Raw genomic sequence first — 144,179 nt, 5'->3', positions numbered from 1 at the left:
TAGTTAAATCATTATAATTTGTATAATTTATACAGCTTTTTTAAACGTTTCAGTACTCGGAGATTTACCTCAACACCCAACACATTATTTCGATCGAAATCTCGATATAAATCTTGATATTTCGTAAAGTCATTGATGAATTATTTTAGCAACATACTTCAACAATATTTACTCGTTGAAATATGTAACGTTCCTTGATTAATTTTTCACGAATCTCCTAAACAATTATCAAACAAAAAGAACAACAGATGCATAGTTTCAAAATGGCGGGACATTGAAATCGATCAATTATTGTCCACATACCACACGTCATTGATGAATTACTTTGGCACAATGTTTCAAAAATATTTACTCGTCGTTGAAATATGTAACGTTTCTTGATTAATATTTGGTAGATCTCCTAAACAATTATCCAAGAGAAAGGACCACGGATGCATAGTTTCGAAATGGTGGGACATTGAAATCGATCACTTATCATCTATCCCTAAACATTTTTCATTGTTTTTACGTTCCCCTGTCCACCATCGAAGTAGATACCACGTGTTATGAAACAGTCCATAGTTTTGACAGATACGTTCCGTCGTTTGACAAACCGTGGAGGACACGTCACAGTTCACCGAAGCTCCTCATTGGTGAATAAATCGCGAAAGGAAATCGACGTGGAGCATGCGAGTGGCTCGAACGCTTGGGTATAGTCTCGCGGACGATAACAACGGCCGTTTGGGGGCGGTAGGGATGCGGTCGGTGATAAACTTCTCGGCAGACAGAATACAGATCGAAAGTCTGCCGGCTAACCAAGTTATCGCGGCCCTCACCGTGTTCTTGCCCCCACTTTCCCTCCATTTGGAAAATCCCTTGGCACTAAATAAATGTTTCACCCTGGCCGGCTTGGTCTAGGTATATTTGTATGCGGTGTTGCGGTACCGATGCTGCACCCTGCCTCTACACTTTTCACAGCAATCCCCCACTCCGTGGAACCACTGTGACTCCATATAGTTGCGGAAACAGTGTCAGAACGTAGAGTGAGCAGCATAATCGAGCCAACAGCCACACGTTTCTTAAAGGGTATCACGCTAAAATAATCTCGACTTAAAGGCGTAGCCTAACAATTCATTTTGTTGGTCTTTTTAAGGAGTTTTTTATTAAAAAAAGTATAAATTTCGTAATTTCTAGATTTTGCATAGATGTGTATCTATATTTTACGAATGTTCAAACTTTATTTCTAGTGAAAATAATAAAAATTGACTGAATTATAATAAATGAAACAAAAATAGTGAGAATTTACTAAATGGTGGCATTTTGAATGTTGACTTCTTATGTTTAGCGAGATAAAAAAATGATAAGGAAAATTCTTCCTTTTCATTTTGGTTCACACCGTAATCACAATCATACTAATAAAAAATCCTTTTAATTTTTTCATTTTAGATAATGATCAGAATCGTGTCAGCCAGTAGGATACTGTTTTTTAAAAGGACCTTGTTCAACGACATATAATTCAGCCAGGTTTAATTATTTTCACTTGAAAAAAATTGTGAACATTCGTAAAACATAAATAAATATGTATGCAAAATGTCAAAATTGTGAAGCTTATACTTTGTTTGTAAAAAAATCCAAAAATAACTAAAAAAATGAAACTCTAGACTAGAATATTCCCTTAATGAATTTCAAGGCAAGGCTTGAATGAAACTGTTAGAATTTTTAATTAGTTTTTATATAACTGTTATTCTTTTACTTTTAACTTTTCTGTTCGAAGAAAATAGTTTTATATCCGCTGAATCTTTTATTCCATATATTTATGCGTAGATAGAACTTATTTTATTAAATTCTTTCGAAAGTGAGAAAAAGTTCTTCTTGAACGAAAACAGTTATTCTACTATGAAAAAGTTTAAGTTCTTTAAAACAAATTTATCGTTAATTGTCCTATAGGTTTGAGGTTGAAGCCTAGTATCATTCTGTATGTATAAAGTCCTAGTTGTACACATACATTGGCAAACAAGATGAAGTACGATGTATAGTCTACGATTCAGTACGCAATCACCTGTGTGATTAGCTCACAGTTAAATTTATTTATTCATTATACAATATTATATCCTATTATTATTGTATATTATACATATACAGGATGTTTGGCCACCACTGGGAAAAAATTTTAATGAAAGATTCTAGAAGCCAAAATAAGACGAAAATCGAGAATACTAATTTGTTGATGGAGGCTTCGTTAAAAAGTTATTAACGCTTAAAGTTCCGCCAGTACTGGTTTTTTTTCAAAAATACGCAGGATTCCAGGGGTATGTCTATTCACAAACAATTATTGTAATTGACCCCCGCAACCGAAAATAATTTTTCCAGAACGATTTGAAATCTTTTTTTCACAGAAAAATTTCAGCACCTACCCCCGTCGATTTTTCTTAAAAATTCGTTTTTGATTTTTAGTAATTTTGTTTGAAGCTCTACAGAAAAGTTGTCTAATACTTTTTTGTAGGTATCCATGAGCTCTACTTCCGAAAACAGTTTCATTGAAATATATTTACTATTGTAGAAATTATGGCTGTTTGAATATTGGACCATTTCTATGGGGTTTTTCTCATTTTCCAGGGTCAAGGATCAACTTTTCAAATGTTTTTGAAATTACTACATATTCTTGACTAAAATATGCGTAGTTTGCATTTCGAAACATTAAAATCCTTCAATCCGTTCAGAAGTTATGACGTTTTAAAGATTCGCATTGGGCTAACATTTCTGGCCAGAAATTATATTTTCTATAAGAAATTTTTTTCTCGAAAACGCGTAAGAATTCAGGGGTATGTCTATTCACCAAAAATGCTTGTAATTGACCCCTGTAACTAAATATAATTTTTTTAGTATGATTTGAAATTTCTTAATTTCTCCTAAAAATTTCATAACCTACTCAAATTTTTTTCTCTAAAACGCGTAGTAATTTGGGGTTATGTGTATTCACCAAAATTGCTTGTAATTGACCCCTGTAACTAAATATAATTTTTTCAGAATGTTTTAAAATTTGTTAATTTAAGTTAGTAATAACTTTTTAATAAAGCCTCAGTCAAGAAATTGATATTCTTGATGTTCATCTTACTTTGGCCTCTAGAATCTCCCATTAAAATTTTTCTCAGAGATGGCCGAACACCCTGTATATTATTATATAGTATGTTTATCCTATTAATAAATGTAATAGGAAGTAAAGCAAATATCTTCGTGAAATAGATAACAGGGTGTAACGAGTATGGTATGAAATTATTCTCAATGACCTTACAACTAATAATAATGAAAATAATTTTGAAAAGACATTGTTTCTATATGTAAATAATGTCTTTCTGTTTTGTCCAATTTTTTTTTTAATGTAAGGGTACGGTAAAATACAATAATTGCATAAAACTCTCGACTTGATTTTTATTTATAAAAGTTTACAGTTTCGTTCAAGCGCTATTGAGTGGCTATTCCAATTTATTTCTGTTAAAAGAAAAAATGTTAAATTTCTGTTAAAAAAAGGTTTTTTTTATTAAATTTGGACCCATAATTTTAGCTGTATATTTCAAAAGTATCAAAATTTGTAAAATATAAAAATAATATAAAATACAAAAATATTAAAAATTATAATCTTCTGAATTCGTCTTCTGGCTACACTAGGCTATAGAGGTCTTCGACAACGTATGGAGTGGATTCATTAAATCGTATAGAACATATTATGGACTATTATATTTAGGAAGTTATTTTCGCAAAAAATTATTAAAATCTATGAAGAAATTTTGGTAATATTCAAACTCAGTATATCCGTAGAAAATAAATAATTTATCCTATATATAAAAGATTATTTATGAACTGAGAAATTATTCTTATATCTGTTGTAATATATTCGCAAACTGTTCGAGACGTAGTCACGTCATCAATAAGCATAAACAAATATAATATCAATTTTTTTACAGTTGATATTATTAACATCGTTAGGCCTAGTTCGTTTATATGTATTGCTTGTAAAAATTACTAAATAAAATACAAATCTACAAAAATAAATAAAATCGTATAGATTAAATAATACAATAATTTTAAAGAGTAATATTCATCGAACTTCAATACGTTCTTTCGAGGTTTATGGCCCTGCTGTGTTTAAAATATACTTTAATAAATATTTAAGTATATATTTTTAAATATTCTCCGGTATACTTAAATATACTCTGGTTAGATATACCTGTTATAATATATATATACTCTAATACACCTAAATATAATCTGTTCTTATCGACATGATAAATCAATCAGCGTTATTTCGGCCTTGTCACTCGGTGACTCGAAACGAAGAAGAGAATCTATTTTACTTCGGGAACATTGTTGGATAACAGCAAACGATGGAAAAGCTCTTTTGGCACGGTTTTATATCCTTTAAAAGATTCAGTCGCAACAGGGCCGCGCTTGCCGCGAAGGAATGGAAAATCGACGTATTTCTGAATTATCCTGTGCAGACTATACGACAAATGGAAGGAAGTTTTTCTTCTCCCCACGGATTTCCGATCCAGATTTCCGGAGCGGCTGGTGGAAGTTTAAAGTTCGTGGTCGGCCGAGGATCACCCTGAAGGAGCTCCTATAAGATCCTACGAGTTTGCGACGGTCGGCGAATATGTTCGTGAAACATTCAAAGAAAAAGTTTTATGCCGAGGAGACGGGCAAAGTCATAGAATGAGAGAGTTATCGCAACGACGCACAGAGCAAAAAATTCTGATTCTAGCTGGACAAAATTATTAGAAATTAGTACCACACGAACAATATTTTCCTTTCGAAATATCACCTACTTTTGTTTAATTTATCTTACACTGAGAGTACATTTTTGAAATTGTATTTAATTTTAGAGTAGATATAGTTCCAAGTAAGTCAATTTATATACAGGGTGTTCGGTCACCCTTGGGGAAAGTTGTAATGGGAGATTCTAGAGGCCAAAATAGGACGAAAATCAAGAATAGCAATTTGTTCATGGAAACTACGTTAAAAAGTTATTAACGTTTAAAGTTCCGCCCGTACTGAATTCTCTTCTCGAAAATGCGGAGAATTTCGGGGGTGTTTATTCACCAAAAATGATTGTAATTGACCCCCGCAACCGAAAATAATTTTTCCAGAACGATCTGAAATTTTTTTTTTTAGCGAAAAATTTAGGCACTCCTGTCGATTTTGCTTAAACATTCGTTTTTGCCTTTTAGTAATTGTGTTTGACGCTCTACAGAAAACTTGTCTAATACTTTTTTGTAGGTATCCACGAGCTCTAGTTCAGAAAAAAATTTCATTGGTATATATTCACTATTACAGGAGTTATGGCTGTTTGAAATTTGGACCATTTTTAGGGGGTTTTTCTAACTTTACGGGGCCAAGGAACAACTTTTCGAATATTTTTAGAATTTCCACATAGTCTTCATCAAAATACGCGTTGTTTGCAGTTTGAAACATTAAAATCCTCCAATCCATTCAGGAGTTATGATGTTTCAAAGATTCACATGAAATTTCGGGAAACCATTTCAACCCTCAGATTATATTTTCGGTAAGGAATTTTTTTCTCGAAAGTGGGTAAGATTTCGGGCATATGTCTATTGACCAAACATGATTATAAATTAAAATGGACCCCAGCAATCAAAAATAATTTTTTTAGAACGATTTGAAGGTTTTTAATTTTGTCGAAAGCTTTCAGATATTCTAGAATTTTTTTTCTCGAAAATGCGTAGGATTTCAGGGATATATGTAATGACCAGAAATGATTGTAATTGATCCCTGCAACCGAAAAAAAATTTCTTCAGAATGATTTGAAATTTTTTAATTTAATTTTTTAATAACTTTTTAACGAAGCCTCCATCAACAAATTGCTATTCTTGATTTTCGTCCTATTTTGGCTTCTAGAATCTCCCATTAAAATTTTTCCCAGAGTTGGGCAAATACCCTGTATATAACAGTGGTAATAAAAAATAAATATAAATATACATAAAGTATAGTAGGTATGGTACGTACATACTTGCAGTGTAGAGTACGATTGAAATACTAATTAAATATTTTAATCAAATAAAATTAGAAAAATTTTCTATAGAAATTGGTGCAGCTAATTTTTCTTCATAGATAAATTAACTTTACATCGATGGAGAAAGTAATATAAATGAAATTGTAGGTTCAGTTCCTCTACAAATTTATGATAATAAAATGAGCTGTTTGAAATATTTGAGTAATTGTCAATGTAAAAAATGTGAAAAAGATTGAAATTTCTAACAAAGTTTCGAAATACGCCTACTGTTTATCGATGAATATTTTGACAGTTTGTTTTTAAATGTTGCACTTTGGATTTACGAAAGAAACGAAAAATCGATTTTTTGAGAACATTCTCTTAGTTAAAAAATAGTCAAACTTACAGAAAACAGGCAATACTGTACCACTGTTAATGTTTATGAATGTAAATACTAATAGGATAATTTCCTAAATCGAATGAAAGAATTTTATCGTGCATTTTCCATTTACTTTTAAACGTAAAATCGTCTTTTGTCTCGAAACATCCTGTATATGGCTTGGAAATCCATCGCGTTTAAGCGTTGTAAAAATTTTATGATGCAGTAATTGGATGTCCGAAATGTTTCGAATTCGTTCATTCTTTCCGCGCACCAACTTTCTACAGAGCGTGCTAGATTCTAGCATTAAAAGATCGTGGATTGCGAAAATTGTCTGAACCGAATTACTTCGTACTTTGCTAAATTGCTTATTGCCTAAGAAAACGATTTCTCGAAGGGTCCGTATGGCGATTATAGCGGAGCGTTATTGCTGCCCGGCAAACAACTCGTAAAATACGTTTAAAAAAATAATCTCTCGCAAATCAAAAGTGCTTATTAAGGTGGGAAATCGCTGATCGCATAGCACCCGTAGTTGTGTACACGAATGTATTATACATTTATCGGTATTACTTGAACAATAGCAGAAAATTATACATACATGGAGACTCGATCATAGATATTAACTCGTACTCTAACAATTTTATAATTAATTAACGACTTCGTAGAATAAAAGTAATAAATTGAGAAATTTATTGAATACTAAATTCAATTTTATAAAACTTTATAAAATTAGTATCATCCTTCGAATAATAATTTCCGTTTAACAGATTTATTTCAGGTACGATTGTTTTGAAATATGAATTTTGCGTTATTTAGTACAGTTAAAAACTTTATCTTCACAATTTATTAAAGTCTTTACTTTACAAATAGTTTTTTTCAACAAGCCTTCATCAACAAATTAATATTCTTGATTTTCGTCTTATTTTGGCCTCTAGAATCTCCTATTAAAATTTTTCCCAGGAGTGATTAAACACCCTGTATATACCGTTTAAATAAAAATATATGATTTTTATATATACAGGGTGTTCGGCCACCTCTAGCAAAAATTTTAATGAGCGATAGTAGAGGCCAAAATAAGACGAAAATCAAGAATACTAATTTGTTGATGAAAGCTTCGTTAAAAAGTTATTAACAATTAAATTCAAAAATTTCAAATCGTTCTGGAAAAATTATTTTCAGTTGCGGGGGTCAACTACAATCATTTTTGGTGAGTACACATACTTCCGAAATCCTATCTACTTTCGAGAAAAAAAATCGAGTAGGTGCTGAAATTTTTCGGCGAAAAAAAATTTTTCAAATCGTTTTAAAAAAATTATTTTCGGTTGCTGGGATCAATTACAATCATTTTTTATCATTACACATACCTCCGAAATCGTACGCACTTTCGAGAAAAAAATTCCTTACTGAAAATTCAATTAGGTGCCTAAATTTTTCAACGGAGAAAAAAAATTGCAAATCGTTGTGGAAAAATTATTTTCGGTTGCGGGCGTCAATTACAATCACTTTTTGTCATTAGACATACCCACGAAATCCTGCCCACTTTCGAGAAAAAAAATAGAGAAGGTGTGAAATTATTCGAGAAAATTAAAAAATTGCAAATCGTTGTGGAAAAATTATTTTCGGTTGTAGGGTTCAATTACAGTTATTTTTGGTGAATAGACATACCCCCGAAATCTTGCGCATTTTCGAGAAAAAAATTCAGTAAGAGCGGCACTTTAAACGTTAATAACTTTTTAACGAAGCTTCCACCAACAAATTAGTATTCTTGATTTTCGTCTTATTTTGGCCTCTACTATCGCTCATTAAAATTTTTGCTAGAGGTGGCCGAACACCCTGTATATCGCCTCTATTTATGAATATACAATAAAAAAATTCTTTGGACAAAAGTTGTACTATACGATGAAAGAAATGTAACCTCAAAGAAAAAATTTTTTCTTCAAGGTCAATTTTTGAAATTGCAAAATTATAATCTTTTTTTTAATGCAATCATATATTTTTTCTATATTTTTAGAAAAATATTTAGTGAATTAAAACGAAGAAAAACAAATTACAAAAATAAAAAATGTTCAAATTCGATGTGGTACCATTTCCCGTAGTTCAATTTCCACCAAATTTTGCACACGCCATTTTTTGTATCCCAAAAAGAATTTGATGATGAAAAAATAAGGTCCACCCTACTGTACAACAGTTGCTCTTTGATTTCTCGGACTCGGTTGTTCGTTGCAACCTGTAACCGAGACCCGTGGCAACCGGATTTACATCAAGAGTGTCCCGGTAACGAGCGTGTAACACTTGCTCCCCCGATAGATTCATCGTGACCCCTCGACGATATACAATTTCACAACAAGCCAATCGTTCGGAGCGGTCACACGCCCCTCGTCAAGCGGTTGTTCGCCCGATGAACCTTGCGAGAGGCACAAAAGTATCAGTCCCCCTTTTTCCAAGCTCCTCTGCGACCTGGTCCCCGAGGACCGACGCCAGGGAATCATAACATTTTCGCGTAGAACGTAGGTGTCGTGCAGTCAGAGTTCTCACATGGGTGAGCTGTAACGAAATTGATGTCTCTGTTTCGTATCACGTTCCGGGTGTGGGCGCCCCCTTCCACGTAAGGGGGTTGCTCGTTCCCTGATTATACCCCCGACGGTTGCACTGGCGAGGTTACTTGCCAAAAGAAAAGAGCACCCACGGCTTTTGATTAGCATCGCTGTTGGTTGATCGTTCGTAGACATCGTTCGAGCAAACAATTTCAGACTCTTTCAGCCCTCTACATAGTGGGCCGAATTTGAAAATATTGAGTCATAGGAGGATGAGGTAACACGGTCTATCCTAGTTCCAAAATTTTTTCCTGGTTGATTCTTGCCGTATGTGATCTAGCGGTGTCGTGCAAAAGCATGACGCCCTTACGATTGATAAATGCTGGTCATTTCTGTTGTAACTTTTCTTGAGTTCTGTTCAATTGTTCAGTGTAGAAGGCTGCTGTAACTGCCTCATTACGCTTTAGCAACTTATAATAGATTATTCCTCATCGATCCCATCATACGCAAAGAAGAATCTTCTTTCCATGAAGAATGGCTTTGGGTTCTGGCAGAGGTGTTTATCTTTATATGCCCACTATTTTTTTCGAGTAACATTCTCATACGTAATCCATTTTTCATCTCCTGTAATCAGCTTGTCCAAGAATGGGTCATTTCTGTTCATTAACAAGAGCGAAGTGGCAACCGCCATCCTGTCCACCTTGTTTTTCTCCGTAAAAATGTGCGGAATCCATACTCCTAGTTTGCTGACTTTTCCTAGTTTTTCCATCTGTCGACAAATAGTAGATTGGGATGTTTTCGACATATCTGCTAATTCTTTGGTTGTTTGACGTGAGTTTTGCTCCACTATGACCTTCAAAACGCTGTTTTATATAACGAATGTGCTGTTTTGACTTCTTCATTTCACTTGCACAAAAAATCGTACTAGTACTTGATTTGAGCTTGTTGACTGCTATTTCTGAACTGTTGAATCCTCTAAAATAAGGTAAGTATGATGGTGAAAATGAACTACAGGTCATTTGGAATTCCCGAAACAGTTTATGATCCACTACCTGAACCGGCAATTACTTGTGATTCAAGTCAATAAGTAGTTTAAATGAACTTAAGAAAAATTTTTTAATTTTTAACACTGGATTCACTAGCTGTCAGATTCCATACTTAAAATGGTGGAACGCGTAAATGTTATTTGTTAGCAATTTAGGTTGAATTTGTACAATGCAATGGCATAAATGTATGTTCTAATTAAATGAGAAACGGGTTTTAATAAAAATATGTACTTATTTAAAAATATTTTTATACTGGTTTGATAGCATTTGACTTCCGTTATTTTAAACGGCAAAAATTATAGATAACATGATGACATGCACGTGAGATGTTATGATTATATTAAGTCTTTTCCCCATTCACGTTTTAGTTTACTAATTGTATCGACGTAACAGTTTGTTGTTAGCAGGTTTGCGTCAATTCTAGCTTTGTGCTTAAATTTTGTTTGTTTCGTTTGTTAGATATGTTATTACTATTTATTAATATATTTAAAAACAAACAAATCCATGTCTTCTACATTTTATTCTAATACGTTACATATTGAAGAACATCTGCATTTAAAAGAACTTATTTTATTTCCACCTCTGATCAGTTATCGAAATTGTTAGCCGTTTTAAAACACAAATTTAACGTGTAAAGAAAGATTAATAAATTTGAAAATACGTACATAGAAGATTATAAAAAGGATTTATATACTATGTTACGAAAAACATTGAATAATAATTATAAAAAAATCAACATGTAAAGTAACATCAGAGTTAGGAAAATTTTATTCACAAATTACGAATACAAATTTTAGATTGATTCATAAACTAACTTCTATGTATGTTTCATTCATAAATTTATTTATAAATTAGAATCTATTAACGAATTTTTAAAAGCTGGTTTTATATACTCATGTTCTTGTGAATTGACTATTGTAAACATAACGAAGAGTATAATCTTGACGATTTAATTCGACAATTGCTTTTTCGTAAAATTGTATGTTACAATCATCGGTATAAAGTATCTATCATATTCTCATTGATGCACCAGTCGCTGGTGGTTTCCGACCCTTCTGACGTTGAACAGTTCCCATTGATGCAGCAGATACGCACGTTAACGTGCACCCTCCTTCGATCTAATCAATTATTTAGTACTGCCTGTGTTCTGTTACGAGATAAATATTCTCTCTGCGTAATGCGAACCTAAATCAGACGACGAATGGGAGAAGTGCAGGCTCTGCGAATGACACTGGAAACGTGTAACGACCGTTTGAAACACGAGGGACCAATATTGAAAAAGTCCAAAAGATTTGTTTTCGATTAATCTTTGTTTTTGAACAACGATTGAAATTTTAAATAAATGATGATGTTAACCTTGATAAAAATATAATTGTTAGCTGCAGCAGGTGCAAAGAAATCGTAGAAAAATGTTGCATCGAAAGTTTCGACCCTGGTAATGGTCCTCTCCAAAATCTCACTTTATTAAATGTACATGCAAAAACGAAAATATAATCAGAAAATGTGTAACTGAATACGTGTCAGTAGTCGATGCAAGAAGTTGGTTCTTCTTATAGATTTATATTAAGTACGTGTATACAGGGTGTTTGGCCACCTCTAGGAAAAATTTTAATGGGTGATTCTAGAGGCCAAAATAAGACGAAAATCAAGAATACTAATTTGTTGATTGAGGCTTCGTTAAAAAGTTATTAACGTTTAAAGTTGCATACCGACCGGAAAATATTTCGGTGAAAAAAAAATTTCAAATCGTTCTGGAAAAAATATTTTTAACTGCGAGGGTCAATTACAAACATTTTTGGTGAATAGACATACCCCCGAAGTCCTACACAGTTTCAAGAAAAAAAATTCATTACCGAAAATATAACACGTGGCTAGAAATGTTTACCCGAAATTTCATGCGTATCTTTAAAACACCATAACTCCTGAATGGATTAAAGGATTTTAATGTTTCAAAATGCAATAGATGCATATTTTGGCGAAGAAAATGTAGAAAGTCTAAAACTATTCGAAAAGTTGTTCCTTAAACCCGTAATGTTCGAAAACCATAAAAATGGTCCAATTTTCAAACGACCATAACTCCTACAATAGTCAATGGATTTCATTGAAATTTAGTCTGGAAGTAGAGCTCATAAATACCTACAAAAAAGTGTTAGGCAACATTTCCGTACAGCGTCAAACGAATTTATTAAAAATGAAAAACAGGAAATGAATATTTCATTTGATTTCCTGCTCTCAAGAGTTTCTTTCAAGACTTTAATAGATTATTATTATCAAAGATACGAGGTCTGTTAAAAAAATAACCGAACATTTTTAGTTGTGTGTTTGTGTATCATTATAGCAACGAACAGTTGACAGCACTGCAATTGTCATAATCTTCCGCGTAACTGACTTTTTTACAAATTGTTTACATCTTGTTTAGTTTCCGAGTTATTGCTATTTGAGTGCAACGTGCGTCACTATTCGTGGTGATTTTCACAATATCCGAGTTACGAGAGCAACGATGCAACGTGAAATTTTGCGTAAAACGGAGGAAAACATTCACGGAATCGTTTGAACTTTTGAAGCAAGCTTACGGAAATGAAAGTCTCGTCTTCTCAGTGGGATAACACAAGAATCTCACCGTTTTTTCGATTTCAACGGAGTTGTGCATTTTGAATTTTTGCCTCAAGGTCAAACAATCAACGCGTAGTACTATGAAAGCGTTTTAAAAAGATTGCACGAAAAAATTCGCAAAAAGAGACCACAGTTGTGACGAGACAACTTATGGTTCCTTCGCCATGACAATGCGCCTGCCCACTCAGCCTTGTTAATTCACCAGTTTTGCGCCAAAAATCAGATGACTGTCCTTCCCAACCTCCCTACTCCCCAGACCTTGCTCCCTGCGACTTTTTCTTGTTCCCAAAATTAAAATTAGTGCTGAAAGGACACCGTTTTTACTCAATTGAGGACATTGAGAAAAATTCGTCACAAGCATTGAAGGATGTTCCAAAAGAAGCTTTCCAGGAATGCACAATGTAACAGGAATGTAAAATGTAAACATCGCTGGAACAAGTGTATGAATAGAGGAGGGGAGTACTTTGAAGAAGACAAAGAGCAATAAGTTGTACCTTAAATAAAAAAAATTTTTCAAAAATAGTTCAGTTATTTTTTTAACAGACCTCGTAATGTTGTGTATCCTTCAAATATAATCAGTTTTTTATATTTGAAGTAGGTATAGTACTACTTTTTTTTTACTTACATTACTATCGTAAAAAGTATATAATTTACTTTACATTCCTTTTCTAACTCCTACCCGTGAGAACAAAAATGTGTTTGGTACCATTTCCATTGCAAAAAACTAAGCAATGCGATGAAACGAATTTCATAGTTATAAATTGGAAAATATACAAATTTTATTTTTGTTCTTTCGGTAATTAATTCGTAGTTGCGTATAGATATGGACGCTCATCTCATCGAAGCAGTTCTAGAAATTGACGAGGATGACGAACAATATCGAGGGAAAGATTGTCGAACATTGGCAAGGAACCACTGTACATATTTGGTAAGAAGGTCGTGTAAATAAAGTCCTTCGTAATAAGTACAGTACTCATTCCTATACGTTGCTTCAAAACGAAGGCTCCGATTATTTTACGAATCACTCTCGCGTTTCGAGGGGTAAAACTCCGAGTGTTTTGAATAAAAAATAACCCTTTTCCGTGAGGGACACGGTTACAGCCGGTTTTCCACGTCGTCGCGTCTTTCATTCCAACAGAAACAGGCCGGTCAAACCCCTTGATTTCACTCACTCTCTCTCTCTTTCTCTTTCACTTTATCTCCCTTTCTTCGTCGTGAAACCTTTTCGTCCCTCTGTTTTCTCGCTCGCGATTCCATCGCAGGGTTTGTAAGCGTTTCCAAAGGGTGGAATGAATTATTCGGGGACCGGTGAAAACGCCTAAGTGACACGTGGATGCCAGACATCCAAATTGATCCTCGATCGAAACACATTGAGTCGGGCGACCCGGTGGCTTCGAGAGAGAACCAAGTTGGATTTTGCAGAAGCGATCGCGAGAGGTTACTACAGGGAGTGACGAGCCAGCTTTCTTGCATTATTCGGGACCACCTACAGAATCACATTAATCTTCACTCTGAATGCACGGATCAATGCAAATCGTGGCGTTTGTTTCTATGTAATTTTACTCTCAACCGATCGGTTCTGTTCACGGGACCCGACAAAACAAACTGGGGCTGTCAATGGTCCCCGTATTCGCAACGAAAACGCCTAACGAGTTTCTTTCTAGTACACATTTTTATCTAGAACATTCTTTTTTATTAGATTTATCAATTTCTTTTCTATTTCGGTGATGAGTGCATCTACTTTTTGTTCCTTAGACCGATCTTATTTGAGGAATAAAATCTCCCCTTAACACTTATGTACACTGCCATACCGCTCATATACAGGGTGTTCGGCCACCCCTGAGAAAAATTTTAATGGGAGATTCTAGAGCCCAAAATAAGACGAAAATCAAGGATACTAATTTGTTCATTGAGGCTTCGTTAAAAAGTTATTAAAAAATTTCAAACCATTCACGGAAAAATTATTTTCGGTTGCGGGGGTCAATAGCAATCATCGTTGGAGAATATACATACCCCCGAAATCCCACGCACTTTCGAGAAAAAAATTCTTTACCGAAAATGTACTGTATGGCCGGAAATGTTTCTATAACTTTTTAACGAAGCCTCAATCAACAAATTAGTATCCTTGATTTTCGTCTTATTTTGGCTTCTAGAATCTCCCATTAAAATTTTGCCCAAGGGTGGTCAAACACCGTGTATAGGTGACAGGATTTTCCATTTTGAAATTAAAAAAAAATAATTCTCAAGTTGAAATATTGAGGGAAATAAATTTGTATAAGATTTATGAATTTTAGCAAAGGTTACAAAAATAAAGTAATAAGTTACAAATATAAAAAAGTACTAAAATAAGTTTTATATTTTGTAGTTTACAATGATCCAAAATTAAAATTTTAGTCTTGCAGAATGTTGTACTATTGACTTGTAGTTTACAGAAAATAATATTAGTAATTTATTGCTAGTACCATGAAAAAGTATGATTATTTATCCTCAAAATGAATGAAACTTCATTTTAAAAAACGTGGTTTTTAACAAAGTTACAGTTATTTGAAAAAATTGTATTTCCTAGTCATCGAATGACACCAGATGCAGAATTTTCAGTTTTCTTGGTGCCACGCTGTGTTTTGAATATTCGTAGCTAGCCACATTATTACTAAATACGTTATCAACCATATCAGATTGAGAAAAAGTATTTTATATTAATTTGTGCCCTAAAATCAATAGTTTATAATTCTGATAATATTTTAAAATTTGCATGAATTACCTTCTGACATGATATATAACATGATGTATAACTTTTTACTATCTTATTTTAAAATATTTTAAATACGAAATAAATCACGAAAAGTGATAATGTAGTAAATAAATTCAATGTAGTAAATAAAATAACCAGTATGATATTTTGAAAATTATTTAATATAATTTAAACTTAATGCTGTTCTAGAAAGTTAAGTTTAATTGTCAGATAATTTAAGTCAGAAGATACTTTGTAAATATTTCGCAGAAATTTGATTTTTAAAAAATATGAGATACGTATTAGTGCCTAAATATGAGAAATATGCAGTATGTCGGAAAAATAACGGAGCTTTTTGAATTAAAAGAAGAAAATTAGTTATTTTGCCAAAATTATTTTGTTTTATTCAAAATACATCCCTTCTGTATCAATACACCGCTGGGCACGTTCGACAAGTGCCAGCATAGACTTTTTTATATCATTTTGGGGAATCGCCTTAATGACTCTTGTCACCGCGCCTTGGACTTGTGTAACACTGTCATAAAACGTTCCTTTCATGGCCAGTTTGAGTTTTGGGAATAGAAAATAATCACATGGAGATAAGTCGGGCGAATACGGAGGATGTTGGAGCACACAGATCTGTTTTTTCACAAAAAATTCACGAACAGCGAGAGTCCTGTGCGATGGTGCATTATCGTGCAACAAAAACCAACTTTCTGGCACTCGATATTCGGGCCTCACTCGAACGACTTTTTTCCAAAAACGCTCCATAACACCCAGATAATATTCACCATTGAAATTTTGACCCTGTGGAACCAATTCCCCAAGTATAATACCTTTAGAATCATAAAAACAGATCAACATTGTCTTCTCTCGTTACTTCTGGAATCGCAATTTTTCGATTTTGGAGAGTTTGGGACTTCCACGTTGCATTTTGGCACTTTGTTTGTGGATCGTACTTCAAGCACCAAGTCTCGTCTCCAGTCACAATTGATTCCAGAAATGTTCAGTTCCGTCTGGCTGTTTTAATAAGATCCTTGCAATGTTCAACGCGAGCAATCTGTTGGTCCTCATTTAATGCGTGAGGAACAAATCGAGCACAGACTCCGTTTGTTTAAGTCCTTTTTCAAAATTTCGTGAATCATGTCTTTAGTCATATTTAATACCTCTGCCATACATCTCACACTTGAAGTCGCATCGTAGGTAATCATTTCACCCACTTTTTCTACCAACTCATCGCGATTTTTCTTTTTTGGCCGGCCTGACTTTGGGTCATCTTCCAAAGCATCACGGCCGTCCTGGAATCCTTTATACCATTCGAACACACGTGTACGGGATAAACAATCATCACTATAAACTTTTCTCATCAATTCAAATGTTTCTGTAAAAGTCTTCCCGAGCTTGAGACAAAATTGAATATTTGCTCTTTGTTCCATTGTGTTTCTGCGACGAAGTGACAAAAGGTACTGCCACTTTAACCGTTATAACTTGAAAATCCGTTAGTCGATTCCAATAATGATGCTTTTGTTTTGTAGAGGAAATATACAGCTTCCAGATTACATATTGTTTCAATAGATGGCATTAGCAATTTTCATTAAATTTAAAAAGTTCAGTTATTTTTCCGACATACTGTGTAAATATACTTCATCAATCGCATATATTAATGCTCGTTTCCTTATTGTGGACTGGTCGATGAATACTGTAACTACGTTTCTGTTTTTCCACGAAGGTATTACTCTCGAACATTTATGTTTGTGGTTGGAGTCCCAGTTCTGGGCGACATTTTAAACGTTTACACTGTAATATCAATTTTCTCAGGTATAAAATGGCTTGTCGATTCCTGGTATCGATGTTAAAACGTGTTTACTTTTCTTGTCTTTCGTTTACCCCTGTTTCTTTCTCGCCAATGGTAGATAAAACAACACTTTAAATACAAAATTTGTAACATTTTACCAATACAGTTTTCAATATACAGATAATTTAACTAAACGTTTAAAAGATTGTTTAAATACTCTGTTGAGATACTCGTTTGAATACTACCAGATTGATTCATAAATATTTCTATTTTTATGATTAAGCAAGTTTTATTCAAAGAAAAATACACATGTATCTCTAAAAATTATTAATTATCACACAATATGGTCATTTTTACAAATGATTCTTTTTTATCTCTAGAAATAATATAACTTTTTATTTTCCAAAAAATCGTTTCAATTTTCAAGTAAATATGACAATCAGTATATTTTTCAAAATTAACGACTTGCTGTTTGACAAATAGTATATAGAGATTTGGTTCTTCATCTTCTTAGTTGTGCACAGTACAATGGTGTTGCCAATAAAACAGCTCTTAAAAACCTTTCCTTCCCCAATTTTTCAGAACTATTATATAATTCTGGCTTATACTTTGAAAGATTAAATCTTAAATTGGTAGGACAATTAACAAACATGTAAGTTAATGGTGTATAATTGTGATCTTTAAAGAAGCAAATAAAATCAGAAATATCGTCACTCAGACGTTAAATAATTAACTTTCGTTCAGTTTACGTTTATTTCACCGTTGTTTAAATATCGTTCAATTTTTTTGCTCCATCCTGTACTTCGAATGGTACAGACACGTTGGAAGTGTGCAATAATACGCGGCCTCGGCCATTGAGAAAGTGGCCCGCGAGAGTGGCGGTAATGCAAAACGCGAGAAGGTGGCCTTAAGTCGTAGTTTCGCCACTACGTGTACGGTAAATTATTTTGTTGCCATTACAGCAACGTTTATTGTGCAATGGCGCACCGACTGAACGTGGATTATCCTCAAATGAATTGTCGATCGAAATATTCTTGCGCCACGCGATGCATGCTCGAACAAAAAATTTCCGAACTTGGATTAAAACGATACTTTTTCATAAAATAATAATAATTATTGGAAATACATTCCCTTCTAAGGAATACACATTTTATAACTTTGAAGAAATTTTTAAAACACCTCTGAACTGTTCTTAATTGTAATTTAGGAAATAAAAGATACTTGTGAGCCGAATCAGGCGAATAAAATGGATGACTCTATGACACATTTTTAAGCGGAAAAGTAACAAGCATTATGGTAGCTTAGCTTTTTGTTTTTCGACAAATAAATTCTGTTACTTGTAGCACCATAATTAAATCGAAGTAAGCATAGTTATTGATAGGAGAAATATCAATAGATATCGATAGTTTGTTACTCGACTATAATAATTCATTAAAACCGATAATTTAAATTCTACGAAATTTATTTATTCAAAGACATCTTTGAGATAAATTTTTGATTAATATAATAAAAATATGATAATTATCTGTATCTTTAAAGAAATTGATGGAATGTAAATATTTATAGTATATATTTTGAGAAAAGAGTCACTGTTTCTTATCTAAAAAAATAAGCGTGAATAACACGATTTCATATAACGCGAATTCATACAACACATCACGTATTAAGCGCGTTATACGGAAGTCTACTGTATTTAAAAGTTTATTAAAAGTTAGGTACCTTTCAATTCATATCCTACTATTTTATATTTACAGTTATATTCCATTAATGCTCGCCAGTGATCTTATCTTATAATTCTTTCTCAAAGGTCAAATATATTATAATTTGTTTAATTACTAAAATAAATAAATTTTAACAAAATTTTGTTTGAAAAACTAACTTTTATGAAAACAAAGTTTTAGTAAGAAAACATTTTATTTAACATTTTCAATTTATTTATTGCAAGAATTTAACAAATCCTATACTATACTAATTTTTCTGAGTAAAATTGATTTCGTAAAATACATTTATAGTAAAAATGCTCACGATTCTTCTGAATTATGGAAACACTTACATTGTTTCGCTGAATTTGCATGCGAATAAAAATGGTCACGTGTTTTCATTTTGTTGTTAACTTCGTTCTCGTTCGTTGAAGGTACGATCCAATAGTATCGTCGTTTAATAAGTCTCGTGCCTGTTTACGGAGTGATGAAGTCGCTCGATAAGACGAGGAAAATGGCGGGTCGAGTTTGTCGATGGTCACCATTTTAAATTGGCTCGTATAAAAGGAGGTGCCTGCACGTCATGCGGCTGTACGAGGCACCGACGCGTTCATCAAGTTGTACAACCAGTCGATCGATAGGGGATAAACGTCTTCAGCATTAACGACATTGAGCGATTCGCTAGAAAATAACGTTTATGAAACACGAATTGAAAATGAAAGTGTATTGATAATGACAAGTTATAGTAATGTATCTAATCAAACGATACGTAAATATAGCAATAATTGGCCATAATTTGCTTAATGCAAAATATTATGCAAAAAATGTATGTTATTCTAAATTATTTGTGCATGTAAAATGAATAAAAGTTTCAATACGTATATTTTAATTCAGTGCCTAAACTTCAATGCCCCAATACGCAGCCATAAGTTTTATAGTCTATTGGAAATGATATTGCTAACAGAAATATTTTAATTTATGAGTAATATTACCAAAATATTAAAAAATAAAGTGTCAAAGATTTTGAAAATCCGATACTATTGTTTAGAAGAATGTTGAAAAGATTGATAAAATATTAATAAGAGAATAAAAAGAAACATAAATCTTTTAAAAGATGTTTGACATGTAAACATGTAAATAACTTCTTGATTTGGTATATTATTTAAATTCAATCTGTTGGGTATTTCATTTGTCGCAACATGAATAATATTGGTCGCTTTAAATAAATCACTACTCATATCATTAATATGGCAAAAAATCAGTAAAACTAAGTATTCACACGAGTAGAATTTAATGAAATCTGGATACAATAATTATTTATAATTTCTATACTTACTTTAAATCTTTATTGAGGAAGATACAAGGAATTATAAGTTTTAGTCACTTAAAGTTTTATATAAAAAGTAATTTGAATAATAAAATATTATGATTTCTAAGTTTGTAAATTATGCTCAAAATTTCATTCATGAAAGAACCCTAATATTATAATTATCTTAATTATATAATTTATTTTAACAAGCGAGTACACTCTTTAGCTAAATCGTAAGAAATCGACGTAAACGCGCTATAACATACAACTGCGACAATGCAAACAGTTTTTTAAACGTCTTAAAGGAAGTATTCCTCGATATAATTTTTAGTGGATACAATTGTATGATTAAATAATATAAATTAGTTAAAATAATGTCCTCATCTGGCACGTATGCTTAATAATAATTAATATTTGCCTCGATGGCCAGGTATTGGGACATCATTTGTTTTGATCATTGATTGGTACATTTAGCTTATACTGCTATATAATTTTATTTCAAATATTTGGATCAATATCGACGATTTCAACATAAGTATTTCAAGAAACTGACACATACACACACACGTGTGTATAAAATGACGATTTTATAATCAGAAAAAATCATTATTTCCGAGTCAGTAAATCCTGTATATCTATGCACCAAAAAAAGCATCTGTAAAAAAATAATTGGAGAACCAATGTGTAAATGAATAAACAGTAAATACATGTACTTATTGAATAAAGTTATTTTCATTGGAACGTTTCGATACTAATAGTATAATTCCCCAAATAATGACCAAGCGACTACAAATCCTACATTTGAACCTTTCAATGTAACAAACAAACGAAATTATTTATTGAAAAACAGAAACTTATTTGACGGAACTTAATCACTTGCACAGGAGAAACACGTATGTAAATAGATGAGTAGAAAGAAGCTTGAGAAGCTTAAACAGGGTTAAATTGGAGCATGGCGAATTTTCTTATACTTTTCCTGGCGCCACTTCAATCTCCAGCTTCGCGACTTAATCACAATCATAAATTTGCCTTTAAAATTGCTCGTCTCTTGTAATTTTATGGTGCTATTTTTTACCGTCGTTTTAGAAACTGATCGTGGTCGACTCCTCTTCGTCTTTACCTTTGAATAACGATCATCGATTTTCGCGATAAAAATTAAACGCCTCGCGACTCGGCTCCCGGATTTCGATACATGGAGAATTTCATTGGACGAATCGTCGGCGAAATTGAAAAGCGTGAGTACTTACGTGTGAGTAGCCTCGGGGAGCAGGTTGACGTGCAGTTAAGACACGCGAAAGTGAGTTCACCGCAGGTCTCGGCAGTTCACCCAACAGAGCGGGAGGGCAAGGGAAATCGGCGTTGGTTGGCCTTTTGCTCCCTGTCACGAACTGCATTCTGTGGCCAACGCATACCTAGCTGCATAAAACGCATCACCACGTTAAAAGCAAAAGTGGTGGGTTCCCTGCGCACGAAACGCAGTTTTCATCAATCTTCAATCTTACGTAACAGTTTCGCAACATCAGCATACCGAGGGTACTTTATTAATTAAGGAGGGGGATTTTCGCGTAACAGGTTCAAAAATCGATTCCTCGGTAAAATCAAGCACAGCGTTTCAAAAATAAATTATCAAAATTTGTAAGTTGAATTCGCAGAAATAACGGAGCTGCGAGTCATTTTGTAAGGAGTGTCAAAGTGCGAAATGTCTTACAGTAGGAATATTATGAAACTTTATTGAAAACTTTAAACATGTTTTTCTTAACAGTCTACAAATTGGCGAGTAGGATAACTAAAAAAGTAATTATCTAATCTAATCTAGTTATTTCTAGTTTCTTCAGAGGCTGAACTCAAAATTGAAATTTTAGTGTATTATTTATAATTTCTTTTTTCGTCGATATAAAATTGACCCATTTAAAGAAAAGAGATAATTCTTCTTCCATTCTTTATACACTTTTTAATTTTCGATTAGGTTAATAACAGCATACAGTTATACCTCAATTTTGTACCTAATGTATATCTATGTTTATGATTTTTTATTCTTTACCTTTTATGAGTTTGGTATAATAAAGACGTATTATGAAATTATGCTTAAAGCGTGCATTATAAGTTATCAAAAACTCTCTACTATTAATCTTTCATGTAAATATATCTTACTAAAAATGAAATGTCTAGGAACATTTACTATGTTTTAATAATTCTAACAGAAGTAAAATGAACAATGTTGAATACTTACTAGTTCAAAACAATTTTTATAAAAATAAACAGATATTTCAGTTGTTTTCAATGACTACTACACGATAATATCGTTTATTTTTCTTTATAATGTAGCTGTCCGCAGACCATCGTTTCGGAAATACATACTGCTCTAATCCACTAATTTTTTTTTCATCGTCATTCTCAATTTATTAAACAAACAAGATTGATTTTCATCTGTTTTATAATGCTGGTTATTTATCTGCTAATTTTAAACAAACTTCTTTGCAATTAACTGTCATTTCGGGATTAAGAAAGCTCACGAATAAATAAGTTCTGAATGCGTTCAAACAGTAATTATTATCTTCTATAACGATACGACCACTTTTCATCATAAAATACAAATTATTTAAAAATGCGATTTTGTTTGTTTCTCTGGAGTAACGGAGCAGACATTTGCATTCGTTTAAGTTTCTGTACGTCGCTCAACTTGCGCAGAATCCAATTAACCATCCTCTGATTTGCCAATCATTGTCAATTTGACGCGGGTTATTTTCAATAGTCTCTTTCAAAATTTAATTGTTTATAATTTCCTTCGGTCTTTTCCATGGCTGAATTTCCAGTAACGTTAGGAAAGAGTTCTATCCCTCGGCAGGCTGGTAGTTCATGAATTATGCGGTGGGTATATGTAGGTTCATTTTATGTCATAGACGAACAATTTCCTTCTATCTATACAATATTTATTATATTTTAGTACAGTTAATAACAATTGCATGTGTTTTATATGCAAACTTTTACATCGTATATTCATCTTATAACAGTTTCAACTGTATTTGCAACATGTTCCTAATGTTCTATACTTTTATCAAAAAATTGAATTATACATCTTTCGGTACTATCTGAAAATAATTGCCAAGAAATAATTTTCTTTTATATTTCAATCAATTCTGTGATCGACAACAATGATTTGTCTAAGCCATATAATGTATTGTACGCAGCATTATAGAAATACATTTTTCCTAAAGCACAGGTCATATTACTGAATATAGGTAAATACTTACAGGTTTTTTAAATGATTGAGGAACTGAATAGAATAACTCCTCAATGGTTATAACGAATATTATAGATAATCATCAACATTATATACACTAGTGTCCAAGTACTGGGTGTTTCACCCTATTTCTTCTATGAAAAACAATGTTTGCATATTAAGACAAACGTGATTTTTTGTCGCAAATAATCTGTTTAAAATTTGTATTTGTTATTTCACTTATCCATTTGTTAAATTATATCATTACTTCAGAAATGGTAAAATTAAACTAATAATACAATTCAGCGTTACTGTTTACTGTTTATACTTCTCATTAGAAACGAGAGGTGCTATATTACCGATCCCAAATTCGAAAATTCAAATTATGTAGACGAAACCGGCATAATTCATCATAACCTGACCATACGACTTTTATATCATGAATAGTTGCAAAGATAAAAAAAGAAAAAAATTATGTGTAATATGGATAACATATGCAATATGAAAAATATGTATTTACACATTCATATATCCACAGCCTACTGATCGTTGTACTTCGTTGCTTTTTATTTTATCGTGTCCATTTTATTCGATCTTTAAACATCGAATCTTAATACACAAGCATCAATAAGTAATTTTTGGGGAATATTTCTTGTGGGATAAATATTTTTAAAAATCTCCTATTGATGGGTTCCACGAGCCTTATCCTCCTTGGTTAGTCTAGAGTTGACTAGGGGTTTGGTGCCATTTTTCTATACAAACTATTAAATCTAAACTCTAGTATAAGTAACTATTCTTAAAACTATCTTGTAAGTAGCATTAAGTGCTACGGACATTGTTTAATGTTAAGATTATGCGAGCTCTATGTTAAGCCATTAGTCTAAATTGTAGTCCTAGTTACAAAATAGCTGTTTGTACGTTTAGATTTATTATACCTCTTTGTATATATATTTATAATTGTTTTCTTGGCACAATAAACGTTCGATACATAAAAAAAGGAGTTGACTAAGGTGACAGGACTTTTTACTGTGGAGCTAAAACAATTAATTCTCAAATTGAAATGCTAAAGGAAATAAATTTGACTAGGATTCATGAATTTTAGTGAGATTGTGAAAATATATACTAAGACAAATTTTAACTTGCGTAGTCTACAACTGTCCAAAATCAAAGTTTTGGTCTCGTAAACAATTTTACGGTTTTGGTTTGGCGGTGAACGCGTTAAGCGAAAACCGGTGACTCCATTCCGGTTAACGAATGCACGCGAGATCCTCCGTTTCCAATATGGCGCGAAAGAATTGATCACCGAACATCGTTTCCGGCGTGATCGCGTCGTAAACTTGAAACCTCGGTAAAAACGACGTTTCGTATGCACCGATCAAATATAGAAGCAGAACTATAGAGTAGGAGACGAGAAGGGACAGTTCGGAAGAACGGAGGAGAAGACGGAAAGATAGAAAGAGGAACGACTGAAAAAAGAGAAGAACGGGAACGGTCGGGTGGGAGGGGAAAGGAGTGTGGAGGGGACCAAAAGGATATTCGTCGTAATTAAGTCCCTCCGCTTCTTCAACTCAGTGCGGCACGTCTCTGCGAGAGGACGAGGACGTTTGGATGCGCGAGAGAACAGGAGATAGAAATGGCCAGGAGGAGGTGGGGAAGAAGGACGAAGGAGACGGAGCGTACGAGGCATACAGGAAGAAACGCGAAGGGACGGCGGGGAGAGTCGGAGAGAAAAAAGAAGGCACGACGATCGGGTAATAAATAATATAGGAGAAAAAGGCGATCGCCTGCAACATTCTGCTCAAATGTTAAATAGGTATCAATTTAACGCGGTCCAATGGGCGAGCCGGTAGGCGGAGCCACGGTGAAGGGGATTGGTCAGCGAAGTCGTGGTAGGCGATGCCGCGCGACGGGACTCCGGGTCGTGGCTCGAGTCGTCGCAGAACCGTGGTAGGGATGAACCATCTGGTTTCTCTGGTTCCCTCACAACGTCCCGTCTCTCTCGTCGCGACCGACCTGGATTCACGTCCCAACTCACCACGGGTTAGAGTTCCGTACGGGAAACGCACATCCCTTTCGAGAACCACGTGAGCCACTCGTCGCTCTTCAAATCGCTGTCCAGTGTGGCCTTCGCGCCCTTCGTTCCCCTGTCGACCTTCGAACCGATCGATTCCCTTCCTTTTACCCTTTGACTCGTGCGACCTGTCGTGCACGTAACTACCCATGGGCGAGGACACCGAACACCAAGGGTACAATCGAGCACGAAAGCGTCTCTGACGGGACCAACGTCGGGATTATTCGTTTCGTTCGGTTCTCCAGGAGATGGTGGATTTTATATACATTTTCCGTGGTAAAGTGAACCGATCAGTGGTAAGCGAACATTAGAAAACAGTGTATTCGACGGAACACGGTTGTGACCTTGTGTATTGTAACCAACAAGTGGATGACAACAGTAGATCATTAACAGTGCACTGCGAGTGAGATTTAGTTTAATTGTACGGATAAGGTTGCCGTCGACGAGAACTTAATAGGTTTGCAACATGGCTGTCAGGTGACTCTAACGTTGGATGAAAACGCGCCGAAGCAGCGAGTTGGATCACCGCGATATCGTCACGAGACTTTTTAAAACGTGCGCTAACTAGAAATTTAGTTGTTGGTCGGGCGACAGAGGCGCAGAATGAGTTACCGAATCAGTTCGCGGTGGTGAACAACAGCAACGATCGTACACGTCGGCCGTCGAGGATCACGATCGATTAACAGTAGCCGAAAGGATCATGTCGGTTCACGGCGACAGCGACGTGGACGCGACGGAGGAGATCAACGTGGACGACTCAGACTCCGGAAGCTGCAGTCCGCACAACTATACCAGCGACAATCGACGTCTACCGCAGGAGCACTCCGAGTGCTCGAATTCCCCGCCGCCGAGCCAAACGAGCTCCAGAACGCTGCAGAACGAATCGCCCAGGAGCCATCCTTTCAGTATAAGTCGTCTGTTGGGGGAGAATCGTTCACAAAATCCGAAAAGCCCTTCGTCGGAGGATCTGGACAGCGACAAAGAGAGGAAATGGTCCTGGGAAGAGGGAAACAATAACGGTGGCTTGTCGATGACCTTGGACGACGGCAGAAGGTCCTGGGGTCACGAGATAGAGGAGAAACTGTCCGAGAAGGACGACGATGATACCGGAAGCACGCCGGAAACACAGATGAATTCCGCGTCGTCGGTCCATTGCTCGACTGCCGCGGACCTGTTGGCACCGTTCAGACTTTTTCCGGCCGGAACCGGTCTGATATATACCGGTGGAGGTGTAATAAGAGTTCCTGCGCATCGACCACCCGGTGCTAATGGTGCAACAACGGGTGCATTGCCGGCACAAGCGTTGATACCACCGTGGAGTTTACAAGCCCTTCAACACAGTCAGCAGCAGGCAGCGGCGGCCGGTCTTCACAGGGCGAGCTTGCTCGCGAACCTCGCCGCACATCCGCTTCAGGGACACCCACACCTCAAGGATAGGCTGGCAGGTAAGAAAATCGCGGAGACGCCGTTCGGAATTTAAGGTTCCCAATGGGATTCCTCAAGATCGATGTCTACGTTACGACAAGGAGGTGTAATTGCACGAAACTACAGTGGAACGGATTTATCGAAACGTGGTCAACATTCTAATAACCAACTTATCAACGTTCCGAACCCGAAATTAATTATTATGTGTATACAAAAGTTTTAGTTTTGTTTCTTTTTTAATGTTCTTTTACTTGTACATAGTATGTACGTATTGCTGCTCAAAGAGTACTGCGTTTATAACCTACTCACGAATGCTTGCGTTCGAAATTTTAATACGGGATCCATTTTTCGTTATTTGTAACAGTAGTTTATGAAAAATCTTTCTTATGCAGCTTTGAAAGCAGCGAAGCACAAAATTATTAAACGAGTGGCAATGTTCTGAGAGACCTACGTGAACTATTGTTTTTTGAATTTATTGTTATAAATCAATCATAAAGTTGGCGTTTCAACTAGATGAATCGAACAACTTAACAACTACAGAAAAAGGAGAGGAATTGTATTTTTTTAAAAAATAATTATACTTGAACGCTTGAAAAAAGAACTAAAACTTTTTCATACAATTAATAATAACAAAACTACATTAAATCTTTGACTTAACGGACGGAATTTTATGGTTCTATAGTGAACAAAATTTCTATCAAAACATTACTATTTTTAATAAAAATGCCAAAAATTTTGATGATAATATTGAAGAAATGCTCCGAAATAAATGAGGAATAATTTTATTTCTATTATAAACAAAATATTAAATGCAGCATTTTCGAAATACAGTTTGTTTATAGTGAATAAAAAGTAACGACAGAGGATAGGAACAAATAACACCCCATAATGTCATAACGAAACTAGTAAACTTTTGCACTTCAAACTTTCAATAATAATGAAGAATGAAAATTTGAAATTGCAAAATTCCAATTTACTTTAGTTTTATAAAAGTAGAAAAATAAATAGGTGACAAAATGATTTTCTCTTATGATTTAATCAGGCACAAAAATCACAACAATAATTGTCTTAGATAAATATCAAATTTAAATCTCACGAAGTAATTACAAGTGTAACTTCTGGAGTCATAACCAGTATATATATGATATATCCACATTTTACACATGAAATACTGCACCCACTATTTTCCTTTTTTGTTTTTCTTGATTTACGTTTCAGAAAAAAGCATATAGCCACATTTTCAGTAGGTTTCCTACGATATTCCAAATTGGCAATGAACTCTTAATGATACCGTGGGATACTTCGAGAGCTTAACGACAAGAATTTAGTTTATTTCTACTCAATATTCTGCGTAACGAACAGCATAAAGTAAAGACAATTGTGAAAGGAAGATGGCTGCTTTTCATTTTTGAATAGTATATTTTGGTGTATAGAAAGGTTCCACGATAATAGTTATTGTGTTGAAACCTAAAATTTCATTTTAGACGATGTATTCTTGAAATAATCGTAAAATTGTCAAGAAACTATAGAATTACATATTACACAAATGAGTAAATTATATAATGTACTCTAAAGTTTTGACTTATTTTAACAATGATTACAACGATTGAATACTTGCTAAAAATCTTGATTCACGTTTTTACTCTTCAGCAGATTGAGTCGGAAATGTTAAAATTATGATTCATCCATAAATGTCATTAACAGGTAATTCTCCAATATTATTTGCTGTGTTAGAAATTAAACATTGTTAATAATTTTTTAGATACTTCAATACTCCTCACACACGGAAGAGTGACAAAATTTATATAAAAAGAGTCTTTAAAATTTGTTTCAAAAAACTGAATTTGTAATGTTAGTAACCGATACTGTCACAGTTATGTTTAATTACTTCAATTATATATTCTATTTTTTATACTATTAATTAATTTTTACAATCTTGACTGCTCAATTTGGTTTCACTCATATCTTACTGAATTCTCTGACTCATTAATGTCGTTATATTGTCGAAAACATTTCATAAGCAGCAAACGTTGTTGTTTAAACCAGTTCTTCTTAGCGTTATGTACAGATTGTTATCTTGCTGAGGAAACAAAGTTGTTTTCATAATATGCTTTGATAAAACAAATCAAAATGTTTTCGAAAAGATTAGTATATTTATCTGCTTTCATTCTCGTGAGAATTTTACTTATTGATAATAGCTTTAACTTTGTAAAAATCATGTCAATAATGTTTATTATATAGTGTTTCATTAGAATTGAGTAGATTAAATTTTTTCTCATCGAAAAATATTGCAGTTTTCCATTCTTCGTCCTAGAAAAGAAAAAACTGAATGTAATTTGTTGATTTTCTTGATTATTCTAAACAAATATTTTTAAATAATATCCGCATGTAACAACGACAAGTGAGCACTGCTAGTCATATATGAAGTTTCAAAATAGGAATAAATAAATCGCATTTATAAAATAAAATCCGAACGAAAAATGTATATATTAGTCAGTATTTGCGATAAGAATTTAAAGCTACATTATCTTTTATAAAAATATTCGTATAATGTAATTTGTCAAATATTCATCTTACAGAAATAAAGTAAGCATTGTTCGTATTCATTTAAAATTAAAATTAAATAATTTTATCCTCAACATTTGTTCAAATTATGGTGTGAAAATTAGAAATATCCGATAATTCAGTGGTGTACCTATTTTATATTGTGGTGTTTACATTGTAAATAATTTAAAAATACGATATAGCAAATTTACCGTACTGGTCGCTAGTAATTATCGTAGCAGTCAACGTCTTAATAAGATAACGTTTTAAAGAATGTAAAATGAAAGTAATTTGATAGGAAATAAAAGAAACTGCATTTTCATCCGATTGATCTTAAATAAGAATAAAATGAAAAAAACATAACATAAATATATACAATTTTTCTTTGGATTTAATTTTGTGATTGAGATTTCCTTACATATTATTATTATTACGAAACTGTATACATACTGTGTTACGAGTTGGTCATGTTTTAAAAATATTTGTGCTTGAAAAGAATCATCTTCATCAACCGAAACTGCTTTTACATTATGTTTTTCAATAAAATTATTTCCTTAATCAAACTGAAACAGATCGAAAACAATTGTATATTTTAATGCAATATAAAAGAAGCATTAATAACCCTTTCAATAGTCATTGTAGCAATTAATTTTATCTATACTAGTGTTTTTATGTACACATTTTGGTCAGTTTTTGAAGATTTTGTTTCACTGTGAAAATAATAAATTGTACGTCATTTTTTAAAATAATAGTTTTATTTTCATTCTGATAACATTTTATTGTTTTTCTCGTAAGAATAAAAAGATTTCCAGTAAAATTTGTCTTAACAAAGAACATTGTTAAAAAATAGTCATTATTGACTCTCGTTGAAGAATAGAAACTTGGATATAACATGCAATAACAATCGTTATTTTATCTAATGTTACTTCTTTTTATCGTGGTTTATAAAATAATTAATCAGGAATTTGTTGGGTAAGTTTATGGAAGGTCAAGTGAAACGAAACAAATAAAATGATAGTTATAAGGGAGCATAAACTAAATAATAGCCGGTTCCCCAAGGATGATGAGTACGCGTGCTATAGTGGAAAATGATTGCTCTTGGTGATTCTTCGAAAAGTAATACATACAGAAACGAGTCGCTAATGCGAAATGGCCGCTAAAAATAACTCTTTATTATTATTGAATATAAGCGTAATTTAGTGGTGAACATATGAAATAATTGACTTGAAAATTAGAGACGAAACCCTGACAGACTTTTAAATACGATTTATATAATTGACCATATCTATAAACTTCTTACGTCACAATTTTCTAACAACATTAAAATTAAAATATTTCCTAAACTAATGATCTTTTATTATAAATAGGTTAATACTTTTTTGTAGAGAATATTAAAACACATCAAGCAATAAAAGATATATAATTCCATTTAAAAAAACGCTGAAACATTTTTCGTTACGTGTAATAAGAATAACGTAAATCTAAATGGCAATATGCGGTGACTCACCCTGTACATTGCTTCTTCATTTTTTAAATCATTTTGTTGACCTATTAGAAAAGGATATGGTTCTCTGTTGCAAGGACAAAAGTTATTTTTATAAAACAGTGAGAAATTATTATCTTACTAATAAGAAATCGAGAAAGGGTTTTTCGACACACTTAATAAACGTCATCGAATACAACGATTCACGTTAAAATATTGCTCGTTTAATTTTCGATTCGAGCGATCCTTTTTGACGCGTTTACTTGCAATGTTGCTTTTTCAAATTTCATTTTAATTTGCGGCGTATTAACATTGCCTATTTACGAAGTATCCTTGTAACAGTGATCATCGCTATTAAATTTCGACATTACAACAGAAACGGAATTGTGGACATTATCGTAAATCAGGTAAATGCGGGAATGTCATTTTCTCTCCCGCAAAACGCGATTCCCCTCTGGACCTTGATTCTTGTTCATCAACCGCATTTTCTGATTGTAATAATCGCATTATTATTCTCTAGTTACGTGAGTCATACCTAGACGCAGTAGAGAAATGACTTTGTTCAGAACGAATTGTGGTTATTCCTCGATGATCATAAACAAAAAAAATAATGGTGTCCTTAATTCGTGCAATAACGATTCCCCCGCGTCGTCTTGAAAACTAGAAATGTACGAATGCACTCTATCTTGATATCTATGTGGTGAATTATATTTTAGCGAAAATAGAAACAATGAAAAAATCTTTTGCGACATTCGGTTAAAGTTTTATTTAAATAGTACTATTACTGGTTAATTCACTTACACTGTATATAGGAACGCTTATGACCTAATACTGTCCGATTGCAGCCTTATCAGTTAAGAAATAAGTATTTGCTCGTATTGTAATTGCCAATTAAAATGCACGTCGATTCAAGTACAAGTTAGATAAGCTGAACCTGTTAATTAGAAAATGATTGGAAAAATGAAAGAACAGTAAGTTGAATAACATGTTTTATTTTATTTTGTTAGTATCTTTTTATATTACATTCTCTAGTTTTTGCTTTTTAATCAATGAATTTTTGTTGTCAATAAATGTCAAATTATGTGAATAAAAAAGTATAGATTAGGTTTGTTTTGAAGAGCAATTCTATACTTTAGTACTTAATTCTTTTAAATAAAAGCTATTATAGATGCAACAATCAAATTATGTTGTAAACATCTGACGATTCATTTCCACTGTCATTATTTACACATTTTTTAGCTTGTGATTTCTATAGTTTGAAAATGGTATGTAAACACTACATCATACGACTATGAAAATTGTCCTAAGTTTGTTCTAGTTTTGTGTGAAAAGTATATAATATAAACCGAAAAATCACCCTTCGATGGGATTAAACTCTACTGAAATTCTGTTTCTTGCTGATTTTTTTGTTTCTCGAATATCAGCTGTTTTTCCATAACGAAACTTATCGATAACGTTTTTTATTTGAATTTAAAGTGAATCCGACGTAAGAGGACATACGTCGCTATATTTTGCTCTTCTTTCATTTGAAAAAATCGCAAGCAGAAGCGAAACGATTAATTGAGAATGTTAATGGCAGTGGAGTAGTGTCTACAGACACTTATCAAATATTGTTTCAACGGTTCAAGACTGGTGATTTTTACACAGAAGATAAGGAACGCGTAGGACGACCATCAGAAATGGAATCCAATAAAAGAAGATCCAGTCCAATCGACGAGTAAACTTGCAAAACAACTTGGAGTCAGTAAAATTTCTGTTTGAAAACGTTTCAAGTAATTTAGGAAGATGCAAAAGAAAAGAAAGTGACGCATGTCTTGTCAGAAGCTGCCATTTTGAATCGATACAATGTTTGCGTTTCTCTGTTATGTCGGTTTAAGAAAAAAAGTTTTTTGAATTTCATTATTACAGAAGATGAAAGGTGGACCTATTATGACAATCCTGACTGCAAAAGAAGTTGGTTGGATGCAAATCAACTTGCTCCACAGACTCCATAACGCAACATCCATGGCCATGAAATCCTTCTCTGTGTATAGTGGCATCAAAAGGGGGTAATTTATTACGACCTGATGAAAATCTGGTGAAACTATCAACGCTACAGTTAACAATTAATCAAACTGAATGTGCAAGTAAAGAAAAACCGTCTCTCAACAGCGTCAAACCGAACGATGGTGATTTTCTAGCGCGATAATGCCAGATCAAACGTTGTCAAAAACGCCACAAAGAGGATTCATAGTTAGGATGAGAGGTTCTTCCTCATCCTGTCTACTTTCTGGATGTTACACTGTCAGATTCACATCTCTTTAAATCGATGCAACACGGTTTAACAATTTAACTGCCACATCATCCATACATGCGTGCAGGACTTTTCGCTATAGAACTAAAACAATTAATTCTCAAATTGAAATCTTGAAGGAAATAAATTTAAATAGGATTCATGTATTTCATCAGTGAGATTTCGAAAATAATTACGACAAATTTTAAATTATGTAGTTTACAATTGTCTGAAATCAAAGTTTTGGTGTTGTAAATAATTTTACGGTTTTGATTTAGCAATCAAATTGTTAAAAGAAAGCATTTCAAGAACCACGATGAAGTGAAAAAATGGGTCGCTAATTATTTTGCATCTAAGAAGTTTGCATTTTTCCGAGGTGAAATCTTTTACCAAAAAAATTGGAGTAAATTATAGAAGCAGAAAGACGATATTTTAATTTTAAAAGAATATTATATATGCAATATTTAAATAAATATTCTCAAACGAAAAATCCGCAGAACTTAGTTAACCCTCTACACTCTGAGAGTCTTTATTAATACGAACAGCAATACCAATTGCAATTTTGTGATGTGGCTTCTAAAAATAAAACAATATTCTTTTCCCCCATAAAAATATATAAATACTTATAATTAAAATTTTATTCGTATATTTTCTAAATTCAATTTGTTTTACCATAAATGAAACTCGAATTGAACTATGGTACATGTTATGTTTGTCGCCATAGCGATGTCAGTGGAGTACAAAGGGTTTATGACCTAATATAACGCGTTATGCGCATAAGTTACATGTTCTATTGAAACTACTAAATCTTTCTGATAACAATGAGGTCCGAGCAACGCTCAGAAACAGCTCTCGATTCCCGAATAATCGCGATCAGGCAATGCCTGTCCATTCTGGTTTCCACGATACGATTAGCCGCGAGTGTGCACCTGTTACGCTATCAGTGGACACAATTTATCCAGATAATTGTTATCAACGGATACCCTCGATTCGAGCAATCCATGCAATTAGGAAAATCGTTGGGTATTATTAATTCCAGCGATCCTGAGATCGAAGTTAGGTGCCCGTGAACAGGATCGGCCGTTGTAACGCGAACGTGCTCGAGAGAGACAGGTTTTCACCATCCACATCGTTGATTGGAATATGAATTTCTCTAATTGGAACGATGCTAGTTAACGATTCTGTTACAGAAAACTTTGTTGCTTCCATTGGTCGATTTTAAGCATTTTATTGTGAATTTGTAATGTGTGTCGTTATTAGTACATCCGATGAGATCTGAAAAGGTAGGAAGAAAACCGTATCGGGGAACAGTTCGTATTTTATAACATAAACATATAAGCTGATAACATAAACACTGAAATTGGTGTTTAGTAGTAAGCGAATTTTGTAATTCTGATGGATGGTGGAATATTGTTTGAAGAAATCACACTTGTACATTTATAGTATTTATATGCAATGTAAATACAAAAGTAAGACGTATTCGTTAAGCTGCCGGAACCAGTCCGAACCGATAGATCGACTACGTGTATAGCACCTTTTAACAAAACCTAGATGGCAGAATATAATGCCTATATTGTATAGTAACGTAGATGTCGCAATTGTTACTATAGTGGAATTTCCATATTCCAACAGATTCAAATAAATTCCTTTACAAAGTTATAATCGAACTCGTGTGAACTTACTGGATACAATTATGAGGAATGGCTACCAAATCGCATATTTGTAAACTAAAGGTACTGTGCGCCCGCCAGAAGTTGTTTAACGGGACGACAGTGGGGACAGAGGAATATGTACTTCGCTTGCTCCACATAAATTGACGAGGATAGTAATTTTATAGCAAACAAACAAAATTTGTCAGTTCGAGGAATTTCTAAAATTTTAAACATACTCAGTAACATCTACAATTCGTATAAATTTGAAACAAATTAGATAGATATTGTGTCAAAGCTCGAAGCTTAGAATCCACACTGGCTTACGGAACGAAATTTTCTTGATCGTGTTTGAGCCTGATTGCATGAATATTTTTGTTAGCATACAGTAAAATCGAACCTTATAAGAAATAAAATACAACAATCTCTAGGTTTATTAGTGGGAAAACAATTTTAAAATGTCAACGTTTTACTTTAAAATATCCGTTAGAAATAAATGTTCTTACAGAACTTTTGTGAATGAAATATAAAGTAACTGTTAAAATTGAACCTTTATAACAGAATTAAAGCGTTAATATAAAAATTAACGTAAAACGGAAAAAGTAGTAATATTAGAAGTTAAAACTTTACTAAACAGTTTTCATTGACGAAAGTTTACAGTTTCGTTGAAGCCCTGTTGTCAGGATCACAAATATCGTAATATTCTGAAGAATAAATGATTAAGTAAATCCACTCATCTGATGAACTCCGATCATATGACCAAAAAGTTAAAAGCAGTGGAGATTATAGATGAACTTCTATTATATGAACCTACCAGTTTATATAAACTGCTTAATCCCTGTCGAGATCACGTAAACAGAGTTCTACTGTATCCTAATCCCCGTTTAGATCTTATCAGATTTACAAGACTATGACCCGAATCCTACAGTTGTAAACGTTATACATTTTCAATGAAAATACTCGAATCGACCGAAACGTCCAACAAGACTTTCCCTAATTGGAATCGTGTATCTTTAGAACACCGTGTACCCGATCTAGGCGTAGGTGGCTCGACGTAGTAGTTAGGTCGACGGCTCGCGACAACGATGGCTAACAATCAGCCGCACATAAACGATATCAATTATGAATAGCCGAGAAATTATTCAACCGTGCCGTCGTCACGATCAAGCTAGAGGACCGAATCCGTCGAAGAGACACGTGTGCACAGTATGTACGTGTAGGTGTACGTATGTGTATATGTGTACTCGCGCGCGGTCGACGCTGTGACATTTTAATGGCGTGCGGACAAGTTGAAGTCTTCACGTTCCTCCGTTCGCTCGATAAACCCTCTCGTTTTTCTCCCTTCTTCGCGCAGATAGCCGGCTGTGGCTTTGCTAAAACAGTATCGCCGGCTCGGAACCAGTCCCGTCCAATGAACCGTTCCTTTTATCTAACGAGCGTTTCTGCTAATGAGACATGTTAGTTAACTCGACGATTGAGTTTGGATGATCGCGCACAGTAGACGCTGCCGGAATTTGTTCGACGCTCCGCAGAGAAATCGCGATGTCGTCGAGCAGCCGTTCCTTCGAGCAAGGATATCTTCTTAATGAATTCGCGCGTATTGGCCCGTAGAGAAGTAACATTTCGAAGCGACGGAAGTATGCGAAATACAGTGGTCCCTCGCTAATGTTCGTCACTCTTTCCCTCGGTAATGTTCGCGGAACCATTCCTACCGATTCCTGGAAGTGCATCAACGAGATGAACGTTGCAAACGTGGCGGTTGAACGTTCATTAGGGTGGTTTTTGTTTTTCGATTTTCGATTACTTTTCGACGTACCCCTGTATTAAATAGTTCCATAAATCTTTTCAAGCAGTCCCTTTCGAAAGCCATCTTACTTCAGTGTGAAGTATAAGTCTCACATGGTCTTCATTTTGTTTTCCACAAAATAACTTGAAGAGATATTCACATTCGGCACTAGCTTTAATAGCATTGATACACTTTATAACTAAATTTAGTACTTCATTTGGAACAGGCGAAATGTTTCTAGCTACCAGGTTTTCCCTGTGAATAACACAATACACAAGAAGCATTTTTGGATTCTCATCTTTCATCAATTTTAAGCAACCATTTTTCTTCCCCATCGTATTAGGAGCACCATCTGCAGCACAAGATATTATATTTTTCATTGGTATGTTATTGACAACTAAGTAATTTTTTAGCTTACTATGTACAATATTTTTGGATGTAGTGGTGCTTTCTAATGATTTAAAGAACAACATTTCTTCAGCAAAATCACCTTTATCAATATATCTTACGTAAGTTATAAATACAGCCTCACCGTCCCTCAAAGTTGATTCATCCATTTGCACCGAGAATTTTCTTGTTTTCAGCTTTTCAACAAGTTGTATTTCAATATCCTCACTCATTTCATCTATTCTTCTGCTAACAATATTGTTACTTAGTGACATAGCTTTAACGTCATTGTCATCTTTTAATTTGGTTTACCTAGCTCGAGTAGCGACTGAGAGTCGCCATATGTTTAACTTAAACTTTGGATGAGTCCATTTTCGATTTCCCCCACTGTGGGGCGTGAGAAACATTGTTCTAGAGCAAAAATAAGTCGTCAACGCATCTGTTATGAATAACTATTACTTTTCTATTAATCTTTCTTCATGCAGTCTCTATAGTACATACAGTTTCTTTGTTGGCTTAAATCACACGGCACCAATCAAACAATTCGACAAGGCTCTTGCAGATGTGGGTCAGAGTAGACCCAGGCACGTTTGACGGAGGGTTAAAAATAAGGATGAAGAAATATGTAAGGATCAAATGTTGAACGCACTAAAAATTGATGATTGCTGGTGAATGTGTTAAACGACGTAACATTATTAACAAATCAATCTTCGCTATTTTTAAGTTGAGTCGACATACAAAAATTATGCAATTTGTAAGAAAGCTACATACATATGTACTTTGATTTCTGAACGATTTTAGAATCTGTACAATTTTGAAAGTAACACCGTTAAATTTTCAAAGAAAAATTTCAAGTGGTGTTCAAATAAGGTTTTCAAAAATTCAGTAATTAATTTTAGTATAAAACTTTAAACGCGGTAAGTTTTAGGACAAACATAGTTTTAGTACTTTTATACTCAAAATACACCAAACTGTCAAAATCGAGCATACAAAATTGGACGTTCCGTTTAAAAAAACAAATTTGACCTGTGTATCTCCACTTGCAAGAATATAATTTATACCATATTACATATTTTCTTAAACCCTACAACTTCTATAACATTTTCTCGTATTGTTCTAAATAATCAGGATATTTAAGTGATCAGAGTTCGTGACACACACTGTACAAACAAAATATTCTCATAAATTGCTCTAAAAATTATAAATAGGGATAGAAATATTAAAGTTTTAATGATTGTTCAACTCTTTGCGTCTACCATTGTATGACTTCAAGTAAGATTAGGTGAATAGTGAGAATGGATTATGTGAAGATACTACACATCGTATTGGTTACCTCGAATATTGCAAGAATAGCAGCTCCAATTTTCTGCAATAATCAAGGTTTTACTACATCAATATTGATACAGCCTTAGATTCTTGTTGCAACTAACTACATTGCTGGCTAAACATTAGAATACTTTTCCAGAATGATGTAATCATGTACTGTACATTGTATATATAAATCTCAGTTATTATTAACTATAAAAACATCGACCACAAAAGTCTCAAGATCATGCTGGTAGCAAACATTTGGTTTGCACTAAGCTAACTGTAATACTGGTAAATCGACGGAATTATTACTCTAGGGATCACAGTTTATGTGAAATTGAGTAGTCGAAAAATATGTTAATAATAAATCGCTAACGGAACATTTAAGGAAAAATAACGTAACAAGGAGCCTTTATCTAAACCAATTGGTCGTGAAACTGTTGTACAGCTTTATCAAAAATTGAAAGGTACGTTTCAAAGCTACGTTTCAAAATAAATGATCTTCAGAAGAAAACAAACTTATTTGATTATCCTAACAGCATATGTCACGATTAGCTAGGATAATCAAGGTGCTACTAACCTACATTAAATAAAATTACCACGAATGTAGCGCAATCTATGGCAAACAGTTTTCCAATCGAACGGTAGCGGCGAACGTGAGAAAAGTGGAATTCATTTTCACGATTCCTACTGGCTCACTTACGTAATTGTGTAAATACGTGAATTCGAGCAATTTCGAAGCGTCAATTACGAAATAACGGTTCGCCGAGGAGAATCCGTATTCATTTGCGCACGTCGATGGAGAAACCCTTCGCGTTAAGCTGTCCCCTTTGACAACGTCGATTCCGTTGATCGCAAAAAAGAGAAAATAATAAAGGACGTCGCTAACGTACAAATGGTTATTGCCCGGCGATCTAACTGCAAGCGAAAAATTCAGGAATAAACTTAGATACGTGCAAAATATGTAACTATGATTTTGACAATTTTCTACTGTCACCGTGCGCCTGGACATCCACGTTTTTTAATAAAGTATCCGTTTCCAACCGTTTGATTAGCATACAGATTAAAGTTGTATATTAACCCCTTGACTTATGATTTAATTCCAAATAATTTTTCAAACTTCTATTGAGCCGTTCATAATCTCGCGACAATAAGCACGCGGCCAAATGGTGACACCTATAATAAGGTTGAAGATCGTGCGGGGATTCCCGTGCCTTTCGTTCGAGTCGAGTCGTTTGTTCGAGCCGCATGGTCGGCATTACTGCAAATTATTTTATGTTAAACTATGTAATATCTAAATAATAATTAAAGTGGTTGTGTTTAATATTTAAATATTGTCTATGTATACATATATATATTTATTTAATCAGTTCCTATGCCAGAGGACCTGATATTTTTCAACAACTTCTACTATTTAATTTTGTTTAAATTTGCTCGTACAAGGAATGGCCACGAAAAAAATATATTTGTTTTACGAATACTTCGTGAATGTAAAAATGTGTTCATTTTAATTTATAAGGCTTGATGATGAGTGAGTGGCCTCATAATTATGAAACTTGACATCAAGAACTTGTCACGAGTCAGGCACGTCATTGTATGCAAGGGACTAATAACTGGAAATGCAAACTTGCTATCCAGTTTTTCAAACGAGGGTTTTCAGTGGTGAAGCTACACTCGTACAATGACAAATTGAGTCTCCTTCTCCCACTCCATTAACCAAATAGTCTTAAATGTATGTACTTTCGAAAAATGATTAAGTCACCCTCCATTAAGCAAAGAATCTTAAATATGTGTACTTTGAAAAAATGAAAAGAAAAAAAAATCGATTTCTTTAAGTTTGTCACGTAGGAATGACCTCTTGACGGAATAACATGTGTTTTATCAATACAATTAATAGAAATAAATTAATAGAAATAAATATTTTGCAATGTTACTAAATTCTACACGGTTTTACCCTTACCCTTAGAAGTATTTTTGAATACCTCTGAAAAATCTTTTTAACCAAAAGAAAGTCATTTTTTGAAACTATAGAGTTCAATTAGAGTTTTTAATAGCATTCGAAGTTTTTCTCGTCATCTAATTTTATGCTGACAGAAGAAATATATTAGGCGCTCGGTTTTACCCTGCTTCTCCTTACTTATTATAGCGAAAACTTTTGTATGACCTTTTTTTCAAGATTCTGACGGATCGGTGCAAAATGTGTCGATAATTGGGACATTAAACCTTAGGTACGCGCAAAATACATAATTATTGTCTGCTCGTTGGAATCCACGACGTCTGACTTTTTCGTGCACGTAATGTAACCTGCCATTACATTCTGTGGAGTGTACGATACGTATAGACACGCGTGTCCTTACGAGAGAAACACGAAGTTTCGCCGATTGTTTCGTTCCGAGGCGTGCTACGAGCTCGTCTGGACGCAACGGGACAATGTAAAGAACCCTGTAATCGCGAGTATCGAGTGACGCCGATTTCTGATGTTTGCTCGAAACGTGGGAACCAGGTTTCACCACCGTAATTATTTCCTTCGCGGCCCAAGAACGAATCATCGACGCGGCATTAAGATCTAACGGAACGGCGTAATTGTACGATTGAAGGGTCTTGGTGCAATAACCGAGCATCTTCGCCATTCGATGAAAATTAATTAAGCTTACGAAGATCATCAGAGGCCGGTAAAATTCTCATCTAGTCAAAAATTTTAAATAACGAACGAAAAATAAACAATCGTTTATTCGTTAGACGTTGAATAAAACTAAAGTTTTCAATCGTACAACGAAATATTTCACAATAGATAACAATTTAATTGCTCTATGAAACAAAGGTCGCGAATGAATCGCTAAACGTTGGTTTCATTCCGTATTTATTATTCGAATAAAATTTTGCTCGTATCTGAGAAAAATATATGGTAGACATGTATTATATTCAAATTATATTATTTGATAATTAAACTTTATTTCGTACAGATATCAAAACCTACAACTCAGTAGAACAGCAAACCCCATTAATCAGGAAAAGAACCACATACACACAAAGAAACGAACGAAAGAAAAGAAAAACTTAACCTATTGTTGCGCCACATAGCGGCATCACTTAATAACAAAAAAAGCGCGAAATTGAAACTAATATTTTAACATATATTATATGTTGAATTTAGTAAAACGTATAGGGATTAGAGACAAACTTCGTATCTAAATAAAAATTTTACATTATGTATGCAAAATAAACAACTGTTTATCCCTGACACGTTAGTTTCAATTGTAGAGTGAAATATTTAGATTTAGCTTAGTTTGAAACAGTGTTATACTTCCCACCGTGAAGATGTTATCTCGATATTCAGCAAACAATGTTGTCGACATCGTTTATTTTATTGACTTGAAAACGTATTTTTTTGTACTATAAGAACATACAAAATATATGATAAAAACCTTAAATGACTTGATTATACCATTTATTTGGAATAAATTCCACAAGAATGCTTAGCTTTTTAGAAAAACGACTAGCTCTTTAAAAGCAAAAATAGTTTGTATGCTTCAAAAGCTAGAAATCCAAACTATGTCAATTCTATGTTTGCGTGTCCTCAAATTGTTCAAGTAATAAAAATTAAATATAATGTCATCTACATTTTATTGAAATTTACACCAGGTAGAAATGAAAAAATCAGTAAAAATGTATACAGGGTGTTCGGCTACCTATAGCAAAAATTTTAATGAGCGATAGTAGAGGCCAAAATAAGACGAAAATCAAGAATACTAATTTGTTGATGGAGGCTTCGTTGCAAAGTTATTAACATTTAAAGTTCCGCCTGTAGAATGACAATCCGCTAAACAGCTGCGTTCGCGCGGACGGTTGCGGCAGGCGAGTGCTCGTGGTTCTCACGCAGCATGAAAAATTCTGCTTACCGACATTATCGACAGCCTTAGATTTTTGTCCACTTATGGGAATGCGAACACCTTACGTTGAATAAGATTCAACCTGTCTTATGAAAATCCAGAAGGGCATATCAAAACTCGCCCGGCGAGATTTTCACAGAGAAAGGGTGAATGCCTGTTCTAATACACAATGTTGTGAACAAAAATCACCCACATGCGATTATACACGCCCCACGATTGTCCACAGTGTCCACAAGTATCCACAAATAATCCTTTCAGGCGCTAACCACTATGCAATTAAATAAACACGTACCGCGATTATGTTATTCGTGAATGTCTACGTGTACGTGTATCACGATTCTTCCGAGTTATTTACGAATAAAACTGTTATTAATTTTTCAAATACACTTCAATTTAAAAATGTAAACAGGAATTTAATAAGTATTCGCTGATTGTTTATATCACTGTATTTCTTACATGCTACTTAATACATAACTGTTGCGTGGACTCTCGCGACCGGTAAAATTGGAGTGGCGCGAAAGGAAGCAGGTGATACTTTCATAGAATGATAAAATTGAAATCCAAGATTCTTTAACAATATTTATTTTAAGAAATTAATTTTGCAAACGTCTGAATACACTTAAAAACTCCTTTAATTATTCTCTTTGTCTCGATGACATTAATATTAAACGTGGATACACAAACCTGGCTAATATAAATTGTATCAAATATAAATTCGTTAATCAGAGAACCAAAAATTTGCTAGATTTGTAACTAAAAAAAGTCTTGGGTGGATTTTATTGCTACTTGTAAATTTATTTTCATTTATAGAGCAATCTATCCAAGCTAGAATTTTTAACATTGGTTGAAAAACATTGATTCGACTAATACTTAAGAGTTAGTCTGACAAAGAGTATGAGCTTTAAGTATTAAGTAATCATTAGAATGAGAATGTACCATATTTAACATTAGCTATTGCCCTTCTTTTAATTGGGTCTGTCCATCAAAAACTTGTATACAATAGAAGAACTTTTAAATTTAATTTTCAACAAATTATGTCATGAATACTTTTTTTATGAAAATGAGTATAAAGAAGATAATCATCCATTTTATGTTTGATGTTACTGACCCCCATCTTGACTAAAATTTTGTGACGTTATATAGTTGATAATTTTAACTTGGTTAATTTTAGAAATACATTCTAATTTATCAAGATTTATATAAATACACAAGAAATTTTGCATTATAGTCATCCTTCGTTGTTCAAAATTGTTGTGGAAAGTGCCCTTCTAACTGTCCCAAGCAGCGAATTAACTCCATGGTTGGCTTCTTTTCGCGTAACAGTTACAAAGAAGCTATCACCGAAAGCGTGTTCTTTAAACGCAACACTTCGTTTCTAGTTCTTGTCCGTTTCAGCCCTTAATTCCACATTAGGTTCGCGGTCGTGGAAAATTTCAGGCGCCTAAGATGTTCGAAGCCAATTATCGTAAAAGTTGTTCTATAAAATTTTGCCGGGATTATACGGAGCCAGCAAACTATTGGTTGGTTAGCGGCCGCACGAGGCAATTTACGTTCAGAGAAACAATCTTGCCGATTTGACAGGACGGTTTCTGTAATTGTAAGTCAAAACTCCTCCGACCCTCCGGGCAATGGCGTGTAAGCTGGACTTTCGCACGATCGTCTAAAAACAGAATCGTACGAGCGCAAAATGTGTATCAAGCAGGGGCGCGACCAGGAGGAAGGAGAGGAAAGATCGCCATTCCCCAAAAGTTACGAAATCTTAGATAAATTTATTTACTATTCATTTTAGTACATAATTACAATTATCTTGTCCTAAACGTTAAGCCACAGCTACTCTTGTGAAACGAATAAATTGATTATTCATAGAATTATTACTCTATAAACGGTTCAACATCATAAATAATATAGTAAAAGAACTACGCGTAAAATGTTCTCGTAATTTTATACATGAATCTATTACTGTAATCTAATATGGACCAAATTCTGATTTTCTTGTTTTAGTTATAACTCCATGAAATATTAATATTTCTACAACTTAAAAAAATATTTTGATTGAAAGAAAAGGTTGAGAAATGAATATTAATTTTTTTCACATGATCTGTATATTCTTATATAGTAAATCTAAATATTTTTGTGTAATAACACAATAAATAAATTTTTATATGTAAAATAGCTTTCCCGTAATACATATTATCTGATACGAAGCATCGTGTATCTTTTTCAAACTGCTATATTTATTAATACAGAATTTTAGTAGCAATACCATCATGAATAGCTTAAAGTGTATTAAACGTTTGAATTCGTGTTTTTTTGAGTCCTCTTCAGAATGAACGAACTCGTGTGATGAACAATGAAATATTACGTAAATATAAATTGTTTATCGACCGACGGATTTTGTTGGCTGGCTAAAACATAACGAAATAACGAAACTATAAAAGAACAAGTTCATTTTTTTGTGTAAGAAAATAGTGTTTCCTTTATATATAAATCGAATAAAAATTAAAATATCGTAAAAATCAACATCAGTCTAAGAAAAATGTAGATTTACATAATATTCTATGGTTTAAATTTTGTTTTAACACCTTATCTACACGTTAGAAATGATTTACAGCGTCAAATAGTATGCGTCATGTTATAAACTCGGCCGTATATTTGTTTTTAAAGAAAAATTTAAAAAATTTGTATGTATAATACACAAACGTCTATGTTTTTATTGAAAAATTTTGATAGAAAAATGTATTTCTGAGACTTAGAAATAAATTTTCAAATATGCGGTATTTTTAGAACACATCAATATAATCCAATCCTTTAAAAATAAAACAGATTGAATTATCTTCGCTAAAAATAATTAAATTTTGGAACATGTCATTTCTAAGATAAAATAAATGGACCTAATCATCTTAAACTAAAACAAATCATTTAAATCAATATCGATGATTAGATGAAGTATAATCTAACCGAAAGCTCCATCGGTGCTAAATGGTCATTTATTTTTACGTTCTAACCTAATGCATAAATAAAGATAAAAAGTAAATACCACTAACAACCGTTTATCCTTACATTATTTTTTTTTATAAATAAATAAATTCAATGCAGATATAAATAACAATGTTTATTGGATTTGAATGTTGTTACCACCGTTTATCCTTACAACATTATTTTTTTTATAAATAAATAAATTCAATGCAGATATAAATAATAATGTTTATTGCATTTGAATGTTGTTACCAATCAAAAATCAAATAGATTACTAAAAACTGCATTTTTATTTACCAATAGTATGTCTGGTCTTAGATACTTATTACGTTATCTGACATATTTTCAACAATCCATAGCTGTTTTAAGCTTGTCAAATCAGTATCTCAATTACTGAACCGGTGATTCTAGAATTTGTCTTGATTAATATGGAAAAAGTAGAAAAATGTGAACTTATGTCTAATGAAAAAGTTAAAAAAATGTAAAATCTCCACACTCTCGTCCAATAATAACTGATATGAAGAAGATATGTTCCAAATATGAAAGTGTTTAGATGGTATAAAGCACAAAAGGAATTATTAGGCTGCTTCACATGAAATATCGAATTCATAGATAAATATTTAAATGTTTCATGTTGTTTTCACGGCACTGTCCCAATTTAAACTCGTACAAACAAATTAATCGAATTTGACTACGAAAACAATAAATCGAAGGCTTCAATTTGACATGAACAATCGCTTTCTATTAATGGTTTTCATTCGTGAAACGAAGATGAAATCTGTTACTTCAGGGACACCGCCATTTCATATACGTCAACTTAATACTAATGGTAAAAAATCTGTGTGATTTGACAGTCAAAAAAATATGGGATTGGTAAGACTAATAGATAGATAAGATAAAAAGATTTTTATTTCATTTATATTATGTTTAGTGCCAAGAGTCATCGTTCTATTATTCGAAAATTCTATCGTTAGAATACATATATTTATCAGTTCCGATAATCAAAGTTCTATTGTATACAGGGTGTTCGGCCAGCCCTGGGAAAAATTTTAATGGGATATTCTAGAGACCAAAATAAGACAAAACTCAAGAATATCAATTTGATGATTGAGGCTTTGTTAAAAAGTTATTAAAAAATTAAATTAAAAAATATTACATCATTCTGAAAAAATTATTTTTGGTTGCAGGGGTCAATTACAATAATTTTTTATGAATACACATACTTCCTAAATACTATCCACTTTCGAGAAAAAAATTCGGATATGTACTGAAATTTTTCGGCAAAAAAAAATTTTTCAAATCGTTCTAAAAAAATTATTTTCGGTTGGAAGGGTCGATTACAATCATTTTACCCTCGAAATTCTACGCATTTTCGAGAAAAAATTCCTTAACGAAAATCTAATGTCAGACCAGAAATCCTACCCTGTATGCATATCTTTAAAACGCCATAACTTTTGAATGGATTGGAGGATTTTAATGTTTTAAACGGCAAACAACGCGTATTTTGGCGAAGAATATGTAGAAATTCTAACAATATTGAAAAAGTTGTTCTTTGATCCCATAAAGCTAGAGAAACCCCATAAAAATGGTTGAATTTTCAAACAGCCATAACTCCTGCAATAGTGAATATATTTCAATGAAACTGTTTTCTAAAGTAGAGCTCACGGGTACCTACAAAAAAGTGTTAGACAACTTTTCTGCAGGACGTCAAACAAAATTACTAAAAATCAAAAACGAATTTTTAAGAAAAATCAACGGGGCTTAAATTTTTGGACGAAAAAAAAAATTTTTAATCGTTTTGGAAAAATTATTTTCGGTTGCGGGGGTCAATTACAATCATTTTTGACGAATAAACACCACCGAAATTCTCCGCATTTTCGAGAAAAGAATTCAGTACAGGCGGAACTTTAAACATTAATAACTTTTTAACGAAGCCTCCATCAACAAATTGGTATTCTTGATTTTCGTCCTATTTTGGCCTCTAGAATCTCCCATTTCAATTTTTCCCAGGGGTGGCCGAACACCCTGTATAATTCGATATCTAGCAATCCGTCAGTAAGAACAGCCGAACCTGTATCTAATATTCTTCAGTGCTCCGTCTACTTACGAGGTTTCGTAAAAATTGATTTGTAACGCTTCGTGCGGGGCCCTTGTCAATCAAATAGAGCGAGATAAATCGCACGTTGTTCACGAGATTTCAAAGACGTTGTTTTGAGCCACGTCAGGCGTGACTGCACCTTCGGCGCTGGCCAACTCGTGGCCATAAAAGGTGCAACAATTTGTTTCCGCGAGCAAAACGCCAAATTGAGTTCGGGCCAAGTTGGCACGTAGGGTAAAATCGCTGGCACCTGCGTGGACGTAAAAATCCGTCTTAAACTGTTACGTTCGACTCCCAAATTGCCTGAAAATTTAACACCAATCTCACGTTTCTTCACCGACTTATATTTTGTCTTTAGAAAGGAAACTTTTGCCAACCCGTGAATGTTTTGGAGTCGAGCAAACTTTATTCACGAATAACGAATAGTAATGTTTCATTCATTGGTAAACTTGCTTGACTAGATATCTGTTTAAAAAATCAGTTAATGAATTCTAATTTACGAATGAAACGTAAATGGAAGTTTGTTTACAAACGAATAAAAAATTTCTCGTTATTCGTGAGTAAAATTTACCCAATGTTAGAACGTATTTATTTTTTGAATTGTAAGGAAAGAAAGTTTTATAAACGAGAAAATTCTATTTGCTTTTTGTCGAGTTACAACTGTTTATTATTAGATTTATTCGAGGTGTTCGATTTATCAAATTCAATTTCATTCGAATTACTTTTATCAAGCATTTATAGAAATGTAACTTTTAGTTTGAAACTAAAGTTAATGTTTTCACTTTTAACTGAACTATCATTAACGTGATACTTCATGAAGGTATGTTGAATTAAAAATGAATATAATCGCTGCAAATTCGATGTTAGTGTAATTTACGTACGGTCATGATAAGGAACTGTAAAAAAGGTAACCTAAGTATATTGAAATACAACCTTAAGGATGTTGTTCGACCAGTTTTCCTGTATGACTTCATGTGGTTACAACATTTAGTGTAACTTCGTGAAGTTGCATATGCAGTCGTTATGTATTCTTGATTCTGTTCGATGAAAGTGATCAGACATTTAAATCGTGTTTGCAAGTAGTAGATAATAATAATGTAGAAATAATGTAAAAAGATAAGGACGTTTGAAAGATGTGGTTGATGTTTCCTATTACTCGTTACACAGGATGTCTCATCTAATTTGCATACCTTACATATCTCATTTGTTTTCGATGGCAATATTTCGATGGCCCTCATTATTTACATTTACTTTTACATTGGTATACATTATATGTACAGTGGCCGAAATAATGATAGGTTCATTTTATTAACATCAGATTTACTGTAGTTTTACAATATAAATACATTTGTCTCATTTCTTTCAAAATTGTTTATTTTATTTATTATAATTATACATTTTTTAGATAAGTGACAATATAATATAGTTTAGTTTAACATGTAAACTTCTATTAATATTAATAACGAACTTTGTATTATAAATAACTGATATTTCTATATAAAATAAATAACGTCAGTAAGCTCACTCTATACATATATATTTCAATAATGAACAAATATTTTTTGAGAAGGTAAGAAAAGAATAACGCTAATACACCAAAACAAACAGAATTTAACACTTAGAAGATCCTCCTTCATTTTATATCACCTGAAATGTCCTTTTAGACATCTCAAGCTTAATTTAGTTTTTATTTGACTTGCATTGAAAGCTTTCCCAAAGGACTTGTAGGCTTTTTACTGTCATATTTGGTGCTGAATTTCACGAAATTATTATTCAAAGATCTTTGAAGTTTTATCGTAATTTTGTAATTCGAAAGGCCCATATCCTTTAAAACAATAACCTAACCTTTTTCAAAATCTATTGAGAATAGGGTTCAAAGTGCCCGCTCGAATGCATGTGCGAGTGAGGACGAGCATGCGCATGTGTGGTAGATTGGTTTAAATGAGCGTTGAACGCGTGTCGCGTGGCGAGTTAAACATGCAAACCATCGAAAGTTAAATATAATAAACTATTATACATGACATAAATGTACTTATTGTGGTGACCCTTTCAACATAACCCAATCAACATTTCAATAAAATTAGTTAAACATTATCTGCGGCTCATTACACTATAAAAGTTTAACCTAACCTAAAATTCAAAACAAAAAATTTGGAAATTGTACTCCAACATTAACTTCAAGAAAAAATCTCCAGAATTTACAGTATTCTTTGAAAATAATACCTTGATACCTAAAATTATTTTGTTTTATTACTACTATGATTTTTTACAAACTTTTGAAGAAGTTGCGTTTTAATGTTTAATCTGTTCCAACTTAACTAACAATAAATGGTGCAGCATTGTTAGGGCATATGTTTGGATTGTATGTCTCCAAGAATGTTCATAGAAATAGAAACAGGAAACATACGACTGCCAATAGTGAACCTATAATTATTTCAGCCACTGTACATGTCCGCGGAATGAATTTTTGAATTTTCATTTGAATTTTTACTTGAAACGTGTTTTTGAAAATGTTCACACGAAAGGGACAAATCTTCTATACTTAACTGTGTTTTGTCACATACTTTTATATATTTTTATAAACTTAATGTCTGACCAATTTACCCTTAACTCTCTTACCCTATCCAACTACTAAAGTTCGATACTCATCTTGCAACAATTAGTAGATATTATCAAATAATTGCAATCTAAACCTTGACAGTAATCACCAGGGTGGGATTATTCCTATTTCACGCATTTTTTCGCAGAATTGACAAATAATAACTATCAAATTGTAATAACTCTCCATCCGGCTGTAACTCGATTTCGATTTTCCAGTTCTTGGAACCCATTGACCGCGACATAAAACTCGTCGTGATTCCGGCGATTCATTAAACGACGCATCGACGGGGATGGCAAATGTCCATTTCATTTCGTCTGCGCATGAAAAGATACCCAGTCAAGTTCGACAATTAAGATGGGTACACTCTATCGACTTTCTGTCGACCAGACTGCTCGATCGAATCCAGCATCGTCTAGAATTTTCCAGCAGTCAAGTTGCACACTGACTATTTTATCGGGTCGAAAAGCAATCGACAAGTATACGCGCTACTATACAAACCAGTGCCTTTTACGTCATCGACTAAATTGTTGTTAAAACTATAACTGCCAACGTTAAATACACAGTGGACGAAATTTTTATCAGAACACTGTCTTAAATAAAGAATAGTCAAATGTTTTGATAATATGTTGAAATGAAAGTTAGGAAATGATTGAGGAATAATAACAAGTAAAAAACTAACATTGAAATCGAAAGAATCGTTTTTTTTTTAATAAACGAAATATAACAGTTTTTAAAACTTGCGTATGCGATTATAAAATAATAATACTAGTAACCAGTATTTCCACCATTAGGTTTAATAAATTCAAATATTCGATTCTTCCTGTTACAAATTTCAGAAGTTAAAACGTCGGAGATAAGCTAAAGTGCCAGTGGAAATCAAAATGGAAAAAACAGCCCCGTCACACATAAAAAACCTACACAATCCATTTTTCACAGAAAATAAGACGGTAATTATTTGGAATAGGGGGCACCTCATCGGTTTTGATGATTTTCAAACATGTTGTAGAACTCGACATTCTACATAAGTTTTTCTTACACATATAATCCCCGCTGGGCATTAGTTTCCGAGATATTTGTAAATATCTGCCAGTATTATTGTGTTGTATTACGATTAAACATATACGTCAGCGTCAGTGTATGAGTGAGCTTCACAAACAACTGCTTTTCTCTTGTTTTAGAAACACATTAGTGGTTTGCAATAGTTTAGGTCAGATAGGTGGCGACAGCTCCCGTACTCGCCACCAGAGGGGTCGCTCTCTCGCAAGTGCTCGACCCTTCCATTGCTCCATATACGTTCCTTGATCGACAATCTAATATACTTATCGCACGATGCATGTAAACGAAGTTTTTGAAACTTTTCCCTCGAGCTTTAACACAAGGAAAACCACAATTACACACCAACATAAATATTACTAGATGCTAACAAACATTGTAAACGCAGGCTATAGGGCACCAGCCAGGGTACTGTAGCAAATCAGGAGAACGAGCCAAAAAAAAAACCCATCTAATAACCTTTTTTTTGAACTATGTTTATTTTCTTTAGCAGTGTACAACGTCATACAGTGTATAGTAGATCTAAATATTTTATTGGTTAGTCTAATCTATGTATTTGGTTCAGGGCCCAATTGTACAGAGCGCACTAAGCCAAAACAAAAATATAACAAAAATGATGGGTATTTATATACATATAAGTATCTAATTAATAATAGGATCATAAGGAATGTAAACTTTATCGCAACTGTCCAATAACCCAACGTCTAAGGCAGGGCCCACTAGGATTGCTTTAGTGATAAGTCCCACTACCAGGCCCAGGACGAAACACTCCCCTCTCTCCCTTCCTTTTCTCAACTCCTGCTATCTCTCTTACCATTCCTCCGTACAGCAAGCCTCCACAGATACTTGATGGCCGAAGTACTACCAAAACAGTATTAGTTTTTACGAATTAGATTAAGGTTGGGCTTATATTTTTTCTCGTGCGATACAAAATTTTGCAAATGTCTCGGAAACTAAGGCCGTGCGGGAGTTATATATATGTATAAAAAAAATTTGTTCAAAACCTTCAGTTCTGTAACATTACCAATTACCAATAAAACTACTTTAACTAGAAAAGAAGAAATTGCTATAACCCCTCACTCCCATCTATTGTCGAAAGAACCCGTTCCAATATGTGAATTTTGCAATACAGCAATTACAACAAACCACCTAATTCTCGACTGCCCAAGGTATAATATTAATCCAAGCTGGAACCTATTCATCAAAGAAACAAAATTAATTGAAAAAATTTAACGAAGAATCACCCGGCGTAAAACAATTGTCAAAAAACGTATATAAACAATCATCAGACGATAAACACAAAATACGGGTAAAAATTGACTCACCTTCGTGAACATGGTTACATTTGGTTCAACTTTGGTCTATAGCAATAGTACATTTTTAAAGTGGAATAAAATCGTGTGTTAGGGGGGGATTCTCGTGTAACAACGTTAAAATTAAAGTTTCCTTTTTAATTCTTTTTGTAAATAATTAAAAGTTCTATTGTACTAGACATTTAGGAACAAGAAGAGGAGAGACTCTTGCACTGTGCGAAAATATTTTTTTAATCCATTTTTTATTATCTTTTATTAAATAATGGTTGATGCACAGCAAAACATCCATCATAGAGATCAAAACGAAACAAACGAACAATTTTATTAAAGTTGGTTGGCTTCCACTGATGCTGAACTTATTTTAAACAAAAAATATGGAAAATTGAAAAAACTATAGCATTTTGAAGAAAAAATTTGTATATTAAAAAATATTTTAGGTTCAGTACCAGTAGAAACAGATCAGCTTTAAGAAAATTTTTTTCGTTTGTTGTGTTCTGATCTCTATAATGGATGCTACGCTGTACACGAACTATGTTTACATCGTAGATTAAAAGACTTAACTACTATTTCATAAAAGATAATAAAAAAAAAATATTTTCATATAGTTTAAGGTTATCTTTTGATGTTCCTAAAAGTCTAGTACAATAGAATTTTTAATTCTTTGCGAAAAACATTAAAAAAGAAACTTTAATTGCCGTTACACGAGAATCCCCCTTAAAGAATTAAATACCTTTCGCGAGTGAGCCGCGCGAAATACCGATCGGAAGCGGAGAGAACTCGCGGATATCGATGGAAAAAGTCGGCACAGGAGGGACACGGGACTAAAAGAGAGTAAATTGAACAGAGACGAGAGTTCGGAACGGACCGCCTGGGGCCAAAGATAACCGAGTACCAGGAACAGAGAAAAAAGGCATCGCGTGACCGAAACCTGAAACCCAGAAATCCCGCTGCCTTTGCAGCCGCCTCGCTACAGACCCCATACTTCTTCGATGAAATTGTCAGAGACGTGTGCGTACGAATTCGAACCGTGTGTTGGGGCTATACATATTTCGATACGTACGTATACGAGTCGAGTAGGACGTCGTCGTTTTTAATTTTCGACCGAATTCTACCGGTAGCCACACGGACAGATACTCCTGGCTACCGAATCGGAACTCCCACAGTGTAGGTCGCTGGTAGAGCCACGAAGGTCGAATCATTTTCGCGCGGCTTTTAGCCTTTTTCTCCTCTTTCCTCTCTCTCTCTCTCTTCCTGATCGCATTAGGACGAAGAGGGCTCGCTGTCGTCGTACGACAGCTTTGAATATCGTGCCGTCGTGAATTAGCCAAATTAGACTTTTAAATGTCATCGGTCGTTAGACGCACTTTCACGCACGGTCATTGTGGGGCACAGGTTATGGAACCGTGCAAACAGTTCCAGGAATAAAAAGGATTTTGTAATTTTTTGCAATAGAAAATTCAATTAACTTCGATTAACCCCAAAAAATAATTTAAATTAAAAACCTCGAATCATCGAAAGTTAAATATAATAAACTATTATGCATGAGACAAATGTACTTATTGCGGTGACCCTTTCAACACAACCCAGTCAACATTTCAACAAAATTAATTAATTTTTTTTAATAGAAAATTCAATTAACTTCGATTAACTCCAAAATGTAATTTAAATTTATGCGATGAGTAGCGTGTTCATACAACTTTTGAATTCCTATGCAAAAATCAATTTTCGGAGTAGGGGAAAGTAGGTTAAAACCGCGTATATAACATGTTTTTGTTGCCCATAAAAAATCGGAATGCTAACAAGATTTTACAAATCATTACCAGCCTTGAGTAAACCTTGCACAATCAGAAAATGATAATTTTGTTTCGAAAATCTATTTAGTTGTCCTAGAAAATAAGACGTTTTGACAATAGTGAAATTTCTAGTTTTGTTCCACGGGTGGGATAAAATTTAGTGTAATTAAAAAATTGGTAATTATTTGGAACAGGGGGCACCCCACCGATTTTGATAATTTTCAAATATGTTATAGAACTCAATATTTTGAACAAATTTTTCTTATACATACATAACCTCTGTTGAACCGTTCATAATTTCGCGGCGATAAGCACGCGGCCAAAGTGGCGACACCTATAATAAGGTTGAAGATCGTGCGGGAATTCCCGTGTCTTTTGTTCGAGTCGAGTCGAGTCGTATGTTTGAGCCATATGGTCGGCATTACTGTCATTAATTTATGTTAAACTATGTAATATCTAATGAATAATTAAAGTGGTTGTATTTAATATTTAAATATTGTCTATATATATATTTATTTAATCAGTTCCTATGCCAGAGGACCTGATATTTTTCAACAATCTCCGCTTTAATTACCGAGATATTTGCAAAATTCTGTCTTGTACAAGAAAAACTATAGCCCAACCTAATTCGTAAAAACTAATACTGTTTTGGTATTAAATATCCAACCTAATCTAAAGTACTGCAAACCACTGATGTATTTTTAAAACAAGAGAAAAGTGATTGTCTGTGAAGTTCACGCATACACTGTGTTCGTGATCATAATCTGAAAGTAGTAGTATCAATAGAATTTTGCAAATATCTCAGAAACTAAACCCCAATGGGGGTTCTATGTATAAGAAAAACTTATGTAGAATATTTGAAAATCATCGAAATCGGTGACGTGCCCCCTATTCCGAATAATTACCGTTTTTTCTTTCTGTGAAAAATGAATCGTGTGGGTCTATTATGTATGATGGGGCTGTGTTTTTCAGTTGAGTTATGTAATATTTTGTGTACAAATCATCAAAGTGTACAATAGAAAGTGTAGTTGCATTAGTGTTAATAAATTCTCATAAAAGAATCTTGTAAATTAGTAGATAAATCGTACATTTATAAATATGTACGTATATTTTAATATAATGATAGAAATCTGCTCAAGTTCATTCTCTGAGATTTTGCTAGCTTGAGAGCATGGGTCAGAAGTGACCTGACTTGGCCGTCCAACCAACCTGAACTATCTGACCTATCTGACTGTTAATCATTCCTTAAAAGCTCGAATATTCTATGCAGAATAATCTTGAAAATGTGTAAAACTATTTAAGGGCACTTGTACGTGAGAACCTTAGCAATTATGCATACTTTTCGACTATATTTATACGGAGAGTTAAAATGATAGAGAGATGAGATTTATGCGACGTATTAATGGCTACTTTGAGAATATTTTAAGATTGCGTTCGTCATTCAACAAGATTCTTTCCAGGCATTTTTAAGTATACGGTTGTAAAAGATTTAATTTTCACGAGTAAAGATAAGTCTATTAAGAACAACATATCTGAGAAAATGTTTTAGTACAAATTTGGAATGTTTACTGTACGTTTCTAACATACATAAATTTAGAACAGAGTTTTATCGTATTCCTAAATTTATTAAACACAGTACAAATAACTCTTTTAATACACGCAATAAAAATCCTGTCTCCTTTACACTACAAAATTATTTTGGTACTTAGAACGTAATAAAAGTCTCTTTTTGTTATATATGAGTGGAAATGTTACAAAAGCTTTTGATGGTACTTTTGTAGGCAGTCAAATAATTTTTTAAATGTTTGAATAACTTATAATTACTTGCAAATATTAACACCTTTCCAGTGTTGAAATAACAAGATGTATCAGATTTCACGCGTTGGTTACTCACATAATTGTGCTCTAAATTGCGTTGAATGGTGGAAAATGAACGACTATTAGCAGACTAAATTGCGCGTCCATTAGGTATACATATTTCAACGTGTGATATGTTTAACTCTTGACTGCTATGATGTGTAATCACAAGATACGATTAGTATCGTGGAATATTTTAACATTCTAAGATATATTATTGAAAAATAAAAACCAACAACATTCTTGTATGATTGTTTTCATTTTATGCAGTTGGTTATACAAAATAATAGAGCACAGTTAAAATTAAACAAACTAATTGAGGTCATCAAAATACCCCTCGATTTTTCAAATGTTACTCCTGAAACCTCACCATATTGGCTTTTACAATTAATTTTTGTTCTAATGTTGAATCACAAAATTTGAAAATCACTTGAACTATTAAAATTTGTGTGATGTTTTTGTAAAATGAGTATTATAAAATGATTGGCATATTTGCTGTAAACCTTGTTTACTAAATAATAGCTAATCGTAATTGTGTTCAACATGATAGATATATCGACACTGAATGCCTATATTTTTTTTTTAAATTGTCTTACTGAGCAAGAAAAAGAAGAAGATGTATAGGAATGTTAAAAGAGGTTGTACAAAACTGAATAAAACAACATAAGCATTTTTCTTGAACGGAAGAGGATATTATACAACGAACACATTGCATCGACATCACTTTTTCTAATGTTACCCTAAAAAGGAGGAAGATACTATTGATTTTAAGTTTATTTCAAATGTATAGAACAGAAACCATAAGACGACGTTTCTTTTACTATCTTTTAGAACACTTAGAATGGTCAATTATGATTATTTTATTTTTACAGAATTTCAATATATTCCATAAGTATCAATAAACATCTGTGACAAAATCAGGAATAAAATAGTTATATAGTTCTTTGGTAAAAAATTATCAAAAAAGAACTAAAAATACTTTAGAGTGGAGCACCCCCCCTCCCCCCCACATATAAATAAAATATAAAGCTTTTATTCCAGTAATTTTTAGGGTATCATGATTTTGTCCACCAATGTTTTACAGTAGATCACCCCTTAATATATATAAATACAGTATTAAGCTCCTGTTCTAGTTATTCTCAGCGTATCATACTTTTGTCCACCAGTGTTTTACAGTAGAATATTTCCTCGATACATATAAATAAAATATTAAGCTCTTATTCCAGTAATTTTTAGGGTATCACAACTTTGTCCACCAATATTATACAGTAGAATACCCCGTCACTATACGTATGAATATTGTTGAATATTTATTTGCTGAATAAATACAACAGAGTTTCGACGTAAGCATGTATTTAATTAATGTATAATAGTTTTACAAAACGAAAATGGTGTTCTTAGCTTCATGGTTTTCTGCTAACTGAGCTTGAGGCTCGGAAAAAAACGAGATGCTCAGGGGGTGCAATAAACGAGTGTCCTCCTCAGGTAGTTCTGACCTTTGCAAGGGAGGGGACTGCACCAATGGATACAAGTTTTTATTAAAAATACAAGCATGCAATGCTTATTCTCAACAAATACAATACTAAGCTTTTGTTCCAGTAATTCTCGGTGTATCATAATTTTATCCGCCATTGCAGAATAGCCCCTTGAGGTGATAGAGTTAGGTGGTTCACCCTGTATAATATCATAGTCTAAGTAGCTCGCGAGTGTCGTTCAAGACCACGAAAGTGGCTAAACACCGTTCCGACCCGAATCGTCCAGAGACTTTAGCCAAGGTGAATGGCTCGCCGCGCTAATTGTCTGCAGCAAAATTAAACTGAAGTCACATTAATTATGTAACACTCCGGTCTGTGAGCCCAGCAATATACGACTCGTTCCGGGAGAAACGGGGTGATGATGGACGAGCATATCCGACCTTACGGGGGCTGCCAAGCTCGAGCAGCGAAATCCCTAACTCAACGCTAACTCGATCAGTCAACGCCCACCGTGGCGTTGCTCGGCACTAATCTGCCTCCAGATTAATTACTACGTAATACCGATTTGAATAATTATCGTTTCTAGGGCAACCTAACCTGACCCAGCTCTATAGCCGCACCTGACGTCCTTATTCTATCGCCGCTTTAGTGGTTTTACGAATCCGGATTGTTTCCCATGTTTCACCGAGATCGAGAAAGGATCTTATTAAATCTACGAAGAAAATTAACCTCTGCGAAAATGCGTTGTTGAGAACAAATTACACCAGTCTTACTCCGATTTACGTCGTTTCTCTTATTATTAGTAACGCGATTGAGATTTGTTTCAATTATCAGACTCGTATATACATACGTGTATAGTTATGGTGAAATTTTCAGAGATATGAATATAATGCTGTCCATTGTAACTAAAGTAACAATGAATATATATGACAATTCTTGTTCTTTGCTAACAATCATTCGGAATGGTACCAAGACGTCAGTTTTGGATTGGAAAAAGAAACGCTATTAATCTTGAAAGAAGATTAAATATCGTGCTACAATAGTTTTTTGAAAATAAAACGAGAGTTTCTGAAATTAGCAAATATACAGGGTGTTCGGCCACCCCAGAGAAAAATTTTAAAAGGAGATTCTAGGGGCCAAAATAAGACGAAAATCAAGAATATCAATTTCTTAACTAAGGCTTCAAAAAACTGAAAAATTATTTTCAGTTGCAAGGGTCAATTACAATCATTTTTGGTGAATAGACATACCTACGAATTCCTACGCACTTACTAGAAAAAAATTCCTCACCGAAAATCTAATGTGAGGCCTAAAATGGCTTCTCGAAATTTCATGCGTATGTTTAAAACGTTATAACTTCTGAACGGATTGGACGATTTTAATTTTTCAAAATGCAAATTACGCATATTTTAGTGAAGAATATGTGAAAATTTCAAAAATATTCGAAAAGTTATTCCTTGACTCTGCAAAACGAGAAACCCCCCATAAAAATGGTCCAATTTTCAAACAATCATAACTCTTACAGTAGTGAATATATTTCAACGAAACTTTTTTCTCAAGTAGAGCTCATGGGTAACTACAAAAAAGTATTAGACAACTTTTCTATAGGGCAACAAACAAAATTACTAAAAATCAAAAACGAATTTTTAAGAAAAATCGACAAGGGGCAAGTGCCTAAATTTTTCGGCGAAAAAAAAAATTTCAAATCGTTCTGGAAAAATTATTTTCGGTTGCGCAGGTCAATTACAATCATGTTTGGTGAATAGACATATCCCAAAAATCCTGCGGATTTTCGAGAAAAAAATTCACTTACAGGTGGAACTTTAAACGTTAATAACTTTTTAACCAAGCCTCCATCAACAAATTGGTATTCTTGATTTTCGTCCTATTTTGGCCTCTAGAATCTCCCATTACAATTTTTCCCAGAGGTGGTCGAACACCCTAAATCTTGCATCAAGGACTATCGAAACTATCATTATTAAATATAAACATAAGATTTTAACCGAGACAAATCATGGTCGATCGTTACATTCGAACGTAATTTGAAAATTTTGTTCAAAACATGGGGCGTTGACCAATTAAAAGTTGAAATATGTCCACTTGTTTAAAACACGATATGTAACGTGGTTAAATTAACGGTCGATGAATTAAAGACAAATTAAAGCTAAAGACAAAACAAAAAATGAAACTTTTGTTGTAAGGGATGGATAGTTTAGTTAATTTGAGAGCATTATAACTGGCTGGTTCTTTTTCAGAAAAGTTGCAGAAAACGATTGATACAAGCTGTTATAAAATTATTTTCAACATTGGCGAAACTAGTCTTTTTAGCAATTTTAGAAAATTTGGATTTAGACAAAGAGTTTCGATATGATATTATTAAAATTTATTTTTGGTTCGTGCAACCAATACGTTAAATTTTATTTGTTATATTAGGTATCTTTATAACGCCAATAATATAGGTACGTACCAAATAAACATTTTGAGTAGGAAAATCAATAACAGACATTTTAAATATTGATGAACACTCTGAAACTTGTTGTTTTCAATTTCTTGTTCTAAATAAGAATATTATATACATATGTTTAGAATATTATAGTACTGCAATTGGTAGCACTTTATATTAAAGTGACAACAGAGACATTACGCATTTAAAAACATTCATTAAGAAATGACTGTAATAAAACAAAATTTCGAGCATGATTGGTAATCTTTTGCCATTATGTATTCTGCAAATAAAAATTCCATGCATTCATGTTTCATATTGTCGTCATGGTTGAATGACCTCCCATTCAATGTGAAAACAATGTGGTCAAGAGACTCGACAATGCACTTGACAGAACAATTCTGATACAGGAATATAAAACCTATCAAGTCGTATATAACAACAGTACCGACAGGCAATTGTTATTGGAAAAAATTTATCACAAAATAAAAAACGCACGAAATTATTTGACAGCCTAATCCACTTACACGCAGCTAATAATTGATTAACGTTTAACTGCAGGTGTGAGCAGTTTTAAACTGGTAAAAGCATTCTAATTTCGGTATACGATTTGGCTTGCGTATATGTTGCAGCGAAAACGAATTCCATTCGTAATTGCTGCATTGGGGTTCGCACCCAAGCGAGTAAAATACGTGAGAGCCAGAGCGTATTTACACCATTTCAGATGTTAATAAGTTCTAAGAACCGAGGCAAATTACTATTTTAAAAAGCAATGGATCGAGCCCCAATGTTGACCAATATCGATGAAAAGTGAATTGACGTTAACAGTATTTATTTGTTTCTCTTTGAATATTTTTTCCATTTATTTTTTGTATCATTTTATGAAAAACAGAGCAAATATGTTTACTAATATTAATTACAATGGGAATTAGTTATTTAGAAACGTATATAATTTATTTTAATTCAATGTATTTTTTTTATTTTCCATACTGTTTTGTTAATCAATCCTATTTTTTAATCAATTCTTCAAAATCACTTTATTGTTGAAATATATAATAACGTATATAAATATATAGTGTGTACAAAATAAACTCTAAAGTAGATTACACATTGTAGTTCCTTTTTAAATAGAAAGAAGTGGGTAGGGGTAATCAATTTTACGCGAACCTTCTACTACGAAGCCAATTCGAGAAACAACTGTACTGTACACGATATTTAGACTTCGATATAATTTTATAAAATATTTTATGCAAGTATAATATTTAATAGCAAAAATATAAATCTAAACGGAAAATCGAGGAAAAGAATGGGAAGTGTTAACGATCGATCGTCATTTGCAAACGCTCGGCAGAAAAATGACAGCGACTCCCAACGAAATATGCGCGAAATCAGACGAATCGCGTCCCTTTGCGTTTTGCTTCCAACCAAACATCCCTAGGGTGTTCAAAAAATAAAAAAACTAAAACTCGTCGAAAAAATGCAAAACCCAACGATAACAGCAGCCAGAGCCCTACCTCAAGAATTCATTAGTCTCACTAATAGGCTACGTTATAATTTCTTTCAATTAGCTGCTTCTTGTATATTTATTTGATAATCAATAATAATATCAAATAAATGGAATAGGATTTAAAAGTAAAAAATTAAAAATTAAAATTTTTGAAGAGAATATTATTTAGTATATAAATTGCCAATAATAGATGAAAAAAGTCATAACATAGTAAAAATATTGATAAATATTGTTTGTTGAAAAAAAATTAATTTAATAGATTTGTTTTATAACATTTAATTATTTGATAATAATTTTTTTTATAAAAATGTATTTTTATTATTAGTATTCGTATATATAGATTTGTTTTATTTATTTAACATTAATTAAATTAATTTTAAATTTATCAATGTTTGAGTATTTTCTATGAAATGACTTATTTTTAATATAATATTGTAAAAGTATTAAGTAGTTCTTTATTCTTATTCTTATTTTTTTCTTTATTTAATGAATACTTTTCTCCAAACTATTAGTTACAAAATTCTTTAAAAAACACTCCGCAAAATAATTTTGTACATTTTTAAATTTTAGCATTCTTTGAATGTTGTAAGTATGCACTTGCCATATTATATAATAGTCCTCTACAGCAGTAATATACAAACTTTTAGGAATGAACCAAAAAAAGATATTTCGGTGGGACAATATAATTTTTTATACAAAGTAATTCTGATTTCAAAATCTTGTTTCTATTCTTTTTCTAATTTAACTATAAAAGCAAATAAGTATATTTTAAAAATTTTATGCGCATTTATTAGGGCGCGTTCCATTTTTTGCACACCCAAAAATTTTTAAATCAATCTCTACAGAAATTCCCATAACTATATTCCTATGAAGATTTTTACTATTTCCAAAAATGAAGCTTAAATAAATTTTTTTAAAACATTGAAATCAGAAATTTCTCTATACTTTTTTTAAAAATCTGGGACGGGCCATAGTTCGTCCGTCATTGCACCAGGGGATTCATAGCGTAACTGAGTATAAAAAAAAAAAAACGATGATGATACTTTGGCGTGTGGCGTACATCAACGAACACGGTTTTCCGGCATATCATTCGCGATTTTTTGTGGTCCCTGGAGAAATCGCGGGATTTGCCGGCAGGTCTTCACGAACGTCAGAGTAAATTTCCGTAGACCCCGATCGCGGGACCCTGCAACCCGTCATAACGTATAGATAATTCGTACATACACACGATCGGGCAATGATGTACACGGATCCGATCCAGCTTTCCTTCTTGCGCCTTTAACAATCCCCATAGGAGCGGTTTACCATTCCCGCGCTTATTTTTTCCCTGCTCAACCGTCACAGTACGCCTGCATCAATTTACAGCGATACGCGTACAATATCGGTTCGATTTACCAAAATCACTCTCTGGTTTAATGCCATTCATTTTTTTACTGTACCAGATGCACGCAAAAATTTTAGTCTTCTTTTTTCAATTTTCTTTTAACATAACCATAAATAACATAAACATTACAAATTATCTAATCGAAGCAATATTTTCTGTTGGAGATGAAGCTTTAAGTTTAATATGTTACACAATCATAAATAACATAAGCAATACAAATTATGTAATCTAAACAATATTTTCTATTGAAGATGAAGCTTTAGGTTTACGACTCGCATCTATATCTAATGACTCCATTTACGCATATGTTATGTAACCATAAATAACATAAACATTGCAAATTATGTAATCTAAGCAATATTTTCTGTTGAAGATGAAGCTTTAAGTTTACGAATCTCATCTGTGTCTAGTGACGCCATCTACTCATATGTTACATAATCATAAATAACATAAGCATTACAAATTATGTAATCTAAGCAATATTTTCTATTGAAGATGAAGCTTTAGGTTTACGACTCGCATCTATATCTAATGACGCCATTTACGCATACGTTATACATATAGCCTGTTAAAATCTGTTCACATAATTTCTTGTTTTTAATTAAACGATCTCTGATATTATTTCTGTATTCCAAGCGCTTATTCCATTCTGCTGAAGCATTTTACCAAGTTCAGATTCCATCACAAAAAAATGGCGTTGATTCAGAAGCAATAAAATCAAGCCATTTTCATATTTCTATAACATTTCGAAAATGCAGTCCTCTTAAAGAGATGTTGTATCAATCTGAATAAATGATAATCCATTGTGCAACACCGAAATGGCTTTTCGATTTCCTCGACCAGTAAATGATCTTTTTTCTTTAAGTTTGCTGGGCAATAGGTTTAATTGTCCACAGTAACGATGGCATTAACTGTTTCTCTCAGCTCTGAAAGCAATTTTTATTTAGAACATTTATACAATAAGTACAACTAAAGAAATTTAGTTATTCGTTTATTAATAATGGATGAAGTAATAACAAAAAAATCATTAATATAGGACATGGAACCGTTTCGGAATCGATATAATAACATCTCTATAGTATCGTAGGCATAACTCTTTTAACGTCATTTCAATTCTTGAAGGGTTTTGAACAGAAACTTTATATGATAGTTTGAAACAGTTATTAATCGTTTCGATTCCTTGTTTCTACATTCAATACTGTCCTCAAAAGTTTATAAAATTATAAAGAAAGGAAATTTGAATATTTAGTTATAATTCATAATTACTATGACATTTTGAAATCATTTAAAGACATTTCGAGAGTCAGTTCATTACTAACCTGATTTAGGATTAATGATTGTTTATGATATTCTATGATAAGATTTACATATAGCATATCGTATTATATACATAAATAACTTATCTATAATTTGATTATATTTACAAAATTCTAAGATATATTCGTTTGTTATTACAATTACATATAATAAGTGTAATTCAAAAGGACTGCTCGTTGTACAACGAATTACACGCTATAGTTTGGGTATTATGTATAGCATTATAGGTTAATAGTAACGTTCACTTCCGTTCCTCAATGGAAATTACACGATGTATGTAGTTACTTACATCGCAATCAGGCACAATTCTACAACTTTGTAAATAATATAATTTACCATTTTTAATAATTCTGTAGTTTTGTATTTTTTTACTCACTTAGAGCTATGAATATTTAAGAATTAGAGTATAGTAATGAAATCCTCGAGTTATGTCTTTGTACATATTTTCTATGTACGTGCCCATGTTTTTAGACATTAAACAATGTTATTTTCAGTTGACAAGTGTTTTTGAAACAGTTTTTGTTTTTCTTCAAGAACATCAAATCTATTTAACTTTCATTACATTTTTAGTCTGAAATTGTATATTAAATATATTCTAGAGAGAGAAAGATTAGTTCTGGGAGGAATTGCGGGTTGTATTATGTCAGCCATTTTAATCAGTCTCCGTAAAACCTTCGATCAAGCAAAAATTACACAATGTCTACATTTTCTTTACTCATCGTGTCACACCACATTCTTCTTAAATAATTAATAAAATTCGATTTACGCAAAACACTTTAGATCGAATGAACATTTTGTTTTTATTCGAAACAGAACTTAACAGTATATCAATTTTTTTATTTTCATTTCAAACAGAAACATTAATTTCTTGATATTAATGCATAAAAATGAAAAAAAGGAATATTTTAACTTTTTGCACTACAGTGACACTGCTACGGTGACAATCAGAATATGTACATACCATAGCTTGATTCAAGTTTCATTTATGATAACACAAATTGAATTTAGGAAATACATGAACAAAATTTAAACTATACGTACGTATACGTTTTTGTGGGGAAAAATAATATCTTTTTAGTTTTATAAGTCTCATCACAAAATTGCATTTTTAGTTGTTTATATTAATAAAGACTGAGTAAAAGGTTTAACATTTTTATATTAAAATGTATATTGGAATTTACACAATAATCTGTCTCATAATATGTATAGTTTGAGTAAGTGTAACAATCAGATCAGTAAACGATAGTTCAGTAAATGAATCTCACTCACGTTGCTGAAATGCAACGAAGGTTATCTATATTTATTTCAATTTTTCAAAAAAAAGAAAAAAAAAATTGTTAGTATCGCAATTATCTGAGTTTTCCGCAAATGTTACAGAGATTGTTACAAATGCTCGAAAACAAGAGCAAATACAAATTTTTGCTGAGATGGTCGACCAATACAGGACGTGAAAATATACCAAAAACTCGTTCTCGCGTATAGATAAACGCGATGTAACGTACTGGTGCGGTTACGGATACGTTTAGAATATATACGACGGAGCACCTTGGGGTAACTTTGAATAATACAACGGATTCGCTCATATTTAAAGTGAAATAAGCATGAACGGGACACGAACACCAAAAGTGCTACGATAAAATTCACTTTACCCGGGGCAGGATTAGTTTTCACGAAAACAACGATAAAATTCACTTTACCCGGGGCAGGATTAGTTTTCACGAAAACAACTTTCATCAAAAACGGAGGATGAAAGCAATCTAGAATTGGTCGATACTACTTCTCAATACTCATTACGTTTTCACTCAGAATTAGATGTGTCTTGTCTGCTTTAACGTCTAATCTCATTAAATATCTAAGATTGTTGCACCTTTTTTGTTCGTTTAGTGTACGAAATAATGAGCGTTTTACTATTATAAGGCATTACGCTTATTAAATTTATACGAGGAACCTTTGATACATTACGAATGTTACATTAAAAAATATGAAAGAGCGGTTAGCACAACAATATAAAAACAGTAACAAATGAGTCATACATTTATACAGAGTATTCGGCCACCCTTGAGAAAAATTTTAATGGGAGATTCTAGGGACCAAAATAAGAGGAAAATCAAGAATACCAATTTGTTGATTGAGATTTCGTTAAATAGTTATTAACGTTCAAAGTTCCGTCTGTAGAACGGCAATCTGCCAACAGCTGCGTACGCGTGATAGTGGTTCTCATTCACAAAACTGTAAAACTGTCGATACGTCAGTAAGTAGAGTTTCTCATTCTGAATGAGAACCACTATCACTCGCACGCAGCTGTTTGCAGATTGCCGTTCTACAGGCGAAACATTAAACGTTAATAACTTTTTAACAAAGCCTCAATCAACAAATTGGTATTCTTGATATTTGTCTTATTTTGCCCTCTAGAATCTCCCATTAAAATTTTTCCCAGAGGTGGCCGAACACCCTGTATATGATCATATAAGTTTCGTATTTATTCGTATATGACTACTTATTTAGAAATTTCGTCGTTGATACAAATAATTTTCTATTATATTTTCTAATGTATAAAATTCGAGCAACCAGTATAGCTTTATAAGAACGGTAAATATTGTGTATGTATAATATTCTGAGAGTAATGGAGTATGACATTAATTAGGTAGTATTCTGACAGTAATAGAATTATAATTTTAAGCTAAAAACAACATTATTTTTTGTATACACAGTATGACGGAAGTTTTATTTAATGAAAACTGATAATGCCATCTATTGAAACAATATGTAACCTGAAAGCTGTATATTTCCTCTACAAAACAAAAACATCATTATTAGAATCGACTAACGGATTGTCAGGTTATAACGGTTAAAGTGGCAGTATCTTTTGTCACTTCGTCGCAGAAACACAATGGAACAAAGAGCAAATATTAAATTTTGTTTCAAGCTCAGGAAAACTTTTACAGAAACATTTGAATTGATGAAAAAAGTTTATGGTAATGATTGTTTATCCTGTACACGTGTGTTCGAATGGTATAAACGATTCCAGGACGTTCGTGATGCTTTGGAAGATGACCCAAAGCCAGGCCGGCCAAAAAAGAAAATCGCGATGAGTTGGTGGAAAAAGTGCGTGAAATGATTACCTACGATGCGACTTCAAGTGTAAGTTGGATGGCAGAGATATTAAATACGACTAAAGACATGATTCACGAAATTTTGACAAAGAACTTAAACAAACGGAAAGTCTGTGCTTGATTTGCTCCTCACGCATTAAATGAGGACCAACCGATTGTTCGCGTTGAACATTGCAAGGTTCTTTTTAAAACAGCCAGACGGAACTGCACATTCTTGGAATCGATTGTGACTGGAGACGAGACTTGGTGCTTCAAGTGCGATCCACAAACAAAGTGCCAAAGTACAACGTGGAAGTCCCAAACTCTCCAAAATCGAAAAAATTGCGATTCCAGAAGTAACGAGAGAAGACAATGTTGATCTGTTTTTATGATTCTAAAGGTATTATACTTGGGGAATTCGTTCCACAGGGTCAACATATCAATGGTGAATATTATCTAGGTGTAATGGAGCGTTTGTGGAAAAGAATCGTTCGAGTGAGGCCCGAATATCGAGTGTCAGGAAGTTGGTTCTTGTTGCACGATAATGCACCATCGCACAGGACTGTTGCTGTTCGTGAATTTTTGGTAAAAAAAACAGGTCTTTGTGCTCCAACATCCTCCGTATTCACCGGACTTATCTCTATGTTATTATTTCCTATTCCCAAAACTCAAACTGGCCATGAAAGGAACGTTTTATGACAGTGTTACACAAGTCCAAGGCGCGGTAACAAGAGTCATTGAGGCGATTCAGCAAAATGACATAAAAAAATCTATGCTGGCACTAGTCGAACGTGCCCAGCGGTGTATTGATGCAGAAGGGATGTATTTTGAATAAAAAACAATGATTTTGGCAAAATAACTAATTTTCTTCTTTCAATTTAAAAAGTTTCGTTATTTTTCCGACATACTGTGTATGATTTTTAATAAATAGCAAAGAACACCTAGTACCAGACATAGCACGAAAAGTAATATAAATGTAGAACAGCTTCGAAATAATTTACCATGGTCACTAATATAGTTTTCTAAGCATTTTGGGATGTCAACACAAACTTCATGAGCCCATCCTTGACAGATTGAGCACTGAATCCAATTTTCGTCTGCGTCTTCTAGGCAAATTGCTCAGCTGACCAATTAATAAAAGTAATTTGATTAGTAAGCAATGAACCGTAACATAAACGGCTCTTCCCATCTGTGAGCAATGATCCGGAACATGAGCAATATCAGCGACACCACTATCAGTATGTTTTTTGAACCCTGATGAAGCTACAATGCTTGCGAAACGTTGGAACAACCACAAGAACACGACTTACAGTAAGACGAAGTTGTTATAAAAAATTATCCAACAATATTTTTGAAAAACAAAATTTACGCATACCTAGGAATACCTACGGAAATGTTTTAAAAATTTTTATTTCGTTAACGTTAATATCTAACGTGAATCTGAAATTCTTCTCTAATATAGATTCTATAGAAGATACAAATCTTGTCAAAGGTGAACTCGTTGATCTTAAAAGCAAAAGTTTACTGGGATTGAAATTCAACTCAAAAAGTGTTGGAGAAATCTAGTGTTTCTATTTGGCGGATCATATTTGAGCAAGTTAGAATTTTCAACGCTGGTTTTCAACGTTGAAAAACATTGATTTCACTAATATTTAAGTCCACGAATGCCATCTGACTGTTAGTTGAGAGGGATTCGTAGAAATAACTATTAAAAATCAATAATCTATAGTATTCGTTCGACTTTTAGAGGAAAATGCGATGAGAAAAATATTTTCGAAATTAAAAGCCTTGCACTCCGATGGCGCCGCTATGGCGACATACATAACATGCATCAGAACTCGATTTAAGGTTTATGTATAGTAACACAAATGAAGAAATTTAAAATTCCAAACATTTATTTTTTCCAGGGAAAAAGGGCAATTTTAATATTCCTTAAAATGGCGTCACAAAATTGTATTTGAGTAGCCAGTTATTTCTATTAAAGTGAGTTTGACTGTTAAGAGGAATTCGTAGAAAAAACGATTAAAAATCAATGATTTATAGTATTTGTTTCTTCCTATTACTTATCGGTTGATTTTTATTAATATTCAAGTCCACGAGCTCTATCTGGCTGTTAAAAGGGATTCATAGAAAGAAAATAATTCAAAACTACTGATCTATTCGTTCCTACTTGTTGTTTATTGATTAGCTTTTAACGGATAATGCGACGCGAAAGACATTTTCGGATTAAAAGGCCGTTCAGTCGATGAAAATTGCATCGTGGCCCCTCGTGATACGGAAACTCACGCAGACCAAAGACAGCGAGAGTTTTATCGTGAGCACGTGGGGGCTTGCTTAATTTTATGCGATTTTTTATCGACGCCTCGTAATATCGATAATGTAAGGCACTGCTGCTTCACCTCTACCGCTTCGGTCCCACTACGGTTCGTACGTAGGTCGAGGGGTGGCTTATATCAAGTTATAAAGTTTGAAAAATGATTGCCGCTTCGGAGTCTGGTATCCTTTTTCTTTTCGTCCTTCTATCGAACCTAACGGAAAACGTGTTCGCGTATTGCACGCGGCTCAGAAGTTCTTAACTCGAGTCTCCGTGATCGACTAATTTCCTTCGGGACTCAACGAACAATTCGCCATTTTGTATCTAGTTTGCGCTTCGACGGTAAAAAGCACAGTTTAAATGCCCTGTGCCTATCAAACACTGTGCAAATTTATTTTATCGGGACCTATCAGTGGTCAATAGAGACCTGGACTTAACCTTTTAGATGTTCCTCATATATGTAAACAAAGTTATATCTTATATAATGAGTAATATATTATATACTTATACAGGGTGTTCGACCACTCATGAGAAAAATTTTAATGAGAGATTCTAGAGGCCAAAATAAGACATCAACAAATTGGTACTCTTGATTTTCGTCTTATTTCTGCCTCTAGAATCTCCTATTAAAATTTTTCCCTGAGGTGGCCGAACACTCTGTGTAAGCACTGTTCCCTACCTCTACTGTCAAAATATCATTATATTTTTTCTTGTACACTGATGGGTTTTTACCCGTATAATAAATATTTTTGGTGTACTGTTTGAAGTATACTTCCCATTTATATGTATAATAAATAGTGTGCGATTGTAAAGCCATATTATTAAAACCCTGCTTATTTTAACTTCAAATAATAATTTCTCTTTTTAGAGTAAACATGAGAAACATTTTTGTTTTAGATATCATTCTTGGTATATCCAAGATTATTTTCTTTGACAAAATCGTCTCAAACTCTCGATACGGTCATATATGACCATAGAAATAGTCATAACTCTATCTACCCTTTACTCAATCACAAAAATGTAATTTTGAATAAAAAAAAATATTTCCAAGTATAAAGATTAAACACAATATCGACGAAATGACATTAGATTTAAAGCCACTTAAAAAAACCATGATTTGACAGTTTTGTAATCAGTGGTTTCCTGTACCTTAAAGTAACTATAGTGTTACTAGCAAGTAATTAATTTTGTTTTTCGTTCATACATACATTGTTTATTAAGAAGAGCAGATTTGGTTTACGAATAGCTCGTGAACGTGAAAATGTATTGATTTTAATATATTAGTATAACAAGGGGTTAAGTGTATTTTAAACTGTAAGACAATAATACTAATAATTAAAATTACTCTGTTTCAGTTAAAAACATTTTCACTTCTTTGAAACCATATTCAAACACGCGATCGATGAGGCGAATACTCGTTTGTTTGCATAATGTAGGAAACAAAGGCGTCTTTTTGAGAAAACGAAAAGTAGTCCAGAAATATTTTTTCCTGGGAATCGCGTTTCTCTCATATTTCCCGAAGAATGGAAGTAAATCCTGAAGACTGTCAGTTGCTAACACTCTCGTTCTTGCAACTGGCCTCGGGCAATTTTCTCGATTGGAACTGCATCGGCTTTACATTCCTGGAAACGTTTAGTTTTCATTTCCCTAGTTAAGTACTAACAAAGCACCACCGGTCCCATTACTATAACAGCGGCGCAGTTATCCCTGCGCTTTGTAGCCTCATACCAAAGGCGCACGCCTGCAATGTTCAACCACAGTTCCTCGAAACACTTTAATTATACTCACGGTGTTCGATTCCGTTTCGAACCAAACGCCGTACTCTCCGTTTTATAGTATTTTACCTTTTTTCACAATACTTAAATCGACATAAACTTTATATTAAACCGTTTTAATTCTCTTTTATTGTTGCGATGAGACATAGTTAACTCGGAAAACACCTTGTTATATATGGAAAAGAAGGACTCGAAGCAATTATGGAACTTGTTTAGTAGGTTTCGTTTGAAGAGTTTTCTTTTAAATTCTTGGATTATGAGATCCAGGAATTTTGCTAGCCAATCAATTATTAGAACACTTTAGTTTGCAAAAAACATTCTTACTATTTTATGGACGGATGAAATATGAAATTATTATATTTTCCCGTAGTAATCAATTCCAGCCCAAATCATAACTCCGCCACCATCCATTTGTCGACGATTTAATATTAAATTTTCTATTTTCAGATCAAGATTGTAATAATTGAAATACATTTTTTTTCATTTGAGTTGTTCACCTTGTAAAACTCTTCGTATGTTCTTTACGTTCGTTGTAACCTCAATTTCTGTAATTTGCTTTGCCGCCATATTTGAATTCGATGATAACCTTAAAATTGGTCGTTTCTGGCTACTATTAAAGCTGGAATTCTGCCAGAACATTTTTTATTCCCAACTATTTGATTTTTTAATAAGTTTACTATTAGAAATCTACTTTTGCTCAAAATCTTAGTAATTTTTGTAATAATTGAACAATTTTAATGCTATATGTATTTCATACGCATTTAACATTTAGCCACGATTTTTTATTACACTATTACTACTGCAGCAGTTAAACTATTTGTATTAAATGTTTGCCGATGAAGAATTTACACTGAATCTAATGTTGACACTTTTTGTGTAGAATTAGAAGTAAATAATGAAAATACGTGGCATGTCTTATCTTTTTATCCCATTCCCAGATAGCAATATTTACGTATTCTTCTACAGAATTTCTTAGAAATGGGTACGTACTATATATAATCTTCGGTGTATTTAGAGCTGTATTTTCAAATGTTAGTTACATCAATATTTTTCAACCTTCTTTTCTTCGAAGTCTATCTATCACAGAAAATTGCTCGTCGATGAAGCGTTAATATTCGATCTCTTCATGGAATAAGTTATCAAATTATAAATCCAACAGTTTATTTTTAAGATTGTAATCTTCCATTGAAACCTTTCAAGGTATTTATGTTCCATTATATTGTCCGTGAAAATAATTTATTTCGCGACAAAGGGTTGCGCGTCTCTGCAAAGAACTTCTTTCCATCGAGTCTATCTACCACGGGAAATTGCTCGTCGACGAAGCGTTGTTATTCGATCTTTTCATGGAATAAGTTGGCAAATTTTAGATCCAACAGTATTCGATTTCCCTTTTAGCGATGATAGCAAGCGTCTATCGCAGCCAGGAATCCACGGTGTACAGAAAACAATTTACTTTGAAGGCCGCAAACTCTATTACCGAGCAAAACGTGCTCGGCGAAATAATGACTTTCTCTAGCCCGGTGTCACAGCTTACCATTGCATCATCAAATGATTCTAACTTGAGTCATCTCGGTCGCCGGTGTACCAGCAAAGGTTAAGTCTCAAGCTCAGTAGGTCACAGAAAACGAAACCTACATCGGATACCTTACGCGTCGCTAATTTGCAAAATTTTTATGATGCATTTTCCATCTCATTTTCGTTACTGTCGATGCGTCACGGTATTAATTGCTCCAATTAATCGACGCGCAGTGGAGCATTTGCCTCGAAAAGCTAGCCAAGAATCGATTTGCCTGAGCTGTGAAATTTCTATTGCTGAAGACATTTAAAGCTATAGAAAACACTGTATGTACTAATAATTGTTTTTTCATTTGTGTACTCATGAACTCTCACATTTTGATCTTGATTATGTTTTGAAACGTCGTTCACTTATTAGCAATTTTTACAAGTCGTAAAAAAGTGGTATAAATTTTTGTTTCATAGAAGGTTTTTATGAAAGTATATATTAAATAGTTTTTATTTTCCTATTATACATTTTTCGTTGATTTTCGATATTTGAAAATGACCAATAATTCAGTGCGATATTTTCCTGTTCTAATATTTCACGAATGATTTTGTTATACTTCATGGGGTGTCCCGATATTTTTTTCGAAATCATAAGTAAAGCTTCCTCTATATAGTTTTTTAAACATTGTTTGTGTTGCGACATATCTGGTAAACATATTGAAGTCTGATGATTAGGGGGTACATTTAAACAGCAAAACTCAAACAGGCTTTGACGTTCTTTTTTGCCAGAGCAGGTTTCTTTTCTTCTTAACTACTGTAAAATTAACTTCTTTCGATGTTCTGCGAGCAGTCCACTTACTAATTTTCTTTCCAACATCGTTTTCTAATAGTTTTATAGCCATTGACGTTGTTGCAATGTCTGAAGTAATGTATCTTGTCACTCTTTTCTTCTTCTGATAAGATAATAATTTTTGACGGTCTCCAAATGGTGTAGAGACTTCATTACAGTATTTTTTCTGTATTTTGTATAGAACTTTCTAATTAACGGCAAATTTTCATTGGAAATTATATTATTCTTCATATCATCAGATAATAGTTTCATGGCGTTACATTGATGCGTGTTATTGCACAAATAACGATAAATTAACTACTACTATACTCCTGGCCATTGGAATCGATGGTAATTGTTTATAAAACCCATGTTTACAGTTTTGAATCCTGATAATCTTAATGTAAAATCAACTAAGCAAAGAAAAATTGTACGAAGCAAAGTAATAATAATATCACAAATGTTAAATTTGTTTTAAAATGCTAGAAAATTCTAGATAGTACTACGTATTTTGTTTTTTTTAAATAACAAATTATTGTTGTGTTTTCACAAATTTTAGCATTGTTTACTTCATTGCTCGTTACGTACAAAATTACCTGGATATAATAAATAAAATACATCTTTTGACTAACCACAGTGAGTGTTTTAATACAGAAACAAAAATATAAAATACAATTAACAAAATATATAATATAAACAAACGTATATCGTTATTATAAATAAAAATATACTGCAATAAATTTTCGAACGCTTCGATGCACGAATGCATGTCATTGTACATCAATGATCGTGTTAGTACGCGAATTAGGTAAGTACATTTATCTTCGAAACGTATTAAAAACTTTTAATACCTGGTGTGTAAGCTGAGTTTAATCAACGCGCTCAGCCAGTAATACACTCGAAGAATTGGTAAAGCGGTTACGCGTAGATAGAGTAAGCAAGAAGGAATATCTAGCGTACGCGGACAAAACTTTGGCGCCGACATATCAAGGCGTTCACCGTTTCTTCGAGGGGGAGAGCGCGCGCGCGATGCCGCTTTTTATTTATGCCAGCCATTTTGCGGCACGATGGGACGCCATCTTGTTTTTATGGCCACCCCTCAAGCAGCCGCGTCCCAACCCTCGTTCCATCTACATACAGATACGAATCCCCTGGCATTTTATCTTCGAAACTTGTTGGTCTTCGTCGTTCATCGAGCCGCCTTGAAAGAGCTGCGAACTCACGCTCGCCTACCCGCTTCCCATTACGTTTCCGGGAAGAATCCACGACGAGGAACGACCGTCTCCCCCATTGTTTTATTCACAGCTGATCCGTCGATCTGTCCTGATTACATTTTAAACACATTCCTCCCTACGAAGCACGATCCACTTGCTCTTAACTTGGACCCTCTTCTGTGCCTCCGTATTCCTCGTCCTCGCGACTACGCTCTCTCACTCTACCATAGACTTCTGCAAATGTATCTTTTAAAGGTACTTACAAGGTCTGCTTGTTAGGGCACACCAGAGGGTAAGTCGCGGATCTCTGTCGCGGTTTCTTCCACAAAATGTTCTCAAAGGGTTGTTGCTATCTGTCAATTATACTAAAACGTCAAAATAGTGCATACTTTGGTCAAAAGATATTTGAATTATCTATGGTACGATTGGTATAGCTGAAAATAATAATAGAAAGTTATAGTATGATGTATGTTACTGAAAATAATGAATGGACCGTTCATTTAAATTAAGGGAGTATTTTATTGTAAAATGCCTATTTTGGCAAAACACTATTCAATCTTTTTTATCAAAATTCGTCACACATATTGACATTTATAAAATATGTGCAATCTTTCGAAAGTAAAATATTAATAATTAACTATTTTGCATGTACTAGAACAAAGTAAACAAAAAATATCATAATGTTTGTGATTTGTGCCGTTCTAGACGTTTAAAATGAAAAACAAAAAATGTCGGTAATTTAAAAAATGACAACCTTTTAAGTTTAATTATCCATTCTCTAATATTTCTTATTTTTAACGAGATAGTAAATTGACTCTAATACGAGTTATAATGATATGTAGATATGTACATATATTGAAGATACACATCGGATTTTCTCCCCGATTGATAAAGTAAATTTTGGGATATCATATGGAAATTAGTTAAAACAAAAATTTTGGAGAAAACGTGTTTAAAAATTTTTATCATTTTCGTGATCTAAAGAAATATGAAACAAACAAGTTTAGACATAGGATTTTGCACAAATAATTTTCAAATCTAGTTTTTTCAGAAAAATTTGAAAGAAAAGAAACCTTTTTCTTTAATTTACAGTAGAGTATCCTCTTAACTACATAAGTTGTTTATATTGCATAAACAAAACGTTCATTTAATATAGAATATGTATTTATTTCATTTTGCAATATCCGATACGCGGTTCACTCTTCAGAAACCAAAGTTCATAATTGGTTTGAATTGTGCATGATAAAATGAAACTATTTTTATACTGTACGAATTAATGTGAAGGACCCTAAACTTGTAGAACAGGAATCGAACATAAAAAATAAAATAAATACTATCTGTATATTTAGTACACTTAATGAAACCTTTGAAGTATTATTTAAATTATGAACGATGAATAGTACAATATCACTTACAGTTACTTACTTTAAAAAATAGATACAAAAAATTAACAGTTGCAATTTTGGTTTGTATTATAAACATTTTAAGGAGTCACGATATAATTTTTTACCATATTTATGTAATTTATACAAAAATAAAAATGTACTTTCATTTTATATATGTATATTTTTTATAAAAGTAGATGCTTAACAGAATATTTTACATTTTACGTGTATATTGTAATTAGTGTAAAGATTATATCAATATTCTTCTAAACGTTATACATATTTTTATATTTAAACTGCGTCAAACTACTAACGTTGTGGATACTTCATACGAAGTGGCCGAACGGACATATCGCGTGTATAATAAGAATTATGGCAATTTATATTCACAAAGTTATTAAAGTTTCAATTTCAGATTTTATCGCACGTTTACGTTGCACATTGGAAACATTTAATTTTCACGTTAGAGTTACTTTTTCGAGAGATGAAATCACAGAACTCATCGTCTTTGCGAGCATTAAAGTCTCCAAGATGAAAGTTTAATTGTACTCCTTAAAATTTTCTATGGAGATATTTTACTGTCACTGTCTTTGACAAAATCGATCTCTTCTTACATTTTCTCGAAGAATATATAGAACATATTTTTTTAGTCCACGAAAATAATAAAAAACTTTTAAAACGATTTTCTCAAAACTATATTGTTTTGAATAGGTTCCATGATATCTTAAAATCTACACAGCTTTTAAAAAATTAAAAAATTGATAAATAGACTTGAAAGTGTTACTATTTATTTAAATATTAACTCTTTTCTTTTGTTTCAGTATCTGCTATAGTCAAACTATTTTAACTGGTATTTTCATTTTGAATTTCAAATGAATGGCTGAAACTATGAAAATCATAAAATGACGTTTTCTTTTTTTTGTCTATGTTCTAAAAGATGTAGAATATTTAATTACTAATATTCCATTTTAAAAAATGTTTACATATTTATAAATATCAATAAATACGTGTAAAATATTTTGACAAAAACAGTTGCATACTTCCTCAACAGAAAATGATCAAAATCGACCTGAAAATATGCGATTTGCGGTAGAATCCTAAAAAACAAATCTCTCATAACAAGTACAAGTAGAGACCGCAAGAAAATTCATTTAAAATTTTATTTCATTTCCGACTTTTAATACTGTATCACTCTGAGTTTTATTGATCTTAATGAAGTCATTTCCTTTCAAAAGGCTTTCTCAAAAGCATCTGAATCGTAGTTAAATTTCAGTTGTTACGTATCACCCCCCACCTTGTGGTTATCGAGAAAAAAAGACAAAAACCCTGTCTAACAACGAAGGCAAGCGTAAAGAATTCAGCTAAGGGTAACGATTAATTATAATTTGCCTGTACTTTGAAACCACCTTTTACGAACATTTTATGCACGCTCATAAACCGTCAAGTTTACGATTAAAGTTACGATCCCCTCCCCTGCTTTCCGCCCCTGTAGCATGCGTCCTCATATTTTTATTCGGGCGTGCGCGAATTCTTTTTTCATCGTTCTTCATATTATTCGAGTAATGGCCCCATCGTCTCTCGCTTTAAGATCGTTCCTTTTTAGAGCTTTTGAGATGTTGCCACGTTACGCCGCGCCGCTGTCGTAAGGTTATATCGTCAGGGTAAATACTTCGACCGCAAAGACTCGTCGTCGAGGTATTTTAACCAAAATTACGCGGTAACAGGCTACCCCAGCCAATGTCGCTACAGCCATTGAACAAGTTTTAGCGGCCAGACTATTGTTAGACACGCTAACTACGAGACTTGGCCGACGGGACGTGATATTCCAAGCCACGAAAAGAACACGGGCCGGATATCGTCGGTGCGCACGAACAATCGTTCCCTCATTCCTTTTTCATTTCTCTTATTTTCTTTCTATAAGATGGGCCGTGTGACCCGTTCCACCCAGACAAATCACCCACGAAAGAATCTAACATCTTAACCCTTATGTCAATGATGACCGGGTACCTCAAACGTTCTGTTTAAATAAATCAAATATCACGAGACTGCCAATTTTTTTACAAGAAACTTTTATTTTAGACAATTGTAAACAATATAACTTAAAATTTATGTTAAGATTCAGTTTCGTAATGTGCCTAAAATTCATGAATCTTATTCGTATTTATTTCCTTTAACGTTTCAAGTTGAGAATTAATTGTTTTAGTTCCGTAATGAAAAGTCGTGTCACCCTTATATTGATGACGTGGCAGTCAAAGTGTTAAACTGTATTGCATCGATTTAAAGAGATGATAGCCCGACGGTGTAACATCCAGAAAGTAGACAGGATGAGGAAGAACCTCTCATCCTAACTATGACATTCTCTTTGTGGTGTTTTTGACAACGTTTGACCTGGCATTATAGCATTAGAAAATTTGGTTTGACGCCACTGAGGGACATTTTTCCTTTAATTGCACATTCAATTTGATTAATTGTTAACTGTAGCATTGGTAGTTTCACCAGATTTCAACAACTCGTAATAAATTACACCCTTTTCATCCCGCTATATACGAAGAAGGGATTTATGGCCATGAATGTTGCGTTATGGAGTCTCTGGAGCAACTTGATTTGCATCCAACCAACTTCTTTTGCGGTCAGGATTGTCATAATAGATCCACCTTTCATCTTCTGTAATAATGGGATTCAAAAAACTTTTTTTCTTAAACCGACACAACAGAGAAACGCAAACATTGTATCGATTCAAAATGGCAGCTTCTGGCGAGACATGCGTCGCTTTCTTTCCTTTTGCATCTTCCTAAGTTACTTCAAATGTTTCCAAACAACAATCTTACTGGCTCAAAGTTGATTTGCAAGTTTACTCGTTGATTGGACTGGATCTTCTTTTATTGGATTCCATTTTCGATGAATGTCCTACGCGTTCCTTATCTGCTGTGTAAAAATCAGCAGTCTTGAACCGTTGAAACCATATTTGATGCGTGCCTATAGACACTACACCACTGCCATTAACTTCCTCAATTAATCGTTTCGCTTCTGCTTACGATTATTTCAAATTAAATAAGAGCAAAATATAGCGACGTATGTCCTCTTACGTCGGATTCACTTTAAATTCAAATAAAAAAACGTTTCTTTCTATAAAATTAAACGTTATCAATAAGTTTCGTTATAGCAAAACAGCTGATATTCGAGGAACAAAAGAAAATCAGCAAGAAACAGAATTTCAGTAGAGTTTAATACCATTTAAGGGCGATCTTTGTGTTTATATTATATATTTTTCACGCAAAACTAGAGCAGACTCAGGACAATTTTCATATTTGTTCTGACTAATGTTATTCATTGTGTACAGTTACAAAGTTGTGGTGAAAAGTAGAAATCGATTCTACAAATACGTTTAGATAAAGGTATTCTAAGCTGTTTCGTTTTTGTATAATGCACCTATACAATGTATAAGTAAAAAATCTAGGGCTTTTCTTTTCTCCTAACAGTCAGTTTAAAACAATTTGTTGTACATAAAAATATTAGTTTCCTGGGCCATTTAACCTAAAAATAAAATGAAGTCGATATTTTCAGTGGCTTCTGAGAAAACAGTTCATAAAGCTTTATGTGAACTACATGATATTTGAAATCTTTGTACTTATAATATTCCCTATAAATGAAATTATAATGTTATAAATATTCTTCATAAAATTTATGTTATTCCACATTTTTTGCATGTAACAAGTAGATTGTATTATCCATTATGAAAACAATATTTCAGTATGTTGCTTTTGCATTTATTACATGTAAAATAGACATAACCAATAAACAGTGACTGTCCTAGTTTCTAATTTTCAATATATACATAACTTGTATAATACATAACTTTCATAGCCTATTAAAAATAATTTTAGAAACGGAATTATTGTTATTTATGAGGAGAAACATCAGAGATGTTGGAAATATAATATGATCTTAAAGAAAATTTAAAGGAGTGATAAAACATTAATGGGAATATAGAAAAAGACATAAATCTTTTATAAAGCGTTTGTCGTGTAAACAAGTAAATAACTATTTACTTTGAAGTGTCATTTAAATCCAGTCTCTCAGGTATTTCATTAATCACGCCTTGACTAATATTGACAGCTTCAAGTGAGTTATTATTAGTCAAGTCATTAATATAGGAAAAAATCAGTTGAACTAATTATATAATTTAATGATATATGTGAACAATAATTACTTATAATTTTTATATTTACTTTCAGTCTTTAATATGAAAATTACAGGAATTTATTAATTTTCATACTCGAATAAACCGAGTGTGACAAATTGCACAATACATAATTGAATAAGTGGTTAGTTAGATGAGTAGATAAGAATATCGATGTATCGACATAGAGGCACTTAAATTTTGATGTAAAATGCAATTTGAATAATTAACTATCATGCTTTATAAGTTTGTAAATTATGCTTCAGATTCCATTACCAATTCATTGGTGGAAAAACGAAATATTATAATAATTGTCTTCTTAACAAGCTAGTGTTCTTCCCTCGACTAAATCGTAACGGATGGATGAACATACATATGTACATACAGTTGTATCAATAGAAACAGATTTTTTTAACGACTTAAAAAAATTATTCGACGTCATAATTTTTAAATAAGTCCGATTCCAAGTACACACGTGTTCCCATTCTAATAATATTATTTGAATAAATCAATTGTTGTACAACAGTAATAATTGATATTGATGTGACTGAAAAATTGATTTTAAAATATTGTTGCAAGTCGAGTTTGTTTACAAATATATATATATGTTTGAATGCTACGAATTCTATACGAATGGTACCCATTAATTGTCTTTAAAATACGCAACTGTCATAAATACTAATGGAGATTATACAGGGTGGTTCACGCAACTTGTGTACCTCGATAATTTCCAAAGTACATGGCTTGAAGGTGTACACTATGTAGTGCATATATTTTTTTTTATAGATGAAGGTGTTTCGAAGATTGGGAGATCAACTTTATTTTTTTAAATGAAATACTATACTTTGTATACCATAATATGGAAGAATATCAAATTTTTGAGTAAAAAAGTGTTGGTATGTATTATCCGTAAACCTAATAACTAACGAGTAATATTAAATTGGGAATTCACCCTTATCATAGATTTCTACAGAACAGTAACAATTTTCAAGAAATAAAATATTATTACTCGTTAACTATTAGTTAGGTTTAGGACTAATACAGATCAACATTTTTTTGTCATATAAAAATTATAGTATTACATGTAAAAAAAAACAAAATGGACCTTGAAATCTCCGAAACGCCTTCACCTATAAAAAAGACGAATGTACTACATAGTGTGTCCCTTCAAACCATATAACTTTTTTGTACAAAATTTTATTAAGCAACGCATACTTTGGAAATTACATAGGTGCACATGTTGCGTGGACCACCCTGTATAAATGATTCAACGTAATTCTATGCATTGTTAATAAATCTAAAAGAACATTGAATATAACTTATTTACGTTACAAACCAATCCGTCTGGAAAATGGTAGTAAAATGCAAATTGATCTTTGGACCAAAATAAGTGTCGACATTCCCTGCATTAAATTAACCCCCTCCCTCGTATCGGCGAATGGACGAAACGAAGGTACGCGAAAACGAGCGAACAAGTCGTTTCTTACCGAAAAAGCAATCGAAAACGATCCATTAATCGAGCAACAAAAACCGTACCCCGGACCCGATAATTTCCAGCGTCTCATTAGTCCGCGGGATTTATCGTAACAAGTCCTTCCGTCAAACCAGGTTTCCGATTCGTAAATACGAAATCCCCTATCGTGGGGACCGCGATCGCCGTTGCCGTGCGTGCGTCCCGCTATTCTACGAAAGTAATTACGAATGAATTACAAGAGAGACGGCAAACCGTGCCAGTACAGCACGATAATGTAACGGAGTATAATGACCGGTACGCGATTATCGTCCTAATAAGCGAGTGACGCAAGAGAGTCTCTCGGTGAATAAGAATGCGAGAGAGGCCAATGAGCAGTTAAGAGTTACATGGTTGAGCAAAGTTTGAAACGAGACGGGTCGAGACGAGACGGGGATAAGGCGCGAGCGGTTTCGTCCTTCCACGCCTGGCGGTGTTCTCGGTTTCCCACAGATGCTTGAAATTAGGTTTCGTGAAATGAACTTGAGAAGTTTGTCATTATCCCTCGTCTATTATGTCTAACGTCGAACCATCCGCGAGCTGAAATTTACCTTCTCCTTCCGCCTCGATTATGTATATCCACACGGGTGAAATTAACCTTGCGTCGCTTTCGAACGTATCGTTGTTTCAGCGTACTTAAAATTCGTAGTGGTTTCTTGAGCATTGGCGAAACAGTAACTAAAAATATTATTTAATGCTTTGGCTGCTAAACTAAACTTCTCAAATTACCCACGATAAACGAAATTTTGTTTTTCAACGATCGGAAACCAGCGCACAATTTGTCATAGAACTTATTAAACGGGTCCTATCTAGATTTATTTTTTTTTAACATCTTGATAGTTTTTCAATCGGAAAGTGCTCGAAAATTATTGAAGACAATGAGTATACAGGGTGTTCGGCCACCTCTGGAAAAAATTTTAATGGGAGATTCTAGAGGCCAAAATAAGACTAAAATCAAGAATACCAATTTGTTGGTTGTGGCTTCATTGAAAAGTTATTAACGTTTAAAGTTCCGCCTGTAGAACGACAATCTGCTAACAACTACGTTTGTGCGATAGGTTGAGGCAAGTTAGTCCTAGTGGTTCTCACTCACGAAGCTGTGAGACTGTCGATACATCAGCATGTAGAGTTTTCGATGCTGAGTGAGAGTAATCGCATGCACGCAGCTGTTCGTAGATTGCCGTTCTACAGACGGAACTATAAACGTTAATAACTTTTTAACGAAGCTTCAATCAACAAATTGTTATTCTTAATTTTCATCTTATTTTGGCTTGTAGAATCTCCCATTAAAATTTTTCTAAAAGGTGGCCGAACACCTTGTATATACACATATATTTGCACAAATAATAATACAAAATAAACGGGACAAGTGTACACCAATAAAAAGAACATTAATATATATACATATAAAAAAAATTCTTGGTTTAGAGATACAGCACATTAAAATATTAGAAAAAGTTTAATGCCGAAGAGGTAAAACCATACCCAACACCGATAGTTCCGAAATTGAAATTGTTTCTTGAAAGGGAAGACGTAGAGTTATGTAAACCTGTACGCGAGCTAATAGAGTGTTTCATGTACCTGATGTTGGTGACGAGACATGATTTAAGTTTCGCCATTAACTATTTCAGTAGATATCAAGACAAAGCTAATAATGAGATATGGATCTATCTTAAAAAGGTATTAAAGTATTTGGAGGGGGCTGTCAATCTAAGTTTGATGTATAGGAAAGAGAGAGACAAGAGAAGTCCATTAAAGTGTTACGTGGGGAGGAGACCCAACCGATAGAAAATCGGTCTCTGGATATCTAATCAAAGTATTCGAAAACACAGTAGCATGGAATACTAAGAAATAGAATTGTGTAGCTTTATCTACAACTGAAGCTGAATTAATTGCCTTATGGTGTTCAGTTCAAGATGGGCTATGGCTTCAGAAGCTACTTCAGGATTTAAATACAAAAATTGATAATTTCATCATCCTTGAAGATAATCAAGACTGTATAGCTTTGATTAGAAACCTAGAAAAAAATCGTCGTGTGAAGCACATAGATTTTAAGTACAACTTTGTATATGAATATTTAAAAACAGGCATTGTTAAAGTCGAGTATGTCTGTAGCGAAGATCAAGAAGCTAATATTCTCACCAAAGGTTTATGTTGGGGTGTTGAATAATACCACTTGTACACATAACTGAATATATATTTGGTTATCACACATAAATACAGATATACATATACATAATAAGCATAAAGCCAACAAAATCAAATAAGTATGCGGCTAAGCATGACTACTGACGCCGAAAAAAAACCATGCGACCAGCACTGAGATGGCGTTGCAGTGGAACGAGCAAACCCCTTTCAATTTACTTAAGCTAACATATTATAAACTGCGAAAGGAATTAGGTTGACAGTATTGGTTGAAGACTGTGATCCAGAGAAGGAGAAAAGGAGTTTGTTATGATTTCATTGAAAAAAATTGTATTTTGTTAAATTACTGAGAGAAGAAAAGCATTAAGAAATGGTGTTAGAGATATAATGCTTTTCTTCCTGTATCAGTTTATCTAAGAGGAGTGTATGGTTGGTGCCATCTAGTAATCTTATAAAAGCGTCGGGACAAAGGAAAGGAGTCCCGGTTTCCTATTGACTGTGAGAACGCATGGCAGAGAGTAAGAGTGTAAGGAAGTTAAAATTAAAAGTAAACTGTATCTGTATAAAATAGCCTATTATATTAAAACAAATTACAATATAAAGTTTAATTCTAAACCTAGTCTCGTTATTAGATGAAGAAACAACATTTACTTTTACGTCTGTTTACTTTGCCTGTTTCAATAAAACTAATTGTGAAGGACCTTCCAGAGTCCTATCACACACAACTTACACACGCACTCGCTTCTCACGCACACAGGCTGTAAACAGATGCTATCGATAACAACGAAATTACTGAAGTTTATCCTCAACACATCTAATCTTGACAATTAATACTTTTAGCTCCTTAGCTCTTAGATTCTTAATTTAAAACTTTTTCTGTTGTTAACCTCTCTATACATTCGTTTCAAAATGACGGACGAAAGTTGATTTCAAACATTTACCATAAATTGTTCAATTTTTATCAATTAAGATACACAAATACTTAAAGAATAATGCACTGATGTGTTTTTTTTTGTATTTGTGCGCTCATCGAACAGTATGCTTCGTCTAAACTTAAGTATTGTACGCCTTTCTTTCGTAACTACCCTCCAAAATATCGTCCGTTTACTAGCGATTATACAATATGACTCAGAAACTCTATCCATTTAAATATCTATGCGAGAAAATGTTACTTACAAAAGTTGTAGGGATTGAGAAACTACATAATATGATATAAATACTATTCTTGCAAGTGGAGGTGTAAAGAAGATATAGAGGTCATCTTTGTTCTTATCATTGTCCACATTTTTATGCTCGTTTTCGACAGATTAGCATATTCTGAGTATGAAAGTACTAAAGTACGTTTGTTCTAAAACTTACCATTTTTGAAATATTTTACTACATCCATGAAGCATGTTCAAAATCGCGGCCATCTGTAGAAATGCAACGTTGTAGTCTTTAAACTAATACGTCCTTTGCACGTTTTATTGTCGGAGATGTTGGTATCTTCTGGAGTTTCTAGTACCTCTTCATGCACAATATTTTTCAGTGCTCCCCTGAAGAAAAAATCTAGGATTGTTAAATCTGGACTTCGTGCTGTCCAACAAATAGTGCCTCCGCGTCCTATTCATCGACTTCGAAACATTTCATCAAGTGTATTTCCATCCTCTGTGATGTACTTGCTGACGAATTCTTTGAAGGAATTGTTTATACAATATTATACACGTATTTTTTTGGTTTTTTATTTGACGTGTAGTATGGACGAGCCAGTTTCTTTTTAAGAGTTACATATTTCTGTTACTTCTATAATAAATATAATTTTATTCATACTTTCTTTTATCCTACAAATTAAATTGTCTTTAATGGCATACCGTGAATAATAAAGGATAATATTACAAATTTACATTTGTGACTTAAAGTTTGAAAAATTATATTTAATTAAGGAAATAAAGTTTTTTTTTCAAGAATATAATACTTAAAAACAGGTGTGGCGAACCTTTTGACATTGAGTGACTGTATATAAATTGAGGCCTTTTTAGAATATACATATATCCACGAAGAAGCAAACGATCTTTCAGTCTACGTTTTTTTCCTTGCGTTTAATCCACTGAAATAACAAAAGAAGGAAAGACAACGCGCCAACCATAGAACATTGCGTGTGGTTCTGCGCCATGACGCCTAGGAGTACGCAGGCTTGCGTTTATACCTTGATCCGAAGATCATGAACATAAGCTCCCCTCACACTCTTTTCAGAACACCACTACCAGAGGGTATTGGACTAGTCCTCTCATCATTATCCGAGTCACATAGGCAAGGTAAATGAGGGATAAACCAACATCCAAGCGGCTTTTTATTATAAAAATACAGGAAACACTAGGAATAAAACATACAAGTGTTTTCTCGTGTTATGTGATGTGTTCGGTATTGCAAATAAAACGTATTGGGAACTATTTTATTTAGACGATAAACAAGAGATAATACAAACTAGTTATAATATCTGTTTATCTAGATTGTTGGGATAAAGTACACTTTGAGTAATACTGCATTGGTTGTGCCAATAATAATAGTTTTGACTAAAGCAATTGATACTTCAATATTATTGCATTTATTTCAACAAAGAGTCCCCAAGTTATAGAGTCAACAATTTTGAAACAACACGTTTCATTGTCGGAAAATAAGTTAACGATCATATAATTCTTCGTTTTTAGTAAATGTCTACCGGAATATTTATTTTTACACTCTTCTTGAATCTCACTAAAACACTTAGGGTACTTCTATCGCTGTCTAAAATGTTAATCTTTAATATTTCTTATCTGCTGAAGGAAGATTGAAAACAAGTGTATTCCTTATCAGAAATTGCAAAAGTCTTGAAATTATCTAAAGCTGAAATATATTCATATATTTATAATATATCAAACATAATATCTTATTCGTTTCTTCTATGTTTATGCACGACTATGTTTGATGTATTAAGATTTCACCATTGTAATCGAACAATTACAAGTAAGTGGTTAATAAAAACCTAATCTCTAGTAATTGTTTGCACGTTTCGTTTAAATTCGTAACGATCAGTTCTGGTAAGGCAACTCTGACAACCGAGTGCTTAATATAACCGCGATATATTTCCTCCCCCAAAGGAAATCAGTTTATTACGTCCATCCGTGATAAGTTTGCGCGAAGGCAATCTGTGTCTCAATTAACACTCTTCGGTTTATATTTGTATTATAATTGACCGGTCGTTATTGACGAGATTATTTCATGCTTCGTTGGAAATTTCTGCGCGGCAGAGGGTATTTTTGGACAAGGGCAGAGCGTCGGTAAAGGACAGGGTTGTGGGTGGCGGAAAGAGGGATAGATAATGGAGTAATATCCACCTGATGGCCGTTTACCCTTTAACGATGATTCCTCGGTTTCGGGCAAACTGCGAGAGAGAGCAGTTACGTGTCAAATTTAATTTCACGGGAAATTTTCCGCGTCCTGCCATTTTCTACCCCCATAGGTACCACCGGTGGGATCATTATCGTACTAATCGTTAAATTTTAAACCCTGCTTCCTATGGTGACGTTCAACGCGCGCCACTATCTATTAACGCTGCAAGGGTTGCCGTAAAATTCAACACACTCTTTCGCTTCGATTCCGTTGCATGAAATTTTGTTTCTTTTCGCCAAACCGCCGGAGACGAGTTAATTTCAAGAAAAATGAAAACCCCGATAGGTGTTTAAAATACCAAGGAAACGCTATAAAATGTTTATACAAGATGTTCGGCCACCCCTGGGAAAAATTTTAATGGGAGATTCTAAAAGCCAAAATAAGACGAAAATCAAGAATACCAATTTGTTGATCAAGGCTTCGTTAAAAAGTTATTAACGTTTAAAGTTCCGCCTGTAGAACGGCAATCTGCGAACAGCTGCAGTGGTTCTCATTCACAAAACTGTAAAACTGTCGATACGTCAATAAGTACAGTTTCTCATGCTGAATGAGAACCACTATCGCCCGCACGCAGCTGTATGCAAGTTGCCTATCTACAGACGGAAATTTAAACGTTAATAACTTTTTAACGAAGCCTCAATCAACAAATTGCTATTCTTGATTTTCGTCATATTTTGGCCTCTAGAATCTCCCATTAAAATGTTTCTCAGAGGTGACCGAACATCCCGTACATGTCAAATTCTATTAACCCTTTCACTGTGTTCTTTAGTTAAACTAGTAATAATGTTACAGTTTTACGAAACAAAAATTGCGAATTTACTTGTTATGGTTTGTTCGAAAAATTGTGAGTCACTGATACGCAGTGAGAGTATGACACAATTTTATAATTATTAGTAAGTGTATTTATATTATCAGTTCAAAGAATAAGAGGATTCTTAATTTCAATAACAATCTGTAAAATAAAATAATAAATGTACAACTATTAAAATGACTTGGACAGCTGAAAGGAGTCGAACCCATAGTGAAACATAATTAGTGGAAAAATAAATTGCGAAAAATTGGAAAGCGAAATATTACTTTTCTAGAGTTAAAGATGAATTTCGTTTTTAGAAACTTATAATGTTATAAGTATTATAATTTAATATGATAAATATAATTTGAGATAGTAAGATGAAACGAAATTATGTCAAGATGGAACAAAAAATATTTTTCAAAAATTTAATTTTCATTCTTCATTTACTTACTATGTAAGAGTAACTAACTATAAAAAATACGACCCGATTATCAACTTACAATAGGATCTAATATTTGAATATATGTACCAGTAACTCGTATTATTCATGACAGTGAAAATGTATAAATACTTTCTTATTTGGGTAATATTATTCGTGTAATAATATTGGAATAATGATTTTCGAAGTTTAATCGTAATATGCGAATATTAAATTATGCGTATAGTCCCAGCTCAAATTAAAATTGTGCTGTCGGAGAAATACATTGAAGTTATTCTTTATTCTATTTATTCATTTTAATGTTTTTATCGCACATACCAATGCCATTTTACGTACAAAAAAAATATTTACTTACTTTACGTCATGAAATACAAAAAGAAAATTTACTCACTAAAACTAAACTGAAGTCCTGTTTCTAAAACTATTCTTCATGTCTAAATGATATTAAATCAACACGTTATACGTTATTTGAAATAATTTCATTAAATTAAAAAAAATAGAAATTGAAACATTAAATGAATTAAAGATAATTAATCTAAGTTATATAATTCCAGTTAGAAAGTGCCCGCGTATTCGAATTATCAGTAATAAATTTCTGATTATTAATTATTAATTATAACGAATAATGCAATAGAATAAAATATGTGCAAAGAACAAAAATTCCAGACGCGGCATGGGACAGACTAATTATTCTTATATAATTGAGATTCAGACATTTAATGTTAAATTCATATAGTTATAAAATTATCGTTCATTAAAATTGCTATTTTCAAGTAACTCATTATTAATTACAGGTTATGAATAACACGGTCAAAGGAAGAAAAGTATTTAAATAGTAATAACATATACAGTATAAAACATTTAAGAAGTTATTTCTGAAATAGATACGTATAAAATTCTATAAAAGCGTTTGACGTAATTTCTTTCGAGAATGCAAAAATATAAAGAAAAGATTCTTAGATTTAAAAATAGGAACACGAAAATTGCCTTATTATAAATCTGACTTTCTATTATTATTTCGTCAAATATAAATTTGTATCTATTTGTACACGAAAAAACTATTTTAAAGTAATAAATTATATCTCTGACTGACTTTCTATTATAATTTTGTCAAATATAAATTTGTATTTATTTGTACACGAAAAAATTATTTTAAAATAATAAACTGTATCTCGATTGTTTATTCAAAATTGAAAGAAGATATAATCGTCTTCCCATTTTTTTTTTTCGTACTATTAAAATGTCTGTCGCGTACTACAGTCATATTAACTCTGCACAGAAATCAACACAAATTAGTTTTCTTAAGACGAATGTAACAGTTAAATAAATTCAAATAGCCTAGAAGTTCACTTTACATCGCTTTTGAATTTCTCAAGCCAACATTCTCAAAAAGAAGAAGAAAAAGAAGAGAATGGTTGCAGACATGTCATTTTTACACAATTTGATTAACGGCACTATTCACTACCCATAATTGTTGGAGTTAATCAATTTTTATGCTCCCACAGAACATTTAGATTCTCACACACATTTCTTTCTGGTGTCAATAGATCGAGGTTTGAAGCTGTTGATACACTCAATCATCTTTATCTGATCATGAACTCTTATTGTATCACCTTGGATTTCTTTACGGGCACTATTGCATCATCACAAACAGTGTATTTAAACTTTTTTAACATTTTGTTCCTTACGTTGTTTACCTAACTTGCATTAAAATTACCTTTGTAATCTTATTTTGATTATCATGTTCTACTATTTTGTACACTAATGAGGCTTCCCGTTTATTGCATGAATAAATAAATAAATAAATAAATAAAATGAAATCGTGGACGACTACATAGGGTCGAAAATAATCTAACATTCGGTATACATAATATTCTCCGAGGCGTTGACGTTATCTCTTCCATGCAGCGACGCTCGATTCATAGCATAAGTGAAAAATAAATACCTGCTCCGCAAAAAAGGCAATTTACACCTCTCCGTCTGCCATTATTAATTCATTTTACTACCAGTGAAAGTATAACTTAATCGTGGCTATCATACCGTTTAATCGGCTGCTATCTTTATTATGCATCTACGACAGAAACGTCGCTGAATCTGTCGTTCGTGGCATTCCATAACAATGTCTAATCTGTTTCATATTTTAAACGGTGGCACATTTGTGACACGCGGCCTCTATGATATTAAGGTGGCTTCACACGTTCGGTATTTGTTGGATCACAAATGACGAGTATTTAAATGGCCACGCGCGGAAATGAGAGAATTTGAGGGCCATGAACTTCATGAATGAACCCCAAGTATATTCGGTTCTATTAATTTTATTTTATAGATAATTAATTGTAAATGTAATGGTGTATGTATATATGTGTCATCAAGTACGAGGATATCATTAAATATTTCTGGTAATAGTAGGTACATAAAATGTCTGACTTCAGTTCAATGAATTTGTAATTTGTAAAAGTATAATACTACTGTATATTAATTAGTTAATAATATATGAATTTTTATAACACTAAATATTGATAATTATAAATCACTGTTAATATTGAAAAAATGAATTTTTCAAATTTATGAAAAAAGAGGAAGAGGATCATAAAGGATACCACAGTTTAGAAAGGGGTCATAGGTCAAAGAAGGTTAAGAGACCCTGATTTAAAAAGCACAGGGCATACGTTCAATTTTAATGATTTCGAGAAAAACAGGTTTGAAGATTTAGTGGTACAATTTTGTAATTCAATAAATGCTTTTTACACTAGATACGTGATGTGATATTTAAAATTTAAACGTTAATGAATGCATTTGATTAACGATATCAATTTTATTCTTCAGAATTATTATAATAATTCAATAAAAATACTTATAAGATGAACATACAATTCTGATGACTTTTGTGCGCGTTTGCTGTATCTTCATCTTTGGATAAAAACAATACTTTGGAGCAAAAACTTCGTAATAATAAAATAAAATGATAAACCAACATTCATACTGGTGATTATAAAAGTGACCAAAGTCAATTATTCTTTATCTATTTTTTATTTTATATTAATACAATGTAAATCAATGTAAAATAATAAATAATAGTTACAATTGTTTTAGATTTTTGACAGATCATTTTCATAATTATCTACACATTTAAACCTGCATGGCAAAAATAAAATAATGAACTTTGACATTTAAAATTATTGTTAGCAACAGGAAAGTAATTTTTGGCTTTCTAAACTTACAGAATTTACATAACAAGAATAACGTAATAACCATTGGTGTTTAAATCTACATATTACAAATTCCTTGCAATCTTCAGGTGTAACTCCAATACTTTTCTTTCATGTCAGAAATTGACGTCGTTCACTATATATTATTACTGTTTGTCTATATTATATATAAAAGAAACATTGTGTTTGTATTTTACAACGAATGATTTACATTTTTCAAATTTCATCCATTTTATGACTAGAAATTTTGTACATTAACATTATTTGTCTTTTGTCACAGACACGTAGGTGTGGTCCATAATTTAATCAAATTTTGAAAAAATCAAAAGAATTCGCAGTATCAACCAGAATCAACAAAAATAGTAAAAATTTACAAAATGGCAGCACTTCAAATTTTAGATATCGATTTTCTTGACTCTTTTTATCTTTAGCGAGCTATTGTAAAAAAACGATGAGAAAATTTCTTTCTTTCTCATTTTGGTTCTCACCATAATCATAATCACACTAATCACGAATCCTTTCTTAAAAGGAATACTTTTTTTAAAAGAACCTTATTTTAACTTTGATTATTTTTACTTGAAAAAAATTGTGAACATTCGCAAAACATAAATAAATGAATATGCAAAATGTCGAAATTAAGAAACTTTTTTTCGAAATTAAGTACTTTTTTTCTAAAACAAAACCTTAAAAAATATCAAAAAAATAAAACTCTAAATAAGATTAAAATACCCCCTTAAAGAATTAAAATGCAAGATAATTCAAAACTATAATGGTGTATTTGTGGCTGGCTGTAGGTATCATGTTATTATAAATTTTTTATTCGACGAACGGTTTGCAAAGGGACGAAAGTTCTTTAGGGTTATTTTTATTAGTTGTATGTCTGGTGAGTGAATGTAGTGTAAAGTAGGCTTAATGTTGGCAGCACTGGCACGCGAGGGGATGTAAGTACGCGTCGGTTCCATTGTCTTGCGAGAGTTGCGTACAGCAGAAAATTTATGTTACCCATATATTAAATATATATTTCATTATTATCCAAAACAACATTGGATTACACATAATTGACCTTATTCCTTCCACAAGTTCATCGTTTGGCAAACACCGCGCGTGTGAAACCGCCTTTATTCTCCCGTGCAATTTTACGCGACGAATACGAAGTTTTCCTATATCCGTACCTCAGCCGTATCTGTAACTTTATCAAGTTCTCTTAATAATCGGGCGTGAGGGGTATATCGTGTTACACCTTTTACGATGCTAGTAGTCGCGAATATCGTTTTTAATGCCGTCGGAAACGCGGCGCTGTGATTCGACGGAGATACGCCGACTTATCAGTTAAACGTTGTTTAGACGCACGCGAACCTTCCATTTAATGGATGCCAAGTGTAATCGATGGGCCTCGCGTGAAAATAATTCTTTTAAACACACCGCAAACCCGAGACCGAGGGGTTAAAAAGTTTTTCTCGTCCAAATTAACACATTGACTGCCACGTCATCCGCATATGGCTGGCATGATCTTTCACTAAGGAACTAATAAAATTAATTCTCAAAATAAATCTAGATAGGACCCTTGAATTTTAATGAGACTTTAAAAATAAGTTATGTGACAAATTGTGGGTAGTTTCCAATTGTCTAGAAATAAAGTATCGTTTTCGTGAACAATTTGTGGGGTTTGGTCTAGCAATCAACGTGTTAATTGTCAAATAAGATGTTTATTACATTATTTTCCTTAAGATTATTTTTAAATAAATATAGAATAACATATATTTATTCTCAATCTGAATAATGCGGGCAAAGTACAAGAACAAAATAATCAATATTCTTTGCTATATGACTGTCAAGGATCCACCCTAATATAAAACCACCCTAAAATTATCAATTTTTATACAGGATATTCGGCTACCCCTGGAAAAATTTTAATGTAGGATTCTAGATACCAAAATAGAACGAAAAACAAGAATACCAATTTGTTGATTGGGGCTTCGTTAAAAAGTTATTAACGTTTAAAGTTCCGCCTGTAGAACAACAATCACTTACAGTTTTGTGAGTGAGAACCACTATCACGCATACGCAGCTGTTCCCAGATTGCCGTTCTACAGGCGGAACTTTAAACGTTAATAACTTTTTAACGAAGCCTTGATCAACAAATTGGTATTCTTGATTTTCGTCTTATTTTGGCCTCTAGAATCTCCCATTAAAATTTTTCCCAGAGGTGGCCGAGCACCCTGTATATTCTTAAAATTTGAAGAAACGGAATAGGCCATATTTGAAATCGCATAGGGAAATTAGTTTACCTATGGAGTTGAATTACATTTACCTTAAAAAAAAATGAACTGCAGAAAACTGATTTGTTCCATAATTATAGAACATTATTCGAATATCATTTTTGATCGATATTTTCAAACATGGCATATTTAGTTTTTCATTATTTTAACAGCGATATATAAAAATTGACAATTTTAGAGTGATTTTATTTGTTACAATTAAATGGTAACGAAAACGAGAAGTGGTCAGTTGATAACAAAAACAACTGAAAATGTACAATTATTGAAATAATCAGTCGAATAATAAACGAAGAAATAAATGCATTAACAAAATAACTGAACTGTTTAATGGGTACATTGTACAGACAATTAATTGACATTATGTATAAACATATTACAAAAATTATAATAATTTATTGCGTTATGAAATTGATTCGATTGATCGGAAGTTGCTCTAATGCAATAAAAACAGTTTTAATAATGACATGCAACATTCTTGTATTGACTTTTTCCCTGCAGATCAACGACAGGATCAGGTAATTTAGAAACAGACAATTCAATCTCTCCGCGATTAGTATAATATTCGCAACGTCGATGAAACATTTCCTGTTTCTCTTTTTTATCTGCAATTTGCTCTCGTTAGAGAAACTTCACTGCACGCAACGAACGTTGTATCATTTTCTGTGCTTCATTCTCTTTGAAGCGTGACTATCGACATCATTAAGTATTTATCTATCGTAGTAATAGCGCATGAATAACAGAAAGTGCATTTAATGCGATATGCATACCCGTGGATTGAATGCTTCGAAACATGATAATACACGGTACGCAGCAATGAGAATCAAGAATGTGATAAATACATTACGAGATTGGCAATGAGTTTGCCGCTGGTCGTTTTGCACGAATATTTTTACTACTTCCAAACAAGGATATCGTTTCACATCATCCAGTTAGTAATTTACAAATTCTAAATCTTACTGAAACTTTTACATTATAGAGCATTTTAAAAATAAAAAGAGGAGATACAGTAAGCAATATTAAACAAATTAATAAGTAGAAATTGACAAAATTTTTAATATAATAATAATTTTTTATAATAATCCAGCTAATAATTTACAAATTCTGAACCTTATCGAAACTTTCACATTTTAGATAATTTTGAAAGGAAAATAGAAAATACAGTAATATTAAACAATTTAATAAGTAGAAATGATACAATTTTTAGCGTTTCGGATCGTAGAAAATTCTAAAGTTATTGTAATTTATAGAATTATAATTTTGTTTACGTTCATTTTTCTTTGAAATTATTTTAGATAATATGACGTGTTGAATTCATTTGATTTATATTTTTCATATTTAAATACTGTTTGTTGTATATTCTAAACACTTGTAAACGCTTGTAAAATAAATTTAAAATCATTTTATTTTTAATTACATATACACTGCCGTTTAAAACTATTTAGTTACTTGCTATACAGGGTGTGTCGGAATACGAATCAGTCATACGTATCAGTTTTATATTGTATTAATAAATTGTATTACTACATCACCCATAGTTGTGTTTATTAAAAATCAAAAACAAATTTTTAAGAAAAATCGATAGGGAGTAGGTGAAGAAATTTTTTGACAAATTTAAAGAATTTCAAATCATTTTGAAAAAATTATTTTTGATTGCAAAGGCTAATTATAATTATTATTTGTGAATACACATACCCCCGAAATCCTACGCACTTTTGAGAAAAAAATTCTTTACCCAAAATATAATGTGTGGCCAGAAATGTTTCCGTAAAACTTTCATGCGTATGATTAAAACCTCATAATTTTTGAACGGATGTAAGGATTTTAATATTTTAAAATGCAAACAGCGCATATTATGGTGGAGGAAATGTAAAGATTCTAAGAACATTGGAAAAGTTGTTTCTTAACTCCGTAAAGTGAGAAAAACCCTATAAAAATGGTCCAATTTTTAAACGACTATAACTGCTACAATAGTGAATATATTTGATTGAAAACTTATGAAGTAAAGCTCGTAGATACCTACAAAAAGTATTAAACAACATTTCCGTAGAGCGTCAAACAAATTTATTACAAATCAAAAACGAATTTTTAAGAAAAATCGACAGGGTGTAGTCCGACGAAATTAAAAAATTTCAAATCATTCTGAAAAAATTATTTTTAATTGCAGGGATCAGTTACAATCACTTTGGTGAATACACATACCCTCGAAATCCTAACCACTTTCGAGAAAAAAATTCTTCACCGAAAATATAATTTTAGGCCTGAAATGTCACTCCAAAATTTTGTGCATATCTTTAAAACGTCACAACTTCTGAACGGATTGGTGGATTTTAATGTTTCAAACGGCAAACAACGCGTATTTTAGTGGAGAATATATAGAAATTCTGACAGTATTGAAAAAGTCGTTCCTTGATCCCGTAAAGTTAGAAAAACCCCATAAAAATGGTCCAATTTTCAAACATCCATAACTCCTACAATAGTGAATATATTTCAATGAAATTTTTTTCTGAAATAGCGCCCATGGATACCTACAGAAAAGTATTAGACAACTTTTCTATAGGGCTTCAAACAAAATTACTAAAAATCAAAACGAAATTTTAACCCAAGGGTAGGTGCCCAAATTTTTCGGAGAAAAAAAAAGTTTCAAATTGTTCTGGAACAATTATTTCCGGTCGCGAGAGTTAATTACAATAATTTTTGGTGAATAGACCTGCCCCCGAAATCCCACCCACTTTCTAGAAAAAAATTCAGTACGGGCTGAACTTTAAACGGTAATAACTTTTTAACGAAGCCCCAATCAACTAATTGGTATTCTTGATTTTTGTCTTATTTTGGCCTCTAGAATCTCCCATTAAAATTTTTCACAGGGGTGACCGAACATCCTGTATATCTCGTATATCCTGTATATAATACGATTATATTCCTCGTTTATATCACTTCATATGTAAGTATAGTCCAATTATCCGGCATATTTGATTTTCCAGCATTACCCCAGTCCCATGTATGCCGGATAATCGGAATTTTACTGTAATACATTTTTGTTTTAGCAGTGGGTTTAAGTCTATAGCTCTCATGATATTGAAAAATGTATTAATGATTCAACGCCGAATGCGTTATTCGCTTAGATCCATCACTAGTATCATTGCCTACATGGTCTGACGTCAGCTTAAACCCATCGCTTGTATCGAAACTTGTATCGCAACAAGAATCAGCGTCAATAGGTCGGTTTATTGTATAACAATATATTCGTTATGGCGCGATTTTTTATTACATGCTCAGAATTTGCTTCCACGACGCTTTCTCAGAAATCGCTTTTCCTAATTCCATGAAAGATAATTCCATAGAATTGTTAAGTGCCGCAAATTGCCGTTCGAGTCATTGAAAGTGTCGTTTCCGGAAGAAAACCGCGACTTCTCGTTGCAGCAAGTTCTCTCTCGATCGCGCTCTGCTTTCGATGTTCGGACTAATTTACAACGCCGCGCGCTGAAACTGGTTTCGAGAGGAACACGAACTATAACATTTACTCTCGATAAACGACGTCGCGGTGTCCGAATCGTAGCGTGGATCGTTGTCGATCTAACAGTATATACAATAATTACCCGGGAGGAACGAACGAACCGATAAGAAAATCTCGAGCGAGTTTTAACCGCGATTTACGCGTCTAGTTTCGCATGAGAGGAACGATAAAGCTTCATTTTGATCTCGCGAGCTTCCCACTGTCCGGGTAATGGAACTGGCGCGATGCTATCGGACTAACGGTAATTTTATTAATACTCTTCCACTGAAATCGCAATGCACCTGCTCCGTAAGACTACAAAGACGGCGTTACAATTTGCACGGGGAAGCAAATCGTTCCGTGTAACTCGTAAGCTCGGTTTTACGGTTTCATAATCATTTCCCAAAGCGGGGTTTTACTCGTGCCACGTCGGTATCGTAAGTAATTCCCGCGGTACCGTGCACATAATTCGACGTCGCCACTTTATCCTGGAATTTCACCGCTTGTTTTCTTCCGTTCGCCATCCCCGTTTCTTCAATCGTCGTCGCAATGAGATATTTGTTACGAAAAACAACCAAAGAAAGTCAATTTTTGACTTTATTCGTTATTAGTTAACCTTCTATAACCCCATTCTAAAATCAGGGTAAAACAATTATTTTACAATATCTCACACTAGTGTAAGTTCAGTTGAAAATTTATGTCTGCTGAAATTTACCTTCCAAGTTGTATCTCGTTATTAGTATTTATCAAAGATCATATTGTATAATTTATTTTGTAAGTCAAACATAATTTGAACTATAGAGGATTACACGAACATACAGGGTGTTCGACTACTCCTGGGAAAAATTTTAATGGGAGATTCTAGACGTCAAAATAAGACGAAAATCAAGAATATCAATTTCTTAACTGAAGCTTCGTTAAAAAGTTATTAAAAATTAAATTAAACAATTTCCAATCATTCTGAAAAAATTATTTTTGGTTGTATAGGTCAATTACAATCATTTTTGGTGAATACACATACCCCTGAAATCCTACCTATTTTCGAGAAAAAAATTCCTTAGCTAATATCTAATGTGAGGCCGGAAATGCTTTCCTGAAAACGAATCTTTAAAATGTCATAACTTCTGAACGGATTGTACCATTTTAATGTTTCAAAATGCAAACGACGCGTATTTTGGTGAAGAATATGTAGAAATTCCAAAAATATTCGAAAAGTTATTCCTTAACCCCACAAAATAAGAAAAACCCCATAAAAATGGTCCAATTTTCAAACAGCTGTAACTTCTACAATAGTGAATATTAGACAACTTTTCTGTAGGGCGTCACACAAAATTACTAAAAATCAAAAACGAATTTTTAAGAAAAATCAACCAGGGGCAGGAGACTAAATTTTTCAGCAAAAAAAAAGTTTCAAATCGTTCTTAAAAAATTATTTTCGGTTACGGGAGTGAATTACAATAATTTTTGGTGAATAGACCTACCCCCGAAATCCTACCCACTTTCTAGATTCAGCACGGGCTGAACTATAAACGTTAATAACTTTTTAACGAAGCCTCCATCAAGAAATTAGTATTCTTGATTTTCGTCTTATTGTTAGTTTGGCCTTTAAAATCTCCCATTAAAATTTTTTCCAGGGTTGGCCGAACACCCTGTATAAGTCATACTTAATACGATCTTTTGCACCATTTGTTTATTTTAGACGCAACTACACGGTTTCAAAATGGCGTATCTTCTAACCACACGAGATTAAAGTCATCGTTTATAATGATTTTGTTTTTTGAAATTAAATGGTGAGTGATAAAATTTGATGCACTGAATATGTACTTAAATTATTCGCGTTGGATGAACTCAGTTCGTATGTGTAGTATAATATTTGTGTATTACAAAAGAAAAAGGTTGCATTATAAGTGTGTAACAAATATTAAACTCATACTGTTTTCTTTCCTCTAAAAAAAAGATTCTTCAAATCTTATTTCCAACAAATCCAAATCACACTTTTCGAGCCATACTTGATTGAATGTCTTCTATTGTCATTCCACTTTTTAATTATGAATTCAGTATCCATTTTGATATCATTTTAAAGAGTGAAGTTTTATTTTATAGAATTTGCTTCTACAAGAAATCTTACCTGGAAAACAGACAAATTTTTTTTTAACAAATTGAGTAAAACTTTAATATTGAATATTATTTTAATTTTTAAATATAAATAGGCTGTTAGTTGACTACTATGATGACAAAAGTAAAGAAAGTATTGATCGAATTATTTCTTCTGGATCAATTTTCAGAAAATGAAAAGAAGGATAAAATTCAATGAAAAGTATAAGAAGGAAAAGAATGGAATTAGTCAATATAATTGAAATTGCAACTTTTTTATTTTTCATAAATATTAATTAATATATGTGAGAAATTTCGACAAAAAAGTTGTGTATAGATTATGCCACCAAATGATAGAAAAGAACTTAAAAATAAACATTTTACAATAGAATACTCCCTTAAATGGGTGGTAGTTTTATTAATAATTTATTCGCCACTTCTTTTGTACTTGTGTCCAGTTATCTAAGAGTCTTCCGCGGAAATTCTAGAAAAGTTATTGTCCCGAGATCAGAAAGAAATACATTATACGACGGATAAGAAGCAAGAAACGTTGAAAATTATTGACGCGAAACTAATAGAAAGTCCCACTTACATTGGTCTCTTTGCACAATCACGCCGTATTGCATTATCTGGAACGAAATACGCAATAATTTCGTAGCTTGGAACATCAACATTCAATCACATCGATCCACCAAGTTTTGGGATCCTTGTATAAATTTACAATAAACATATCGTGTCAGTATTGCACACGTAATTGAAAATAAAATTCTTTACTAATAGAATGAAACATAAATATATAAATTTGTTCGTTGACTCGTGTCACTTAACTTTAAATCAACGTTTAACATTTGAACACACAATAATTCGACAAATTTATTTCACCAATAATGTTTCATTTCCCCGTGTAGGAATTTGAATTGTTTTGACTGAATCTTGAATACAATAGATTAAATTGAATGCCTCTGGAAGAGATTGAAACAAATAAATTACGAATTAAATATCCGGGTGCTAATAAAGTATACGAGTAATAAATTGTAAGAAAAACTGAAATTAGCATCCTTAAACTTCGAAGATAACCGTATCGGACACTCTACAGTACTTTATATCAATCATCCTACATAAACAGTTATCTTATCCAATCTTGTTTCACACTCACAGCTGTTTTTGCACTGTGTAACTGCAAACTTTCACAGATGCACTATAAATTACAATATTATGGATAACACGAAAATTTCGATAATCCTGCATTTAGTAATCCTTTGAGAGCATACAATTTTAAGCACAAATATTAGGGCTGAATAATTTTAGAGGAAATGACAAGAAGATAACACACACAGGATATTCATTTGAAACCTTTGCATCTAAACATCTCGAAAACAACACATTTTCAAAATATAATTGTCTTATTTACTTTCTATTTGTTAAGCGTTCCCATGATAATTCGAAGCTCAAATAGAAATCTATATTTCGATTTACAGATTTTTATTCTACAAAGAGAAATAAGAATGTTTCGTTAATTTTTCAGTATAAAAATAAACAATAGCCTCGTGTCAAATGGGTGTATGTAATTCTGTGAGATTGATCATTTATATTGATACGATTGCTTGCAAATAAATCATAGAAAAGGTTAATAAGCTGCGATCTTCCTCCTACAGTAGCTGGAGCGTTCCCGAGGAGGATCGGTCATCCGTACCAAAACAGGACACCGCCGAAGAGAAAGAAACCGAGGACGAGCTTCACCAGGTTCCAGATTGCCGAGCTTGAAAAACGTTTTCACAAACAAAAGTATTTAGCATCGGCCGAGCGAGCAGCCCTGGCGAAGTCCTTGAAGATGACGGATGCCCAAGTGAAAACATGGTTTCAGAATAGACGGACAAAATGGAGGTGAGTTTCTGGCATTTCGTGATACATCGCTGCGCTCCACATATCCACGCAATTTTTATGGATTACACGCTTCCAATGAAATTGTCAATTCAATTGGATACACAAGGCTCTAAAATATAAGAATAAAATATAAGAGAAAAAATGTTCCATTAACTGGAACAAAATTTATGAAAAAGAAAAATGTAAATTTACTGCGTTCATATGAATATTATTTATTTCATAATGAAATCGTATTTAATTTTAACATCGATATAGTCTACTGATTTAACTATCCCAGAGTTTTGCCTTTAAAGCTTAAAATTAAAAATCTATGCAAACAAACGGACCACGATTGAACGGTTCAAAAACGACATTCGACAAGAAATTCAATAAACACAATTATATCACTGAATTTCATTTATTGTAGTAATTTATGCGTTAATTTTTTGATATAATTATTAATAATTTTAATTTTATCTAAATTTATTAATATTTTGATATTTTTTGTTGAGGTTAGATTAGTTATAGTTTTTTTTTAATTATTTATCGAAGTATAGGAGAATTACGAGCAGTTGCTAGATTTTATTTTATTCATTATACTTAATTTTTTTCATTACTATTATTATCATTTTTGTTTTTAATAATTTACTGTATAAAATCATTTATATGTAATATAATAGAATTTATAGTATTTGAATGAAGTGTGTACAAGAAACGTTTGGAAATGTTAGCAGCTATTTTTAAACTGACGAGAATAAAATTCATAACATACGATTTGCAAGAGAAAAACAAAATTTTTTTTTCAGGGATATCTGATAAGAAATGGATTTTATACGATAATCCTCGGTAAAAACATTACTAGGACAATAAATAAGAGCCACCACAACGATAAATCTTAGAACCTCGTTTTGTTTCATTATTTGGTGAGACGATCAAGGCATTTTGTACTGTGAATTATTGCAACCAAACGATAAAACCATTATTTCTCATATAAATTGTTAGCAATCCGAAAAATTATTACAATCGATAGATGTAAAATGACAAGAATTATTGAATAAAAGCAAAGTTATAAAGACGTGTAATAAAAAGTATAAAAAGACAAATTATGTAAAGTTTGGAATTTGATCATGCCTTCTTTATTTTGAAAATATTGTCTTAACCACTTATGTTATACATTGCAACACTTTTTAGTGGGTAACAAATTTAAAAATATCAACGTATTAGGGAATTTTGTATTCAATAATATTTAAATAAAAAATCAAAAACATTTCATATTGATGATTTTACCAAAAAAATATTTGTTTATCAAATTCTGTGGTATGTTTGATTGCTTTAAATTCTAGTACAAAATATGTATATTTATATTATTTCTTTTAAAATTTACTTAAAAACAAAATGGTAACTTCCTTTAGGACACTTTAGATCCTTAGCACTTTAATGGCCGCACGTATCACGCGAAGACCGTTGTCTGTCACCATTGATATTGTAGACCAAAGTGAGATACACGAAGATGCTAGGAATACAATTATTATAAGAAATTATAAATATAAACAAACGTAATAAGTTGAATGTATGATGAAATGGTGACTGATACAGTAGATCACGCACACGTGACAATGGCCGACGTTAGCTAGCTCGCAAAGTCACGTATACGTGACAGCGGCCGTCAAAGTGTTAAGATCTAATATTAGTGTGCAATTTAGTAACTTATAGACAGAAGAGTATAATAACATAAAATATGAATGGGATTTTGGCAACTCTCAGCCATATTTCTACGGACAACGGATCGAATAAATCCAAGAACCAAGTTGCACGGAACGAACCCTTCTTCCGGAAACAGCTGTCCACGGAGACGAAACTGTTTGCGTTGCACTTTTATCGGAGTTTCGTGTCGGAGCATTCGAGAAATTGAAAGGGAAAACGCGAGATGGAAACCACGCCCGGAATGTTAATAGCGGGTCAGCAGCGTTCTGCCGCGTGTATCTGTAGACGCATTGAAAGTCGAATGTAGTGGAGACTCTTCAAGATAAGGAAGGACGAAAACACGTCATTTAGATAAAACGGGGCCCGTTCGTGGCGCGGGTACCTGATACCAGGGGCGTCTTCACGGCGAGACGAAGCCAGGAGACATTCTTCAGGGGTACAACGTGTTCCCCTCGAGTCGTCTTTTCCCTGCCTAATAGTTGCTTTAAACCACTTTTAAAAGCGTCGTCCTGCTGTGTGTCCTTGGTTCGTTCCGGGAAGTATTAGGATAAAGAGATGACTACTTTGGACCTAGGGGATTGTTCGAACAAGATGTCGGTGATTATAGACACACGGTTTTTACCTTTATCTGCGTACTTTCTAACGAACCATAGACTTTACCAATTGGTTGAGCTTTTTAGAACCATGGTGCTTGGGCTCATGGTCAGTGACGAGTCGGAGATACGTTTCAACATCGTCGTTACGTTTGAAATTGATTGTCTTGTATCGAACCATTCTGATAGGAACTATAGATATTTTTTATCCTTGTTAGCGTTAAGGTTTGCAAAAAGTAAATTTAACAGGAACATTTTTAAAGTTGCCAAGATTTGTCCGTTTCACTGATACAGTTTTCACCAAGGTTTTAACAACGAAACTTTTTTATTTATGACTTGGTTGATCCTTTAGGCTGTAGGGCAACTACAATGCTCTTCGATTCTCTTTTGCAATTCAGAAATTAATGACAGCGTTCTTTCTTACGAGCTTTATAAAGATCAGTATTTTGTGTCATTCCAGAACAAAACATTTTTATGCTTCTATCCAATTGTGTACACTTTTTGCAATGTTTTTAAAATCGTCTCCATTGTAATAGGCAATAATTTAGTACAACAACTTGTACAATTATCGTTAACAGAACTGTTTGGATAGTAATTGTGAAATAACTATAACGATCTCTTGTATAATTGTAGAGTTGAAAATATAGTCGTTAGGCAGCGTCCAACATTGGTCATCAAACAAAGAAATTTTGTCTATATAGTTTAATTTTTCATCCTTTAATTTGGGAATAGCGAAACAATACATTGTTTTTAAACAAAGTCTCGTAAAACTGTAAGTTTCGTGCAAAAGTTTCTTCTTTCTTACTGTAGAATAAAAATATAAATTTCTATTCCAAAGAAATAAAACTAGAAATTTAAGTAGAACAAAAATATCTATTCCAAAGAGTAATTAATCTTGAAAACGTCCAACGAATAAAAGATAAATACAACGATTGTGTTTTTGCAAAAAGGGGTTGTTTCAGGTCAAATAGTCTCGAACAGAATAAAAAGATTAAACTAAAATATTTGTTATCACAGACGTTAGAACGTACCACTGTTATACAAAAAGTAATAGAGTATGGATTTTGGGGGTTTGTCTATTCACCAAAAATGATTATAATTGACCCCTGCAACTGAAAATAATTTTTCCAGAATGATTGGAAACTTTTTAATCTAATTTTTTAATAACTTTTTAATGAAGCCTCAGTTAAGAAATTGATATTCTTGATTTTCGTCTTATTTTGGCCTCTAGAATCTCCCATTAAAATTTTTCCCAGGGATGCTCGAACACCCAGTATAGATTATTATAGATCCTGGAACTTAGAAAAAATTGTCATCTAATATGTGTTCCAAACTTGATACACTTTCTTTTCAAAATTTCTTATCAGATCTGAGAAGTAGTGCGAACTAGATTTTTTCTGTTCGACGATTTATTTGTTACATTACGAATAACCGTCCAAGAGTTTATGGAATATTTCTCTCACTGTTCCTGGATTCTCAACAATAAAGAGACGAATGGGATAAAAACGATGAATGTAAAATGCAACGAATAAAAACAAAGAGAATGCGTTTAGATGTTTCGTAACGATCCAATAAGAGATCGATAACAGTACTCGTAGCAAAAAGATTCCGATGCCTCGTTGTATCGGTATCTCGATTTCTTGTCGGATTTTACTGGAATATTACATTTGTCGTAAAATGTGCAGAAATGAAAATTACGTTTCTTCCGAAGAAGTCGAGGAACAATTTTTCTAGAATGGATAATCGTTAAAAAGTATTCAAACGTCACATACCTTCCTCGTTTCTTTTAAGTGTTTTCAAAGAAGGTGTTTTTTGGTGGATGATTTTAAATCGCGATGCTTTTAATCGTTCCTCGTCCCGTTATGGTTGTTTACAATATTATTCCGAGCAGGGAACGGAATGTATTTCTAAAAATATTCGAATGATGAATACTTTACTAAATTGTATCTCATTAACAGGTCAAAAACTATGAAAATTAATTCTTAGAGTGAAATGTTAAAAAAAACAATCTTGATCGAAGTCATGAATTTCGTTGAAATTACAAAAATATTTCCAATTGACAAAAAATAAAACTTTGGCCTGGTAGAAAATTTCACAGGTTTGATTTGACTTTCGATTAATTTCTGGAGGACAAAACATTTTATTGTTCCTTAATCGATTACAGAAACAATTACCCTAGCTAAATTATTTGGATAGAAGTTGAAAGCCATATTTTCAGTAAAATATATTTTTCGGTTCGAACGGGTAACAAATCAATGACTTCTAATTGCATGCACGAACGAACACGACCATTTTGTGTTTAAGTTGATTCTTGACTTTTATAAAAACATTCTACAAGCAAAACATGAATAAATTTCAATCTCGGAATGTAATTTATAAATTGTATCTTTATATTATTCATACAGATTATTGAATTTGGGTTTGCCTTTATTTTGTAACCACATAAACTTAATGGAAACTTAATTCTACAAGATGAACACTCGATAGACAATTAATACTTCTACGTATCCGTGTGTATACAGAAAACAAAAACATATCAAATGATCTGATAAATAAAAATATATGTACCCATAACACGTCTGATTTTATATGCAACACTGATCAAATTTAGATTTAGAAACATCACGTTAGCTGCGCTTCTCTACTCTTTACATTTCATTTTCATCAATAAAGGCGTTACATATATAAATAAAATAAATTAATTAAAAAACTAACTAAAAATCTGTAAAATAAGTATTGCTCATTCATTTATGCATCAAAGCGGAATACTAAAATACGTTAATATTGATCGACGTGGTGTATCTAAAACATTGATGTATTTTTAGTTGCGACTATCAGGTATATTCTTTACTAATAGACAATGTCGATATTTGATCTGCACCGAATAAAAAATGTCAGGTTACTTGTCTCTCGTTCTAAGCATTCGACAGATGTATTCAGTAATTTCCATGTATTTCGATTACAAAATAATTCGAATGTACCCATCCCTGAATTTCCAACGCGCATGAGCAAATTGAAATTTTATCTCTTTTTATTACATAGTCGGTGTCGTCGCTCGAGAAGCGAACATGAAATTCGATTTAGCTGGCGACGACGTGTGTTATCTGTCTCTCAATGTGTTCAGAAACGGTAACGCAATGACAGATACATTCATCTGAGTGTCCTGGCGAATTAAATTTACATCGAAATGACAAGTGAATCATAATTAATCTCGAGTACAGAATCGCATGAGGCACGAGTTGAATAAATCAAGAAATTCGAAGGAACGAGACGCTTACAAAATTCACCGATGCTCCGAATAATATATTATCTTCTATGACATATGTGCGTGCTTCTGAAAACATTTTTTCAAAAAATATTTAAACAATTTGTATCAAAATAGATGATCTTAAAAACATAATTCTTGGCTTTCTAACAAACTACATATTGCATTTTCGTTTTATCTCAATATAAAATGTCACATATTTCGTAGTAAAAATTTTTCATTATAAACATTTTCATTAAAAAAATTGTTATTATAAATTTTAAATACGTTTTTCTGTATCTACAAACGTTTTAATATCCCGTATTACATTAATAAAGAAGAAATTATTTAACTCAATAATTAATCTTCTTTCGTAAAAGAACAGTCAGAAATTCATTTCAAGAATTACGTTGAATTTATATTTCTTAAATCAAAATTTTGTAACAGCATTGATTTCCTAACTTTTCACCAAATTCTTCAGATTTTATTATGAGAAAATAAAACACTAAATATCGTAAGTTCATGTAAGAATGTATTTTAAGAAATATATTAGCCTTTTCTTTACATAGTTTTCTTGACAAGTGAAAAGAATTTTTGAAAAGGCTTAAGTAGCAAGCTATATTAATAACTATATTTTTCAAAATACATTTTCCATTCAGATTGTCGCTTTGAAAATAAATATGAAAACTCGTATGTAACAAATGACTGATCTATTCATTTTATCGTGGTATTTATTATTATTATTGGTATTGGCCATGAACATATAATATTTATTATCAATCATTTTCAACAAATGAACGGAAATGCTAGCAGAAACATAGTTTAACTTGTAAACGCGCATATTTTATTTTTGTTTTGTGACTCATCATGACTCAAAGTACAATACACCTGTAAGAACGTTTTCTCTTGGGTGCTTTTATCCTGATCGAGTCTGATTTTCGAAACAATACCACCCTAGTTCCAGGTCTACTTCCTCGACTACCACTCGCTCTTTCGCCCCACGTGAAGATGAGGTGAGTGGATTTGACCAGAGTGAGCCCACAAACTTCGCCAAACTTCTCCACACCGTGGCTTCTACCGAGATAGTGGGAGGAGAATATCAGTTTAATCGGGGTTTTCGACCTGTCTAAAGTCAGAAAGTCCCACTCCAGCCATATATCCTCAAATTTGCAGAAGAATCATCTAATCACGACTAAAAAACTTGCATTGAAATTTAATATTTCTCAAACATATATCACGCGACGAATCCCTTTTAGAATATGATCACAGAAAACAATACCATGTTAGAAATGTTAATAATATAATTTAAAAACTAAGCAAAGTTTTGGTTACAACCTCTTTTTCTTCAAGATATTGTGAATTTATAGTGTTGCTTTGAATTTTACGTTTTGCCCAATTGTTTGGATCTTTCTAATTGTATAGAAGTACAAGATTCTGACTAACTGACGTTGAAAATGTACGTAACTTCACAGTTTTGGTAATTTTTGGATTTTGGAGAATCTAAGTTTTAAGAGTAAGTTATAACTAAACTAATAACATCTTTGGAATCATTACTACAAAGTAGATTGTGATTGTCCAACTTCCAACAGTTGATACGTTTCCTGCTATTAAGAAAACAAGAATGAAATTAATATTACAATTTCTTACGTTCTAACTATTTATAGGCTTTGTGTGCGGTATTTTTAATAATTTCTGGTAACAAAAATAGATGAACAAGCAATTAGTAGCTCGCGACAACAGTAGCAAAGTGGAAATTGGCTCTAGAGTTTGATGCGGCCGATTCATGAATTTAATCATCGATTTTATCGTTTCTCAAGCTCGTAAAAATATCGTTGAAGCGTCTGGTTGCGGATGAGGGAGGCATTCGAGGAAGAAAAGAAAACAATCGCGTTTTCTCCACCCTTGGATCGACATTTCCGCGGCGCGGTCCAGCGAGCAGCTGCGTTTAAAGTAACGAGATGACTGTAGGCAGAGATGAGATAACTTGGCCTCAATAATTCAGATACCTAACAGCTTAGCCCTGTCCCGTACATAATGCAGCCTATCCGCCCCATCGTGCTCCCTCATCCACCCCTGGTTTGACTGCCAACTCTCCACCTCCTTGATCCCTCGGAGCTTCTCGCGTCGCACCCCTTCGGCGAGCCATCAGCCAGTCCGATCGTCGGGCTGTTCCTCGAGCTTCTTGCCTCGGCTTTTAAAGTGTCAAACCCTCGAATCCGCGATTCCGAATCGTTCCGATCCGGCACTTGACCCCACCGATTCGCCTTGTTAAACATTCATCAGCCTCTGTGTTGGATCACGCCGGTAATCGGTCGAACACGAACATGCGCCGCTATAAAAGACCTGTTTCCTTTTAGATGTAAATCGTCGTTCAACGAAAGAGAAATACTCTCGCTACAGAACTGTTTTCAGACAATTATCAAATCATTTTCTCTAATGAGCATCGGACTATAGTATTATCGAAATGAAAGCTTAGCAGTTGGGGGACAGTAACGAATTTGACACTAATTTTAAAAAAGTAATGTCATCGTTGCAGAATTTTCCCACCATTACAGATGCTTATGAATATTTATAACCTCGGTTATATCTTTAAATTTTCCTGATATATACTACATTGTTAAACGTTAAAAATAATATGAAGATATTATACGTGTATCAAACATTTAATGGGCAACAGAGCGCCACTGTAACAAATGACATGCAGTGGACGAAATTTGTATGATACGATGATTTACTCAAAAAAGTTAATTGATTCTATACACTTTTACTGGTTATAAATCAAAAACTTCATTGACAACACAGTACGTTTACTATGAACCGATGATGCAAACATTCATAAGTTTCGAGTTTTATGTTCACGGGCAATAACATTCACATAACATAATTGACACCAGAAATATCGTTCTTCAGAGAAAATAAATACTTTATTTTACAAATAATTTGTTGGGGTGTTAAATAATGCCACTTGCATTACGCACATAACTCAATTTATACTTAGTTATCACACACGTAAATACAGGTATATGTATATATATAAACATAAAATCAACAAAATCAAATAAGCATGCGGCTAAGCATGACCACATGGCGTCGAAAGAGACATGCGACCACTGAGATGGCGCTGTAGTGGGGATGAGCAAACCCCTTTCATAATTTAAAAGAATTTCCGTTGCATTAGAATGCCACGAAGAAACATTCTAAATACGAAAGAAGAAGTAAACTTGGAAACATATTGCGATGCAGGACTTTCTCTTCGACAGAACTACAACTGAGTTTGCACACCTAAATTAATGATACAGGTGTTTATTTGTGGTAGTCCAAAATTATAATATTTGTGATTCAAACGCGGTGTAGCTTATGAATATCCAATAAAAGCATATTAGGAATAGGTGAAATTAAGCATTCTACTTGTTTACAATGTATACTTACAAATGTGTAAACTATTATCTACAAATTGGTACAAAAAAATGATTTCTCTTACCAAAACCTTGTTTCTTTTTCTTCCTTTGTCGCATTGTGTAATCTGGATAGAAAAAAAAAGCAAAGAACTTAATAATGACACGAAGTATTTATGAAGTTCTCCAGGTTATAGTTTGTTATCACACTTACTCAAATTTTCTCATATATACATATAAAATGCACAAGATGTTATTACAATACATAGCACGTACCATGTATAAAAAGACGAATCCAGGATAAGTGTTTTTTACTATTTACATTTAGTTCAGAAGTGTCACTCGCTAAAGAAACCTGTTTTTTAATAAATTTTTGTTGATTTCTAAACCCAATATTATCTAAAACTCGTTCTATAGTAGGTCGTTAACCTCGTTTCGTCGTCAGCTACAACGATGCGAAGTCAAAAATACGTAGTATTGTCTTAAAATATCAAGGTGGCCTAAATTTTTTATTAAATAAAATATTTCTTAGAAATTTGTACTATTATAATTTATTGCGATAGAAGTACCAAATAGGTTTCGTTCAAAACATTTTTTTATCAGCGTAAATTTCGGAATAAAATGTGTATTCTATAATGAAATACTACATGGCGATTTTATATGAAAAAATGAATCGAAAGTGTGGAATAAAATTTTTTCATGCGAGGCTTTATTTTGAAGAAAAACGACATTTGAAAATTTATCGGGTATGGCGTACCAGGATGACTCGATTTACCAGATTTCTTACTGTATTAAAATTAATTTTAATCGGTATTTAAGGTTACACAAAAAATTGAATGTTCACTTTAGAAACAGATTCTTTTATTAATTTACATGTTGTAACGTTATTACCTAAGATATTCCTCAAAATGGTTCACATTTTTCTAAACCTCTTCTATCGTAACAATTTACATTTTTAATCGTTCAAATGTTATAATAATTTGCTTTATTTACTTTGCTACAACAAAGTTCATTGTATCTAGGCAACCCATCGCGTGTCCCACAAATTTTCAACATTGTTTCCCTTGAATACAGAGTCTCGAACGGGCCTCCATATTTCGATTCATTCTTTGATGTAGAAACGTTAATGCTAGTACCACCGCTTATCGGATATCAAGTATACAGGGTGTTCGGCCACCCCTGGGAAAAATTTGAATGGGAGATACTAGAGGCTAAAATAAAACGAAAATCAAGGATACTAATTTGTTGATTGAGGCTTCATTAAAAAAAAAGTTCTCCGAATTATTTCGATCCCACAGCAAGCGTTCCAGAGTACTTACGTTACAAGTGTTCGAACGGTCCTCCATTGCAGTCCAAGCATCCTTCCATCCGTTTCTTGACGTTGTGCAATGCGTTCCTGATGTCTCTTTCCGTAATTTTGGATATTTCTTGTTGAAAGTACCTCATGTTTTGCAGTACACTTAGAGGAATCTCTGTATCGTGGAAAAGAACTGGTAGGTCGGATTCCAGAAAGTTTAGGTACCTTTGACCAGTCAATTTTCCGTTAAAGAAATGTGGACCGATAATCCATTTGCCAAAAATTCCACACCAAACATTTACACTGTACCGTATTTGATTGTTAGTGTTTCTTCCGAGGCGTGAATTTTCAATGGACCATGTATATTCATTATGTCGATTGAACATCCCATTGTTTGCAAATGTCGCCTCGTCTGTCTACAGAATTTGAAATACAAAATTTTCATTTTCCTGAATACGCCGTAAGAAATATCGACAACAGTTCATTCTTCGGATTTCGTCTCCAAGCCGCAATGTTTGCCCAACGGAAAACCGATAGGGATAAAAGTTCTGTGTTCTTAGAATGCGTTGAACCGAGGATTTCGAAATTCCACATTCTCTAGCCAGATCTCTCACAGGCGCATGTGACAGTCACAGACTACTGTCACACTACCTTCATCTTTAACAATTGGTTTGGGCACGTCTCGTTTTGGTTTGTGGAAAAACCCGTATTGACGAAAATTGGACTCCAGTTTATAAAACTACGAACGCGAGGGCTGTTGCCAATTGAGATACGTTTCTTGATACAGCTTTGCGGCCTCGGTACCATTTTGATTGCATTTATTAAACAAAATGAACATATCAACTGCTTAATTATTCGTAAATGCCATAATTTCGAAACACTGCGTCAGCAAACGATCGCACATGAGTAGTAAATACAACATATTTTTCTATTCCCAACCATTTAGGAGATATAGTCTGTTCCAGTTGCGTGGGACACCCTGTATAACTACCAAGGTTTTTAAACAACGATGACAACCTCGTAAAATAAATTTTATTTAATTTATAAAAAAACTTTTGCTAGCTTTGTGAATAACTCGAGTATGTGTTAATGCACATAATGCCCAAATGTTTCGTTTACTATGCCCTAAAATATGATAGTTTCAAAATGAAACGTGTAATAAATGACATACACATTCGTAATCTTAACGCAACGTTATTCAAGAATATCGAATGAAAACATATTAGAATCAGGTAAAACTAAGAATTGCGTTCTCGTTGCAAAAGATAAAGTTTACAATACATAGTTACGAATGCACGAAGTGTTGCCCAAAAGTTATAGCTAGCTATAAAGGGATAACGATAAGAGTAATGTGTCCCAGGTTGCGAGAGAATACGGTTATGCTGGCCACAGCGAATGGGGCTAGACCGTGTCGGGACTGCAAAATGTAATCGGCACGGCGCCCTCAATTATTAATTGCTAACCACGTTAATTACTTGCAAGGGTGTAGGCGCGGCTGTCACTGAAACAACGGCGTAGCAGCGATAGAATTTCCGGTAGCACGAACTAAATGTAATCGAATCGCCACCGTTAATAAAAGGCGCGTCATGTTAAATCTTATCGATATTCTGCTTCGATACTTCGTTACGTACGTTCAAATCGTGCACACAGATTCTACGAATGATGAAATAAAATTATTTCAACTCGCGAAGCAAATAACTGTCAAAGGATAGAATTTTAGTCTAATCGTACACGGTGTTCAGTTACTAATAATAATTCTTTCAAAATAAATCGAAAATCAAGAAGAAAACTTAAAACTTTGATTTTAGACAATTGTAAACTATATAATTTAAAATTTGTCTTAATACTTTTCGTAACCTTGCTAAAATCCATGAATCCTATTTTAATTTATTTCCTTTAATATTTCAACTTGAGAATTCAATTGTTTTAATTCCAAAGTGAAAAGTCTTGTTACTTATAATATGGATGAACTGTCAAAGTGTTTTTTTTACATTTTACTTTCCTTTTTAATACGAAGTATTAAGTAAACAGTATTAGAGAAATATTGATGAAGATTCAACATAAATATTTTATTAAACGCAAAAATTTCACTAAAAATATATTTTTGTGGTTACTTGATTTCTTAATTATAATTTCCAATTGAACACGTTTAATCCTCAGAAAAGAAATTAAATCTCAAAAGGAGAACCATTCCTGGGAATCAGTGATTCTATCGTTTTTTTCTTTTCTTTTGTGGCGTGAAATTTCACGAAACAAAAGTATCGGTGAAACACGAAACTAGTCTCGGTTGGAGAAAATTACAGGAAGTTCAGGTAGGCTTGCCCAACCCAGGAATGGAAGCAGAAAGGTCAAATTAACAAGGTACTTTCTGATCTTCGATAGGTCGGATCACGGTATAATTCGTAAGGAGACACGTTGCCCGAGTGCCACCGGTCTTTAGAACACCGCACGTGTTGCGTAAAAGGAACCAGTTTCAAGAAATTACAGCAATCCGTCTTAGAAAACGTTATAATCTTAAAAAATATTTGCCCTTCTCTTGTCTACCACGGTACTCGATAGATTCACCACTGAATTGGACGAATTATAAACCAAAGAATGCCGCAGATACCCAACCATCGATGCTTAATTTTTTATAATTGAACTCGTTTTCATTTTTCGAGCATAAAATTATTTATTTGAGAAATAACTCTTATTATTTACATTTCCGCCAATGAAGATAGCTCTCTTCATATTTAATAAGAAGACACAACTGAATTACTGAATCTACATAAAAAATTTGCACTTAAGCGTATCAGGCGCGACTAAAGAGAAAAAATGTTCTCGAAAAGATTTATATATTTATATGTTTTCATTCTCGTAAAGATTTTACTTATTGACGTCTTAGAATCATAGCTTGCCATTAAACTTCCACTCCCGAAATTTATACTCGTGTCAACGGTTTTAACTTTGCTCAAATCGTGCCAATAATGTTTAAATTCGTCAGAACCGACCAGATTAAATATATCCTCGTCGAAAAATATGATAGTTCTCCATTCTTCTTTCCAACTCAACGTTACTGTATTAAACCTGGTAAAACGTTCACCAAAACATATCAATTAATGCAAAAAGCATATGGCGATAATTGTTCCTCTCGTACACAAGTTTATGAATGGTACAAATTGAGGCAGATCATGAAGACATCGTGAATCGTGGGGGAAAAAATGTGTGGACCAATAAAATTCAGCCAAAGCTTTGGGTACTCGAGAAATAAACTGGAATTATCGAAAGATACTACCACATTATAACCAAGTAATTTAAAACTTGACATTGACGAACATTGACGAACGACTAAAAATTGGATCGAGTTGATAATTGCAAAAAACATGTAATACAAAACTCGACACAAAATTATAACCTAAAACCGCCATTTTTTCTACTCGTAGTTACCATTGTGTTCTGAACTATTGATTTTAAAATTTGGTAGAATATAAATCTTTGCTTTGATTTTGGGAAATATATTAGGAAAAAAATTGAAAAAATAAGAGGAAATAAAGCCCCAGCATGAACCTTTCGCGATTAATTCTATCTCTGGCGTTTAACAACGCACGGTTGCGAAGGTGAAATCATAAATCCGCTTAAAAGCAAACGAAAGATAAGGGGCGCGTTTCCCACAATTACGGGATCGGAGCAACGAGTGGGAAAATAAACGACTCGATCGTGTGTTGATTGCGACTGAGAACTGCCGTTATCTGAAATCTTTGGTCGACATCGGCAGCCGTTCTAGTCGTTAATCGTGCAACAAACGATCGAGTTGTGTCTCGATCGAAGCAACTCGTTCGTGATACACGGGCTACCGAGGGGGCAACGCGCCGATCTCTCAAGAAGAAGCTGGAACGGCTCTCGCGGAGATAAACAAAGGTACAACGAAACCGTTTAATTATCGAGGACCGGAGATTAACTCTAATGGAACGACGGTGTTTCGTGGCTCGTATAGAAGCGGCTCGCTGATTGGCCGCGTTATCCCGTCTGGCGCCTACCAGACTGAATAACTTTTCGGTTTGATCTCGTTGGCAAAGAGCACTCGACGGTCTCATCAATACCGCCCGAAATATTGTCGATAAGCTAGTTGAAAATAAAAAATTAACAACTTGAAACCGAGACAATACATACTTCTAAGCGATACGCAAATAGTAAGCTAAATTGGGGATTGGAATTTAATTACAAAGAGTGTTTGATGTTAGATTGTTCCACAAATTCGTTTTAAAATGACAGAGAACGATATCTATTCCTACACTAATTTTGATTTATTTTGATACCAAATTTTACCAAACCTGATACAAATGATATAGCTAATGAAAGCTAAGTCACATAGGTGTTTTCTACCATTAGTAACTCCTTAGAGTTGCATTCCTTTTATATTTCATACTATCCAAGCTCTTTCTCGCGAACTTCGAATACTTCAGAGTGAGTTTTGCTATTATTCTTATTAAAAAGTTCAAAACAATCTATCGCGTCAGCTTCGTCATATTCTTCGCATCGTAGGCTGCATAGTATTTCAAATGCTTCGTATACGCCATTTTCTATTGTTTGTGACTCTTCTACACACCCTTTGTACATATTATATTCTTAAATTAACATTTAACCAAGCATTCCTTACTATGTGGCAACAGTCTATTTTTTATCGTTTCTTCAACCGAGTCATAGTGAAGAAATAACATTAATTCTTGAACAAATCTGTTCGATACATTCGTTTAAAACGTTTGATTACTTTTTCATCCATTGATTGTTGAAGGGATATCGTGTTAGGTGGAAAATACATGATTTTAATAAATTCATCCTTAGTATTTAATGTTTCACAATCGTGATGCCATTATTATATGTTAGAAATAGTATGTTCTCTCTGTGTCTGTTTGTTAGCTGTCTTTCTCTAATTGATACTAATAAGAAACCATTTCGAAGTGTCAATGAATGAACCAATTTCGATGAATTTAAACACGATATTAATCAAAAATATTTGACCGGTATTCATTTTTATCTATCATGATCCATGAAGGGGTGAAACCTATTCCTAAATTAGGGACAGTAAAACATATTTATATCTTACAAACTATTGAAACCAAATTAATGGCGTAAACGAATAAATTTTATACTTTTTAATAATGAATTTGAATGTTTAAACGAATTTACAAAAATTCATTTGTTTGAATGATATATTTAAAAAAATTGTTTTTGTTCATTTGTTTGGCCAAGTATTTACATCATTGTCTGTAAATCGTTCTTTTCTGTGTTAATGATGAACATAATTTCTTTAAATATAAATTACTAATAATCATAACTTAATCTTACTTCAGACATTCTAATACAAATATTTTTTACGATCTTGTTAAACGCATAATAAATTTTTCCTAGGGCTATCATCCCTTCAAAATGTATCATTTGTTTTAAATATTGCTATATAAACGTAACCACTAAAATTGTGAATAAATATTCATGATTGAATCTCTCAATTATATGTATAATGTAACAATGTCGCAATAAGATTGACAGATGTCATGGGTCAATATCGGTTTGAAATTTCGTTTGTTTCAAATAATTCGTCGCTGTGTAGATTAAAATGATATAATTTATCAAACTATTACATGGAATTTCTAATAATAAACGTTACGTTCTGGCAAAAATTAATAAAATGATATTACGATTTGTTTTTTTATCTTTTACAGATTATTATTCCTTCAAATATCTAAACACATTCTTAGAGGGGATAAATTGCGTGAACGAAAATATAGTATTTATACTTTTCTCAATTGTTGTAAGAAATGTATTCAAGCAGACGAAGATTATTTTATTTAGTACATATTTATTTCCTACAAATAAATAACTTTCCTTCATAAAATCCAACGTTTCATACGAACCAATCTAATACTTACAATTGTATGTTAAATTTGTTGTGTACAGCTTTATAAAGTTCATTCGATGTTTTAAATCAAACAAGTTTAGGTTCATGGTAACATAGATGGTAGTAAACGAGTCATTTATCCTATTGGATTAAAAATATAAATAATAAGGAAACTTAGGGTCATAACTAGAGTAAAAGTTTTACAAATTAGTCGTGACAGTCAACATGTTTTTAAAAATATTTACCGTGGTTAAGAAAAACATTCAATACAGACTTCCGTCTAAGCAGATCATCGTCATTGCCAACAAGTCAGCCATTTTGCGGTTCCCTAATAGACTTAGTGCTAGAAAACAGATACCCTCGAGCCACCCCTTAGCGAGCTAGCGCTGTGCCGTCGACGAATCGAATTAACTTTATTACGTTTGTCTTCTGTTTTCCGCCCCAACAACCACCAGTCTCTTTTCACCCTCAGCTGCTTTCGGTCGATTTCTCCAACCGCGCTGTGCGCCATCCACTTTTGCTCTTCGCCGTTCGACCGAACTGATCTCGTCGGACGAGGATACTTAAGAGCATTTCGATCATCTCTTTCAGCCTTACCGATTCGTTGTTCCGATCACACCGAGTCTAATCTAATTAAATTCTTTGCAATTTTCCACTTTGCGTTGTCTGATCGTAACAAATATATTAGATTGATGCATATGAAATCTCGTTTTTACAAATAAAACTTTAACCACGCGTAACATTTTTAGAGCAAAGATTGAGTAATTTGAATATTCCAGATTTGAAAGAAATTATCATTTCTGTTCATTTATTCATTTATCCTTTAAAAAGTGATCTAAATGTTTAAAAAAGTGAAAGTCTGTACCAATACAGATTGTTTTTTCATTAATTTTGAATGCATTTTTTCTATTTTTTTACAGTTGGAGTCTGAAGTAATTGTTGACCCAGATGGTAGAAAATGATAATGAATAAGTCCCTCGGATTATTACCTTTTAATTATAGACGAGTTTCAAAACATCTAATCCTTTGAATTTTTATTTCAGAAGATAAATCAACATTATATTCCCTATTTCTCTGCAATAGTTTCGTTCCAGCCTTGGGCTAAATGTGTAATACTATCTTATAATAGATGTACAAATTACTTGAAAATTGAGAACAACTGATGTGAAACAGCGAATCAAAATTATACTTGTCATTTATTGTCATTCTATGTTTATCCTTGGAAAATCACAAAAAGTAACACACACATATATACCATTAGATACATAAACTACAGGTCTGAAGATATAGAAAATAAATTATTCATTCTCTATTGTGGAACTGTTTCGTATAGCACGTATATTGTATGACGTAAATCATCACAGTAATAGATAAAACAAAAATTATAATATAATGTAAACTCAGAAGTATTTGAAATTGTTTTTCGAAAAATAATTACCATTTTTTCAGATCCCACATTTATAAACTTTACCTAGAAAGAATTTTGAAATATTACAAATCTTCATAGATGTCGAAACAATTGTTCAAGTTATTATGAAAGGTCTAAAACATATATTTCCCGTTTCGAGATGTTTAAACATTTACGTTTCATCGCATTAAAAAATATTTTTCATTGAACATTTAAAAATTAAATGTTCTGCTAATGGGAATTTTTATAAGATCGTTAAATTTCATGAATAACTTGCACGAAAATGTGTTTCGAATGACAGCCACTTTTAAAATTGACAGTACCTACTACATATGTAGTCGATTACTTACAATAACAAAAAATAATTAATTTCATTGAGAAAACAAATTTTTTTATTTTTAGAATTACATTATTTAATCTATATTTGCAACCTTATAATTACTTTTTCAACGTATTTACCTGTTTTTAAAATTTAAAGATAAGTACCGAGAAATTGGGATTACAAAATAACTTTATCTTCCAACAAGATATGTAATAACCCTAAAGTTGTGTAAGAGTTACAAACGATTAGATCCTTTATAATGTACAAAAATCTTTAAATACTCTACCTCAATCGTCCGGCGTCAACCCCATCGAGCATTTGTGGACGAAATTAGAATGTTCTGAACAAAAATATAGACCAACCTCCAAAGAAATGTTGAAAAATGTATTGACAACTGAATGGAACAAAATAGACGCAAATTTTACAAAAAAACTAGTCCAATTAATACATAAATGATTAGTACATACAAGGTGTTCGGCCACCCCTAGGAAAAATTTGAATGGCAAATTCTAGAGGCAAAAATAAGACGAAAATCAAGAATACAAATTTGTTGATTGAGGCTTCGTTAAAATGTTATTAAAAAATAAAATTAAAAAATATCAAATCATTCTGTAGAATTTATTTTCAGTTGCGGGGCTTGATTACAATCATTTTTGGTGAATACACATACCCCTGAAATCCTACCCAGTTTCGAGAAAAAAATTCGAATAGGTACTGAAATTTTTAGGCGTAATTAAAAAATTTCAAATCATACTAAAAAAATTATATTTAGTTACAGGGGTCAAATGCAAGCATTTTTAGTGTATAGACATACCCCGGAATCCTACGCACTTTCGAGAAAAAAATTCTTTACCGAAAATCTAATGTGAGGCCATAATGCTTCCCTGAAATTTTATGCAAATGTTTAAAATATCATAACTTCTGAACGTATTGAAGGATTTTAATGTTTCAAAAGGCAAACAATGCGTATTTTAGTGTAGAATATGTAGACATTCTAAGAATATTCGAAAAGTTGTTCCTTAAACCCGTAAAATGACAAAACCGCCATAAAAATAGTCTAATTTTCAAACGGCTGTAACTTTTACAATAGTGAACGTATCTCAATGAAATTTAGTATAGAAGTAGAGCTCATGGATACCTTTAAAAAAGTACTAAACAAAATTTCCGTAGCACGTCAAACAAATTTATTAAAAAGGAAAAATGAATTTTTAGGAAAAATCGACGGGGGGCAGCTGCTGAAATTTTTTGGCGAAAAAAAAATTTCAAATCGTTCTGGAAAAATTATTTTCGATTGCGGGGGTCAATTACAATCATTTTTTATGAATACACATACCCCCGGAATCCTACGTACTTTCTTTACCGAAAATATACTGTGTGGCCGGAAATGTTTCTATAACTTTTTAACGAAGCCACAATCAACAAATTAGTATCCTTGATTTTCGTCTTATTTGGGCCTCTCCCATTAAAATTTTTCCCAGGGGTGGCCGATCACCCTGTATAATAAAATCACAAACAAGTTTTCATGGAATAAACATTTATTCTGGAAGGATACTTTTATGTATGTTTTTTTGTTACTTCTGTTGAGCCGTTCATAATCTCGCGGCAATAAGCATGCCGCCAAATGGCGCCACCTATAATAAGGTTTAAGATCGTGCGGGGATTCCCGTGTCTTTTGTTCGTGTCGAGTCGAGTCGTTTGTTCGAGCCGCATGGTCGACATCACATACTGTAATTTATTTAACTATGTAATATGTAAAGTGGTTGTGTTTAACATTTAAATATTGTCTATATATAATTATCCAATCAGTTTCTATTCAAGAGGACCTGATATTTTTCAACAACTTCTTCAAAAAATAAGTTCTATTCCGAATAATTATTGCGACAAGTTCTTGGAATGCGAAATTCCGCATACTTTTCTTTGAATATACAAATTTGAAATGATACATTGTTGTTTTAGGAATGAGTTTAAGTCTACAGCTCTCATAATGTTTGAAAAAAAAGTGACGATTCAACGTCGAATGAGTTGTTCGCTGTAGACCCATCGTATCATTTCCTGTATGGTCTCTGGGCAGCTTAAATCCATTGTTTGTATCGAAACTTGTATCGCAACAAGTATTAGCTTTAGATAACTAGATATTCAGTTAATAATATTGTAATGATAAAAACAAAACTGCATGACCCTGTAAATATTTGTTTACCAATGAACCTGAATGGAGTCTAAAATTAATAAAAAAAAAAATACTTTTGTTACAGGCGGCAAACGGCAGAGGAGAGAGAAGCTGAGAGGCAGGCGGCAAATCGGTTAATGTTGTCCCTTCAAGCCGAAGCGCTTGGAAAAGTAGCGTATCCAACAACGGTACCCAGTCATCCAGCAGGGACCACTGTTCCCAGTCTGGATAGGCAGCAACCACCCACTACGCTGACCCACCCCAGTCAGTGGGCCTCGCCGTACGGCCCGCCACAACCCTTGGCCGAGCCAATTTGCTGAACCTCGGCGATTCACGCGAACCGAAAAACTCCTATCGAGTGAACTCGGTGTATTAATTGCGTCACTTTTGTATCTGGATGAGAGGAATACTGTCGCAACTCAAAATGTGGAAACGCGACCATTCGCCCTTACGCAGTCAATTAGCAGTGAAATTGTAAGTAGCGAATTCTCTCGAAGAGGACGAACGTGAGAGATCGTGCCCTCCGATAATTCTAACAACTAAAGATTGTAAAATAACAGCGACACGTACTAATTCGTTTACCTTGTTTTCCAAAATCGTATTTTAAATTCGTAGTGAACTTCTTACATCGGAACAATTCAAAGCGAGTAAATTTACAAAAGTAATTCTCGCTTGCATATGAAACTGTATAATAACCGAAATAAGATATATTTATTTGATTGGGTCCCATAATCGCGATAACAAACGACACCGTGTGAATTAGACTTCTTTTTTTTTTGAGTTGTGACAATATTGCTGTCAATTTATTGCGTCATTGTTTTGACGATGCTTGTAAAAATTCGTTTCCGAGGTTTCTTGAAGCTGTAATATATTTAGTAATTACTTGAAGAACACGCGAAAGCTGTATTAATCGACGATCTGATAGAATTATCGATCGTTAAAGTCGTTTTGTACATCAATTATGTGCACACGGTTTATTTAAAAAATTTTCCTCGTTGAAGCACTGTTGGACACTACGGTATCGTGCCTACATTTGTAAGTATACATTATTTATTTTCCATTTCTCTTTGCTTGCCTTCAGTTATACCATATGTACACAGTACAATCTTGATTAGACCATTTTAATTATTCTACATTTCCTAATTCAACTCTTAATAAACGAAATAAAGCGAAAGACACGAAATTATAGTCACATGAAGTGGTATGTTATTTGTCTTTCGTTCCAATTTATACATAGAGTATTTTGAAGATTCAATTGATACTGTTCTATTTACTAAAAATTAAATTACATTCAAATATTTGACCCTAATTCAAATTTGCTGAATGTGGTATTACACTCAATATAAAAATGTACGACCATGAAATTTTAAATATGTTACTGTGTTTTAAACACTATTTAGATTTTACTATAGAGTTTTTCAAAATTGAAATATTAATGGAAAGCTTTAGTGCTGCTCGTAAATTTTGTTATTTTCAATATCTCAATCAAGTATTGAATAGTTGCCATTCTAGACATTTCCATTATAATTTTCACACTGATAAATCATTCGAGGTATTTTCACATAAAATTCAAAGTCATTATAGTTAAGTAATCAGTACGCGAATGCACATTATCGATCACAAGTTTGAAACCACCATTTCATGAACTAAAAATGGAGTCCTTTAGTGCAATTTAAAATTCGTGTATAGAAATAACACTCGAATGTCCCTACTTTTATTCAGAAATAAACCACTATTTTCTTTATTGACAGAATTATACATTACTGTTATTATAATTATCCACCTTACTTTTCTTTTTATAACTACCCTTATTCTATCTTTCTGGGCACTTATTTATCCCGAAATGTATCAATAAAGGTGTTCTCAAACTTATGACCGATAAGATATAACGAAACATCGTTTAATATTTAAAAAATTACTGCACATTTCAGTAAGAGGTACGAAGAGTTAAAAACGTTACGCAATCGATTAACCGATCTAAAAAATGTATCGCGTAATAACGATTTTACTGACTCACTCTAATTGTCAATTAAGCCGCGTGCTCGTCATTTTTTATTCCAAATTCTCTGTATAATCTCGTTAAACGTCTCGATGGATCTCGCGAATGATCGACAATGAAACAACGAAAATCGCTTGTGTTTCGTGTGGAAAAAATTATAATTCAGCATGAAGGTGTAAACGTTCGTACGAAACTTCGGTCACTAAACACCCAATACTATTAAATCTCTTAATGAACTATAAAGGTTGTGGATTATGGCATTCCAAGTCACGCGTGACGATTCAAACACATTTAACATTTGCATAATAATTACAAAGGCCCATGAAAATTAGGAGTTGTGAAACGAAACAATTCATAAGTAGAAAAAAAAACTATAATTTCAGCGAGCAGTAAGATTTGTAAGGTTTACTGAAATATTAAAAATATTTTTAACACGTTTGCTTCTTATCGTTGTAGAAATAAAAACAATTAAATTTATGATTCTTCGTGTTCTCGAAAACTAATTTGAGAAAAAATTGTAATAATGGCAGTCTGTGATTATAGAGTTTCTTTAGTTATAATTTAATATTAAAATTAAAATTAAAAAATTTAATTTTGATGATGAACGTAGAAAATGTGTGCATATATTTGTTGCTCGATAATTTTGGTTACAATAAAACAGATATAACAATTATCTAATTAAATTGTAAACGTAACTTTGTTTTATTTAAAGAAGAGACTATGTAGAAACTGACAAGCATTAACGAAACAATTCGAAGTATATTTTCAGAAATTCGGAAAATCGTTTAACTTATTTTTTGTCGGCGGTGGTAATTTATGAATTTAAAAGTTTTGACAAGGAAAGGACGAGACGATCGTCAACGCGATTCCAATAATTTCGGTGCAAACGCGCGATGAGCCTCAATATGAATTTATTATAACTATTACGTACGAGCGCGCGTTATCAATCTACGTTAAGAAAATTTCCCAAAAGGGGGAACGTAATTGCTGTAGCTTTCCTTAACGTGGCATTATTGACAGTGGAAAGGATTCCCGGAGATCGAACGAAAAAAAAAGCGTCAGAGGCCACCGAGTCGACTTAATTGCACTATTTCTAGGTAATATCAACGTCTTATGTCAAGACAGCCAATTTTATCGACGTACTTAATTAACGAAACGAGAGGTCTGATAGGGAGCTAAAAGGAAACTTAAATAATTACGAAGTGCTTTCGTTTCACGGTTGCCTATAAGATCGCTTTGGAAGAAACGACCCTCGGGATAAAGATATGCAGGGACATCGGAACAATTAAAAAAGAGGATGAAACGCAACGGCGGATGCGCGAAACGAAATCCAGATAGCTTTAAATATCGTGTACAGTCGTTCCCGCTTTCGAGTGACAAAATGGAGGTCGATAGTTCGCTTGAAAACGAACTGGGTAGCAATTTTAATCTCGTACAGAGATCCAGCGTTGCAACTGCCATCTGACGAGCAAAATCGATGCGCCGAGAGCCAAAATATCTTCGTGACAGAATTATTGATACAGTAAAACCTCGATTATTGCTGGAAACTGGGGTCTGAAAATTTCTGCAATAATCAAGGTAATCGATGCAATGTGTTGTAACCGTATTTGCTGAATTACATCGCACGAAAAACTAAAAAATATGCCCTTATGACCAAATTTTCTTTTATTATATATAATTATATAATATTTTTAAAGCTATTATGACCAGGAAAATTACGTGTATAGATACCCTAATGATGCAAATGGATTGAGGGGATATTCTAGTATGAACCTTTTAAAAAATCGATTTTCTTTCAATTTTCTTAAAGAACATATTCTCAAAAATATATTTGAAAAATCATTGAATTCCTAAAATTATTAAAGTTATAGTTGTTTTAAGAACGTGATGGTCAGCATCGTTACTATAAAGACACAAAATTTTAAACACGTTTTTCTAGAAACTATGTTTTTTAGGGCGACGTCTATAATATGTTAAAATATACTTAACCAATTGACACCAAATTTTATACGAATATTTGGAAAACGTAGGACTATAGTTTGAAGTAAAATTATTTCAATGTTCGTATTCCTTCTATTTTTTTCAGTCCCATAGGTTAAAAACAAAATGTGAAGAAGTAGATAACCAAAATTCAGACAGTCACCATTGTATTAATCGTAAATATTTTTCCGTGTTAGATAAACAGGAGTGCTGACACTATGAGACGACATTTTTTTATTGCTACGCAAGCACATGACACCGACAATTTTGATTTTTGTGAATGAAAAAAAATGTAGTTATTGCCAAAACATGTATAAACATACCCTTACACTTTTACTGCAAAAAGTTTTATAGTAGAATAGCCTCTTAAGGATTAACCCGTCCACATGTCGACGCCATGAAACGAACGGGGCTCTCGTGCAATAATCGAAGTTCAAAATAACCTATGAACTCTCCCCGTGCACTAAAAAGAATTTCATAAAAAGACATTTTTTAATGGGGTAAATAAATAACACTAAAAGTAGATTATTTTGAAAACAATTTTTACTTAATTATATCAGTATTTAATTAATTTGTTGGCGATGTTTGTGCTTGGTCCTGAATAGCTTCAAAATTTGTTGCGATAAATAGAGTTCTACTGTATTACAATTAAATTCATCTTTAAAGGGAAACATCATTTTATCTATAACCAAAATTAGAATATTACTTTTATTTTTTTTTATGTTTGAACAAAAAGCGAATTACCCCCGTTGAAAAATAACATTTTTCTTTAAAACATCACCATTTTGTCATTTTTGAACATTTTCAAATTATTCCAACTCGTGCCATAAAATACCATCTATTATAAGAAGCTTTGCTTGCTTAAGCTGACTCAATTTAAAGTGAAGAAATTTTTTATTTTGTCGACATAAGATATTTGGTGTGTTATAAGTGTATACTGAATAAGTAGTGAAGTTTACTTGAAATAAATTCCCTAAAAATGACTACTTTTAAATTCCAAAAAAGAAACGACTGCCCCTTTAAGATTTTGAAATGCGTAATAGTTTCCGAAACAACTTAGTGCAATTAAAAATATACTAAATAAGATTCTGTTTGGACTAATTTTCGTAAACAGAACTTCACAGTCAAAAAATTGTGATTTGCATTAAGTAAAATTAAATTCCTTGTGCGTATTTTATCGTTCTGCCGGAAACCGTCGGCCGACGGTTCACACGTGCTGGACAAATGTAAAGACTTGTAGGAATGATTCTGTTATTTAAATCCGATGTAAAAATTGTCGCTTGAGAGCAGGAATTTTTGTAAGATATTTTGCAAATTTTTGAATACTAGAGTCTGCCAAATGTATTAAAAATGTTCGTTTGCAACTGGATTTAAACGTTTCCATACTAGAGCATCCAATTTTGACCAAAATTATTATTATAATATAAATACGACTTTCAAGCATTTTCTCACATGCTTTTTTATATTCCTCGTAATATTAAATTTTTCAAAAGTTTGAAATACTACTAACAAGACGAAATGCAAGAATTTAACAGATTGTGACGAGACGCTTTAATCATATTAATAAAGATAAATACTTTCATATCTTGGCCTGATTTTGTTATTTAAACAAAAAAATTCGCTCCAGAAAGCGAAATGAGATTATTTATTTGAAAATTCATCGTGAAATGTTTATTATACTATCTAAAACGTCAAAAAGCGAATAAGAATGTGTTCAGTGAGTAATGGTAAATAATACGAATAATTGTTACAATAAAATATTTTACTGAATTAAAATATGAAACGTCTCTTGAAATCTTTTAACGAGCGCATTAAACACTTTTGTGCAAACCAGTTTACAAGCCTCAAATTCTATTTTTGCATACTAAAAGTGCGTTGCATTCTATTGCAAAATTTTTTAATTATCTATATGCATATTTTTATTCGCCAATTAATGTCCTTTGAGCGTTAAAGGATTGAACTCTTATTTCGTTAATCAACATCATCACTTTTATTGGTATCACTTTTGAATTGCAAAAACTAGCAGTAAAGCCTTGTTCAGGGTTGCCCTCGAAAGATGTGTTCAGTTCGTGCGGAGAACGCCTATAGGCGTTCGACGAATACATCGAACGCATTGCGATCGAGCGGTCCGCACGTGGTGTACGTCCCAAATTTGTAACGCTTAAACAGTTTAAAATACGCTACAGACGAATTTCATTAATACCTGTTTGTGATAGCAACAATTTGAGACATTGTAAGACACGATTCTTATTTACCGTTAGTCCAAAATATGGCGTTTGGCGCATTCCTTCGCACAGCGCAGCATAATTGAAAAATCGATATGACATATCCATGTACATATTAGCGTGATAAATGTAATTAAAGATATTAAAGTGTATGTATGATATTAACCTGTTTTAGCGATCGACCTCGCGAGCAGAAATGTTTGATTTTGAGCAGATAGAATTAGGCACGCACACGTACAAACACGGCCACGCACACACACGGCATGTACATATTACTTTACACACCGTAACACGTAATTAAGAAACTATTATCGCGAAAAATACTGTATGTGTATTGCTACTAATTAAGATTCGTCGTCGTCATCGAATAGAAGCGTATAAGTATTAATTAGGCACGCGTTAAGTTAAGAGCAATAGCAATTATCGATTATAGCGAATGATGTGATGTTATGTAAGTACAGTGTAACGTTGTATATATGAAAAATTGAAAATGCATATAAAATGATGTAACTGGTATAACGCGTGTACGTTGATTATGAATTTCACAAACTCACGTTATTCGTAATCTAGCGACGAACCTGGACCCCGTTAGGCATTATTTATTCTTTAATTAACGCTTCACCATTGTATGATCGTTGACATTACTTTGCAATTTACGTTAAAATTGTTTAATGTTAATTAACTCTTTTCATGGAACTTCAAGCTCGTACATCGTCCTTTTAACGCATTAAAACGGCTAAAAATATTCAAAAGTTATTCGTATGGCTGTTTTCTTTTAAACATAAAAATGGATCAATATTTTGTAGGATTTTCTTTCAATCCTACAATTAGTTTCGAAACACATTAGACGTTTTATTTGGTGTAATTTTCAACTCTTCTATTGCATCGTTTATAACATTTTCTTTCTATGAAATGTAACATTTTAGTATTTTCCCTATCTAAATAATTCCACAAATTCTTAATAGGATTAAGGTCGTGTGATGATATAGTCGTTTTTAAATAATGAATTTTCTGCTCTAACTCGCAATCTGTTTCCATCTTTTGGACTGCTTTATAATTCCTCATTCAAAAAATCCCTCTATTTTCCTGCAAAAAACTAATTAAATGTTTAATAGCCTCTGAGGAATCAAAGTTTCGTCCATTGAGGGAATTTTGCACACTGAGGAGCAAAGGGAAAATTACATAAATTTTTACAGGTCGTGCCTCATTATTTCTTTTTTCGAGATATAACAACAAAATATGTTTAAAATGCTCCATTTGGAGTTTATAAAAATTGATTGATATTTATTGCAATATGAATTTTGTCTTATCAGTCGTTAGTTATAAAAATATTGTTAAGTATAATTAACAATTTTCATCATGTCGCTATATTACAGTCAATAGAACAAAATATTTTCCACAGTTTAGTAAAATATGACAATAATATATTCGTCTATCTAACACTACTTCGATCGTTACTAACGATTTCCGTTTAAGTAAAAGAATCTAGTTTTTTCTGTAAAATGATTAACATCATTTTGTTACAACTTAGTTTTTGTGGTTTATAATATAATAATGTTCTCTATCCTTAAACATTATACATAGTTGCTTGGCCTATTAAAAGCGAAGAGACTTCTTGAACATTCATCTTTTGTATAGGACAAAATGTTAAGTTTCGCATTGTGTTAATTATTTAAAAAATTAGAAAAAATATTATTCTGAGAAGTCTAAAAATTATACTTTTCCAAACACTGTTATTGATAAATAGACAACACAGGAAAAACAAGTTGTTTCTTTCTTTTTTTTTTAATGTGACAATAGAACGAAAATATTATTGCATGCTCCTCTCGATACCAAACAACTTCCGTTTAAAACACTTTTTCATACAGCAAACAGTTTACAAGAAAATTCGGGTGATAGAATCGCGTGACACACCCTTGCGTACATTGAGAACGTTTTGTGAGGCAACGGGGTTTTCACGTACAACGATCACAGTATTTGTTCTCATAATCGAGAAACTTACAACAGAACAGGAAGTTCGCGTGCTACTCGGCGTCACGGACCGACATTGTAACGTTTCACCCCTTCGAAGGTAAAACGGTGCAATTTCGGCTGTAAATCAGCCGACGAGAGAGCACAAAATAACAGTGCAAAGTTTGCTGGAAGTCCGCTACAAACCGATTCCATGAAACTCGTTGTCTGTAGAATCTAAACTGGTCTCTTATAGCACACACTTTCGTCCAAAGTTCGAAATTTATCGTGTGAAACGTTAAAACTGTCCAACTTATTGCACTTCTCTCTAGGCGTGGATTAATATAGCCTGTGGAACATAGTATTAAAGAAAATAACAAAAAGGGAATTACTTATATGAAAAATCGTATTTTTTATCTAAACTGTCTGTTTTAGTTTCACCAGTTTGCCAAAAAGAAAACACTTAATCATCTTCGTCAATAAAGAGAGAGTCGATATGCGGAAATCAGCTTTTTTCAGAGTAATCATTTACTCTAAATTTCTTTTTTTATCATACACACAATAATTTATGCTACATGCATTCGTTATTATTAATAAAAATTAGTTTTGTCATTATATTTCAACTTTGTTCGAGCATTATCTCGCATTTTTAATAATAGGGATAATTACGTGAGTCGTTTTGCAGAGATTTTTTAGTCGATTTCAATCTGTTAAAGATGATTTTCTAAATTCAGCCGTGATTATTTTTACACCTGAAAATTTTGAACAATTTATAATAATAAAGGAAAATACACGAATTTCGTCAGTCAAGACTGCTGACATTAATTAAACATAATTGAGAAAGTAAATTATTTTCTATAAAATAGTACGATTTTTTCATTTACACCCATCCAAACTTTTACCAATTTTGTTTAATAAATAATAGCTATCTTATAAAATAATTCATACAAATAATTTTGTTGGAATTATAAAAAATATTCTAGAGTTAACTATATACAATGCAATGAATTTCAAAAATTAAACATGATCAGCCTTAACGATCACATATTATGTCAATAATAATTAAGCATTATTATTAATATTCGTTACAACTATATTGAACCATTTACGAAATAAACAATTTCATTTTATCATCTTTCTACCAGCAATCCAAATCAAAACGTTACTTTGAGCAAACGAAGTATGTATTCCCAATAATCATTTGTTCAGATAAAGTATTCAACTACTTGATACATATTAAATAACAATAATTATTATTAGACTAAATTATTGATCCGTTGATCAATAACCTTTAACTTTAGTTATATTTTCGTAATTCCCTCGAGAACAATGCATTTTTTATTTATCCGTTAATGCATACCGTATAATAGAAAATTCTATCAATTATATGCCATCGTGTAAATTACTTTCCTGTGACTGAACGTGCATTGTCGAAAGTTGTCTCTCTTTTATTTTTTTAAACGTTCGTCCCCAGCACAACGGGAATCCGACATTTTGTTATGCACGGAAGACAGCTGTCAATCATGATTACCATTTTATCAGCGTCGCCAGAGCCTGGAGGATCGACATCTAACCAACGTTTCGTGAAATCATTATTGCACCAGTATATCGGCGTCATTCGTTCTAAGAAGAAACCAGATGAGTTTCCAGTTCCTCGTGACCGTTCACACAAGATAGACGCAACCTAAACCCAATCTTTTCATTTTTGTTCCTTCTTCCCTTTTTATTTCACTCTCCCTTAACTACGTCCGGTAAAGATACAGTTGTTTCTCCCATCCTGATCGTCCTAATCGTTGTCTTTCCACAACGAATTATCCCACTTCACCTAGAAGCTCCTTGTGCCGGATGTGGCTACGTTTACTGCCTATAATTGCAGAGAAGACGCGGCTCGCCGTTCCACCCAATTATTTGGGGACAAATGCCCGCTAAAAAAGAAGCCTCTTGGTCCTTCGTCCGGACTAAGGACGTCTCTCCAAGGATTGTCGGAGAATTATTTATGTGGTATTGAGGAAAAAAGCACCGGTACGTTCCACTTTTTCTATTACATGCACAAATTTTCGAGAAAACGCATCATATTTGAAATAACAGTTTCCTTAAAACGAGTAAAAAATTACAATAGAGGATGGGAACAGATAACGTAACAAAACTAATAAAATTGTGTATTTCAAACGCTCCGTAATAGTGACTAACAAGATCTGTAGCTTCGAATAGTGTTCGAGTGTAACAACATTCAATCAATATTCATTTCAAAAATTAGTCGGTTCGATGCAAATAAAGAATACGAATAAAAAGAGGACTGAAGATTAGAAGTATTAAATTTAATCCAATTTCCAGTACGGTCTTCGACAAAATAGAAAATCCAAGAAACAAATTGCTGTGATTTTAATACGAAAAATGGAAGGAGTATCGATCTATTTTCGAATGAAAATTTTTCAGATTACCTAATCCAAAAGTCTAAGGAAGAATAAATGAAATATAAGAAATGTGTGTTCCAAGTTTCTACACTTACGCAGTGGAATAGTTCTGCCTGAACAAAGTTCTTCATTTTTCTTATTATTATTTGCAGTATTGGTGGAATTTTTCTCTTTTTCTCTGTTTTCTAAACTAATGATTTTAATTCTGCAATAAAATTCTAATTTTACATGTATTTGCTTTTACAACTATATTGTTTTAACTTGAATCGATTTACATTTGTTATAGCTGACTCTTTTTTTAACGAAGGGTCGTCTTGCCCTGGAATTAGCCCATTTCTGATAAATCACAATTAAGAAAAGAGTTATTAGACAAAATTATAATATCAATTTTTATTATTATTATTAAAAATGTATGAATATGTACTTTTGTCCAAGTGTAAGAAGATTGTGCTAGATTGACTTAATAGCTTTGTTTTAGTGGATAATCAAATAAAACATTCTAAATAATGATACATGCAACGAAAAGTGATACGAGCAAATTATTTCGGTAATTATAAGTGTTTATATGTGGAATTGCATGCTATGCCTACACTTTTGTGCTCTGCTGTATACGTTAAGGAATTATGTTGTTAATCTTAATCCACCCAAAAGAAAATTCGTTTTAAATAGTGTTCGATTATCGTTTCGAATTTTAACTCAGGAAATCGAAAGTGAATCATTTCCGGTCGGTCGGCGTTGACGTTCGTCCGAAGCTCGTGATTGTACGCTAGGCGCCCTGTAATCTCGTCCACGAAGATATTTTTGTGGTTTTTCTAGTTTCCAACGTGGACGCCGACGTCCAATTACGCGGTTCCACAGAGACTCGAGTAAAAACTGTAGTATTGTTAAAATTTAAATCGTTAGACGTGCATTTTCCATTGCATGGAAAAAGGATAAATGGAACAGAATCATTAAGAAATCTATTTTTTGTCAGCTAAATTTGTTTTCAACATATTGATTTGAAAATAAAACAAAAATGTAATTTTCTTCAATAATTTCTCGTTCGTCGACATAAATTCATCTTTGTTGGATTCATTTGCAGTTATATCCTAATTTAAATTCATATAAGCGTACATACATATACTTGAGGTTGTGATTTACTAATTTGTATTAAAACGATTAACGTAAATCATGTTATTTTCTGCCAGTTTCAAGCTTCAAATTAATAGACGCTATTCAACAGCACTTTTTAGTCATCGAATTGTAAAAATCTTCATACCACCACTTCAAATTCAACAACTTAATAGTTGCGACACGTTTTTGTTAACAATAGTAGTGGTAAGTGGGTAGGTCCATCATTGTTTAAAATGGCATCCTGTGCACATTTATCGATAGCAAGCAGGCAGTATTCAATGCCCGCCATGTTTGCATTGTTGTCGCGCCTCTAATAGATCTAGTGAGACAAAGAGTATGCATTAAGTTTAATTTCAAAGATGGAAAAACCGATGCAGAAAATTTACAGGTATTGAAAACTACTTTCAGTGATAGTCGCATAATAAGTATAAATATTACTTTGTTTAAAAGAGTCTAGAAAAACCAAGAATCATTCAAAGACTATCTACGTTCACGAGAACCTTCACCAGCCTTGAAACCTAGGATGACCACGAGTCAGAAATTCTTAAAAATCTAATATTAACGCTGTATAAAATATTTCCAAGAAACTATTTAATGTATGTTACGTGATATTTATGTTGAATCTACAACAAAGAAAAGAAAAGTTAAAAATTCTGCTTCCAAACAATTTATCCAAATAATAAATAATTCGTCCGTCAGGAAAAACACTACCTTTATTCTTGATCCCAAAGAATATTTGTTCCAATAATAACTTATTGGAATAAGTTTCCATTCCATTACATTTGTATTGGAAATAAATTCTGGTTCATTATTCTAATAAATCCTTCGAATAACGCCCAACTTTGTCGTCAGTGAAGAAAAGAAATCAACAAAAACGTGTCCTGAACCTATCATTTTTCGCATGGCTATGACTTTTTTCGCCTGGACTAACATTCGTTTGTGTCAAATCGTCACGTAATTTTGCGTTGCCAGCGAATTGTTCTCCATTGATACGAAATTATGCAAATCGTAGTCGTCGTTTATCGCTTATTGTTTGCCCTACTCTGTCTCTACGCTCGGGCTTAGAATTAATCTGCGATCATGCACACTTGGCACGCGAGCTGCCCTTTCTATGCTCGCATACTCATCAAGATGCCACGCATGCATATATTACATACCCCTCTTGCTTGCAAACACACATAACGTAACCTGCCTGATCGCTTCATTACGTATAACATACACGGTACGCTTGCAAGTAATAATTCTGGGATAAAAGTTTAACCCTGGAGTGAAATACTTGTTTCACGATGGTGTTAACGAAACGTTTTAATTAAATTGTAACTTTATCGCGACAATTGTCTAATTTAAAATTTATTAAAATTTGTTACATTTGTAATGATGAAAAGTTACTCTTTCCTTTGAACGAGAGATAGTAGATTGATTATAATCAACTGCCATTTTATATTCTTATATAAACGAATTTGTTAACAAGAGAAAAGGTCAGACATCGTTTGCATTGATTGAAACGTGATAGATCTACATCTACAATAAGCATGATTGTAATTTTGCACGCAGACAGCCAGACAAGAGGAGAAATATGCATCGAAAAGCGCCTACAAAAGTATGTGTTGATGAAGTTTTTAAAAATATTTTAGAAGAAACTTTGGGGTCAAGAAAAGGACAAAAAAAAATTCCTATAAAAAATTCATATAAAATAAATTCCGATAATCAATATTCTACTGCATATCTAAACATCTAAATTGTATAAGTTTAGTGTTTATAACGATACAGAAATTCAATTTTTCTGTCAAAATCAAGCGGGGTACTGTTTTCTATTGTGCATGCATTTGCAGCGAATATAACGCGTACATAGTTGTACACACGTGTTATTTCGTGTGTATTTTACAGAGGGGATGGCAGGGGCGGCTCGAATTAAAAACTAATCCAATATTAGCTTCGGTCGGGTCGAACGATACGATGCTCAACAATTACTTCCCCCACTATGTTTCCGCCCCTGTTGGAAAACCACCCCCTGAGCTCCGCCTATGTGCACATATATGGTCTGCCGCAACAAAGGGAGGAATCGCAGAAGCTGTTTACGAACAACGTGCAATCAATTACATTCTCAATGGGCCAGCTCAAAAAACATACTTTGTTCTTAGAAATTTATGTTTGCGAATGTAATAGAAACTCGGATAATTTCGTGATATTAACACAATTGTTTTGCTTTTCTTTTTGAAAAATTGAAATAATTACGAATAAAATATAATGGATATTCGTTGGTTCGTAGGACAATTTTGATACGAATAAACCAAAAAACTATTATCAAATTTGATAAGTAATAATGTCTTAAATATCTTTCTAGTCTTCCCTTACCTTCCTTCTATTAATTTTTCTAAAAGGACTTTTAAGACTTTTTGAAGCCTGAGTAAAAATGTAAGTACTTATACACGCAATAATATAAGCCATAAATTTTTTATAAACGTGGTTTCGTTCCCTGACACATATACAAAACAAACACAATTTGTTATCTTCTTAAGGTCACAAAATTCCTTAATTGTAAGAAAGAGACCAACCATATTTCGTTTCTTTTAGTTGTGTCTATGTATCGAGAATTGATATAAAACAAACAAGTTTTTAAATCTAATTTCCAACAACTTGTATTATAAATACTTTTACTGTGGAAGTAAATATAAGCGAGATATCTTACATTTTCTAGTTGGCATCTCCGTCTAATAAATTTTATGCTAACCCAGTCCAAAAAAATAAAAGTTCCAAAAATATGTAAAGTTACATAGTAATTTAATAGAAGTATGTATGAACAGAATCTTCTATTGTACATCTAAATAAGTCTAAACCACCTACAAATTTTACAATTATAAACGTAGTTCAAATTTTATTTATAAAAACGAAAGGATAAACTTTCTTAAATATGTACTTAAGATTATTTGAACTCTTCCGCCATGTTTGATTCCGTTCCAAGATCGCGGTGTAAGCGGACGTCACATTTCTATAATTTTCTTTGAGTACCAAATTTTTACTTTAATATGTACTAATATTTTTACCAAAAATATTTTTTCCTTATTGAAATTTACACGGTTTTATTATTGCTTATAACCAAGCAATTTTCTAACTTTAAGAAGTTTCACAAAATGAAATCATGTTTATACAATATTTAGATAACTAAGAGTTTAATAACATTATCCATCATCATAATAAGTAGATTCTGTAGGGTTATTTTTATTAGTTGTATGTCTGGTGAATGAATGTAGGGGGAAGTAGGCTTAATGTTGGCAGTACTGGCACGCGAGGGGATCTACGCGTTGATTCCATTGTCTTGTGAGAATTGTGTACAGCAGAAAATTTATGTTACCTATATATTAAATATATATTTCATTATTATTCAAAACAACATTGAATTACACATAATTGACCTCATTCCTTCTACAGATTCCACTGTATTGAATACATACTAAATTTACTTCTGCCATTATTTCTTCTACATCAGTAGATACAACTTTTAGCCTCTTGTTGTAATTTAAAAATTACTTTACGTTCTTCTAGCCTCTGATTTTTTTCGACTCATTTTTAATCATTAATGTTATTTGAGCAAACTTTCAAAACTAGAATAGTTGAGATCCACTTGATCGAATGTGAGCTATAAAAGTTATATTTAATGTGAAACAACAATGTATTGAAATTCAAATATTTTCGTTATTCATTATTCAATTTTGTTAAAATCTGGTATATATAATCTTTATATATTTACCCGTTCAAAATAAAAAATTTATTGTAAAATCTTAAATGCAGCACTCGATTACAACAAATTTTGTTTTACAAATAGTGAGGATACGAATACTTATAAGACCAACTCTATTTAAAATTTATAAAAATCAATACGATAAATTTTAAATTATTCATCTTGTTACAATTGTTAGCTTCGATTCCGATCTTTCTACAATTCAAGAATAAGATGCAGCCAAATCCTGTTACATACCGAATATTACCGGAACCAAAATCAAGTTACAGTATCTTTAGTTTGCTTTGTAATTGTAAATCACCGTTCTCCATATTTTCGATAAATCAGGACAATTTGATCAGAATCATTGTAAACAATTCCAGGATGAAAGCATTAATCTCTGGGAAATGTGATACGATGGAAAATCGTTTTTTTATAGTTTTTTTTCGGGCACTGCGCCGTAGATCATGGCAGCGAACCGCACGCGCATAGGTACGCGCAACGGGCGCAAAACGCGTTTATAAAATCATGAGGAGTGCGCTGCTCAGGATATTTACGCAACCATGGCAAATTTATTGTGATTGCGCCGCAGCCCAGCCGCGAAACCCGAGTCGGCCACCATTTTTCCCTCGGTTGTTGAGTGAGACAGTTGTTGATCGTGAAAACGACAAGGCTAGCTTATGGCAATTGATAGTTCCGATGAAAAATAAATCGAAACCGGTCCGAAAGCTTCGCAACCAATCCTAGTAAAAATGGTATATTTATCACTGGCGGTTAGAAGGTCATAGTCTATTGCCAAAAATCGATCGTAATTTTCTTCTAAGTTAATAATTACTTCTTCCCAATTGGTTCTCAATGATTTTAATCTAAAGGATTTCTTGTGATATACATTTTTTTTTTGTGGATATTGTTATAAGTATGGGGTAATGATCGGAGCCCCAAGTTTCATCGTTTACTTCTACATTGATGTTGTAAGCTATATTTCCTGATGAGAATATAAGATCTAACTTGGACCTATTATCGTTATGATATTGAACATAGGTAGTACATTTTGAATTATGAAGAAATAAATCTGATTTGATATAATTATTGAGAAGTCTTCCGCCGTTAGTGTCATTGGTATTGCAATTCCGATTTGTATGATGGGTGTTGAAGTCGCCCATCAGTGTTAAATGAGGAGCTCTATAACATACGAATATATCGGTTGGGGGGTTTGCGTTAGTAATTTTTATGCCAACTAGTTCTACAGATTGATCAGGACACTTTAGATTTTGCACTTCCATGTAAGCTAAGTTGTTGCGAATTAGAATAAGAAATCACCCCCTCTGGAGTACGTACGATCTTTCCTGAAGGTCCTGAAGCCAGTGAAATGAAATTCCTTATCCGTTCTTGTTTCTTTCGAGGGCCAAGATTCTACGCATACCAGGATGTCTAGATTCATGAGGATGTTCGGAAGTTTTTCTTTTCTTCTTATGATGCTTCTTGGGTTCCAAAATAGTATCCTCAAATCCTTGTGATGATAGGTGGACATGATCGAGTTGAACCTCTAATGAGTTGTGCTGATTGTTCTTTGCTTCTATTTTCTAAATACACTCATCAATACTGCCATCGGAGGGGTCTTCTATATCCTCTGATAGTAGTGTCAGTTTTTTAATGAGTCTGGTATATCTATCCTTGGTGCTTCTATCCGTAAAGAGGGGGTAGGTGTCACAAAGAGTAGAGATGATTATCAGTATTGTCAGAGAATTCATGACATATTTCTTTAATGTCACTGCATCCTTTCGTCTTTTCTATAAAGCTCTTTAGTTGTAAGTAACTTAATTGTTGCAGATTGTTATTTTCGGTAAAGTGTTCCTTTAGCGGAGACAGGAGTTCATCGATAGAGTCATGTTCAAGATTGTCAGCATTTCCAGGATTATCTATTCTAGGTTTCTTCTTCTTGAGAGGTTTCATTTTAGCTTCTTTGTCGTTTTTCTCATTGAAGAAATCATCCGAGGTAGGGTTACAATCTGTTTTATTATTTCATATTTGTGAACTTATATTTACACTGGAACTTGACGTTGATAATGGTCTTTTATAATTTCGAGGAGCTATGTCAGGGAATTTAAAGTCGATATTAATATTGCCTGGTGGCTAGAGGTACCAAGCATTGGGTTTGAACATCATTTTGACTTAGTTCAATAGGGCTTAAGTTGTTATTTATAACTGTATTACTCTCTGTACAGTCCTTAGCAAGATGTCCAGGTTGCTTGCAGTTGAAGCAGGTGATAACATCGGTAGATACGTAAATCCAGAAGGTAGTGTCCTCATATACTATTTTCATGGGCTCAAGAAGTTTATTTGCATTGCCGGGATATACATACATATACTTGACGGCGGAAGCTCATAATATGAGCGAAACCCACATCAGATAGTCCTGCTCGCAAGAGAAGGTGATAGATGATCCTAGTTTAATATTAAGGTTTGCATACAAACTCTATTTTTAGAAATTTTGGAAACAAATCTGATATTCGATCTTCCACAGCATCAATAACAATTGCTTGATCTTTGGTTGGAAAGGTAGTAGCTTAAACAGCAGACGCATAGGTAAATGCTTGTTGGTTTGGGCGATTCATTGTTGAAACAGTCGTTGAGTCTTGAGTATTTTGACGACTCCTGTAGTCAAAAGGCATCAAACTATTATTTAAGTGCTTCTACGAGCACTAAAATGACGGTTTTATATCAAAAGCACACCACTAACGAGTCACTATATGTTTAACTTGAACACAGGAAACTTATTACGAGCAATAGAATGGTACTCGCGTATTCATGTAAACATAAACACGTCCGCTGTCTCGAAACAAACTCCTCTTCGCAACCAATTGAGGATAATGCCTTCTACGCGTTCTCATTGGCATATTCCTTAAAGGACACCCCTGTTGTTACGAAAGGTCAGTATTAACGCTTCAAAAATGGACACCCAAAAGTTTAAGGATACCTGACGATTTCAGATTAAAAATGTACCTAAACTACAATAGTCCAATTATTTATCAATAAGCACGTTTCTTCAGTCATTATCTCATTATCACGAAGAAAGTAAGGGCATAATTTTTACAACTTTTACCATCGAACAATGTGAAAATACTAGAACTTCTTTTCCAACTACATATTCACCATGTTTCGTAATAGCTGCTTGCACTAATTTTGGTATTCTTTTCAAAAACTGTGTTTACACTAGCCGTAACAGTTCTAACGGGGAGGAAAACCAACTACACGAAAAAAAATTAAAACATTGTTTTAATTTGATATTATATATTTTGTTTTTTTTTGTATTATACACGCAAACATTGGATAAAATATTATTTTGCTCCTAACTGTATATTCTAAACAGAACAATGGTCAAGTTTAATGTTGTATTAATATTCGGACACTGCGGAAAACTCATGATATTCGCACCAAAATACACAAAAACTGATTTAAAATTCTATAGAATGTCCTTCTTGCCGAATGACTCCTTACAAACATTAAGACAGATTTCCAATTATTTTGTGTTTATGTTGTATCATTCTTCTTGCAATCGTTTCAAACGTTCCTTTAAAGTTGTTATAGTTTTTCTGATTTTTCATTCATTTCATACATTTTTTATAGAATATAGATTTTAATACAATCGTCTTTTTTCATTTATTTTCAAGACTATAATATTTGCACGTAGATTCTCCATCTAACCCCATTATGTTTGCAATTGGCTTGACCAATTTTAATTTATATTATCCTCAAAATTTGATGATCGAAATATTAGAACAATCAAATACCTTTTTGGTAAAGCAGAAATTATTTTTAATAATCCAGGTAAAAATACCTCGATTTAATAATTTTATTGTAATTTATCGTCCATTGTACAAAATCGTCGCTTTTCGTTGAAAGGACTAAGTTATATGGTAATTCGACAAAGAAGGACGATCAATTTTTGTGGTCATTAACTGTTCCGCACGTTTCCTGAAACACTATGTCTAAACGCCGTTCGTTTCCTGCTCGTAAAATTGGTCTATTCGTAACTATTTCACCGGCTGTTTCTTTATTTCCGATCGTTTGCGGTCGCTCTCCGCCGAACGAATCGGGGGCGTGTTAAAAATCGAAAACGTTCCTTTCTTCGCCTTGGCTGGTAGACGATGGTCCTACTTAAATTTTTATTTTTTCAACGTCCGTTAATAGCACTGCCTCTTCGACGAAGTTCCATCGATTTCACTTCTCCTGTGAAAGAAGAGAAAATCTTCGACGAGGATATAAAAACGCGTTGTGGCGAAACGGCGCTCCATGCAGGAGGACGATAATTGAAGTAGTAAAATAGCAAATGTGAGATTTTCTTGAGGTGTCAAATAACGCGGGAATTAAGTGGAGAAGTTAGAAATGGCCGATTCTCGAGAAGAATGTGGCGTATATTGTTCATCATTCGAATAATATTTTACTCCGGTTGCACAATTATCCTTCATATTAACTTTACCTATCACTATTGAAAATTTATTTGTTTATTCATACATCTTTATTGTACAAACCAACAAAATGTGCAAAAAGTCGAAGTGCAACTGTGCCATTTCTAATGCTGACTTCAAACTTTTAATCACACAGGGAATGAGTTGAAGGTGATGAAATATAATTTTTTCAAACGATATCAATAGAATTATATAAAATGTGGATAAAAAAAAATCGATAGAAAAGTGGATAATTGCAGTAGAAAGCAAAGAAAATTATATATGTATTTTACTAATCATCGATAGAAAGCGTACGCTATTTTCTACAAAAACTCTTCAATTATTAGATAAACTATTTTCTTTGTTATACAGCCGCTTTAGAAGTAAATAAGATCGACACTTTCATTGTTTTCTTTAAGTTTAGGTATATTGACACAAAATCGAATAACCTTTTGTAGAATTTTCACCGAATTAATTAGAAAACTAAAACATTCTATTGTGCATTTCAGTTATTCTATCCTTAGTCACATATTCGAGTAGAAGTAAATAAAAGTTTAGCATTAATTACAGTCAAAATCTGTTTTTTCTTCGTCCTGAAAAAATTGCTTTTACTCACTCACAAAATCTCTTCGTTTATATTCGTATCATTTGATTCGACGCATTATTCAATTTGTTAAGACATGATATTCACATACCTTGTTTTCTTTTATAAGAAATTTATAAAAATTACCTATATGTATGTGGATGTCATTACCTACATAGGTAATCTTTACGAATTATAAAAAAAAACAATATGTATGTGAATGCCACGTCTTAACAAATTGAATAATGCGTTGTGTCAAATGATTATAAACGAAGAGATTTTGTCGAAAGTAACGTAACTGAATAAAAGCAACTTTTTCAGGACGAAGAAAAATCAGGTTCGGACTGTAATTATTGCTAAACTTTTATTTACTTCTACTTGAATATGTGACTAAAGATAGAATAACTGAAATGCATAATAGAATTTTTTAGTTTTCCAATTAATTTGGTAAAAATTCTACAAAAGATTATTCGATTGTGCAGAAAATCTTGTAAATGAATTTTAATTAGTAGAAAGGGCTCTATGTGTAAATTAAACTTAAAGAAACCAATGCAAGTGCTGATCTTATTCACTTCTAAAGAGGTTGTATAACAAAAAAAGCAGTTTATTTCATGAAAATGTTCACTCAATTCTATCCATACGGTTTTGTTTCTCTCGGGCTTGTAAATATTCTTATTCAAAATAAATCACTTTATTTCGTAAAACTACTTACAAAATACCTTTACAAACTTGTAAACTATAACAAAGAATTAAAAAAGTGGCAATTAATAAGAAAAAATTCTCGACATACTCCATTGTTCTAACGCAAACGTGAGTTCACTTTTTTTGTATTTTCCACTCCCAAAGGCGGAAATCACGTTAAAAGAAAGATATTTTAAGATCCAGCGTTCAGCGACCGACTCTGTCCTATCGGTTGCATCGATTATGCATGAATCTCGATGTTTGCGCAAATGTTCAGCCCCGTTTTCCCGCGCTAATCCCGCTGCATCGAAACTCTAAACTTGATTTCAGCGAGGAACGCTAACTCGATCTTCCAAAGATGGACCGACTGATAACGCACGCTTTTCGGATCAAAAAGTAGCTCGGGGGAAAGTAATAAAAGCTGCGAACGACTGTGACATCGGCGCAGACCGAAATTGTACTCATCAAACGGTTTACCCGTCGTTTCGCAGCTTTTTCGTTTTCACCGTGAAGCTTCCCTTGTCGCGCGACAAACGACAGCCGACAGACGACAGCTCGAAAAAGGCGACGCGGGCGTTCCTCGTTCCTGCAGCGAAACGCCATTTAGGATGATTGCCGGATTTTACGTATTTATACAGAGAGTGTAGGTACGCCCGCGTTCGCGTTGTACCGGCGTTTTCCTTCTATCGCTAATATTCGTTTCGCAGCGGGCGTCGCGCTAAGCGTCTGATGGCCGGCGGCGTTCAACTTCCGTAACGCGATGTAATTTCAAAGTGAAATATTATCCCGGATTTCCAGGATTCTTTGCAGCCCGGCCTCGTCATCCGCGAAATAAACCGATTTGAAATATATACGTGCCACGGGACGGGAATTTTAACGCAATTGCCGCGGGAGAAGGACGCCTCTTCGTTGCGTTTTATGCCACTGGGTGGTTTTGATTAGTCGTCCGGTTGCAAAAATTTTACTTCCGATTTTTCGACTCGATTCGATCTTCGACGACGATTACTATTGGATTATTATTAAATAATCATTTACAAAACTGAATCTAACAGTGAAAAATACTGTCCATTGTCTACATACAAAGACCGTATTGGCACCATCGGGCCTAGGGACTTGGGACTGTTTTGTCGTCGAGGACCAGGGAAATAAACATGGTGCAGGTAATGGTTTCTTTCCTTCTTTAAATGGACACCAGATTATCCTTTCGGGGATCTAAGCGCCGCACAGTGGGGCCATTACATGCCAAACGCAGCAAAAAGTGGTTTTATACAAATATACCCACAATGAAATAATGATTCACTAATAGTTAATGGGACACATGGGCCATGATTTAGTGTGATTTTTTTTATCATTTGTCGATTTTTGATACGACTACATGATTTTGAAACGATCAATCTTAAAATCATCCAAAATTATAATCATCGTTTATTCTTGCTTTGATTCTTCAAAGTAAATGATGAGTAATTGAATTAAATGTACTTAGTACTTATTTAAATTACACTAAAGTACACTTTTATATCTCCAACATTTTTTGAGTTATAACTAATTGAACATGTTCAGTTTTCATTTTATTTTTTAATTATGAATGCAGT

The 144,179-nt window shown here is 33.0% G+C and overlaps 1 protein-coding gene across 1 annotated transcript; it reads left to right on the top strand.

Moving 5' to 3' along the window:
* The first annotated feature begins 26,084 nt into the window (after nt 1-26,084).
* LOC122403613 (homeobox protein MSX-2) lies at nt 26,085-121,796 on the top strand. Its single transcript, XM_043407227.1, has 3 exons — nt 26,085-26,829; nt 101,264-101,492; nt 121,562-121,796. Exons 1-3 carry the CDS (start codon nt 26,085-26,087, stop codon nt 121,794-121,796), a joined length of 1,209 nt encoding a protein of 402 aa, XP_043263162.1.
* The last annotated feature ends 22,383 nt before the right edge of the window (nt 121,797-144,179 follow it).

Source organism: Colletes gigas, unplaced genomic scaffold, assembly GCF_013123115.1.
Source record: "Colletes gigas isolate AHSC1104 unplaced genomic scaffold, ASM1312311v1 Colletes_gigas_Sc00063, whole genome shotgun sequence".
Taxonomy (NCBI): Eukaryota; Metazoa; Arthropoda; class Insecta; order Hymenoptera; family Colletidae; genus Colletes; species Colletes gigas.
This window is presented reverse-complemented; position numbering and strand designations above follow the sequence as displayed.

Coding starts and splice junctions, on each gene's coding strand:
- LOC122403613 (XM_043407227.1), top strand. CDS start 26,085: ATGTCGGTTCACGGCGACAGCGACGTGGACGCGACGGAGGAGATCAAC. Junction 26,830..101,263: donor CCTCAAGGATAGGCTGGCAG/GTAAGAAAATCG, acceptor TTCCTCCTACAG/TAGCTGGAGCGTTCCCGAGG. Junction 101,493..121,561: donor AATAGACGGACAAAATGGAG/GTGAGTTTCTGG, acceptor CTTTTGTTACAG/GCGGCAAACGGCAGAGGAGA.